The 144179-nt window shown below is 49.9% G+C and overlaps 1 pseudogene across 1 annotated transcript; it reads left to right on the forward strand.

The window, feature by feature from the left end:
* Positions 1 to 5096: 5096 nt before the first annotated feature.
* On the forward strand, positions 5097 to 78547 carry LOC146870484 (CCAAT/enhancer-binding protein epsilon-like; annotated as a pseudogene). The gene is made up of 5 exons (XR_014978195.1): positions 5097 to 5481; positions 30345 to 30369; positions 34997 to 35016; positions 47625 to 47667; positions 76075 to 78547. The product of XR_014978195.1 is annotated as a CCAAT/enhancer-binding protein epsilon-like (transcript).
* Positions 78548 to 144179: the final 65632 nt, after the last annotated feature.

The raw sequence follows: 144179 nt of genomic DNA on the forward strand, positions 1-144179 counted from the left end.
TAAAACACTACACAAACACCACAACACTACCCTGAACCCTAAAACACTACCGCCAGCACGACCCTCCCCAGACCTCCAGTCCGGTCCCCACACTCAATCACTACCCTGCACGTCCCCCGAGAACTACCCTAAACCCTAAAACACTACCCTACACTACACAAACACTACAATAGTATAATAAATAAGGCATAAAAATAGTATAATAAATAAGGCTCCGATCTACCATTCAGCATGCAGCTTGAATAGAATGTTAATAGTAGTCTGGGTAAAGTCCAGTAGTATTTAAATTGTTTGTATTCACTAAATGTTCTGAATTGTAAATGAAGACTATGGATTAAAAATAAGTATCTGCTTAGTATTCTGTTAGTATTCAAGAAGTACCACTCACATATCAGTAGTCTTCATGCACTAGCCTTCTCAAAAAGAACACTATTGAATACTAAAATTGGCGTAAAATAGTCTTCGAATGCTATAAAAAGACAGGTTAACCACTAAATGAAGTATTCAACTTCGGTAAGGGTTATCACATCAGGCTGTGACACAAAGTTTGACTAATGGAGTAGTAGGTAAGAGAATGTGTTACTATTTGTTTTTCTTTTTAAAATCTGCCCAGCAGGACACATACTTCCTGTGCGCTTCATTTAAACAGTTTTTATCATTCTCATGGCCGATGCAGGACAACAATAAGACAATAAAAAATGCCCAGATAACGCTGGTGATTAATGATCCTGCTGGAGAGCAATCATTTGTCTGTTAGTAGTTTTTAAATGCAGATGAACTGTGTTTTATGTGGATGGCTCAGTGGGTTACTGCCTTTGTCACTGAGATCCTTGTGCTACTTGCAGTTCAGAAGTTACAATCCTAACATAGGACAGTGACCAATGAACTGTCATCAAAGAGCTGCATACAAACATAAATGGTATAGTTAGAACTTCGCTTTCTTTTTTTGTGATATAGTTAGAACTTCCCCAGTCTTTCATTATTCTAATGTTGCTAAAATGAGTATGTTTGGGCAGATATACATTTTTATCAGTAAAGCTGACCCCCATGGAATACTCTTTAAATCCTAAGGTTGTGTTTCCCCAGACCAAACCCTTTTAAAATATACTGCCCACCAGTATGGATGACATGTGATTCATACACCTTGTAATCCTCATTGGCTTATGTGACATTCCCTGTAGACTGATTTACATACTTGTATGATTCATTGTCTCTGTATAATGTGTGCGTGGTGTAAAGTACTGACACACACTACACTGATATGAGTAGCGCTATACAACAAATGAAATATGGGGGGCACTGTTGGAGGGTGGCAGTGAGGGAATCCGAGGAGGAGGTAGTGGGAGGGGCTATGGAGCAATGGGGGGCACTGTTGGAGGGTGACAATGAGGGAATCCGAGGAAGAGGTCATGGGGTGGAGGGGGAGCTAGGGAGAGATGAGGGGCACTGTTGGAGGGTGGCATTGAGGGAATCTGAGGAAGAGGTCATGAGGGGGAGGGGCCACAGAGAGATGAGGGGCACTGGTGGAGGGTGGCAGTTAGGGAATCCGAGGAGAAGGTCATAAGGGGGAGGGGATATGGGGAGATGAGGGGCACTTGTGGCATGTGGCAGTGAGAGAATCCGAGGAGGAGGTCAATAGAGGGGGCCATGGAGGGATGAGGGGCACTGTTGGAAGGTGGTAGTAAAGGTATTTACAGAGAAAGAGGTTATTGGTGTGGCACCAAAAAATACTTTCGCATCAGCGCTGAAGCCGGCCTTGTCATGGCCTTTCTGTTTTTGTTTATTTATTTAGCAGTCGGGTCATAAGGGCTACTGTGGAACATACTTTAAAGTGCGTGCTAATTATATTTACTGCTATATTCAATGTTTTAAGTTTGAAGGTGATTTTACTCATGTTTTTACCGGGGAAAAATGAAAGTGGAGCCCGATGGTGCCTGATATGCGGCTGGGGCCCAAGGTCAGCTGTGAGATAAGGTGCACTGGAGAGGAGTAGTAGATAATCAAGCCTATAAGGGAGTGCGTTGCAGAGTCTGGGGTCAGGTGGAGGTAGTAATGAAGAGGGATTCTCCCTGAAGGCTCGCACAGAGGGAGCCCGAGAAGTGTCACTTGCCTGATACTCCCACCTCAGAAACCTCCTCTTCCCATCAAAGGGACATTACATGGAAAAAACACTTTTTGAGAGTGATAACATTGAGAAAGAGACTTGGAAAAGAGTGCGTTTTACTGGGCCTTGTAAGACTAAGAAGAGATAAAGGAGGGCCCTGAAGCAGGCCTGCCCAGACATATATGCAACAAATCAAGCCTACAGTGGCCCACCCAAATGCACCCTTGGCCCACCCAAATAAAAATTCCTGGAGCAGGGCCTGCTTGAAGGTAAGTAAAGTCCTGGACTTCAATAGACAGTGTGCAGCAGATCCTACCATCGCTCACCCAAAGGGTGCGTTTCTTGACACTTGTCTCAACCGAGAAAGAATGAGCCGCACACTGAGACATGCGATATTTGTGAGAGGGGCACCCCCAGCCTGTACAGACGTCATTGAACACCATTGAGCCTGCTAGTGTAGACTACCTGTAGCACCTGTGAACTGCCCTGTGCGGCAACCGTTAGCTGGCCCTGCACCCGTGAACTAGCTGAAAGCCACAGCAAGGAAACAGAGTGCAGACCCCGTGAACCCGCCAGAACCACCTCTGTGCTACAATCACAAGCCAATCGGTGTAAAGTAAGTAAACTACGTGTGCATCAGTCGTCCTTCCCTGCTGACACCGGTGGAATACCTAAACAAGGCCTGGTGTGACCCTTAGGACAGCTGTGCACACTGAAGTCTGGGTGCTTTGGATGTTGGGAGCGAAGCCATGAGGGAGCTCTAGGGGTGGCCAACGCGCTCCCTTCTCCACGGCGGAAGGATACACCAGCCGGACATGGGCCCTTGTGCGCCATGAGGTAAATGTGAGTGGGTGTGCAAATTGATGGTAGTGGGGTGGGTTTAACGGTCCTCCCCGGTGCACCTGCCGAACCTCTCGCTGCTTTGGGTTCACCACCACCAAGAACCCTCTGTGTTTGACCTGCACCAAGGCCCGTATGTGCCGCATTTACCTCCATTACAGACACATCTGTGCTTCACTTCCATGTCAGGGCGTCATCTCCACCGCAAACGTCCATAGCTAGGCTGCACCCCCTATACTTGCACTATAAACACACTGGTGCTTTATCTACACCCAAAACACACCTGTGTGTCACCTACAATACAAAACTGCACTTCCCCTCAACCACCACCCATCCGTCACCCCAGTTTCTCCAGATGTGAGGGCTCACATTCTCACCCCAGCCTTCACATGTGAGAGGTCACATTCTCACCCCAGCCTCCACATGTGACAGCTCACATCCTCACCCCAGTTTCTCCACAAGTGACAGCTCACATCCTCACCTCAGCCTCCACATGTGAGAGCTCACATTCTCACACAGTATATTCACACGTGACAGCTCACATTCTCACTCCAACCTCCACATGTGAGAGATCACATTCTCACCCCAGCCTCCACATTTGACAGCTCACATCCTCACCCCAGTCTCTCCACATGTGACAGTTCACATACTCACCCCAGCCTCCACATGTGACAGCTCACATCCTCACCCGTCACTCCTCATGTGACAGATCACATCCTCACACCAGCCTCCACATGTAAGAGCTCACATTCTCACATAGTCTCTCCACACGTGACAGCTCACATTCTCACCCCAGCCTCCACATGTGAGAGGTCACATTCTCACCCCAGCCTCCACATGTGAGAGGTCACATTCTAACCCCTGCCTCTACATGTGACAGCTCACATCCTCACCCCAGTCTCTCCACATGTGACAGCTCACATCCTTACCCCTGCCTCCACATGTGACAGCTCACATCCGTACCCCAGCCTCCACATGTGACAGCTCACATCCTCACCCCAGCCTCCACATGTGACAGCTCACATCCTCACCCCAGTCTCTCCACATGTGACAGCTCACATCCTCACCCCAGCCTCCACATGTGACAGCTCACATCCTCACCCCAGTCTCTCCACATGTGACAGCTCACATCCTCACCCCAGTCTCTCCACATGTGACAGCTCACATCCTCACCCAGTCTCTCCACATGTGACAGCTCACATCCTTACCCCAGCCTCCACATGTGACAGCTCACATCCTCACCCCAGCCTCCACATGTGACAGCTCACATCCTCACCCCTGTCTCTCCACACGTGAGAGCTCACATTCTCACATAGTCTCTCCACACGTGACAGCTCACATTCTCACCCCAGCCTCCACATGTGAGAGCTCACATTCTCACCCCAGCCTCCACATGTGCGAGCTTACATTCTCACCCCAGCCTCCACATCTGACAGCTCACATCCTCAACCCAGTCTCTCCACATGTGACAGCTCACATCGTCTCCCCAGCCTCCACATGTGAGAGCTCACATTCTCACACAGTCTCTTCACACGTGACAGCTCATATTCTCACCCTAGCCTCCACATGTGAGAGGTCACATTCTCACCCGAGCCTCCACATGTGACAGCTCACATCCTCACCCCAGTCTCTCCACATGTGACACCTCACATCCTCACCCCAGCCTCCACATGTGACAGCTCACATCCTCACCTCTGTCTCTCCACATGTGACAGATCACATCCTCACCCCAGCCTCTACATGTGAGAGCTCACATTCTCACTCCAGGCTGCGCTTTGTTGTGCTCTCTCCGGCCAAATAAGAGATTCGAGATGAACCCGTGATTGTCACTGTCGCTTTTCTTTTGTCTGACACCTGTACAATCCTCAGGTGCAAAGATGCTCCTTCCTGTCTCATGCACTTTTCTGGTGTACAGATTTGAATGTGTTTTCCTGACCAAGGGAGGCCGCCTCAGAAGCCAACTACGGAGAACCTGAAATCCCAGAGGGGGGACACAAGCCGAGAGGCCTTGGAGCGGTCAAATGTGAACTTGGCACACCGAGGACACCACGGAAATCCATATAAGCACACACGGAGCAAGATAACACGCGATAGGTTAAAAAAAAAACACCTCTAAGAGAAACCCAGTGAGACAGTCCAGGGGTGTCCAGACATGTCGCAGGACAGCTACTAGGACAAGAGGGTGCCGGGTGTGGAGTACCCGGCTCGGTCCATGGTGAGAGGGCCCAGGCGCGATTGAGGCCTCCATCGACCTGTCAGCCTACATTGAAACGGGCGAGGAGCTCCTTTCCGACCTGTTCGCCGCAAGGTCGTACCGACTGAGGGGCACCTACGAACCACCTGCTACCCGACGGGCACAGCGCGCCCACCTCGGCTGCCTACGGCTACGCACACCCATTCGCCTCTTCAGCAGAGCGCAAGGCCTTACCTGGCCCCTACGAGGCCTACGACCCCCGGACGGTGATCGTCAAGGAGGAGCCGCGTCTGCACGGCGGCGGGCGCAGTAGTGGCTTCAACCCACTGCCCTACCAGGCAGGGCCGTTTCTAGGTGTTTTGCTGCCCTAGGCGAGAATTGAAAAATGCCACCCCCACCCTTTTACTACCATCACTCATCAGCTACAAGTTTGTAATCCTTGCTAAGCACACTCGGTCTTCCATCCTGCCGAGGTAGGTAAATAGAGCAATTGTAACTTTGCAGCCTTTGGAAACTGTATACGCATCGTGTAAAGCGCTATATGAAAATAACTGTATTATTTTTGTTTGCGGGGTGGCAAAAGGATGGGGTGGGGGATGGTTGAGTGGGTGGGGGTAGCAGCTTTCTGTGACATCACATGATATAGGCTTCGCTTGATCAAGTGACCAGAAAGAAGAGCGGCAGTCAGTCCGCTAGTGCATGGGAAGCCAGGTTGCAGAGCTCCAGGCGCTTTTTGCCCTAACTTGGGTTTCATGAGGCGCTCTCTAAAGGTCTATCTGTTTGAGCTATGAATTCACCGACAGTAAGATGCAATGGGTAAATAGATTGATGCAGTTAAAGTCAATTGAATGAGCTAACACTGATTTTTTATCTTGAATTTTTATTAAATGTATATTTTCTTAATTTATTGTTTCTTTGTATTCCTTATGGAGGTGTTCCAAGTATGAAATATAATAGAGAGTGAAAGTATCGATATTGAATGAAGTGATTTGAACTGCTTAGTCCAAAGGGAATCTTTTTATTTGCTTGTCAATTCAGGTGCTCTGTCTCTTTGGACTGTTTGAGCCCCTCTCCTTGTTTTCAACGTTGTTTTTCACCGCCACTGCCTCTCACTCTTTCAGTGACCCATGCTCCCTCATATCTGCGCCTGTGTCCGCAGTGAGTTCTACGACATGCCTTTCCAGTCACCCCTGCCCTTTACCCTGTTACCCTACCCATCACTCTCAGTGGATTCTGCCCCTACTCCTGTCACAGATTTCTACCCCTTCAGTGTGACAGTCACCTCTTACTCGTTCTGTCACTTACCTTCGCTCCCTCATTATACTAGCATAGACACAATGTTTAGGTCTGACCTGACAGCACAGCTGTCTAAATAACATATATACTCTAACCAGTGCTTTAAAATAGATATAGAAAGGGCTTTTGCTTTATGGTTTCACCACTTTATTGGTTATTTCGTGTATCATTCCAAGCCTTGAGGGACTATTTTACATGCTAATAATATACTGAATAACAATACATTCAATTATTTATCTTGTAGAAACATCATATGCAAAAAACAATCTTTTTACTGCCAATGGTTTAAACAGGACACAAAATACAAGCCAGATCAATAGAAGCCAGATTTATTGGCTTTGGCAATGCCTGCTTCTAAGATGTGAGGAGGTTACATTTTCATTACAAGGTGGATTGCAACTCGTTTGCCAATGTAGCGCTCTAAAGAAAGTTAACATTTTAAGTAGTGTATTTTCTTTAAAAATATATGTAAAATGAGAGTCGGACCCTTCAGTTGAACAAATGGAAACATACACATGCTAGCCCCTTTCTCTGGTCCTTCCCCGTATCCTCCACCGGTTTCGCAGCATAATTCTCTCTCTCTCTCTCTCTCTTCCAACACCCTCTGTCTGCATCATTTTCCACGGTGTCCTCACCTTTACGACTCCCCCCACCACCTCTGCCTAGCGTTCACTAACACAGACTGTCACACTTTCTCCAATTCAAGTTCTCTCTCTGCAGCATCACACCCTTCCGCGCTGTGTCTTCCTCTACTGTTGTTCCTCGCTATAAATGTGTTTACTTCTCTTAGATTTCCCTTCACTATACATTGTATTTTTCTTTACTTTTTATAAGTATTTTTTATCGCTAGGCCTGTGGGAGGCCTTTGCTGTTTTTGTATTTAAAAAAAAATAAAACAAATAAATTGGTTTTACCATACTCAACAAAAACAGCATGGATCATGCACACCACACAAATTCCATCAATTGCATACATTATGTTATGTGCTAGTCACTCTACAACTTCACTCACCCCAAGGTACTGTGAGGCCTTTTTTGTGGTATAAAGGTCGCATACAATAAACCCAATGTCCAGCCCTTGCTATCACTTCCAAAAGGAACGCAACTGATGTAGCGCTTAAAAGTTTGAAAATCGTAGGGGTGCGTTATATTCACCGTTAGTTGGCACCCGCATATAATCAAATGTGTACTCATGTTAAATGGTAGCGGCAGTTTCAGTCGATAACCTTTCAAGTATTTGCCCGGCGGTAATCGCCTCTCATACCACTCGATAATTTACCAATGAAAGAGGCAGGCGCCGGAGACTGGAAGGCAGGAAACAAAGTTTTATTCCGTCGGAGCAGAACACATCAGATCAGACAGCAAGGTATCGTCACGAGGTGCTCTAACCGCATCTCTGAGACCTGGTCTCTTATACACCGGTTTATTGCTTTATTACACATAGTACATTCTTGAGATTCTCTTGATGCATGAAAGAACATCCCCTGAAGCCCCGGCTCAGATCCGATCCCACACATAGTTACAGTAGAGGTTCCCACCCTACCCGCAGTGGGAGATGGCTATCGCGCAGCAGGGAATTCCGCCAATTCCCGGGGGTGTGTGCGACCGGCCGGGTCTCAGGGGGTAGGGGCTTTGATCCACTGTAATCCCTTTGATGTGGGGTGTTTCCCTTACAGTAGGGGCAATAAACTGCATCCGCAGGGCTAGGTGATGGCCTGGGACCAGTTCGGACAATGGGGCGCAGAGGAAGGGGGTTATCAAAGGTGCGGCATGACCATGTATGGGATGTCGGTCGGATGTGGTTCCGTAGCAGGGTCGCGCTGAAGGAGAGGGTTTATGGCCCGTGTATGAGAGAGCGGGGGTGGCCGGCGCACGGGGGGATGTTCGCAGCGCCAGGGGGAAGCGCTGGTGATCGAGAATGAGCGGGGAGAGAGTGGGGTGCCTAAAATGGCGGCCGTGCATTCGCTGTGCGTGGCGCTGGGGAGAGGCAAGATGGCGCAGATAATGTTCAGTTTGCAAGCTAAATTTCCACAGTCCTCCCTTTTAACATATCTCGCCAGCTTGCCTAGTTTGGATCTATCCCCATAATACCCCGTACTTCCACCTCATTCAGAGCTTTCATTCGCTCTGTTTCAAAGTCCAAAGTCTTAGGGCAGATGCAGTTCATAAAAAGCGAACACAAAGGTGGCAGACACTGAATCCCCAAGCAACATCCACATAGTATCACGATTGGTATGAGGATAAATGAAAACAGCCTCCATCCCCAACCTTTAATAGTGTCCCAAAACCAACTCCCCAGTGACCATTCTTCTTGCTCTTGATGGACCTCTGTGGACAGTCTGTGGAGGTGTTCAATTGGTTTGTAGACTGAGGGTGAGTTATCCGGTACGTAGGTACAACAGCTGGACCCAATGATGCGGCATGCTCCTCCACGATCAGCCAGAACCACATCTAGAACGAGGCGGTTCTGAAGAGCCACCAGGCGGACGGCCTGAAGCTCAGCGGTGTTGTTGGCGAGGGCGCCAGCTGTAATGTTCATCGCCGTCTCGACTGCCTGGGTTAAGTGGCGGATGGCACGGCTGTTTGCCATTGGACCCCAGAGTGGAACAAGGCCTTTCACTGCGTCCATGAACTGTGCCCCGGCGGAGTCGGCTTGCACAATGTCTTTGGCCCGCTTCTGTCGGTGGTGGTTTGCTGGAGCCACATATGTCGGAGGAAGGACAAAGGCGATGTAGCAGGTGCCTCCCCAACCTTTCGGAAGCCAGGTGTAGGCCTTAGTACCACAGACGAAGTACATATTCGGGGAGGCAACAAAGGAGGGTGGGTCAACTGAGTCCAATGTTTGGGTGATGAGGCAGGAGCTGTGGCCCACCAGCTGCGTCCCCAGGCCTTCGATGCACACAAATCCAGTGATGTTGATGACGGACAGGGCCACTGTTAGGGTGGCGGCCGTCCGTTTCCGGAGGTAAGAGAAGGTGGGTCTGGCTGGGTTGTTGAACACCTGCATTTCAACTCGTTCTTTGGCAGGGATGTCCATGTGAAAGGAAGTGTTCGATCTCAGAGGGCAGAAGAGGGCAGAAGTTTTTCCAGTTTTGTTCAGCCAGAACCCATGGTAGAAGTGTGACATGGTTCTGCCGGAAGTGGCATTGTCCTTGTAGCTTTCTTGCAGGAGGATTAGCCAGGCGAGGCAGGAACCATGGACAGAAAAAGGTCGAGGGATGAAAGGGATAGAGTGTCCAGTGGCATGTGGCAGCAATCCACAGATCCAGCAATTGGTGGCATTGGCAGCAAGATTGTGTTGGTGGAGCAACTGCACAAAAGAGTTATTCCAGAACTCCTTACGCCTTTCTCGGAGTTGGGGTGAAAGTGAGATCAGATGGTGTTCTTTCGTGGTGGTAGGTTGAACGGTGGTCAGCAATATCTTATGAGCGGGTGTGCCCTCCTCCATGATCCAGAAGGTGACCACGAGGAGAAGGCAAAAGAGAAGGGTAATGAAAAGTGCGATAGTCTTGAAGTTGTGCATTCGGTCAGTCTTTGGGTTTTTGTAGTGGATCTTCGGACGTCCGGTTGCTTCCATCATCTTCATGTCGGGCGCTTCCATCACCTTCAAGAGACTCGGTGGCGGGCAGAACCACAGACTTCGCTTAGTTTCTCTCCCGGTGGCCTTTGAGGTGACTAGGCTACCGCTCTGAGATTTCCACTTAGCCTGTGGTCTGCTTAGCCGAAGTTCTCTCCTTTCGTCGCAAGGTATACCCTTCCTTGGATGGCACGGTGGGATCAGGATATCTTACTAACTCGAGTGTCTCTGTATCTGGGCAGCGGCTCAGGGATGGTCGGTGTGAGAAGTTGGCCTGGTATATGCTGTTCACTAGTTCTAGTGACCACCTTGTACCATGCCAAGCAACCCTTATGGTGTGGTTGTAAGTCAACCTTTTTGGACTAGCTGCCCTAGTGGTAGCGTAGGCTAAGCAGTCTTTGAGGCTAAACTCGTGATGCGTGTTAAGCAAGCTGTTTTACCAATAGTAACCCCCTTTTATACCAATGAAAGGACACCACACAGATATATATTCAAAATATATATGTATTTATTTCTCAAAGTAACCCCTAGTCTCTTTATGAGCACAGGAGCACAAATCGTCAAACAAGATTATCACAGAATACACAGAAGTTGCACGTTATATGGATAGGCCCTGGTGGCCACTCAAACCATATACTAAAATAGTGGTATAAGTACCACGAACAGGAAAGGAAAAAGGCCTAGGGCCTCTAGAATCGCTGGGCCTACAAGGAGCTAACGTCAGTTAGTGACCAGGAGGTCCACGGGTGGCGTGTGCAGAGCAAATAGTCACACGCGTGCTCCCATAGGTTTCAATGGGTGCGTAAAAAGTACAAAGTTACTGCAAAGGAGATCTTCCGGGTTGACTAGGAACTTAAGATTTGGAACACAGGCACTAGAGATGTAATACTACACTTGGGCACAGGTGTGCCAGCTTTACCTCACCCACAGGAAGCGGGTGCATAGGCCTCGAAGTGCGTCGGGTTTCTTCTATCTGTTCCGTGGAGCTTGAAGACAAAGATGCTGCAGGCGGTCGGTCCGGGAGAGATGCAGTGGATCCAAGAGTGGATCGGAGATGTTGAAGACCTGTAAGCAGAGGGGACAGTGTTCACAGTCACTAGCCAGTGACCAGCGTGGCACCAGGTGGGTACCAGGCGATGTCGGGTGCAAACAGGAAGGAAGGTGTAGCTTGACTCTGCAGCCACGTGGTCCCTGAAGGTCGACGACGTCCAGGAGTCGAGTCACGAGCTGTCCCACGCAGGCTCTCGCTGTCGGCGGTGTCGGCGACTTGATCGAAGCAAACAAGCCTTGGCAAAAGCAATTGTTGTAGGCAAGGAGTTTAAGCTGATGGTTCTGACCAGCAAGGTCAGAGGAACTGCTCCTTTGGAGGGGAGCAAGGGCCAGTCTGGAGCAACCAGACCAGCGGTGTTTGTCGTAGATTTCGTCGCCAAGATGGCCACTAGCCAGCGGGCCAGCAACCGGTTAGGCGCGTCGAGTGGCAAAATGCAGAAGGGCCCCACGCAGATCGTGGAGATGCTGGAGGGCTCACCTTTGGTGCAGATGCTGCTCGAGGGTTGGGCTTCTCAGGACCCAAAGCACAACTTGGAGGGAGCCTCGGTTGTTGCACTGGTCAGCTTGTCGTAGTCGTTTCAAGATGGCTGGCTCCACGTGTCTCGGTGCCTCCACGGGTCTCCTCTTTGCAGGGACTGTGGATCGGGCGGTGAGAGGTCTGGAGGTCCAGGTCTTGTCAGTCTCTGGGCTCGGGCTCCGGCGGGAGGCGGCGGCAAAGCAGACGTTGATTCGCTGGATGGTGCTTGCGTTAGCAAGGTGGTCACTCCCTGACCACAGGGGAGATTTTCTTCAGTCTTCTGTGCAGCAGAATGTCGAAGTTCCCGTCTTCTTCTTAGTTTTAAGTTGATTCCAGGATGTCTGAAGTCTTAGGACACAGCTCCTACCTTTATTCGGATTCTAGGGGCCGGACTACCTGCTAGGTCCCTCCCTATGGGTGGGACCAGGAAGGGGGGTGGTTACACCCCCAATCCTTTGTCCAGCTCGCCCCAGGCCCGGGACTGGTGTGCCCCAGGACCGGTTTGAACTGGCATATGCACCGAGGCTCCTTGTGAGCCACAGGCATGTCTGGTTTCTTTCAAGCCCTACCTGACCAATACACAAAATCCTGTCTGGGGTGGTGCACGCACCTCCCCTGGCAGGAAACCCTTTGTCCACACCTCCCAAGCTGGAAGGACTCCCAGCAGCAGGAGGGCAGACTTGTGTCTGTGGTGGCAGCATCCATTTTGTGGAGCTGAGGCTATGTCTGATTTTACCCGGGTTTCAGGTACTGTACATGTCGTGTCCCTCTAGAAGGGTGGAATGCTAACCCCGTCGCCAGAATTGGCGAGGGGTTAGTATTCCAATTCGTATGACACCTTACTCGACATGTTTTGATAAAGCCAAACCAAAGATAGCATTTAACCGCGAGGTTCATAATGCACTTAAGAGTATATGGTATGACGATATCTGGAAACAGTAGAAGGAAGTTGTTCCGACCACTGCAGACAGGCTCAGCTCATGCCAGAGCACCATCTCACATGGAACCAAGCACTCTGCCTTCAGGATTGTTAAGGCCTGCCATAGGAGTGACTTATAGGTTACCAGGTGTCCCATTTAAGGTTAGGTATAGGTATACTACACCTAAGTAAGAGGTGATTACACCAACTTACCCCAGCTGAGTGATCAGCCAGTTGTGTCAAATTGTTAGGCCAAGCCTGGGGTGGCATAATACATGCTGCAGCCCTTGGCAGGCCTTGGGTACACCAATGCCCTGGGTACCTAGTGTACACTGGTACAGGGGCTGACAGGGTGATCCACTTCCAATTGGTTATGCACCTAGGGTGCATAGTTTTAATTTAGTAGAGAGAACAGCAGGCTGGGGGTCTGATTGGCAGGCCCACAGCCTCAATATGTCAAAAACCAGTGAAGCAAAAAGCAAAAATTTGGGGTGACCATAGGATAGCAGACCCTACTCTCCTACACAACCCCCCCCCCAAACGCTGGGACATTAAACTAGCCTTGACCAGTCTCGTCTTCATGTCCTAAGTGGAAGTACCTGGAGAGACCATCTGCATTCCCATGGTCAGTACCTGGCCGGTGCTCCACTGTAAAGTCCATCCCCTGTAGGGAAATGGACCACCTAAGCAGTTTGGGGTTTTCACCCTTCATCTGATTTAGCCACAAGAGGGGCTTATGGTCGGTCTGAATCTTGAAGTGAGTGCCAAACAAGTATGGCCTCAGCTTCTTCAGGGCCCACACCACAGCAAAGGCCTCCCTCTCAATAGCTGACCAATTCTTCTCTCTGGGGGTCAACCTTCTGCTAATAAAAGCAATGGGTTGGTCTTGACCATCTACATTAAGTTGTGACAGCACAGCTCCCACACCCAACTCAGAAGCATCTGTTTGGACAATAAACTCTTTGGAGTAGTCAGGACTTTTCAGGATAGGTGCAGAGCACATGGCCTCCTTCAGGTCATCAAATGCCTTTTGACAGCTTACTGTCCACTGAACCTTTTTGGGCATCTTCTTGGATGTCAGATCATTAAGAGGAGTCACAATGGACCCATAGTTCTTAACAAACTTCCTGTAGTACCCAGTCAAGCCCAAGAAAGCTCGAACTTGAGTCTGGGTGGTTGGAGGGGACCAGTCCTTGATGGATTGTATCTTACTCTCCAGTGGTTGAACTTGGCCTCCACCTACAAGGTGGCCCAAATATACAACCTTACTCTGCCCTATCTGGCACTTAGTAGCCTTGATAGTGAGGCCTGCCCTCTGCAGAGCCTCAAGAGCCTTCTTCAGGTGGATCAGGTGATCCTCCCAGGTGGAGCTAAAGACAGCAATGTCATCAAGATATGCTGCGCAAAAGTCATCCAACCCAGTAAGGACTTGGTTCACCAGCCTTTGGAAGGTGGCAGGTGCATTCTTCAGACCAAAGGGCATCACCACAAACTGGTAGTGCCCACCTGGGGTTGAGAATGCTGTTTTGGCCTTAGACTCCTCAGCTAATCTGATTTGCCAATAGCCAGCTGTTAAGTCAAATGTGCTCAAAAACTTTGCAGAAGCTAGTTTGTCTATGAGCTCATCTGCCCTTGGAATAGGGTGTGCATCTGTCCTGGTGACAGCATTGAGTCCTCTGTAATCCACACAGAACCTCATCTCTTTCTTGCCATCTTTGGTGTGAGGTTTGGGGACCAGAACCACTGGGCTAGCCCAGGGGCTCTCTGAGGGTTCAATGACACCTAATTCCAGCATTTTATGTACCTCAGCCTTTATACAGTCCCTGACGTGGTCAGGTTGTCTGTAAAGTTTGTTCTTTACAGGCAGACTGTCACCAGTGTCCACAACATGGGTACACCAGTCAGTTTGGCTAGGTATCAAGGAAAACATATGTGAAAATGATTGTAGAACCTGTCTACATTCAGTCTGCTGATGGGCAGTGAGGTTGCCTCCAAGGGTCACTCCTTCAACTGAGCCATCTTCAGGGTTCTGAGACAACAGGTCTGGGAGAGGGTCACTCTCTTCCTCCTGTCCCTCATCTGTAGCCATGAGCAAGCCCATGTCTGCCCTGTCAACATATGCTTTAAGCCTGTTAACATGGAGTACCCTGTGGGGACTCCTGGGAGTTCCTAGGTCGACCAAGTAGGTGACCTCTCCCTTCTTTTCCAGGATTGTATGGGGTCCAGACCATTTGTCTTGGAGTGCTGCTGGGGCCACTGGCTCCAACACCCATACCTTCTGTCCTGGCTGAAACTCAACCAAGACAGCCTTTTGGTCATGCCAAGCTTTCTGTAAGGCCTGGCTTGCCTCAAGGTTTTTGGATGCCTTCTCCATATACTCAGCCATCCTGGAGCGGAGACCAAGTACATAGTCCACTATGTCTAGCTTAGGCTTTTTGAGAGGTAACTCCCAGCCTTCCTTCACCAAACACAGTGGGCCTCTCACAGGGTGCCCAAACAACAATTCAAAGGGGCTGTAGCCAACTCCTTTTTGTGGGACCTCTCTGTAAGCAAACAGAAGGCAGGGTAGAAGGATGTCCCATCTTCGCCTGAGCTTTTCAGGTAATCCTTTGATCATACCCTTTAGGGTCTTGTTGAATCTCTCAACAAGCCCATTGCATTGTGGGTGATAAGGGGTGGTGAACTTGTAGTTGACACCACATTCCTTCCACATAGCTGTTAAGTATCCTGACATAAAGTTGGTACCTCTGTCAGATACTACCTCCTTAGGAAACCCCACTCTGGAGAATACTCCCAGCAGGGCCCTGGCCACAACAGGAGCTGTAGTGGTCCTAAGGGGAATTGCCTCTGGATACCTGGTGGCATGATCCACTACCACCAGTATAAATCTGTGCCCAGATGCAGTGGGAGGATCCATGGGACCCACTATGTCTATTCCCACTCTTTCAAAGGGAACCCCCACCACAGGTAGTGGTATCAGGGGGGCCTTTGTTGTGCCACCTGATTTGCCACTGGCTTGGCAGGTAACACAGGAGCGACAAAACTCCTTTGTATCTTCATTCATATGAGGCCAGTGAAAGTGAGGGACAAGTCTGTCCCAGGTCTTGTTCTGGCCTAGGTGTCCTGCTAAAGGAATATCATGGGCCAAGGTAAGAAGGAAGCCCCTAAATTGCAGAGGTATAACCAACCTCCTGGTTGCACCAGGCTTGGGGTCTCTAGCCTCTGAATAAAGGAGCCCTTCATCCCAATACACTTTATGGGTACCTTGAGCATTCCCAGCAGCCTCAGCAGCAGCCAGCTGTCTGAGGGGTTCAAGAGAGGGACAGGATAACTGAGCCTGCCTCAAGTCAGCCCTTGAAGGTCCCCCTGTCCCCAGAAACTCAACCTGGTCAGGTTCAAGCTCTTCAGGGACAGTTCCTTCAGGGTCCTCTAGATCAGCTTCCTGGGAAGGCTGATCATCACTCTGAGGCAGGGGGGAAGGCACAGCCTTGACCCTCCTGTTCTTCTTCTTGGTAGGTGCTTGGTCCATTGTTCCAGGATCCAAGACCTGTGGTTCAGTGAGGCACTTTTTGGCCTGTGACCTGGTCACAGCAAGGACATGTGATGATATACCTAACATCTCTGCATGAGTCCTGTACTCCACTTCTGACCATAGAGAACTCTCTAGGTCATTGCCCAACAAACATTCTACTGGGAGGTCTGCACTAACCACAACCCTTTTGAGGCCAGTTACCCCTCCCCATGAGAAGTTAACAACTGCCACACTATGTGAAGTAGTGGCATTGCTGGCATTGGTCACCAGGTAGTTCTCACCTGGTATGTACTGTCCAGGGTCCACAAAGCCTGGTGTCACCATAGTGACACTGGCACATGTGTCCCTGTAGGCTTGAGCCACTTTGTCATTAATTAAAGGAGTCTGTCTGTACTTGCCCAGGTTACTGGGGCTCACAGTCAGGGACAAATCAATGTCCCCATCACAGATCAAGACTGCCTGTGTCAGGGTTCTGTCTAAGTCAGAATCTCCTTCAGTTCCCATAGTGATTCCCACTACACCCTTTGTCTGGGGACCAACACTGCTAACAGTAGTACTGGGAGCAGGTGCCTTAGGGGCAACAGTGTTGGGGGCTCCACCCTTTTTGCAATCACTAGTCCAGTGAGTTGTATTTTTGCAATGATTGCACCAGGGTTTCTTTTGACCTTCTTTCTTCTTTTTGGACTGTTGTTGGGACCCACCCTCCTTAGCAGTAGTTTGGGGCCCTGTTGAAGACTTCTGGTCTTTAGATTTCTGATCTCCACCCTTTTGGTCTGTTTTCTTCTGATCACCCCCTTGGCCCTGGTTCTGGTTCTTTTGCTTAACCCTGGTTCTGACCCATTTGTCTGCCTTCTTTCCCAATTCTTGGGGAGAGGTCAGATCAGAGTCAACCAAGTGTTGATGCAGTTGCTGGTTTTGACAGTTATTTAAAATCTGTTCTCTCATCATCAAATTATACAATCCTGTAAAATCAGATACCTTACTTCCCAGCAACCAACCCTCCAAAGCCTTAGTGGCACATTCAATGTATTCAGACCAGTCCTGAGTCTGTGTCTTTTGGGTGTCTCTGAACATTAACCTGTACTGCTCAGTGGTTAAGCCTAACCCATCAACTAGAACACTCTTCAGGACTCTGTAGTTTCTGACATCCTCTTCTCTAACAGTGAGGAGTCTGTCTCTGCCTCTTCCCTCAAAGGAGAGCCAGAGGATTGCTGCCCACTGGTCTTCAGGAACCTGCTGTACTTTGCAGGCTCTCTCAAGAGCAGTTATCCACTTGTGGATGTCATCCCCACTTTTGTAGGGGGGCACAACCTTAGACAGGTTTCTATTATCGAAAACCCTATCTTTGTCCTTAGGGACAATGCTGCCACCAGTGGGTATAGACCCACTCTCTTTATGCTGTCTAGCCTTGCTAAGTTTCTCTTCCATCAGGGCTACTTCTAGCTCCTGCTTCCTGATCCTCAGCTGAGCTTCTTGCATCTTGGCCTCATGTTCCCTCCTCTGAGGGGTGGTCATCCTTCTCCTGGAGTGACCTTGAGAGCCTCTAGAGCCATGGGAAGCATTGGAGTCACCTGAGCGATTCCTTTGCCTTCCAAGCCCTGTGTTAAGTCCACTGGGGAGATCCAGTGGGGTGAACCCACTGTCAGTCCCCAATAGCCTTAGTTTAGCTGGGCCAAGTATAACACTTGGCACTGGGCTAGTTCTCCCTTCATCCTCACTACTGTCAGTATCCTTTTCACTCTCATCCTCTGTGGTAGGCATCCCATCTAAGGGGTGACTATTGGAAAGGGGTACCTCAGTGGCATCTTCAGAAGGGGGGCCTCCTGTTCCTGTCCCTAAGGGGGCTAACTGGGAAGCTTTCCTGAGCTCTTTTTGATTTTCATCTTCTTGCAAGAGCTCTCTGAGCAAAGCAGAGGTAGGGTTCTTGGGCTGTTTAAGGCCTCTAAGAGTTGCCAGCTGCCTGAGCTCATTTTGATTAAGGGTAGCATAGATGGATGGTGCCCTCGGGGGGTCACTCTCAACAGAGATGGGTACAGTGGACCCCTCTGCCCCAGCCATTGCTCTTAAGTGTGGGTGGATGTGTTGCAATCTACCTACACTTGGGTTTACCTACTAAACCTATCTAGTAGTTGTAGTCAGGGTGTGCTACTCCCTTTGCTCTACAACAACTAAGTTCAGTAGAACTTAAGTATATCTAATCTTGTTTTATATGTACCTACAGGTACCTATGTGATCTTTCAATTGGTAACCAAGAGATTACAATGGTAAAACACAGCAAGCTCAAATCCAACCGCTGCTCACCAATGTGAGAAGTTGGCCTGGTATATGCTGTTCACTAGTTCTAGTGACCACCTTGTACCATGCCAAGCAACCCTTATGGTGTGGTTGTAAGTCAACCTTTTTGGACTAGCTGCCCTAGTGGTAGCGTAGGCTAAGCAGTCTTTGAGGCTAAACTCGTGATGCGTGTTAAGCAAGCTGTTTTACCAATAGTAACCCCCTTTTATACCAATGAAAGGACACCACACAGATATATATTCAAAATATATATGTATTTATTTCTCAAAGTAACCCCTAGTCTCTTTATGAGCACAGGAGCACAAATCGTCAAACAAGATTATCACAGAATACACAGAAGTTGCACGTTATATGGATAGGCCCTGGTGGCCACTCAAACCATATACTAAAATAGTGGTATAAGTACCACGAACAGGAAAGGAAAAAGGCCTAGGGCCTCTAGAATCGCTGGGCCTACAAGGAGCTAACGTCAGTTAGTGACCAGGAGGTCCACGGGTGGCGTGTGCAGAGCAAATAGTCACACGCGTGCTCCCATAGGTTTCAATGGGTGCGTAAAAAGTACAAAGTTACTGCAAAGGAGATCTTCCGGGTTGACTAGGAACTTAAGATTTGGAACACAGGCACTAGAGATGTAATACTACACTTGGGCACAGGTGTGCCAGCTTTACCTCACCCACAGGAAGCGGGTGCATAGGCCTCGAAGTGCGTCGGGTTTCTTCTATCTGTTCCGTGGAGCTTGAAGACAAAGATGCTGCAGGCGGTCGGTCCGGGAGAGATGCAGTGGATCCAAGAGTGGATCGGAGATGTTGAAGACCTGTAAGCAGAGGGGACAGTGTTCACAGTCACTAGCCAGTGACCAGCGTGGCACCAGGTGGGTACCAGGCGATGTCGGGTGCAAACAGGAAGGAAGGTGTAGCTTGACTCTGCAGCCACGTGGTCCCTGAAGGTCGACGACGTCCAGGAGTCGAGTCACGAGCTGTCCCACGCAGGCTCTCGCTGTCGGCGGTGTCGGCGACTTGATCGAAGCAAACAAGCCTTGGCAAAAGCAATTGTTGTAGGCAAGGAGTTTAAGCTGATGGTTCTGACCAGCAAGGTCAGAGGAACTGCTCCTTTGGAGGGGAGCAAGGGCCAGTCTGGAGCAACCAGACCAGCGGTGTTTGTCGTAGATTTCGTCGCCAAGATGGCCACTAGCCAGCGGGCCAGCAACCGGTTAGGCGCGTCGAGTGGCAAAATGCAGAAGGGCCCCACGCAGATCGTGGAGATGCTGGAGGGCTCACCTTTGGTGCAGATGCTGCTCGAGGGTTGGGCTTCTCAGGACCCAAAGCACAACTTGGAGGGAGCCTCGGTTGTTGCACTGGTCAGCTTGTCGTAGTCGTTTCAAGATGGCTGGCTCCACGTGTCTCGGTGCCTCCACGGGTCTCCTCTTTGCAGGGACTGTGGATCGGGCGGTGAGAGGTCTGGAGGTCCAGGTCTTGTCAGTCTCTGGGCTCGGGCTCCGGCGGGAGGCGGCGGCAAAGCAGACGTTGATTCGCTGGATGGTGCTTGCGTTAGCAAGGTGGTCACTCCCTGACCACAGGGGAGATTTTCTTCAGTCTTCTGTGCAGCAGAATGTCGAAGTTCCCGTCTTCTTCTTAGTTTTAAGTTGATTCCAGGATGTCTGAAGTCTTAGGACACAGCTCCTACCTTTATTCGGATTCTAGGGGCCGGACTACCTGCTAGGTCCCTCCCTATGGGTGGGACCAGGAAGGGGGGTGGTTACACCCCCAATCCTTTGTCCAGCTCGCCCCAGGCCCGGGACTGGTGTGCCCCAGGACCGGTTTGAACTGGCATATGCACCGAGGCTCCTTGTGAGCCACAGGCATGTCTGGTTTCTTTCAAGCCCTACCTGACCAATACACAAAATCCTGTCTGGGGTGGTGCACGCACCTCCCCTGGCAGGAAACCCTTTGTCCACACCTCCCAAGCTGGAAGGACTCCCAGCAGCAGGAGGGCAGACTTGTGTCTGTGGTGGCAGCATCCATTTTGTGGAGCTGAGGCTATGTCTGATTTTACCCGGGTTTCAGGTACTGTACATGTCGTGTCCCTCTAGAAGGGTGGAATGCTAACCCCGTCGCCAGAATTGGCGAGGGGTTAGTATTCCAATTCGTATGACACCTTACTCGACATGTTTTGATAAAGCCAAACCAAAGATAGCATTTAACCGCGAGGTTCATAATGCACTTAAGAGTATATGGTATGACGATATCTGGAAACAGTAGAAGGAAGTTGTTCCGACCACTGCAGACAGGCTCAGCTCATGCCAGAGCACCATCTCACATGGAACCAAGCACTCTGCCTTCAGGATTGTTAAGGCCTGCCATAGGAGTGACTTATAGGTTACCAGGTGTCCCATTTAAGGTTAGGTATAGGTATACTACACCTAAGTAAGAGGTGATTACACCAACTTACCCCAGCTGGGTGATCAGCCAGTTGTGTCAAATTGTTAGGCCAAGCCTGGGGTGGCATAATACATGCTGCAGCCCTTGGCAGGCCTTGGGTACACCAATGCCCTGGGTACCTAGTGTACACTGGTACAGGGGCTGACAGGGTGATCCACTTCCAATTGGTTATGCACCTAGGGTGCATAGTTTTAATTTAGTAGAGAGAACAGCAGGCTGGGGGTCTGATTGGCAGGCCCACAGCCTCAATATGTCAAAAACCAGTGAAGCAAAAAGCAAAAATTTGGGGTGACCATAGGATAGCAGACCCTACTCTCCTACAGTCGGTCTTTGTCCCGAAGTTCTTCTTGGGCGGTGATGTTGTCCGTGGTTGTCAGGGTCGGTGATACCTTCTTGCAGTGGTGTGCATGCAGCCAATTGCGTTTCCCCTCCACTCGAAGAGCTGTTCGGGTGGTGATCAGGACTTGCAGGGGGCCTGTCCACCGGGGCTCCAGACTCTTGGTGCGCTGGAAGTTACGCACTAAGACGAAGTCACCGGGTTGGATGTCGTGTCCCGGGCCCCTGGAAACATCGGGAATGGCGTGCAGCACCTGCTGATGGATAACAGACAACGTCTTAGGTTATACAAATAGTCAGACATGAGGACGTCCGGGACGTCGTGGATGGATGTTGGTTTTGGTGCAGTCCAAAGGTTCATGGGCCGCCCAAAGACGACCTCGTAGGGGGTTAAGTGGTGTTTGGTGGGGGTGGAACGCATTGATAGCAATGCTAGTGGGAGAGCATCTGGCCATCTTAGTCCTGTGGTGGCGACTATTTTTGCTATCTTAAGCTTCAATGTGGCATTGTGTCGCTCAACCAGGCCTGCAGATTGGGGATGGAAGACCGCATGGAATTTCTGTTTTACACCCAACCCCTTTAAGATGAGTTGGATAACTTCGGCTACGAAGTGGGGGCCGTTGTCGCTCCACAAAATTCGACAAAGGCCGTATCGGGGGAAGAATTCCTTCAGTAGTACTTTTGCAGTAGTCATAGCGGTGTTGTCGTGGGTTGGGTAGGCTTCCACCCACTTGCTGAAGGCACACACAACGACAAGTACGTACTTCAAACCTTGGCACCTTTCTAACTGGACATAGTCCATTTGTAGGACTTCAAAAGGGTGATTGGGGACCCCGAACCCTCCCCGGGGTACAGCAGTTCCTTTCCCAGGGTTGTGTTGGAGGCATACTAGGCATTGTTGGACCAGACGTTTGGCCGAGTCTGGGATCTTGTCGTTGTGCCAGACTTTGGAGACGAGTTCGATCATGGGGGCAGACCCTATATGTGCGGGGGAGTGTGCCATGGTCAGCATGGGGATCAAGTATGAGTCTGGTAGCAACCATTTGTTTGAGTCCTTAGTCCGCCAGCAACCATCATCGTCCTTCAATCCCACCCGTGCCCATTCAGCTAACTCGTGTGGTGTACTGGCTAATTGGATGTCCCCAATCGTTTCCCCAGCATCCTTCCACTTCTCAGCTTGTGACCTGGTCACGTACATACGGGTCGTGGACCTATTCTCGGCTGTGGTTCGGGCAGTAATGTCAGCTAGTGCATTTCCCTGTCCTATAATGTCTGTCACTTTCTTGTGTGCTTGGCATTTGATCACAGCCAGCCGTGTGGGGAGGAGGACCGCTTCGGTCAGGGCAGAGACTAGATCTCCATGCAGGATGGGTGTGCCATGAGAAGTCAAGAATCCCCTCTCTTTCCATAAGAGCCCAAAGTGGTGAACTACCCCGAAGGCGTACTGACTGTCTGTGTAGATGTTTGCGGTTGTCCCTGCTGCCAGGATGCAGGCTCGTGTGAGAGCGATTAGTTCCGCCGCCTGTGCGGATCGCTGTGTGATGCGGGCTGTCTCAACAACTGTTCGGGCTGTGGTGACTGCATAGGCAGCTGAGGTGGTGCCATCGGGGAGCTTGATGCATGAGCCATCCACCCACAGTTCTCCGTCAGGGTCCGGGAAGGCAGTATCTCGGAGGTCGACCCTACTCTTGGTCTGTTCGTCGGTGAGGGTCACACAGTCGTGTATAGGGGACGCATTGGGATCAGTGTCAGGGAGAGGTAGTAGGGTAGCTGGATTCAGAGTGGTGCATCGTTTCAATGTGATGTGGGGGGCAAGCAGAGTCAGTTCGTAACGGGTCAGTCGTGCGCTAGTCAGGTGTTGAGTCTTGGTCTGGTTCAGGAGGGTGTCAACCGCATGGGGTACCAGTACCGTGAGGGGGTTTGAGAGTACGATCCCCTCGCTTTGCCGGATAGAGATAGCCGCGGCGGCTACTGCTCGAAGGCATGCGGGCAAAGCTCTGGCTACAGGGTCAAGGGTGGCAGAGAAGTAGGCACAAGGGCGTTGTTTAGGGCCTATGGACTGGGTTAGGACAGACAACGCACATCCCTCCCTTTCGTGGGTGTAGAGGGAGAAAGGTTTAGTGTAGTCTGGGGTTCCTAGGACTGGGGCCGAACAGAGGGCGTCTCGTAATTCTTTGAAGGAGGATTGACATTCGGGTGTCCAGGGGAGGGGGAAGGGGACATCTTTAGCCAGCAGGGAAAGCAGAGGTTTTACGATGAGACTGAAGTTTGGCAACCACTGTCGACAAAAGGAGGTGAGGCCTACTAGGGACCGCACTTGCTTCTGAGTTTTGGGAACAGGGGTTTCTAGGATGGTCTGAATTCGGTCAGGGGTAAGTTTCCTCCCGTCCCTGGATAGTAGGTGGCCTAGATACGTTACTTGGGGCTGGCAGAATTGCAATTTCTTTCTGGAGACCTTGTGACCGTTCTCCGCAAGGAAGCGGAGGAGGTGAATGGTGGCTGTGACGGCAAGTGGAGTGGTGTCGGCCGCCAAAAGAATGTCATCGACGTACTGTATCAACACCACTCCATCGGGTAGTTGGACTGCATCTAGCTGTCTCTTGAGGGCTTGGCTATAAATGCTGGGACTCTCAGTGTAGCCTTGGGGTGCCCTACAGAATCTGTATGAACGGGATTTTAGGGTGAAGCCGAAGAGGTAACGGCTGTCTGGGTGGATGGGGATGGAGAAGAATGCGTTTTTGAGATCAATAACAGTAAAGGTGGTGGCAGTGGATGGAATCAGGGTGAGGGGATGGTGGTGATGTCTGAGACCACGGGGTACTGGGGTTAACCTCTCGTAAATCAACAATGAAACGGTAGGCTTTCTCATCTCCCTCGCCTTGCTTCTTTACAATGGGTAGGATAGGGCTGTTGCAAACATTACTGACTACTTCTTCTACCACTCCTGCCTCGACTAGGGACTCGATGATTTCCACCAATGCCTTCTCGCCTTCGGGTGATATCCGATACTGTGGAAGCTTTGGGAGTACTGCGTCTGGTCGGACGGTTATATGTACTGGGTCAATCACCATGCGCCCTACATCTGAGTCGGTTTTAGCCCATAGATGTGAAGGTAATGTGTCGAGTAGGGACATGTCAGCATCGGTTATAGAGAGCATACGCCGTGTGTGACAGGGTCTGGACAGATCTGGGTTATCGTGTAGGATGACTCGAACTCCGTCTGGGGAGCATCTGATGGTAGCTCGAAAATGTTTTAGCAAATCAAGTCCCATAATAGCATCGGGGGTGTTGGAGGAGAGCAGAAAGGTCGTGTCAGTGGTGTTATCTTCTAAGTCAAAGGAGATTGGTGCTGATAAGGGGTTAGTGGAGGGCGTTCCATCGAAGCCTATTGAGGTTACATGTGAGCCAGACAAGGGTGCCCTAGGGATCAGTCGTTTGGATAACGCACTACGTGTCGCCCCAGTGTCTACCAGGAATGGAGATTTTGTGCCCAAGACCTTAGCAGTGACGTAAGGGCCTTGCTGGTCAACACGGAGTTCGACTGGATCCCTCCCTTGCCCCTGGCGGTCCTATGCGAAGTCATGGGTGCTTTCATAGTCGGACTGCTGACACTGGTTTTGTCGGGGGCGGTCAAAGGTGTTTGGTTTGCCTGGCCTGACGTTGGTTGCGTCGTTCGTGTGCCCTCGTCCCTGTCCTCTGTTTCTGGGGTCATATGCTGTGTCTCTGGGATCCCTATTTTTGTTTAGTTCCAGAAGGACCGGGCACTGGGATTTCCAGTGTCCGAACCCTCTACAGAACGCACATTGGTTCCCATCTAAGTCTCTCCGTCCGTTGTAGGGTGCAGGTGTATGGTCTCTAGGGGGTAGCTTTCTAGGGGCGGTTGGGTGGTAATTCTCTTTCGGGGGTTCCCTTCCTATGGTCACCCCTTGCAACTGCGCTATCATTACCCTCTCCTTCAGTTCCTTTTTCTTCTTCTCTGATGCCCTATCGTTCTCGTTTTTCTGATTTTCGTAGTATTGGGCCATCTGGAGAATTGCTGCGGGTTTGGAGGCTGCCCAACTACTCTCGCTGGTCTGTAGTTTCTGGGAAATTTCTTGTGACAGACCCTTCACATAATTCTGGACAAAGAGGTGATGTCCGGTTGCGGTGGTCATGTCTTGGCCACTGTAATCGGAAAACACAGTCTTGAATCGGGAGAAGTATTCAGACACATCCTCCTGGGGTTTCTGGCGGCAAGCCGTTACTATCGACCAGTCTACCTTTCTTTCTGGGATTAGAGTCTTCAGTTTTAGTACAATCTTGTCTGGGAGCTCTAATATGGCTTTTGGGGGTTTCTGTCCTGGTTCTCGCTGCTTATCTATGGTATCGAGTTGTACCCAGGTATATCCGAACGGCTCAGCGTGGTCAACTTTCCGGATTTGTTTCCACACATCAGCCGGCAGACATAGCCCAAAGAACAAGTCGATATCTGCTAAAGTCATAATCGTAGAACCTAAGGCTGTACCCAGTTCAGTGTAGAAGGCAGTCGGGTTCTTTCTCAAGTCGGGTAGAGTTTTTCTAAAGGTCAAAATATCTTGCCGGTCCCACGGCTGGTAGACCCAGTTATATACAACCCTCCCCTTCGCATCTTGGTGGTTGATGTCGTCATGCGTTCCCTGACCTCGTGGGGGGACCCAGTAGGGGGCAGCTTCTTTGATGGGCATCATGGCCTCAGTCCTTCCTTCCTGGGGCTTAGTCGCTATGGGGGTTTCTGCTTTGGTGGTCTGCCTATGTTCTCTAAGGTGTCGGTAGACTTCGAGTGTACGAGTAAAGAGGTTCGTCACGTCGCCCTCTCTTTCTTCTCCGATGTCTACCTTCCTATATAGGGCCGCTAAGCCTTCGGGACCTTTATCGTGGTATCTATCCTCATATGCATTCAGGGCGTGATAACAGAGCCGTACGACAAAGTGTCGTCTGCGGCTGTCGGCATACGAGTTATACACGTCTGTTATATACTCCTCACTTTCCTTTCGCTCCACCAATGTCCCTACTATCTTATCAATTCCTGCTCGTTCATCCTTCGTTAATCGATTCATTCTGGTGGACTCTTTCTTTCTCATCTCTGGGTCGTCTAACGTTATAGCCGACGTTGTGTTCAGCACAGGAGGCTCGGCCGGCGCGGAGGCCGTGTGGACCGAGGCCCCTGTACTGCTTTCGCTCGTGTTCGGGGGTTGTGGGTGTTGCACTACTGACTGGGAGGGTGCATATGGAGGGGGCATGTAAATGATCGGGGGACCTAACAGTAATTCGTCATTCGTTCGCTGCTTGGAGGACAACTCAGGGTAGAGCAAAGAAGGGGTCCTAACAGCGTACTGGCCTGATGTTTCGGGCTCCTGTCTTAGTTTAGTTTCCCTTCTCTCCTTTATTTCTTCTTCTAACTTTCTAGCGGCAAGGTGAGCTGCCTTTCGTAATTCCTTTTCTGCTTTTACTTCTTCCCTCTTTTTCCGTTGCGTTGCTTCTTTGCGCCACATGCCAATACTGTCAAGCATAGTAGGCGTTGTCTTATTGCTACGCAGAGCTATTTCTAGCACTTCTATCTTATGGTCGTCGAAGGATCCCATCAGTGGCCACTGACTCTCGGGGTCCTTCTTTGTATATTTATGCCATAGCTTGGTATAAGCTACGGCGACTAGTCCATATTTAGTGAACATGTCCTTATTAGGGGTGCCCTCCAGTGGAGCCGGATGGTTCACCTCTAATAAGCGGTCCGGGCAGAACCAACTACCAATCAGTGGGGAGAAGATAGGCATGACGGGTTTCAACGGGGACAAAAGTCAGCACTACCTATCTTTTCACTGCTTGCAAAGACTAGACAGAATATCTCTATTCTTCGTTATTTGTAAGCAGAGAATACCTCCAAAGAACCAATATCGAACAACTACTGTTCAGACAATCAATCAATCAATCAATCAATGGGAAATAAAGATAGGCATGACGGGTTTCAACGGGGACAAAAGTCAGCATTACCTACCCTTCACTATTTGCAAAGACTAGACAGAATATTTCTATTCTACGTTATTTGCAAACAGAGAATATCTCAAAGAGCACTATTCTTCAAAACAATCAATGTTCGGACAATCAATCAGTGGGGAGATAAAGATAGGCACGACGGGTTTCAACGGGGACAAAAGTCTGCGTTACCTACCCTTCACTATCTGCAAAGGGAGAGAGAGAAAGTATTTCTACTCCTCCCCGTTTGTAGACAGCGAATATCTCAAAGAGAACAATCAATGAGCACAATCAATGAGCAATACTAGTATTCAAAAATTTTCGGACAATCAATCAATTATTTCGCAATTTGTCGTGTGTCACGACCTTACCCGGACCGCGTGGACAGTTTCTCGTCTTCCGCCTCCAGCGCCCGATCGTCCTCTACTCTCCGTATTTGCCGCGGCACTCCTGATGGTTCCCAGTCAGGACCGTAGATCACTCGAGAGAGGTCTGCTCGGAACCAGTGAAGTTCGGATGATCGGCTGCCAGACGAGGGTCTATTGGGCAGGAGCTCTCCCGATCGTTGCAGTCGTTCACTCTGTCGTCGGGACCTCTCCCACTGGATCCACGTGTCGCTGATGGGCCCCACGTTTGGGACGCCAATTGTTAAATGGTAGCGGCAGTTTCAGTCGATAACCTTTCAAGTATTTGCCCGGCGGTAATCGCCTCTCATACCACTCGATAATTTACCAATGAAAGAGGCAGGCGCCGGAGACTGGAAGGCAGGAAACAAAGTTTTATTCCGTCGGAGCAGAACACATCAGATCAGACAGCAAGGTATCGTCACGAGGTGCTCTAACTGCATCTCTGAGACCTGGTCTCTTATACACCGGTTTATTGCTTTATTACACATAGTACATTCTTGAGATTCTCTTGATGCATGAAAGAACATCCCCTGAAGCCCCGGCTCAGATCCGATCCCACACATAGTTACAGTAGAGGTTCCCACCCTACCCGCAGTGGGAGATGGCTATCGCGCAGCAGGGAATTCCGCCAATTCCCGGGGGTGTGTGCGACCGGCCGGGTCTCAGGGGGTAGGGGCTTTGATCCACTGTAATCCCTTTGATGTGGGGTGTTTCCCTTACAGTAGGGGCAATAAACTGCATCCGCAGGGCTAGGTGATGGCCTGGGACCAGTTCGGACAATGGGGCGCAGAGGAAGGGGGTTATCAAAGGTGCGGCATGACCATGTATGGGATGTCGGTCGGATGTGGTTCCGTAGCAGGGTCGCGCTGAAGGAGAGGGTTTATGGCCCGTGTATGAGAGAGCGGGGGTGGCCGGCGCGCGGGGGGATGTTCGCAGCGCCAGGGGGAAGCGCTGGTGATCGAGAATGAGCGGGGAGAGAGTGGGGTGCCTAAAATGGCGGCCGTGCATTCGCTGTGCGTGGCGCTGGGGAGAGGCAAGATGGCGCAGATAATGTTCAGTTTGCAAGCTAAATTTCCACACTCAGGTATTTTGTGTGCAATGTATTAAAGAATTGTATAATCTATATCGATTTTAATAGAAGTGTTAGCTATGTACAAGCATATTGTGAATGTATTAGAGAAATGTAGAGTTTAGTCATTTGAACAATGTGATGTTAAAACGTGTAGTTTAGAATTCGTGTCTGTAGACTGTTTAGTTTGACCACACATGAAAGAAAGACGTAAATGTCAATACTGTGATTTAGGCCTGCTTGTGTAACCGTAGTAGTGGCCATAATTCGCATATATCGTTGAGGCGAAAGGCCTGGTATTTTCTTATGTTAGCCAAGGGCAATAGGCCAAAAAGGATTTATTCCAGTAGAGGTTTTAGGCTGTAGTAAATTGCAAGTTAAAAGATGTGAAGTATGTCTGCCTTGCATGATCTCACCCCAGGTGCAATTACAGTTGCTCGTTAGTAGAGAAGCTCTTTGTTCACGAATTGACTTATGTAGTAAAAGCCAGACATGGGAGTGCATTGGAATGTGCCAATCGTAACTCCTAGTGCGGATGGCGGCTGGGACTCAAGGCCAAGCGATGGACGATGGAACTGGACAGCGCTCTGTGGAAAATTACTGAAAGACGACCCCGCAGAAGAGGAGGTGCAAAGGGCGTGTTCTGAGATTTGGGGTTCTGTAGTAAGGAAAGCGCCCCGAGGGTGGAGGCAGATCAGAGCAGCCCAGAGCAGAGACAGGCTAGGCGAAGAGCTAGAGGGGGCAACTTAGAACAAGCTCTCTAAGTGAAGACTTCTTAGGAAGTTTCACTCTGACACCTTTTACTCGATTGAGGGTCTCAAGGGATTGCTAAGTAGGGATGTCATCTAGTACAGAGTAGGGACAGAGATGGTATGGTCCAGTGTCCCTAATATCGACATTGGCTTGGTAGTTTTCTACCTCATGCTTTTAGAGATTGTGCTTTTAGTTATTTTTAGCCGTATGCGGATTCTTCGTAGAGTAGCATTTGTGTTAGTGCCTATGTACTTGTTGTGCCTCGTATTGAGGACTTTGTATCTTCAAATCTTTATGCTGATAATAAAAGCCAGAGAGCCAAGAGATTAAGTCTCGAGTCCTTGATTATGATAAATGGTGGACAGCATTTTCTGATAATTGTGTTTATTCCCTCCACGCTATTGGGCAAGTAAAAAGTTCCATCCGACCAGAGTGGGTTCTAGTAGATAATTGCGGGATACTAAAATGGGCCAGAGCAGTTGGTAGCAGAGGATGGTTACTTCCGATAGCGAGGGACGATTAGATTAGATAAGGATAAGTGATCCTTGAGGCCCAGAGACGATAAGTGATGGTGAATCATCAGATGGCGAGCAGCAGATGGCAGCAGACGAGCATCGACGGCGAGTAGCAGTGCGGCAGAAAGCAGCAGTTCCAGGAGTGAGTATGAACATAATGAGATGTTGTAGATTGCGGTGTTGATTTGTTGTGTGATGTCTTGCGGAGTTGGTGTGTATGTTGTGTGATTGTGAGATCAGGCTGTGAGCGCGCGCAGCCCGGGAGTTGTGGTGTAGAAGACACCTGAGATAGATTTTGTTGACCACTCAAAGGAGATCGTGAGGTACCATCGATCACCTGGACCGAGATAGGGGGAGCGAACGTGTGTGTGTATGGCAACTTAACGCTGGTCGTGGGTTGTTGTGTGCGGATCGGAGTGTCAGTAACCTATCAGTGGCGAGTTGTCTGGCCGGACGGGGGCAGACGGGCGCCAATCGAGGTCAACATGGTCGAGAGACTGTGGACGAACAGTCAGAGGCTGTGGACGGACAGCCAGAGAAGTAACTTAATCGGTTATTTCAGTGTAAAAATGGGACGAGAGTAGGCGTGAAACGTGTTTGGAGAAGGGAACTGCTGCGAGCGGAGGAAGGTGACGTCAGAGAGTGTCGCGCTGTGATAGGCCGGTTGGTGTGAATCGCGCTGTTATTAGAGGATTTAAGAACAAGAAGTAAACAGAGCGTGAGATCGAATTCGCTCATCATGAAGTGTCTTAGGGTTTTGCGAGAATTGTGTAGAGGCGATAAGCATGTGGTTGTTCGAGAGGGAGAAGAAGCCCCTCCCGAGGACACCCCAGCACATTACATGGCAAAGAATGTGGGGTTACATACTATAGTTTGGATCGAGAATTGGCACAAGATTACACAAGGTGAAGGGGAACTAGCTTTCCCGAGGTATGGCTCATTTAGACTAGCGGTGCCGTACCAGCTGAAGTCGGTGTAGGAGAGTAGGGTCTGCTATCCTATGGTCACCCCAAATTTTTGCTTTTTGCTTCACTGGTTTTTGACATATTGAGGCTGTGGGCCTGCCAATCAGACCCCCAGCCTGCTGTTCTCTCTACTAAATTAAAACTATGCACCCTAGGTGCATAACCAATTGGAAGTGGATCACCCTGTCAGCCCCTGTACCAGTGTACACTAGGTACCCAGGGCATTGGTGTACCCAAGGCCTGCCAGGGGCTGAAGCATGTATTATGCCACCCCAGGCTTGGCCTAACAATTTGACACAACTGGCTGATCACTCAGCTGGGGTAAGTTGGTGTAATCACCTCTTACTTAGGTGTAGTATACCTATACCTAACCTTAAATGGGACACCTGGTAACCTATAAGTCACGCTAAGTTCGCGCGGTACGCCGGGGACTTTATCTTTCATCTGTACTTTGTGTATATTTGTGTGCCCGTAGCTGTCGCCCTGTCAGGATGATTATGTATTCCGGTGCCTCGCTTCTTGCCATCAGAGATACTCTCCCACGCTGCTCTGCCACACCCCACCATCCGCTGTGTGGCCCGTTTCAGTGTGCTTGCAACAGATGGTCATTGGACCAGCCTGTAGGTATTCGCGAGCTCGCCACTTCTCCCGCCCCACGAGCTCCTCCTGGTCTCTCTCCGTTGCCTGGTAGCTTGGGATCTGGTCTACGATTTTTAAATCTGAACACCAGATCTCTAGTGAAACACCATCTGTCTGTGGCTGATCTCATTTTGGATAAGACACCAGATCTGTTGGCAGTAACTGAAACCTGGCTACAAGATACTGATGACGCCATAGTCAACCTTGCCTGTCCTCCGGGCTATTCATGCTTCAGATCTAACCGCCATTCTAGAGGTGGAGGGATCACCTTATTTATCAGATCCGCCTTTACATGTACCTGGACGGTCTTGCAGATCGTTGGATGTGAGAGTGCGCTGTTTAAGGTTTCCATCAGCCCTCAGTTCTCGCTGTCAGGGATGGTTGTCTATCGCCCTCCAGGCAGCGATGTAGCTTTTAGAGGTGCCTTTCCGGAGGCTGTGAGCCTATTGGCTAGCGGCTGTGCAAACTTTTCTATCTTGGGCGACCTAAATCTCCACTTTGATAGGTTAGAGTCTCTGGCCATCAGTGGTTTTTTTGGCCGATTTAGAGGCTTTGCAGTTGACCCAGCTTATTTCTCAGCCTACACACGTGGCCGGCCACACCCTTGATCCGTTTTTTACCACTCTCTCTGATGTTCGGATTGTGGCGGTTGATCCTGTGATATGGTCTGACCACTATCTGGTGGCTGCTTGGCTTCCCCTCCCTGCCAATCCCACTATACCGCCTCCTTTGCGGATACCCCGGCGCCACTGGAACAAACTTAGGTTAGAGGACCTTCACCGCATTATGGGTGCTGAGCCATTAGGTCCCCTGCTGAATGCCACCTCGGGCTATGACCGGTTCTGTAACTGGATTACCAGGGCGCTGGACGTCCTGGTACCTATCATCTCCAGCAAGTCCAGTCCCCGGCAGGCTAGCCCCTGGTATGACAGCGCGCTGCGTGCAATGAAGTCCTCCTGCAGACGGGCGGAAAGGGTGTGGCGTAAGTCGTACGATGCCAACAAGAAATCCATCTACCTGGCCTTAGTTAAGCTTTACCATCGAGCTATATGCAGGGCCCGGGCGGCGTTTTACGCAGCCGAATTTCGAAATAGCCTTAACCCGACTAAAACCATCTTTAAAACCATAAAAGACTTAATGGCAAAGAGAGTTCCCCCACAGTTGGACAGTTCCACCGCCCACTGTGAAGCCTTAGCCACCTTCTTTTTGGATAAAGTCAGGAAAATCTATCTGGCGTTTCCAAGCACACTGTCTCCTGTGATTCCCTGGAGCGGCTCTAGCAGCTGTCCATCGCTGCACTCCCTTCCTACCATCTCCAATGAGGAGTTCGCTAAGTGGGCCCTGCAAGTCAAGTCTGGATCGCCTGCGGACCCGGTAAGATCTGCTCTTTTCAGGGACGTTGTTTTTCAGGGACGCACAGCAGTGTGCTCCCTGATTAACCTCTCCCTAACCTCTGGCCTGGTCCCTGCCAAATGGAAGCAAGCGGTGGTTTCCCCGATCCTAAAAAAACCATCTTTGGATCCATCGAGACCTGAAAACTACCGCCCTATATCTTTGCTCCCTTGGCCGGCCAAGGTTATGGAGGCCCATGTAAATCGGACCCTCACGGAGCATATGACCCTTGTGAATGTCCTGGATCCCACGCAGAATGGGTTTCGTGCTGGCCACAGCACTGAGACGGCCCTTCTGGCTATGGTTGAGCATTTGCGAAGTGTGCTCGATGCAGGTCAAACGGCAGCGCTTATTTTACTAGACCTGAGCGCTGCCTTTGACACTGTCTCCCATCGCATCTTGCTACACCGCCTGCAGGACATTGGCATTTGTGGTTCAGCTCTGCAGTGGTTCCGCTCCTTCCTTAGTGATCGCTCCTTCTGCGTTGCCACCCCTCCTTTTCAGTCCAAGTACCATCCTTTGGACCTGGGGGTCCCTCAGGGCTCCTCGCTGAGTCCCACGCTTTTTAATCTGTACGTGCAGCCGCTGGCTGAGGTCGTCAGGCAATGGGGCCTTACCATGGTCTCCTATGCTGACGACACTCAGTTGGCGGTTACGATCAGCGGGGATGCCAAGCAGGATGCCCTCAGGTTCCGAAGTGGACTGAGAGAGGTGGCCAGCTGGATGAATAACAACTGTCTCCAGCTGAACGCGTCAAAAACAGAGGTGATGATCGTTGGAAGGGAAGCGGACCACTGGGGGGACGAATGGTGGCCTCCAGAGCTGGGATCAGCGCCGGCCCCTGTCCTGGAACTCAGAAATCTCGGAGTATGGCTTGACCACACGCTAAGCTTTGTGACTCATACAAAGAGAGTGGCGGCCTGCTGTTTTGGAGTACTACGCGGGCTAAGACCCCTGCTGCGATTCTTCGATGCTCCTACAAGACAGCTGGTCATTCAAGCAATGATCATCTCGCGGTTGGATTACGCCAGTTCTCTCCTATTAGGAGCGAACCAAGCCGAGATTCTTCGTTTACAACGAGTCCAGAATGCGGCGGCTAGGGCGGTGGTTGGTCTGCCTCGAACCTGCCCTACCTCTAACACCCTGCGGTCCTTGCACTGGCTCCCAATATGCAAGCGTATCCAATTCAAGGCTCTCTGCCTGGTTTTTAAAATTCTGAGAGAGTTGGCACCCGGAATACTCAATACACTGATCTCTCCCTATGTTCCTACCCGCTCACTACGATCCCTTGGACAGTCCTTGGTGGTCGTCCCCCGTTTCAGACTTAGTCGGATGGGGGGTCGCTCCTTCCGCGTGAAAGCCGCAACCCTCTGGAATGCGCTCCCCTTGGAAATCCGCCTTTCGAATGACCTAATGTCTTTCCGTAGGGCCCTGAAAACCTTCCTGTTTTAATTGTTCCTAGCTTTTATTTGTTTGCTTCTGTTACCGGACCTAGTGTTGTGTTGTGTCTACCTTTCCCTGCGCCAGGACGCTCCTTCGCTGGAGCAGCTGTGCGCATTAAAATGCAACTAACATAACATAACAACTCCTATGGCAGGCCTTAACAATCCTGAAGGCAGAGTGCTTGGTTCCATGTGAGATGGTGCTCTGGCATGAGCTGAGCCTGTCTGCAGTGGTCGGAACAACTTCCTTCTACTGTTTCCAGATATCGTCATACCATATACTCTTAAGTGCATTATGAACCTCGCGGTTAAATGCTATCTTTGGTTTGGCTTTATCAAAACATGTCGAGTAAGGTGTCATACGAATTGGAATACTAACCCCTCGCCAATTCTGGTGACGGGGTTAGCATTCCACCCTTCTAGAGGGACACGACATGTACAGTACCTGAAACCCGGGTAAAATCAGACATAGCCTCAGCTCCACAAAATGGATGCTGCCACCACAGACACAAGTCTGCCCTCCTGCTGCTGGGAGTCCTTCCAGCTTGGGAGGTGTGGACAAAGGGTTTCCTGCCAGGGGAGGTGCATGCACCACCCCAGACAGGATGTTGTGTAGTGGTCAGGTAGGGCTTGAAAGAAACCAGACATGCCTGTGGCTCACAAGGAGCCTCGGTGCATATGCCACTTCAAACCGGTCCTGGGGCACACCAGTCCCGGGCCTGGGGCGAGCTGGACAAAGGATTGGGGGTGTAACCACCCCCCTTCCTGGTCCCACCCATAGGGAGGGACCTAGCAGGTAGCCCGGCCCCTAGAATCCGCTTAAAGGTAGGAGCTGTGTCCTAAGTCTTCAGACATCCTGGAATCAACTTGAAACTAAGAAGAAGACGGGAACTTCGACATTCTGCTGCACAGAAGACTGAAGGAAATCTCCCCTGTGGTCAGGGAGTGACCACCTTGCTAACGCAAGCACCATCCAGCGAATCAATGTCTGCTTTGCCGCCGCCTCCCGCCGGAGCCCGAGCCCAGAGACTGACAAGACCTGGACCTCCAGACCTCTCACCGCCCGATCCAGAGTCCCTGAAAAGAGGAGACCCGTGGAGGCACCGAGACACGTGGAGCCAGCCATCTTGAAACAACCACGACAAGCTGACAAGTGCAACAACCGAGGCTCCCTCCAAGTTGTGCTTTGGGATCTGAGAAGCCCAACCCTCGAGCAGCATCTGCACCAAAGGTGAGCCTTCCAGCATCTCCACGATCTGCGTGGGGCCCTTCTGCATTTTGCCACTCGACGCGCCTAACCGGTTTCTGGCCCGCTGGCTAGTAGCCATCTTGGCGACGAACTTTACAAAATACACCGCTGGTCTGGTTGCTCCAGACTGGCCCTTGCTCCCCTCCAAAGGAGCAGTCCTTCTGACCTTGCTGGTCAGAACCATCAGCTTATTTCATCTCCTACAACAATTGCTTTTGCCAAGGCTTGTTTGCTTCGATCAAGTCGCCGACACCGCCGACCGCGAGAGCCTGCGTTGGACAGCTCGTGACCCGACTCCTGGACATCGTCGACCTCCAGGGACCACGTGGCTGTAGAGACAAGCTACACCTTTCTTCCTGTTTGCACCCGACATTGCCTGGTACCCACCTGGTGCCACGCTGGTCACTGGCTAGTGACTGTGAACACTGTCCCCTCTGCTTACAGGTCTTCAACATCTCCGATCCACTCATGGATCCACTGCATCTCTCCCGGACCGACCGCCTGCAGCATCTTTGTCTTCAAGCTCCACGGAACAGATAGAAGAAACCCGACGCACTTCGAGGCCTATGCACCCGCTTCCTGTGGGTGAGGTAAAGCTGGCACACCTGTGCCCAAGTGTAGTATTACATCTCTAGTGCCTGTGTTCCAAATCTTGAGTTCCTAGTCCATCCGGAAGATCCTCTTTGCAGTAACTTTGTACTTTTTACGCACCCATTGAAACCTATGGGAGCACGCGTGTGACTATTTGCTCTGCACACGCCACCCGTGGTCCTCCTGGTCACTAACTGAAGTTAGCTCCTTGTAGGCCCAGCGATTCTAGAGGCCCTAGGCCTTTTCCCTTTTCTGTTCGTGGTACTTATACCACTATTTTAGTATATGGTTTGAGCAGCCACCAGGGCCTATCCATATAAAGTGCAACTTCTGTGTATTCTACTGTAATCTTGTTTGACGATTTGTGCTCCTGTGCTCATAAAGAGACTAGGGGTTACTTTGAGAAATAAATACATATATATTTTGAATATACATCTGTGTGGTGTCCTTTCATTGGTATAAAAGGGGGTTGCATTTGGTAAAACAGCTGGCTTAACACGCTTCACGAGTTTAGCCTCAAAGACTGCTTAGCCTACGCTACCACTAGGGCAGCTAGTCCGAAAAGGTTGACTTACAACCACACCATAAGGGTTGCTTGGTACAAGGTGATCACTTTAACTAGTAAGCATCATATACCAGGCCAACTTCTCACAGTCGGTGATGGGGTCCTTAAGACCCTTGCCAAGACCAGCACAGTTCGAAGCATTACATGCGTGGATTAGAGCAGCGCATGATAAGGAAAAGGGAAGAAGCCAGGAAAGGATGAGAAAGTCGATCAGGGCATTTCAGGATGCCAGGTGGGACGCAGCGGAGAAAAGATGGAGAGTGCAGACAATTGAGGAAGAGAAACTGTATCCCTTATTGATAGACTCGACGGGGATAAGGCATGTGAAAGCACAGGATGAAGAAAGTGACTCTGATGATGGAGTATTGCAAAGATTGTTAGACGAGAGACCACCTCCCTATAATCCAGATGAAGCAGATGATAGGTGGGGTGAGAGAGGGGAAACTAGAAGAGTAACCATTCAACCTGAGACTCGAGTGGAAGGGTTGGTTTCGTTCGAAACAGAGAGTTCACGGAGTGAGTCTGAAGTTAGTGGGAGGATTGAGAGGGAGATGAGGTTACCGGATGCATTGAGGGTACCGGTCACCATTGGACCGATTGCGTCGATATACAGTCCGGAATCGGAGGAAAGAGAGAGGTCCGAACAAGTGGCAGAAAGAACGAGGAGAGAAAGCGAGGAAAGTGGGTTGGAAGGGGCAATGGTCCGACCTCCAAGCCCTGTACAATGGAGTACACCATTGGCAGCGGTGTCAGATACATCTAGGGGCGAAGAGGACCAGAGATCGGTGAGGCCGAAGACTCTGATGGAGTCGAGATCAGATTTAAGGTCATGGGTACCGTCAGAGAGGCACCTGAACCGGAATGTGGGCCAAGCGGAGAAAGCTCGGGATAACTTTAGGAGTTATTCTGCTCCTATAGAAGCACCAGAAGAGAGGAGAGAGAAGGAACCAGAATGTGAATATGATGAGGGACGTGGAGCCAGTTGTCAGGTGTTGAAAGGAGCCTTGAAGGCAGGGACGATAGATATAGTAAGGCTCAAGGCAGAGGTAGACGAAATTATATATGGAAGTCTACCTCTTGAGAGGATAGTATCCTACAATCCGGATGAGCTGTTTTTCGTAGCGAAAGATGTGACTCGGAAAGCACGAATGGCACACGAGAAATTGAGGGGATTGGCGAAGGAATATGATGTGGATTTATCCAAGACTAGGGTGTTGCAAGGAAGTCATAGGATGCATTATACTGAGCGAGAGTTGGAGGAGAAGAGGGTTGTTGGATTAAGGTCACATGCCAGAGAACTGGTTCTAGCCATGCGGCCATGGCTGACGCTTGATAAATGGGAAGAGAAATGGTCTAAGAAAAAGACCTCTAAGGGAGCGGAAGGAGGAACCCCGGGTGAAGGGTTGTTATTAGCAAAGACCTTTCCCCTGAGGGAAGTGGCAAATGGAGGATATGTGCATGTACCATGGAGCAGGGGGGATTTGGCAGCATTTACAAATGATTTTCCCAGGCTCAGGGAGAAGCCTGCGGAGTGGTACAAGCAAGTTGAGCGTTTTGTTAAGATTTCGAAGGTGTTGTGGATAGATCTAAATACCTTATTCGATATTGTGGTTCCGGGAGATCTGTGGAACGCATGCAAGGTTGCTGTTGATTGGCCGGACTATGAGCCTGAGAGGAATATGATTACCAATGGTCCGTCGCCAGCGGTGATGAGGCTGTATGAGAAAGTAATTACCTGGTTGAAATCAAAGGTTTCACCCCAGGACATTGATTGGGTGAAAATAGACAGGACGGTGCAAGAGCCAAAGGAGACAGTACATGAATTTTACGAGAGACTCTTGAAGGCTTTTAAGCAGTACAGTGGTCTAGATGAGCTGGAAACGAAGAATATGGGACAGTTTGTGTCTAAGTTCGTGCTGGGTTTGAAGCCCGAGGTTAGTCTCATGATACAGCAGCATTTGATCTGTTGGCAGAATAAGCCTGTGGATGAGATCTTGCGGTACGCTAGGTACTGCACGGATGAGATTGAGTCGAAGCACAAGAAGATGAAAGATAACCTATTGCTCATTCAGATGCAAGCTGCCCAGGGACCGCCGAATGGGGGTCCAGTGGTAAGGAGACAGGGAAACTATCAGACAGGGAATCAGAACGTGCAGGGTCAAGGAAGGCCGAGGCCCGTAGACCCTAGGACAGGCATAGACGTAGCAATACTGAAAAAGACGACTGCTTGTCACCAGTGTCACCAGGTGGGACACTGGAGGCGCAAGTGTCCCTTGAACCCCTATAATCAGCAACAGATGGAGGGAGGAATGGGTCAGGTCCCTGGGGCGGAACAGGTACAGACGGTGACTACACCGAGGATGATGCAAGGGGGGACCGGCATCCCGCAAGTGCAGATTCCCCAGCCACCCAGGATACACAATATACAGCAGGGAGCTCGAACTTATTTGCAGATGCCCATGTTTGAAGTAAGCGAAGAGAAGGATATGGATTTATTGGCTCGGTTGAGTTTAGGCCAAGATGACGACTGCATACTTAGGGCCGTTCTAGAGGTGGATCAGAGAGGACCCTTCGTGGAAGCAGAACTCGATCGACACCCTACTACCTTTTTGGTTGATACGGGGGCTACCAGGTCAACTATAAGATCAGCGGTAGTTCCGGGTATAGCCCTTTCTGGAGAAAGCATACAAGTGGTTGGAGTGGCGAACAAGAGGCTAGTTAGCCCCTTGACAGAACCGATTCCAGTCAGGCTAGGGAACTTTAGGGATCGACATCAATTCGTGGTGTGCGATTCTAGTCCTGTTTGTTTGTTGGGAAGAGACTTATTGTGCAAGCTCAATTGCACAATCTACTGTACCCCGAAAGGAGTAGAGGTGCAGACAAGGGATGATGACGCGACCTTTAAGGTTGCAAATCAGCGGGTGTGCGTGGAAATGTACCCAGCTTTGACAGTGGAGGAGCTTCCACAGGATTTGAGGGAGTCAGTATCAGCTGACGTGTGGGACCTAAGTGGGGAGGAGATTGGCTTAGTCAGGGGAGTGGAACCGGTGAAGATACAGGTTAAGCCAAACGCGGAATTCCTGAGAACACCTCAGTATAAATTATCCCCTGAAACGATTGCAGGGATTAAACCTGTGATCGAGTCTATGATTAGGCAGGGAATACTGGTGGAAATCATGGGTAGTCCATGTAATTCGCCCATTATGGGACTGCAGAAACCAAGCGGGAAGTTCAGGATAGTGCAAGATTTGCGGAAAATAAACAACATAGTTGTTCCATGTTGTCCAGTGGTACCGAATCCGTCTGTGATACTGTTCCAGATCCCATGTGAAGCTGAATGGTTCACAGTGATTGACTTGTGTCAGGCATTTTTTTCAATTCCCTTACATGAAGAGAGCAGATTTCTTTTTGCATTTAGACTAGAAAATCGTATATTAACGTGGTGTCGTATCCCACAGGGGTATACGGAGAGCCCATTGATTTTTAATCAGCTCCTAAAGAAGAATCTTGAAAGTCTTGTGTTGCCGCGAAACTCTGTTTTGGTGCAATACATTGACGACCTGCTTGTTGCGTCAGAAACAGAAGACGCTTGCAGGACCGACACCTTGCGCTGTTGAATTTCCTGGGAGAGAATGGTCACAAGGTGTCTCCGAACAAGCTGCAATACTGTTTACCTGAGGTACAGTATTTGGGGCACCAAATCGAGAAGGGTAAAAGGAAGGTGTCTCCAGATCGCATTGATGCGATTCTGAGAATGCCAGTTCCCTCGACGCAGAGGGAAGTTAGAATGTTTTTGGGAATGGTGGGTTATTGCTGCCAGTGGATCCCAAACTTTTCCTTTGAAGCGAAGCCTTTACAGCGGCTGACGCGAAAGGATGTAAGTGATCCGGTACCATGGGACGACGATTGTTTGAAATCATTTCTGAGGCTGAGAGAAGCCTTATGTAGCGCTCCTGCGTTGGAAATGCCGGATTACAACAAGGCATTTGCATTATTCTGCTGCGAAAGAGAAGGTTGCGCATTAGCAGTGCTAACCCAGAACCATGGATGTGTCCGTAGACCAGTTGCCTATTTCTCAGCTACTTTAGATCCAGTAGCTTCTGCGTTGCCCGGATGTCTCAGATCCGTTGCGGCAACAGGTGTCAGCATCGAGAGATGTGAGAGCATTGTGATGGGTCATCCTCTTACTGTACATGTGCCACATTATGTTGAATTGTTGATGACTTGGACTAAAACACAGCACCTCACGAATAATAGGCTGACTCGTTATGAGCAAGTTATTCTTGTAGCTGATAATGTGATACTGAAGAGGTGTGCTGTTTTAAATCCTGCTACATTGTTACCTGTTCCAAATATAGATGATAATGAAGATTGTGAGGACCATGATTGTCTCGACGTTACGGAACTATGCACCAAACCGAGACCCGACATTGTCGATGAACCGCTCCCAGTGTCAGATGAGATTTTCTTTGTGGACGGTTCATGTTTAAGAGACAGTGTCGGTCGACTGAGAGCAGCGTTTGCTGTATGCACCATCACGGGGGTGGTTGAAGCCGCTTGTTTAGAAGGAGTACACTCCGCGTAGGTGGCTGAGCTCATTGCTTTGACTCGTGCCTGTTTGGCAGCCGACAAGATCCGTGTAACGATTTACACGGACAGCCAGTATGGGTTTGGTGTGGTTCATGACTTCGGACAGCTATGGTCCCAGAGAGGGTTTATGACGTCTTCAGGTTCTCCTATAAGAAATGGGGACCATGTGCGAAAATTGCTTGAAGCATTGCAAGGTCCGGATGAAATTGCCGTTGTTAAATGTGCTGCACACACGAAAGGAAATGATTTTGTTTCATTGGGTAACAATTATGCTGATGAAGTAGCCCGATTTTGTGCAGAGCAGGGATGCAATTTTACGGAGACTCACATTGAGGAAACTGAGGAGGAAATGGTGTATGGTCAGATGTTAGCAATGGCAGACTCATGGGAGGAACTGAAACAGCTTCAGGAAGGGGTCTCGGATCAGGAACGAGACAGCTGGATACGAGCTGGATGTGAGAAAGGAGATGTGGATATATGGGTTTCGAATGATGGACGAGCAGTGTTGCCGGAAAGTTTGTTGAATCCCATGGCAAGGTTGATACATGGTGCTGTACATCTTGGTAGAGACGCAATGATGAGAGTGTTTCGTCAGACTTGGTATAACCCGAAGTTTCGGGCAGTGGCTGAGACCGTGTGCCAGAGGTGTGTCACTTGTCAACAGATGAATGTAGGAAAGAGGACAGCTGTGACGTTGAGTCACATAGGGAGGTCAGGTGGACCTTTCAATAGGATGCAGCTGGATTTTGTTGAAATGCCGAAGTGTAATGGGTTGAGGTACATATTAGTGATAGTATGTGTCTTTTCCAGGTGGGTGGAGGCATACCCTACACGCAGATGTGACACACTCACGGTAGCAAAACTATTATTGAGAGAACTCATTCCAAGGTACGGGTTCCCGACGTCCTTTGAATCGGACAGAGGAACTCATTTTCATAGCGAAGTTATGAAGTTGCTTTGTGCTGCCTTGAATATAGATCAGAGGTTACATTGTAGCTATAGACCAGAAGCTTCAGGGATAGTGGAGCAGGTGAATGGAACTCTGAAGGCTCGGATGGCGAAAGTATGTTCGTCTACGTCTCTGAAATGGCCTGATGCATTACCTTTGGTCCTTATGAGCCTCCGAAGTGTGCCTGATAGAAGGACTGGGTTGTCACCCCATGAAATCCTCATGGGAAGAGCGATGCGTTTGCCTGCAATACCTGCTACTGCTCTGATAAATATCACTGATGATATGATCCTGGACTATTGTAAAGGCCTTGCTGACGTGGTCCGTTCTGTGTCTCAGCAGGTGCAGACAGCAACGGTTCCAGCTGCGAGTGACCTGTGCCACGACTTGTGCCCAGGCGATTGGGTCCTAGTCCGCAAGCACGTGAGGAAGAGTTGCTTGGATGCTAGGTGGCGCGGCCCATTTCAAGTGATCCTTGTTACGAACACAGCCGTCAAGTGTGGAGGTTTACCGAACTGGGTGCATGCTTCCCATACCCATAGAGTTCCAGCACCCTTAGAAGATACAGCCCCTCTCGAGAACGAAAATCCAGCAGAGCCGACAGAACCACCTGAGAGGGCCAGTCAAGCTGTAAGGGTTGCTGAAGCAGCTGATGGTGCACTGAATCGAGCTGAGGAAGGACGTGAAAGGAGTACTGACCCAGAAGCAGGCGAAGGAGCAAGAGGTGCAGTGGGTAGTACGGAATCGAGTTCTGCCGAAGAGGAGGAGGCCAGTGCACAGGGTATCGAAGGGAAGACCGGAGGTGCCACAGAAGCAGAAAGGGTTTGGCCCGCAAGACAGAAACGGGTAAACCTGAGGTTGGTACCGGACACAGATCTTGCACCAGTTTCGGAGGAGCCAGAAGAAGAATCAGGCGACGAGGAGTATCCTCAAGGTGTGAGAAGGTCAAAGAGAACTAGAGTGCCAAGTCGGAAGTACGCTTCACCAGAGTGGGCATATCCAGTGACTGATGCCAGGTTTACCGAGCACGGGAAGATTGAGGTCGATGACATTGGTCAACAGTGTCCCGCTCCAGAGAGTGGAAGTGTTGCTGAAAGTTCCGGGACTGGAGATCGAAGGTATTCTGACTATCCACATTCCGAGTCCACCCTTTCTGAGTGTCATTCGAGGTATGATCTTGGACAATTTAGAGTTCCCGACGTTCACTACTGTGCCAGATCCACAAGAACTGATCATCCTTAAGCTCGAAATATTGCAGGGAGTCCTGGAACTGTTGGGACCAGCAGTTATGTTGGATTGATTTGAGAGGGTTGCAAGCACGGAAAGAAGATAACCTAGATCCGAGCGGAAGAAGAACAAAATTAGGGATTTTTCCGTTATAGAACGAAGAAAAGTTAGGGAGGGTTTGCCTAAGTTCACGAAAGAGACATTAATGAGAAAGAGACTTACCATTTCAGAGACTGTACTGGACATTGAGTATATTCCGAAGATGGCAGATCCTGCACACACACATCGTAGGGCTAAATTGATAATCGGCACATTGATAGGGGTTGTGATAGCCACTATATTTGCAGTGGTGATAAGTTCGTACATGGTGGCTCACAGGCAGGAGGGGAAGGTTCAGGGAGCACCCACACCTATTACCCCAGAGCAGAGAGGTGTCAGTATCAGGGAACAGGGAATCTCAAAGTTAAGTGAGGATCGCAGACTCCACATGGATTTATCGAAGGGTGATTTTAAGCTTAATGCTTATGCGAAGTTGTTGTACGAATATGTTGATGCGATGGATGTGAAGGATTGTTATGTGTGTATGCAGTTGCCTGCTTCAGTGGATGAAGGTATCAAGTATCATCATCTCCCATTGACATATGGGATTTCTTGTAGTTTATTTCTCAGTTTATTTTACGACAGGAGACAGTTCGAGTATTTCTTTTCAAATTTTGATACGGTACTTCCTGAAGTTCCAGCAATCAAGCATTTGAATAAATATGACTATTATAAGAAAGAGGATAGACTCCTGAAGTATTTTAGACCGACTGTGAAGTTGGATACTGCGCATGCTCACAGGCATAACCTGACATGTGCGTTATCTGGGACGGAGAAAAAATTCATTGATCAAGTAGAGGACAGGTATAGAAAGTTGACCCAGACACGAGACACCGGAGATAGTCCAGTAGATTGGACTGAGGAGGAGAAAGCTCACAAGTCTAAGGGAAGCTATGGACCAATAGCGTTAGACGAAGTACAGAAGGGGAATTTGTGTATTGGACGGACTCAATCCGCTACGGAGAAGGTCGCAGTAGGACATAGCACCTGTTCTCAGACCTTCACCCTGGAGGCTTCTGTTAAGGACTTTATGCAAGGTCCGGTACAGGTAATTCCGACAGTGTATTATGTATGTGGGAAGAATGCTTACGTCAGACTACCTGCAAATTGGTATGGCATATGCTATTTGGCTATCATATTCCCGAAGATTTATCACACAGAGGACTTGGAGTTGCTAGAGACGAGACAACATTCTAGAAGACGCAGAGCTGTGAATACAGGTGCAGTGATTGGAGATATATATGGAGCAATGATACCTAGTATGGGTGTGGTGTTGAATGACGTGAAGATTAGGAGGTTGGCGACTGTGGTTGATGAGCTGTCTATGAAAACGGCGAGGTCTTTGTTGTTGGTGGCTGGAGAGATGTTGTCGATACGGAATATGGGTATGCAGAATTGCCTTGCGTTAGATGTGTTATTAGCCAAGGAAGGCGGAGTCTGCAAATTATTGAAGGTTCAAGAATGCTGCACATATATTCCAGACAACACGAAGGAGATAGGGAAGTACATAGATAACATCACAACTATTCACAAGGAGATTATGGACTTAACGGAGGAGAATGTATGGGAAAAGATTGGACAAGGATTTGGAAGAGTGGGAACGTGGTTTGCGAATTTGGGAAGAGGATTTCTTGGATCAGTGTTGAAGCCAATTATCATTGCTGTGGTTTGTGTGATTTGTTTGTGGGGATGCGTGAAAGCGTGGAAGTGGTATCAAGGAGGCAAGGTTGAAAGAGCTCTTAGAGCAAACGAGAAAAGAATGGCGAAGTTTCAGGAGCAGCAATACGAGAGTCTTAAGAGAATGGAGGGAGTTCGACATGGCAGAGTCATGACTAGCACGGTTTAAATCAGTTCTAAAGAAGAAGATTGTAATGGTGTGATGACAGATGTCATCAAAGGGGGGAACTGATGTAGCGCTTAAAAGTTTGAAAATCGTAGGGGTGCGTTATATTCACCGTTAGTTGGCACCCGCATATAATCAAATGTGTACTCAGGTATTTTGTGTGCAATGTATTAAAGAATTGTATAATCTATATCGATTTTAATAGAAGTGTTAGCTATGTACAAGCATATTGTGAATGTATTAGAGAAATGTAGAGTTTAGTCATTTGAACAATGTGATGTTAAAACGTGTAGTTTAGAATTCGTGTCTGTAGACTGTTTAGTTTGACCACACATGAAAGAAAGACGTAAATGTCAATACTGTGATTTAGGCCTGCTTGTGTAACCGTAGTAGTGGCCAGAATTCGCATATATCGTCGAGGCGAAAGGCCTGGTATTTTCTTATGTTAGCCAAGGGCAATAGGCCAAAAAGGATTTTTTCCAGTAGAGGTTTTAGGCTGTAGTAAATTGCAAGTTAAAAGATGTGAAGTATGTCTGCCTTGCATGATCTCACCCCAGGTGCAAGGACAGTTGCTCGTTAGTAGAGAAGCTCTTTGTTCACGAATTGACTTATGTAGTAAAAGCCAGACATGGGAGTGCATTGGAATGTGCCAATCGTAACTCCTAGTGCGGATGGCGGCTGGGACTCAAGGCCAAGCGATGGACGATGGAACTGGACAGCGCTCTGTGGAAAATTACTGAAAGACGACCCCGCAGAAGAGGAGGTGCAAAGGGCGTGTTCTGAGATTTGGGGTTCTGTATTAGGGAAAGCGCCCCGAGGGTGGAGGCAGGGCAGAGCAGCCCAGAGCAGAGAAAGGCTAGGCGAAGAGCTAGAGGGGGCAACTTAGAACAAGCTCTCTAAGTGAAGACTTCTTAGGAAGTTTCACTCTGACACCTTTTACTCGATTGAGGGTCTCAAGGGATTGCTAAGTAGGGATGTCATCTAGTACAGAGTAGGGACAGAGATGGTATGGTCCAGTGTCCCTAATATCGACATTGGCTTGGTAGTTTTCTACCTCATGCTTTTAGAGATTGTGCTTTTAGTTATTTTTAGCCGTATGCGGATTCTTCGTAGAGTAGCATTTGTGTTAGTGCCTATGTCCTTGTTGTGCCTCGTATTGAGGACTTTGTATCTTCAAATCTTTATGCTGATAATAAAAGCCAGAGAGCCAAGAGATTAAGTCTCGAGTCCTTGATTATGATAAATGGTGGACAGCATTTTCTGATAATTGTGTTTATTCCCTCCACGCTATTGGGCAAGTAAAAAGTTCCATCCGACCAGAGTGGGTTCTAGTAGATAATTGCGGGATACTAAAATGGGCCGGAGCACATCTGTATCTACTCCTTGGTAAAATAGCGAAGGTAAAATAATGATAGTTGCATCGAAACAGAGCTCGCAGTGCATACCCTATCGCAGAACTTATGCAATAAGACGCAATTATAGAAAGACCATATCCTTGTAGCCAGCGTTGTTCTGGGAGAGGCAGGAACTATAAAGATTTCTAGCTGCAATCAGGTCTGTAGTACTTGACCCCACACTGCTTACACATTTGTGGCGCTAGGCAGAGAGATACAAGTTCGAGAGGTTTCTATGATGTTCTTGATCCATGTCCTACAGTCTAGTATCGTCACTGGCATCCTTTTCCACCCCTCCAACATAATATACATTTCCAATAAATAAACACACAACACAATTTTTTGTTTGGGTAAATTTGCTGCAGGTTTATTACATACACTGTTATGTAATAGGTGGGTTATCTGACGGGCGATCCAAGGTCAGGCAACCAACTGGGCCGCCTGCCCGCCTGATGAGCCAGGCAGCACTGGGGTGAACCCCACCTGTGCTGCCCTTACTGGTGATCCTCTTCCCGGATCACGTGACCGTTGGTACCTTCTTACTCACGCCCCTTTCAGGGCGGAGCGTCGCATAGCAAATCCCCCGGTTGTTCAGGCCCACAACCGTCCAAAGGACTAGCGGGGCGCTGACACGGTTTTCCAGGAACCTCCCATGAGGCCCCTAGGATTTGGCTCTAGCACCCACCATGGTGCTGCGCAGAGGTACCCTTCTGTACCCATTTGCTTCCAGATCGCCCTGTAACTCTGCCTGCAACGAAAAAAGGAAAACATTACAATATTCTCTGCTCCCCTGCCACCACCACGCCGGGTAAGCGGTAGGGAGGGAGACGGCGTGTGCGGCGATCAAAAGAGGTCGCCAAAATGGTGGGGGAGGGATATATACCCTCCCCCAAGTCCTGGACGCCCAGGAAGTGACGCCCCTCGTGCGCCGCATCCAGGCTGGAGAGGAAGGGGGCTCCAACCAGAGTCCCTGCCCCTGAAGGGGGCGGGGGTGTGGGGTGCCCAGGCGACACTAGAGTGCTGACCTCTCTAGTGGCCCCCTGTGGGTGCCTCGGCCAGCAGCATAGTATCATCATTGGCATCCTTTTCCACCCCTCCAACATAATATACATTTCCCATAAATAAACACACAACACAATTTTTTGTTTGGGTAAAGTTGCTGCAGGTTTATTACATACACCGTTATGTAATAGGTGGGTTATCTTACGGGCGATCCAAGGGCAGGCAACCAACTGGGCCGCCTGCCCGCCTGATGAGCCAGGCAGCACTGGGGCGAACCCTGCCTGTGCTGCCCTTACTATTGATCCTCTTCCCGGATCACGTGACTGTTGGTACCTTCTTACTCATGCCCCTTTCAGGGCGGAGCATCGCATAGCAAACCCCCCGGTTGTTCAGGCCCACAACCGCCCAAAGGACTAGCGGGGCGCTGACACGGTTTTCCAGAAACCTCCCATGAGGCTCCTAGGATTTGGCTCTGGCACCCACCATGGTGCTGTGCAGAGGTACCCTTCTGTACCTATTTGCATCCAAATCGCCCTGTAACTCTGCCACAGCTCTGGAGGCGGCCACCGTTGCCGCCAGAGCCCCCCACCAAAACAGCTCTAGTCTTACCCGCAACCTCTCCTGTCTAGAGCCTCTTGCAAATCTAGATGAAAGAGAACCATCCCTACTGGTTATAGATGGCCCCATCTATATCCAAATAGCCCTTGACGTTAGCCTGGGTCAGCTAGTGTCTGATGAAACAAAAGGCCCTTTTGGCCTGTGAAGTTGTGCCAAGAAGTATTCACACTCATGCGGGAAAGTTCCACTGCAACACACGCCTCAGCCCCGTGCCAACTCGGGTGGGACGAATGCAGACACCATGGTTCACATTGCCCCATCTATTTGCTGATCTCACCTAGCTGCCGTCCTTCTAGCACCGTGTGTGCCTGAACACCTGCATGCCCCATCCATGGGACAGCAGCCCACTTGCTAGGTGACCACTCCCCCCACCCGCCTGCCTACTTAGGCTAATATGGCGAAAGGGATTATACTTAACCTTTGAATAGTCCCTATGCTTGCTAAATCGTGACACACAGGATTGTTCATAACTAGAAGTGTGTGACAATGTGCAAGGGGGCCTCCTGCCCTTGTCATGTATCCCTTATGGGAATTTTCCCGTTCAGTTCCCTCTGTGGTGGAACCCCCTAAGCATACAAGCTAGAGAATCTGTCTGATTTGAGCAGTACGCTCTTGACGTTAGCTTGGATCAGCTAGTGTCAGATGAAATAAAAGTCCTTTTGGCCTGTGAAGTATTCACCCCACGACAGTTTCAGACACCCTAAATGCGTAGCATCTTGAAAATGCTTCCATTCTGAAATGGTGGGACTGTCACCTTTCTGTGTTGAACAAGCATTAAGTGTCTCCCTTCAATGAATAGCAAGCTCGCCCTTGGCTTGTGCAGCGGGCACTGTGTCGCAATGCAACCGATGCTATGCTAAATAACGTGGCCTGTAGGTAGTGCCATGTTAATGTTCTCTGCCTGACACCCCACAGAGCGCTATGAGAACAGCCTACACAGTGCAAAGTTGTGCCTTCTAAAATTCCAGGCGGCATCCTAGACAGAGGGTCGTCACGCAGTGCCCACTGCTCCTCACCGCGAGACCCCTCCTCGCACGCAGTAATACTTGAATCACAGGTTAATCTAGCGTCCGGTCGATTCCGCTTACACTAACAAAGTGTGGGAATGGGGGCCCTCCTATGATGACGAGGCTGTAGACAAATATTGCCCGCACAAGAACCGTCTGCAGGGAAACATATTCCCCAGTGATGGAGCATTGCAGAGTAATCGTAAGGCCAATCAGGTCATCAAAGCCCGGGAAGTGCAGTCCCTCCTGCCTCAGCGGCGTGGCCATTTACACAGAAATAAACGTGGTAGGAGGGGATGGGGCGGCGCGGCCCTCCCCGTCCCGCACAATCAGGCCTGTGCGGGCCCGAGCACTGGCCCCGCCCTGCTTAATGCTGCGTTGCTTGGAACAAACCACAAAGCCAAATACATTTTGTGGGTTGCCGCCAAACCGTGGTTGGTTCCCCTCACACGCACATCACGTGTGCGACGGCCGCCCTTACTGCAAGCGAGCATATTGCGTCTAAATGCATGCATCGATTTATTGCAAACAAAAGGACAGCCGGACACAGCCGTGCCACATCCAAGGAGAACATGCTATGGTTTAAAGCCCCCTGAGGGGAGATGTACAGATCCTGGCTACTGTGAAACCCACACAACTAAAGAGAAAGTGGACATCTCTGGAGGCCCCATATTGTTCCCACTGACCTGCACGGGTGCTGGGGGGGTTCAGGGAAACAATGAGCAACTGAGTGGTCACTCGCGACCAGATTGGGTCGATTACCCAGACAGAACTGGTATTGAAACAATTGAAACCTACATGGTCCACAATTTAACTCGGGCGCCATGAGGCGGACTTGAACAGGGACCGGTGGACAGCGAGTCATCAGATTGTCAATGAACTATTGATGGATTTGAGACAAAGGTACCATCCAAACCACTGAAATAACGTCGGCGAGAGTAGTTCTATGAAGAATCGCTCTTCAAAGTCAAAGGACAAATACCCGGTCCGGTTACCACCAAGGCAGACGTACCGCAATGCCAACTGAAGGCAGAGCAACACACAATCTCTGACCTAGAGCTATTCACGGCCACACATACATAGAGATGCCCAAATTGCGCAAAACTAGAATCAGCATACGCTGGCAGTTCTACGGAACACCTGACAATTGTGCGACTATATGCCAGGACTCATGACAGGCGGCCACTTCCTATTGCACCACACCTTGCTCCTGCCGTGCTGCCCATCATAGTAACACCACAACCAACCCTGATACTCGTACAAGCGTGATAATTCCGCCTATTCCAAGTCCTCCAAAACTATACGAATGGCTTGGGCAGCCTGCAACAGTGATATTAATGCCAATTGCATTGATCCATGCCTGTTGGGTCATCTCTACAATAGACAGACAGCGCCAACTCGTGGCAGACTGTCCCTAGCGCCAGTGAGCAATTAAGTCACGTGCGGCGCACCAGCAACCACTTGGTCAAATTACACCGGTAAACTTTGTGCTGTAATTTAGCCTTAGCGGGCGCTATGTAGTGGCCGCTTAGTATTTTGCCTCTATGTCATTGCATCTCTGTATTCAACCCGATTGGGGCACTAAGCTACAGTCCATCTTTTGGCATAGTCAATGCTTCTATTTGCATCAGATAAATAAGCCACAATTCTAGCTCAGTTGCGTAGCCAACCAAGAGCTAGCCGCCCCCCCTCCATAGCTGCCCAGGTTTCAGTTTGCCATGTGTGATTTTTCACCATATCAGTACAACTATGAGTGACAGTTAAAGGCCTATGACTGACACTTTCTTGCAAGCAAAACCAAACCATGAAGCTGCAGAAGACATATCAATATCAGTAATTACACAAACATACCCGTGTACGGTAGTCTATAGGCCATGCAAATCATAGCTCTGACTAGTTGGACCATAGTGACCGTTACTGATGGGCCTGGCTAATAGTAGCCCCACAGACTGCGCCACTTGCCCCACCCCGGGCTCATGGACCCCCCACCCCCATGAGCCGACACATGCAAACGAAAGGACAAACCGGCTGTAAATTGCTCCTTTACGTGGCAATCCCATCATAAAACCGTGCTCAGATAATGGCCAACATATGCACATTGAAGGGGCAGAGTTGCAGTCTTATAGCAAACCTCTTTTGGACTGTGGGCAGCGTTCCATGTTTAAATGTTTCTTAAACATAGCCCAATGACCATTCTACGTTAGGACTATCCCCACTATGGTCCGCCCTGCTCAAGGACTAATGCAATTGGGAGCATGAGGCCGAAAGCAATGGGTGTTTGTATGTCAAGAAAACAACAACCAGCCATGCCATGAACCATGGACATACCCTTAAATGTCTGAGGTGAGAAGTTGAGAAACACCAGACAGGTAATATGCAACTGGAGGATGTATGTACTTCTGCCGATGACCTGACAGTGGCCCAGCTGTGCCCCAAGACCTCACAGAATTCACACGTGAGTGCTTAATTGGTGGAAAACTGTATGCCCGGACTGACGCAGGCGGCCCGTTCAGTTTGCGCCACATCTTACTCCTGCCAATCATAGTAACATTACAACTACTAACCCTGACAGTTGTGCAACTGTATGCCAGGACACACCTCCTGCGGCCACTTCAGTCAGCTCCCATGTTGCTCCTGCGGTGCTGCCAATCAGGTCTGTAGTACTTACACATTCGTGGCGCTAGGCAGAGAGATACAAGTTCGAGGGGTTTCTATGATGTTCCTGATCCATGTCCTACAGTCATTCACTGGCATTGCAGCAAGGAGGGTAGCCCGGAGGGGTCATGCCTGGTGGCTGAGTCCCCCCTTTTCAAGTAATTGGCACCCCACAGTTATCTGAACCAGAGGCTCAGACGTGAAATCCATTTTTGGTGTGCATTTTAATTAGTGTGGGTGCGACATAAGTACGTGTGCCCATATTTAGGTGTAAGAACAGTGTTCTCAAATAACAGTCACTGGAAAAAGGGACTTACTGGTAAAAACCAGGAAGGGGCACAAAGTCACAGAATTAAAGTTTTTTCCAGGATCCAGATGAATAAACCAAAAGGCATCCAGGGGCTTATTTATGAGCCCTTTGCGCTGCTGTTGCGTCACGTTTTGTGATGCTGCGGTGGTGTAAAAAATGCTCCACCTTGCGCCATACTTACAAAGTGACACATCTAAGCAGATGCTTCACTTTGTAAAGCCCTATGCTACATTATACCAGCGTCAGGTATAATGTATGCAGGGTGGGCGTTCCTCCCAGACAAGGCTCGTAGAAGTGGCGCAGTGAAATACATGCAATTTCACTGTTCTAACTCTAGGACGCCACTGTGTCAAATTCTTAAACCTGCCTCACAGAAGCTGTAAGACTGACGCGGGCTCCTTTAACATGGAACTTGCCCATGTGTAATGACCCATTGCTGGAGTAGCGTCACTTTTGCGGCACACTCCAGCAATGCGTCATTACTGTGCCTACAGACACTTCAGAAATACTGAAGTATCTGTAAATCCTTGCGACATGGAGCACTGTACAGTAAATATGGCTCATCTATGGTGTAACAAGGAGGGCGGCCTAAAAACGGTTCCATCGCAGTTTCATGCAGCGATACAACACTTTTCATAAATGAGGTCTCTAGTGGTCAATGACTGCGACCAATCTGACATAGTAAACAGGGGTCAGTTGAGACTCCATCTGACGGACGGATACTCAAATTCAAAATAGTCTCAAGGCGGGAGAACCCAAGGGTCCCTAGACAATGGGACACCACGGTTTAGAGTTAGGGTCCACGAGTAGCTTTAAAAGCCTGATATCTTCAGAATCGCAAGCGGCAGCGACATGTCAATTGTTCGAACTTAGAGCGACAAGCCTTAGGCAAGGAAACCCACTGGGGTCATGTAAGGGAAATATTCTCCAGGTTTGCTGGGGTGTAAAAGAATCGGAAACAGGGCCCTTAAAGAATATGGGGCTTATTTACAAGACCCTTGCGCTGCGGGTTCGTCACATTTTGTGAGGCACCAGTGGCACACCCTGCTGCCCCATATTTACAAGGACACGTAAAGCCTCCCTATGTGACTTCCGTTTCCTTGTAAATATGGCCACTTTACACGCAACACTTTGCGTGAAAGGGGCATGCCATGAGTGTTGCTGTTGGTGTTCCCACGTACCACTCAGGGCTCCTGACACATTTCCAGATTTATGAGAAATTGTAAACCTGGAAATGCGTCAGAATACTACGCCTCCCTAGGGAGGCGTAGGGAGGCGCAGTGAGTAGAATTGTTATAATTTCACCTCATTTCTTTCCTCTTTCTATGCCTGCTGCATTCTGCAGTAAACATTGGAAGAGGAAATCACCTCTCATGATAGTTTTTGTGCCTGATGGTGTCCCTTCTTGCACAAAAATAATCATTCCTGTGACACAGGCACCCTTGCACCTTGGTGCAAGGGTGCCTTCGTAGGCGCATGGTAGCTAACTGTGCACCAGGGCAAGGAAGAGCAAAGGGATCCGTCATATCATTGTAGATATGGCACATCCCTTTGCTTTGAAATTAATGCGGACAAGGGCGCCCCTCAGGCCTTGGTGCTCTTGGACCTGTCGGCCGCGTTCGATACGGTCGATCATAAAATTCTGATGGACCGTGTTGAACAGGCCGGCATACAGGGCTCCGCATACAACTGGATTAAGTCCTTCCTTGAAGGGCGAACCCAAGCAGTATGACTTGCCCCTTTTACTGCCCCTAAGATCGCCACCACGTGTGGGGTCCCACAGGGCTCGTCCCTATCCCCACACTTATTTAATCTCTACCTCATGCCCCTGATTCACTCCTTAAAAAACAGGAAGGTAACTACCTTCAACTATGCTGATGATCTTCAGCTTGTCTTCACCTTGGACTCCCCTGACTCTGTCCATTGATTCCAAGCCACTATGCTCCACATTCAGCGCTGGATGGACCTTAACCACCTTAAACTCAACCCGGGTGTGAGAAGTTGGCCTGGTATATGATGTTCACTAGTTAAAGTGACCACCTTGTACCATGCCAAGCAACCCTTATGGTGTGGTTGTAAGTCAACCTTTTCGGACTAGCTGCCCTAGTGGTAGCGTAGGCTAAGCAGTCTTTGAGGCTAAACTCGTGAAGCGTGTTAAGCCAGCTGCTTTACCAAATGCAACCCCCTTTTATACCAATGAAAGGACACCACACAGATATATATACAAAATATATATGTATTTATTTCTCAAAGTCACCCCTAGTCTCTTTATGAGCACAGGAGCACAAATCGTCAAACAAGATTACAGTAGAATACACAGAAGTTACACTTTATATGGATAGGCCCTGGTGGCCGCTCAAACCATATACTAAAATAGTGGTATAAGTACCACGAACAGAAAAGGGAAAAGGCCTAGGGCCTCTAGAATCGCTGGGCCTACAAGGAGCTAACTTCAGTTAGTGACCAGGAGGTCCACGGGGTGCGTGTGCAGAGCAAATAGTCACACGCGTGCTCCCATAGGTTTTCAATGGGTGCGTAAAAGTTACAAAGTTACTGCAAAAAGGATCTTCCGGATGGACTATGACCTTAAGATTGGAAACACAGACACTAGAGATGTTACTCTACACTTGGGCACCGGAGTGCCAGCTTTACCTCACCCACAGGAAGCGGGTGCATAGGTGTCGAAGTGCGTCGGGTTTCTTCTATCGGGTCAATGGAGCCTGTGGACAAAGATGCTGCAGGCGGTCGGTCCGGAAGGGATGCGGTGGATCCAAGAGTGGATCGGAGTTGTAGAAGACCTGTAAGCAGAGGGGACAGTGTTCACAGTCACTAGCCAGTGACCAGCGTGGCACCAGGTGGGTACCAGGCGATGTCGGGTGCAAACAGGAAGAAAGGTGTAGCTTGTCTCTGCAGCCACGTGGTCCCTGGAGGTCGACGACGTCCAGGAGTCGGTTCACGAGCTGTCCCACGCAGGCTCTCGCTATCGGCGGTGTCGGCGACTTGATCGAAGCAAACAAGCCTTGGCAAAAGCAATTGTTGTGGAGAACAAGATAAGCTGATGGTTCTGACCAGCAAGGTCAGAGGGATTGCTCCTTTGGAGGGGAGCAAGGGCCAGTCTGGAGCAACCAGACCAGCGGTGTAGTTCTTGAAGTTCGTCGCCAAGATGGCTACTAGCCAGCGGGCCAGCAACCGGTTAGGCGCGTCGAGTGGCAAAATGCAGAAGGGCCCCACGCAGATCGTGGAGATGCTGGAGGGCTCACCTTTGGTGCAGATGCTGCTCGAGGGTTGGGCTTCTCAGCTCCCAAAGCACAACTTGGAGGGAGCCTCGGTTGTTGCACTTGCAGCTTGTCGTGGTCGTTTCAAGATGGCTGGCTCCACGTGTCTCGTTGCCTCCACGGGTCTCTCTTTTTCAGGGACTGTGGATCGGGCGGTGAGAGGTCTGGAGGTCCAGGTCTTGTCAGTCTCTGGGCTCGGGCTCCGGCGGGAGGCGGCGGCAAAGCAGACGTTGATTCGCTGGATGGTGCTTGCGTTAGCAAGGTGGTCACTCCCTGACCACAGGGGAGATTTCCTTCAGTCTTCTGTGCAGCAGAATGTCGAAGTTCCCGTCTTCTTCTTAGTTTCAAGTTGATTCCAGGATGTCTGAAGTCTTAGGACACAGCTCCTACCTTTAAGCGGATTCTAGGGGCTGGACTACCTGCTAGGTCCCTCCCTATGGGTGGGACCAGGAAGGGGGGTGGTTACACCCCCAATCCTTTGTCCAGCTCGCCCCAGGCCCGGGACTGGTGTGCCCCAGGACCGGATTGAACTGGCATATGCACCGAGGCTCTTTGTGAGCCACAGGCATGTCTGGTTTCTTTCAAGCCCTACCTGACCAATACACAAAATCCTGTCTGGGGTGGTGCATGCACCTCCCCTGGCAGGAAACCCTTTGTCCACACCTCCCAAGCTGGAAGGACTCCCAGCAGCAGGAGGGCAGACTTGTGTCTGTGGTGGCAGCATCCATTTTGTGGAGCTGAGGCTATGTCTGATTTTACCCGGGTTTCAGGTACTGTACATGTCGTGTCCCTCTAGAAGGGTGGAATGCTAACCCCGTCGCCAGAATTGGCGAGGGGTTAGTATTCCAATTCGTATGACACCTTACTCGACATGTTTTGATAAAGCCAAACCAAAGATAGCATTTAACCGCGAGGTTCATAATGCACTTAGGAGTATATTGTATGACGATATCTGGAAACAGTAGAAGGAAGTTGTTCCGACCACTGCAGACAGGCTCAGCTCATGCCAGAGCACCATCTCACATGGAACCAAGCACTCTGCCTCCAGGATTGTTTAGGCCTGCCATAGGAGTGACTTATAGGTTAACATGTGTCCCATTTAAGGTTAGGTATAGGTATACTACACCTAAGTAAGAGGTGGTTACACCAACTTACCCCAGCTGAGTGATCAGCCAGTTGTGTCAAATTTGTTAGGCCAAGCCTGGGGTGGCATAATACATGCATCAGCCCCTGGCAGGCCTTAGATACACCAATGCCCTGGGTACCTAGTGTACACTGGTACAGGGGCTCACAGGGTGATCTACTTCCAATTGGTTATACACCTAGGGTGCATAGTGTCAATTTAGTTAGAGAGAACAGCAGGCTGGGGGTCTGATTAGCAGGCCCACAGCCTCAATATGTCAAAAACCAGTGAAGCAAAAAGCAAAAATTTGGGGTGACCATAGGATAGCAGACCCTACTCTCCTACACAACCCCCCCCCAAACGCAGGGACATTAAACTAGCCTTGACCAGTCTCGTCTTCATGTCCTAAGTGGAAGTACCTGGAGAGACCATCTGTATTCCCATGGTCAGTACCTGGCCGGTGCTCCACTGTAAAGTCCATCCCCTGTAGGGAAATGGACCACCTAAGCAGTTTGGGGTTTTCACCCTTCATCTGATTTAGCCACAAGAGGGGCTTATGGTCGGTCTGAATCTTGAAGTGAGTGCCAAACAAGTATGGCCCCAGCTTCTTCAGGGCCCACACCACAGCAAAGGCCTCCCTCTCAATAGCTGACCTATTCTTCTCTCTGGGGGTCAACCTTCTGCTAATAAAAGCAATGGGTTGGTCTTGACCATCTACATTAAGTTGTGACAGCACAGCTCCCACACCCAACTCAGAAGCATCTGTTTGGACAATAAACTCTTTGGAGTAGTCAGGACTTTTCAGGATAGGTGCAGAGCACATGGCCTCCTTCAGGTCATCAAATGCCTTTTGACAGCTTACTGTCCACTGAACCTTTTTGGGCATCTTCTTGGATGTCAGATCATTAAGAGGAGTCACAATGGACCCATAGTTCTTAACAAACTTCCTGTAGTACCCAGTCAAGCCCAAGAAAGCTCGAACTTGAGTCTGGGTGGTTGGAGGAGACCAGTCCTTGATGGATTGTATCTTACTCTCCAGTGGTTGAACTTGGCCTCCACCTACAAGGTGGCCCAAATACACAACCTTACTCTGCCCTATCTGGCACTTAGTGGCCTTGATAGTGAGGCCTGCCCTTTGCAGAGCCTCAAGAGCCTTCTTCAGGTGGATCAGGTGATCCTCCCAGGTGGAGCTAAAGACAGCAATGTCATCAAGATATGCTGCACAAAAGTCATCCAACCCAGTAAGGACTTGATTCACCAACCTTTGGAAGGTGGCAGGTGCATTCTTCAGACCAAAGGGCATCACCACAAATTGGTAGTGCCCACCTGGGGTTGAGAATGCTGTTTTGGCCTTAGACTCCTCAGCTAATCTGATTTGCCAATAGCCAGCTGTCAAGTCAAATGTGCTCAAAAACTTAGCAGAAGCTAGTTTGTCTATGAGCTCATCTGCCCTTGGAATAGGATGTGCATCTGTCCTGGTGACAGCATTGAGTCCTCTGTAATCCACACAGAACCTCATCTCTCTCTTGCCATCTTTGGTGTGAGGTTTGGGGACCAGAACCACTGGGCTAGCCCAGGGGCTCTCTGAGGGTTCAATGACACCTAATTCCAGCATTTTATGTACCTCAGCCTTTATACAGTCCCTGACGTGGTCAGGTTGTCTGTAAAGCTTGTTCTTTACAGGCAGACTGTCACCAGTGTCCACCACATGGGTACACCAGTCAGTTTGGCTAGGTATTAGGGAAAACAGATGTTGAAATGATTGTAGAACTTGTCTACATTCAGTCTGCTGATGGGCAGTGAGGTTGCCTCCAAGGGTCACTCCTTCAACTGAGCCATCTTCAGGGTTCTGAGACAACAGGTCTGGGAGAGGGTCACTCTCTTCCTCCTGTCCCTCATCTGTAGCCATGAGCAAGCCCATGTCTGCCCTGTCAACATATGCTTTTAACCTGTTAACATGGAGTACCCTGCGGGGACTCCTGGGAGTTCCTAAGTCCACCAAGTAGGTAACCTCTCCCTTCTTTTCCAGTATTGTATGGGGTCCAGACCATTTGTCTTGGAGTGCTGCTGGGGCCACTGGCTCCAACACCCATACCTTCTGTCCTGGCTGAAACTCAACCAAGACAGCCTTTTGGTCATGCCAAGCTTTCTGTAAGGCCTGGCTTGCCTCAAGGTTTTTGGATGCCTTCTCCATATACTCAGCCATCCTTGAGCGGAGACCAAGTACATAGTCCACTATGTCTTGTTTAGGCTTTTTGAGAGGTAACTCCCATCCTTCCTTCACTAAACACAGTGGGCCTCTTACAGGGTGCCCAAACAACAATTCAAAGGGGCTGTAGCCAACCCCCTTTTGTGGGACCTCTCTGTAAGCAAACAGAAGGCAGGGTAGAAGGATGTCCCATCTTCGCCTAAGCTTTTCAGGTAATCCTTTGATCATACCCTTTAGGGTCTTGTTGAATCTCTCAACAAGCCCATTGCATTGTGGGTGATAAGGGGTGGTGAACTTGTAGTTGACACCACATTCCTTCCACATAGCTGTCAAGTATCCTGACATGAAGTTGGTACCTCTGTCAGAAACTACCTCCTTAGGAAACCCCACTCTGGAGAATACTCCCAGCAGGGCCCTGGCCACAACAGGTGCTGTAGTGGTCCTAAGGGGAATTGCCTCTGGATACCTGGTGGCATGATCCACTACCACCAGTATAAATCTGTGCCCAGATGCAGTGGGAGGATCCATGGGACCCACTATGTCTATTCCCACTCTTTCAAAGGGGACCCCCACCACAGGTAGTGGTATTAGGGGGGCCTTTGTTGTGCCACCTGATTTGCCACTGGCTTGGCAGGTCACACAGGAGCGACAAAACTCCTTTGTATCTTCATTCATGTGAGGCCAGTGAAAGTGAGGGACAAGCCTGTCCCAAGTCTTGTTCTGGCCTAAGTGTCCTGCTAAAGGAATATCAGGGGCCAAGGTAAGAAGGAAGCCCCTAAATTGCAGAGGTATAACCAACCTCCTGGTAGCACCAGGCTTGGGGTCTCTAGCCTCTGAATAAAGGAGCCCTTCATCCCAATACACTTTATGGGTACCTTGAGCATTCCCAGCAGCCTCAGCAGCAGCCAGCTGTCTGAGGGGTTCAAGAGAGGGACAGGATAACTGAGCCTGCCTCAAGTCAGCCCTTGAAGGTCCCCCTGTCCCCAGAAACTCAACCTGATCAGGTTCAAGCTCTTCAGGGTCAGTTCCTTCAGGGTCCTCTAGATCAGCTTCCTGGGAAGGTTGATCATCACTCTGAGGCAGGGGGGAAGGCACAGCCTTGACCCTCCTGTTCTTCTTCTTGGTAGGTGCTTGGTCCATTGTTCCAGGATCCAAGACCTGAGGTTCAGTGAGGCACTTTTTGGCCTGTGACCTGGTCACAGCAAGGACATGTGATGATATACCTAACATCTCTGCATGAGTCCTGTACTCCACTTCTGACCATAGAGAACTCTCTAGGTCATTGCCCAACAAACATTCTACTGGGAGGTCTGCACTAACCACAACCCTTTTGAGGCCAGTTACCCCTCCCCATGAGAAGTTAACAACTGCCACACTATGTGAAGTAGTGGCATTGCTGGCATTGGTCACCAGGTAATTCTCACCTGGTATGTACTGTCCAGGGTCCACAAAGCCTGGTGTCACCATAATGACACTGGCACATGTGTCCCTGTAGGCTTGAGCCACTGTTTCATTAATTAAAGGAGTCTGTCTGTACTTGCCCAGGTTACTGGGGCTCACAGTCAGGGACAAATCGATGTCCCCTTCACAGATCAAGACTGCCTGTGTCAGGGTTCTGTCTAAGTCAGAATCTCCTTCAGTTCCCATAGTGATTCCCACTACACCCTTTGTCTGGGGACCAACACTGCTAACAGTAGTACTGGGAGCAGGTGCCTTAGGGGCAACAGTGTTGGGGGCTCCACCCTTCTTACAATCATTAGTCCAGTGAGTTGTATTCTTGCAATGATTGCACCAGGGTTTCTTTTGACCTTCTTTCTTCTTCCCTTTAGGCTGGGACCCACCCTCTTTAGCAGTAGTTTGGGGCACTGTCGAAGACTTCTGGTCTTTAGGTTTCTGATCTCCACCCTTTTGGTCTGTTTTCTTCTGATCACCCCCTTGGCCCTGGTTCTGGTTCTTATGCTTAACCCTGGTTCTGACCCATTTGTCTGCCTTCTTTCCCAATTCTTGGGGAGAGGTCAGATCAGAGTCAACCAAGTGTTGATGCAGTTGCTGGTTTTGACAGTTATTTAAAATCTGTTCTCTCATCATCAAATTGTACAATCCTGTATAATCAGATACCTTACTTCCCAGCAACCAACCCTCCAAAGCCTTAGTGGCACATTCAATGTATTCAGACCAGTCCTGAGTCTGTGTCTTCTGGGTGTCTCTGAACATTAACCTGTACTGTTCAGTGGTTAAGCCTAACCCATCAACTAGGACACTCTTCAGGGCTCTGTAATTTCTGACATCCTCCTCCCTAACAGTGAGGAGTCTGTCTCTGCCTCTTCCTTCAAAGGAGAGCCAGAGGATTGCTGCCCACTGGTCTTCAGGAACCTGCTGCACTTTGCAGGCTCTCTCAAGAGCAGTCATCCATTTGTGGATGTCGTCCCCACTTTTGTAGGGGGGCACAACCTTAGACAGGTTCCTATTATCAAAGACCCTATCTTTGTCCTTAGGGACAATGCTGCCATCAGTGGGTATAGACCCACTCTCTCTAGGTTGCCTAGCCTTGTTCAGTTTCTCTTCCATCAGGGCTACCTCTAGCTCCTGCTTCCTGATCCTCAGCTGGGCTTCCTGCATTCTGGCCTCATGTTCCCTCCTCTGAGGGGTGGTCATCCTTCTCCTGGAGTGACCTTGAGAGCCTCTAGAGGCATGAGAAGCATTAGATTCACCTGAGTGATTCCTTTGCCTCCCAGACCCCTGGTTAAGTCCACTGGGGAGATCCAATGGGATGATCCCATTGTCAGTCCCCAATAGCCTTAGTTTAGCTGGGCCAAGTATAACACTTGGCACTGGGCTAGTTCTCCCTTCATCCTCACTACTTTCTGTATCCTCCCCACTTTCCTCCTCTGTAGTATGATTCTCATCTAAGGGATGGCTATTGGAAAGGGGTACTTCAGTAGCATCTTCAGAAGGGGGGCCTCCTGTTCCTGTCCCTAAGGGGCCTAACTGGGAGGCTTTCCTGAGAGCTTTCTGATCTTCATCAGCCTGTAAAAGCTCCCTGAGTTCAGCAGAAGTAGGATTCTTGGGCTGTTTAAGGCCCCTGAAATTTGCCAACTGCCTGAGCTCATTTTGATTAAGGGTAGCAAAGATGGATGGTGCCCTCTGGGGGTCACTCTCAACAGAGATGGGTACAGTGGACCCCTCTGCCCCAGCCATTGCTCTTAAGTGTGGGTGGATGTGTTGCAATCTACCTACACTTGGGTTTACCTACTAAACCTATCTAGTAGTTGTAGTCAGGGTGTGCTACTCCCTTTGCTCTACAACAACTAAGTTCAGTAGAACTTATGTATATCTAATCTTGTTTTATATGTACCTACAGGTACCTATGTGATCTTTCAATTGGTAACCAAGAGATTACAATGGTAAAACACAGCAAGCTCAAATCCAACCGCTGCTCACCAATGTGAGAAGTTGGCCTGGTATATGATGTTCACTAGTTAAAGTGACCACCTTGTACCATGCCAAGCAACCCTTATGGTGTGGTTGTAAGTCAACCTTTTCGGACTAGCTGCCCTAGTGGTAGCGTAGGCTAAGCAGTCTTTGAGGCTAAACTCGTGAAGCGTGTTAAGCCAGCTGTTTTACCAAATGCAACCCCCTTTTATACCAATGAAAGGACACCACACAGATATATATTCAAAATATATATGTATTTATTTCTCAAAGTAACCCCTAGTCTCTTTATGAGCACAGGAGCACAAATCGTCAAACAAGATTACAGTAGAATACACAGAAGTTGCACTTTATATGGATAGGCCCTGGTGGCCGCTCAAACCATATACTAAAATAGTGGTATAAGTACCACGAACAGAAAAGGGAAAAGGCCTAGGGCCTCTAGAATCGCTGGGCCTACAAGGAGCTAACTTCAGTTAGTGACCAGGAGGTCCACGGGGTGCGTGTGCAGAGCAAATAGTCACACGCGTGCTCCCATAGGTTTTCAATGGGTGCGTAAAAGTTACAAAGTTACTGCAAAAAGGATCTTCCGGATGGACTATGACCTTAAGATTGGAAACACAGACACTAGAGATGTTACTCTACACTTGGGCACCGGAGTGCCAGCTTTACCTCACCCACAGGAAGCGGGTGCATAGGTGTCGAAGTGCGTCGGGTTTCTTCTATCGGGTCAATGGAGCCTGTGGACAAAGATGCTGCAGGCGGTCGGTCCGGAAGGGATGCGGTGGATCCAGGAGTGGATCGGAGTTGTAGAAGACCTGTAAGCAGAGGGGACAGTGTTCACAGTCACTAGCCAGTGACCAGCGTGGCACCAGGTGGGTACCAGGCGATGTCGGGTGCAAACAGGAAGAAAGGTGTAGCTTGTCTCTGCAGCCACGTGGTCCCTGGAGGTTGACGACGTCCAGGAGTCGGTTCACGAGCTGTCCCACGCAGGCTCTCGCTGTCGGCGGTGTCGGCGACTTGATCGAAGCAAACAAGCCTTGGCAAAAGCAATTGTTGTGGAGAACAAGATAAGCTGATGGTTCTGACTAGCAAGGTCAGAGGGATTGCTCCTTTGGAGGAGAGCAAGGGCCAGTCTGGAGCAACCAGACCAGCAGTGTAGTTCTTGAAGTTCGTCGCCAAGATGGCTACTAGCCAGCGGGCCAGCAACCGGTTAGGCGCGTCGAGTGGCAAAATGCAGAAGGACCCCACGCAGATCGTGGAGATGCTGGAGGGCTCACCTTTGGTGCAGATGCTGCTCGAGGGTTGGGCTTCTCAGATCCCAAAGCACAACTTGGAGGGAGCCTCGGTTGTTGCACTTGCAGCTTGTCGTGGTCCTTTCAAGATGGCTGGCTCCACGTGTCTCGTTGCCTCCACTGGTCTCTCTTTTTCAGGGACATTGGATCGGGCGGTGAGAGGTCTGGAGGTCCAGGTCTTGTCAGTCTCTGGGCTCGGGCTCCGGCGAGAGGCGGCGGCAAAGCAGACGTTGATTCGCTGGATGGTGCTTGCGTTAGCAAGGTGGTCACTCCCTGACCACAGGGGAGATTTCCTTCAGTCTTCTGTGCAGCAGAATGTCGAAGTTCCCGTCTTCTTCTTAGTTTCAAGTTGATTCCAGGATGTCTGAAGTCTTAGGACACAGCTCCTACCTTTAAGCGAATTCTAGGGGCCGGACTACCTGCTAGGTCCCTCCCTATGGGTGGGACCAGGAAGGGGGGTGGTTACACCCCCAATCCTTTGTCCAGCTCGCCCCAGGCCCGGGACTGGTGTGCCCCAGGACCGGATTGAACTGGCATATGCACCGAGGCTCCTTGTGAGCCACAGGCATGTCTGGTTTCTTTCAAGCCCTACCTGACCAATACACAAAATCCTGTCTGGGGTGGTGCATGCACCTCCCCTGGCAGGAAACCCTTTGTCCACACCTCCCAAGCTGGAAGGACTCCCAGCAGCAGGAGGGCAGACTTGTGTCTGTGGTGGCAGCATCCATTTTGTGGAGCTGAGGCTATGTCTGATTTTACCCGGGTTTCAGGTACTGTACATGTCCTGTCCCTCTAGAAGGGTGGAATGCTAACCCCGTCGCCAGAATTGGCGAGGGGTTAGTATTCCAATTCGTATGACACCTTACTCGACATGTTTTGATAAAGCCAAACCAAAGATAGCATTTAAACGCGAGGTTCATAATGCACTTAAGAGTATATGGTATGACGATATCTGGAAACAGTAGAAGGAAGTTGTTCCGACCACTGCAGACAGGCTCAGCTCATGCCAGAGCACCATCTCACATGGAACCAAGCACTCTGCCTCCAGGATTGTTAAGGCCTGCCATAGGAGTGACTTATAGGTTAACATGTGTCCCCTTTAAGGTTAGGTATAGGTATACTACACCTAAGTAAGAGGTGGTTACACCAACTTACCCCAGCTGAGTGATCAGCCAGTTGTGTCAAATTTGTTAGGCCAAGCCTGGGGTGGCATAATACATGCTTCAGCCCCTGGCAGGCCTTAGATACACCAATGCCCTGGGTACCTAGTGTACACTGGTACAGGGGCTCACAGGGTGATCTACTTCCAATTGGTTATACACCTAGGGTGCATAGTGTCAATTTAGTTAGAGAGAACAGCAGGCTGGGGGTCTGATTAGCAGGCCCACAGCCTCAATATGTCAAAAACCAGTGAAGCAAAAAGCAAAAATTTGGGGTGACCATAGGATAGCAGACCCTACTCTCCTACACCGGGCAAGACTGAACTAGTCTTGCCAGGGAAGAGTGAGATTTCCTGGGGCCCACACTACTGGCCGATAGAACTAGGATCCCCCCCCACTCCCTCCCCCTCTGTGAAAAGCCTTGAGGTCACCATAAATGCAGATCTCTCGCTCAGAGGACAAGTGGGGGCAGTGGTCTCTACCTGTTTTCTTCGACTGCGGAAAATCAGGAGGATCGCCCACATGCTGACCCACTCAGCCCTCTTACAGGTCATGATAGCCCTGGTACTCTCTCGTCTCGACTTCTCCAATTCTATTTACCTCGGCCTGCCACTGTTCTTACTCAAACGCCTCCAAATGGTACAGAACCAGCCTGCGAGACTAATCCACAAACAACCTAGATTGCAATCTGCCAGACCCTTGCTATCCAAACTTCACTAGCTACCTATTGCCCAACGCGCAGCTTTCAAGACAGGGTGCTTAATTTTTAAGGCCCTGCACTGCAGAAGCCCCAAATTCATCAGCTGCATGATTGTAAGGCATGCCCGATCCGCAACCTGCGGTCTGCCCATCTTCAGCTACTGACTACCCCTGCCATCAAACTCAAACGCCAGGGAGGGTGTAGGTTTTCCTACCTTGCCCCTAAATTCTGGAACGCTCTTCCACTAGCAATCAGGATGCGTGACAACCTGTTGGGGTTCAGAAAGGCGCTTAAGACTTGGTTGTTAGAGCAAGCCCACGCATAATCCGCCTCCGTCTTGACACTGCCCAAGATCAGCGCCATGAAACCTCCTGGTGACCGTGCGCTTTAGAAATTCCTGCTAACATAACATAACATTAACGCAGCGCGGCGCAGCCAAATGACTTGCGGCCCGCACTGCATTAATTCCTTGTAAATATGGCCCTATGTACATAGATATGGGGCAAAGTGGGGACTGTGCAAGGCACCCCCCTGGCAGCCCTGGAATGCTTCCTACAGCTTCTTGACCTTTGTTGTCCTTCAAGGGACCTTGGTCAGTTTCAGCCAGGTGGGAAGAGAAGGCCAAATGGCTTGTTGGTCAGCTCACTTCTTCATGGCATCATTGACAGAGATTCAGTTAGTTGGGCCTTGTTCTGGTCTTCCTGGTCAGTGCGTTGTCTTTGGTCTTTGCCCCAGCAGTTCAGCGACCTCTTCTCATGGCCTCAGCAGCAGATCTCTGCAGTTCCTACTGTTTGGCTGCAGCCTTCAGAGGACGCCAGGATCATGCAGGGTTTTGTTTCTGGTAAACAATCTTTCTTAACTAGTATGTAGTCTCTTTCTTGACGTTCACTCAAATACAAAACACTGGCCTAAGGGAGGCTATAATTTATACAAATTTGTGGGCACCCGACAAGAAGTCATGGTCTAAAATCGCGCCTTCTTTAATATTTGAAAGTTCTAGCCAACCATAGTTGAGACATTTTTGCTGGCTAGCTTTCCGAGGCTTCTTCAATAAAAGGGGGCCATGGAGCGACAGAGAATGGTCGCTGGATGTACATTTGGGCCAGACTCCAGGTCGCCATGGGAAATTCAGAAGAGTTTAGAAAGTCATTTTTGACTTCCAAATGCACGCTAATGCCGTAGCAAAGGCAGATTGTGTACTTTATCCCGACTCTCAGACTCGCCTGCTTACCTGACTATTCACACGCTCACTCTTTTGGCAGAACACTCACACACATTCACTCATTCAGCCCCTCACTCTTTGTGACGTTGGTCTCCTCAGCCTGTGAGTGATCAATAACAATAGAAGTGCATCAGCTTTGGCAATGTCAGGTACATGTATTGGTAGTTCTAGAAGTCGTATTAATAGTCTGTATGTTCATTTATATTTTAACAATTTATAAGGTGCACATATAAGCATTACATAAAACACGACAGAACAGAAACAGACACATATTTGACAAAACACAAACAATACAATTTAAATTATGTCCAGATAAATACAAGAAAAGCACAAATTACAGTAGGTTAAGAAATGTGTCCCAAAGAAAAAATTTTTTTTACAATGTGAAAGTGTTGCTAGATAATCGACTCTAGTGGTAAGGCATTCCATAATTTTACTCTTTAAACATTTAGCATTTTTCTACCATTTTTTTTGCTGCCAAAAACCTGCATTTCCACTTTGAGACAATCATCCTATGGTCAGGGGCAGAACGTAAATCCATATGCTGTTTAAAATGAAAACAGTTTGTCAGCTATAGGGGCTGACTATACTTCCAAAGATAAACCAGTTCTGTTTATTTGCATTGTGTCCTTGACTTGCAACTAACCAAAAGACCTCCGGTAAACAGGCATGTGACCTGATTTGTGTAAGCTACACAATTCATATCGCACGATTCTGCACAGCTTGCAGTTTAAAGACATTAGACCGGGACATGTTCTGGAAATGGCTGAGCAATACACTAGTCTACAGAAGAGCAGTATCTGAATGAATGTAATCAGATGATGGGTGCTTAGCACGGAGGTTCATTTTGTCAAATGATATCAGTGCTAATATACAGTTTTTAGAACAGGCGAAAATGTGATCCTTAACTGACAAAATGCATCAAACGAAATCCCCAGTGTCTTCACACACGAGCATGGTTGTGGCATCACCAAACTCAAGAGGCCACGATTCTATGGACCTCGTTTACTGCAAATTGACGCAGCACGGCGCTGCAAGCCATTTTACTGTGCCAAGCTGCGCCATTTTAAAACCAAAGGGATGCGTCATATTAACAACAATACAACGGATCCATGTGCTTTCCCCGGTGCTGGCGCACAATTGACTGCCATGCGCCAGAACAGGCACCTTTGCACGATGGTGCAAGTGTGCCTGCGTTGCAGGGAGGATTGGGTTTTTTGCAGGAAGGGGCACCTTCCTGCAATAAAACACAAATAGATGGCATTTTCCACTTTCTTTACATGCTGTAGAATGCATCACACTGAGGAACTAATTTACAAGCTCATTGTGACGCCAGTGTGTCACTGTTTTAGACACACCGGCGGCGCAGTGTGCCTGCCCATATTTACAAGGGAACGTAAAGACTTTTCATCGCCTTGTAAATATGGGCTCCTTTCATGCATTACTCTGCGTGAAAGGGGCGTTCCATGGGTGTTCCCACGTAACATCCCTGGAACCTGACACATTTCCAGATTTACAAAGTTTTGTTAACCCAAGGGGAGGCGGGAGAGTGACGCAAAGTGCAGAAATACTTTTATTTCTCCTAGTTTTTTCCTCATTTTATGTGTGCTGCATTTTGTAGCACACATAGAAAGAAGAAAATGCCACCCATGATTGTTTTTGCGCAGGAAGGAACAAAAACAATAATTGATGGCATTTTAATGTCTACGATTCCTCTGAAAAACCTGATCACAGCTCATAGCAGTGATCTCTTGGAGATGTTCGTGGATGTCATGCAGATACTACATCCCACCACCGCACACAACAAATCCCCCGCAGATGCTGGAGCGAAATCACCACAGACCAGCTCCACTCATCGCTGAACCAGAACACGCCAGCCGACACCGCCGACACCAACGACGCAGCCCACAACCTCGCACAGTGGATCACCAACTGCTCCGACGACCTCGCACCACTGACGAACCCCCCAGGCATGACCGGCAACAGGAAAACTTCATGGTTCACAAACGCCCTCAGAGAATCAAAGAAATCCTGCCGAACCCTCGAAAAAACCTGGCGCCACGAAGAAACCACAGAAAACCGGACAGCCCTCAAGACCGCCACCCGCGAACACCACCAGCTGATCCGCACCACTAAAAAACATCATTCAAAGAGCGACTAGACAACAACACCCACAACAGCAAAGAACTCTTCAACATCGTCAAAGAGCTCTCCAACCCCAGCGCCAGCAACAACGACATCACACCGTCACAAGAACTCTGCAACTCCCTCGCCACGTTCTTCCACCGAAAGATCGCAGATATACACAACAGCTTCGGACCCCAGACTCCGCCTCCAGTCACCAAACCAGCGACCCCCACCACCACCCTCAACGCCTGGACCCCCACCAGCACTGAAGACACCACCAACGTCATGAACTCATCCACTCCAGCTCCCCCTCGGACCCTTGCCCCCATCATATCTTCAACAAAGCCGACACCATCATCGCACCCCATCTCCGGAACGTCATAAACATCTCATTCACGTCAGCAACCTTCCCCGAAAGCTGGAAGCACGCAGAAATCAACGCCCTTCTGAAGAAACCCACAGCGGACCCCAAAGACCTCAAGAACTTCCGCCCCATCTATCTTCTTCCTTTCCCGGCCAAAGTAATCGAGAAGACCGTCAATAAACAGCTGACTACTTTCCTCGAGGCAAACAACTCGCTCAACCCATCCCAGTCCGGATTCCGAGCCAACCACAGCACCGAGACTGCCCTCATCGCAGCCACCGACGACATCAGGACCCTGAAGGACAACGGAGAAACAACCGCCCTCATCCTCCTGAACCTCTCGGCAGCCTTCGATAACGTATGCCATCGCACCCTAATAACCCGCCTCTTCAGCACTGGGATCCAAGGAAAGGCCCTGGACTGGATCCCCTCTTTCCTCTCCAACAGAACCCAGAGAGTCCGCCTCCCTCCCTTCCGCTCGAAGGCCACCGAGATCATCTGCGGCGTACCCCAAGGCTCCTCGCTCAGCCCAACCCTCTTCAATATCTACATGAGCCCCCTCGCCACCATCGCACGCCAGCACAACATCAACATCATCTCCTACGCCGACGACACACAGCTGATACTCTCCCTCACGAAAGACCCAGCCACCGCCAAAACCACCCTACAGGAAGGAATGAAAGACGTCGCAGAATGGATGAAGCTCAGCCGCCTGAAGTTGAACTCAGACAAAACAGAGGTCCTCATCCTCGGACAATCCACATCCGCCTGGGACGACTCCTGGTGGCCCTCAGCTCTGGGCTCTGCGCCGACACCCTCGGACCACGCACGCAACCTAGGATTCATCCTGGACTCCTCCCTCACGATGACCAAGCAAGTCAACGCTGTCTCGTCATCATGTTTCAACACCCTGCGCATGCTCCGAAAGATCTTCCGGTGGATCCCCACCGAAAACCAGAAAGACGGTCACCCAGGCCCTCGTCACCAGCCGTCTGGACTACGGAAACGCCCTATACGCAGGAACCACCGCCAAACTTCAGAAACGACTACAACGCATACAGAACGCCTCCGCACGACTCATCCTCGGCATCCCTCGCCACAGCCACATATCCGCCCACCTGAAAAACCTGCACTGGCTCCCCATCAACAAGAGGATCACGTTCAGGCTCCTCACCCACACACACAAAGCGCTCCACGACATGGGCCCCGAATACCTCAACAACCGCCTCTCGTTCTACACTCCCACCCGCCAGCTCCGCTCAGCCAGCCTCGCCCTCGCCACCGTCCCACGGATTCGAAGAACCACCGCCGGAGGAAGATCGTTCTCCTATCTGGCAGCCAAAACATGGAACTCCCTCCCCGCACACCTACGTATGACCCAGGACCATCTCACCTTCAGACAACACCTCAAGACCTGGCTCTTCGAGCAGTAGCAGCACCCCCCCCCCCCTTTTTCAGGCCTTGAGACCCTCACGGGTGAGTAGCGCGCTATATAAATGTTTTGATTGATTGATTGATTGATTGATACTTGTTGATCTATATGTAGAATGTCCTTCTGTTTGTGATGCAATGACCTCCTTTAAAAGGATTACGAAATGGATGAACCTAACTGAATCAACGCTGTTTTCAGGTGTCCCTTATTGCAAAAAAGAGGATGTGGCCTAACGGCTAGGGCGGTTGACCTCGAATCTGGGGAACCAGGTTCGAGTTTCAGCATCGGCGCTCAACATCCTGTGATTCTGGGCCAATTTGCTTGTGCCTAACAAAAATGAATGTGTCTGTCTGGAACGCAACTGGTGCTCATGTAAAGTGCTCTGATACCTGATACCTTTGGGTCGAGTTTGCGCTATATAAAACTCTAGAAAAAAAAATCCTCCCTGCAGCACAGGCACCCTTGCACCATGGTGCAAAGGTTCCCTTGATGGTGCATGGCAGCCAATTGTGTACAGCGCAGGGGAAAGCACATGGATATGTCATATTAGTGTTAATACAATGCATCTCTGTGCTTCTAAAATGACGCCGCTCAGTGCAGAAAAATTGCTTGCTGCATCATGCTACATCATTTTATAGTAAATGAGGCCCATAGAAAAAGGAAAAAATGAGGAGAAATAAAAGTATTTCTCCTTGTTACACCACTCCTACGCCTACCCTGGGGAGGCGTAGGATTCTGACACATTCCCAGGTTTATAAAACTTTGTAAATCTGGGAATGTCAGGTTCCATGGATATTGCGTAGGAACACCCACAGCAACACCCATGGAACGCACATTTCATGCAGAGTGATGCGAGAAAAGGGCCCAAAGTTACAAGGCCATAAGAATTCATGCAGGGTGACTTTACGAGGCCTTGTCAATATGGTCAGGCACACTGCGCTACTGGTGTGTCTAAAAAAGTGATGCACTGGCGGCTCAATCGGCTTGTAAATGAGTCCACCAGTTTAAGTGTTTGTTAGCATGAAAACAGCATTGATTCAGGTCCCTCCATTTCGTGATCCTTTTAAAGGAGGTAATTGCATCACAAACAGAAGGGCATTCTGCATGTAGATCAACACGTATCTGCAGGTCATTCAAGCTCATCTCCAAGAGATCAATGCTATGAGCTGTGTTCAGGTTTATCAGATGAATCGTAGACATGAAATTACATAGTGCAGGGGTCACTGCAAGATAGAGCTGCTACTAATACCTGTAGTTGTACCAGTCGTTGAGGTACAAGTAGTGGTTATAGTACTATTGGTATTAGCACCAGTAGCGATATTAGTAGTGAAATTGGTTTCAGTACTGGTATCTGTAGTAGTAGTGTCGAAGAGGTAGTGATAGTCTCAAGACTAGTAACACTAATAGCAAAAACACTGTTAGAAGCACTTGGTATGTATGCACAGCTACTAGTTGTCGTATTGTGTTTTGTTATTTCTATAATTGTTCTGCCATTCACCAGCCTCTTTGCACGCAGTCAGGGGATTCTCCTAGACTCGGCGCTGGCTGGAGGGCTCAGGCTCAGGTCAGTGAGGCACACAGGCGACCAGAAGACCTAATGTGTCCCTGAGGCAGTGAGTGATTGCAGCAGATGCACCTGAAGGGGAAGGGGCGAGAGGCAAATTGAAGTTCGGACCTGGGGTAGAGCAGGAGGGAGCCTGAGGTGAGGCGGGCTGGTAGCCGAGAGGGAAGGGGTAAGTAGAGGAGGGCAAACATGCCACTGCGCTGCCCTTGCTCTTACCTGAGTCTGGCCGGCCCTGAAGGGAGTTGTGGAGGTTCCCTGCTCCTCCCTATCTTCGAACTCCTCCTCACCGGGCAACTGGAGTGTGGCATACGAGGGAGCCCTCTTTCCAGAAATCCATTGGGGCAGGTGGGACTGGAGCAGGTACCCCCCCAGCTCTGTCTCAGAAAAATGTGAGGAAACAGTAACCCCATCTAAGAGCGTGACCAGAACCTTTGCGCCAGCTCCAGGGGGGACTGCTCCTTCACCTTGCATGCAGGCTACAAATAGCAAAGGCGGCTGAAGCTGTGGACCCATAACCGTCCCGCCCAATTAAATGTCGACCGATGTAGCAAGTGCCACCTGGCATTATGGCTACTCATGATCCTATTGAGGGACACAGGACAGGGATGTCACTTTCATGGTGGGAAGCGGGGCGGTACAACTACACCACTGAACACACTGTCACTGACAACAGGTTGAGGTACGACCCGGGCAATGTGCCAGGCCGTCCCTCCCTCGAGGGATATGGGTTGGTGAGTCTGGAGCCTTAGGGCCGAAACTACTGATCAGCCAATGGGAAGGTTTAGGTCCAGCCACCAATCCCACCAACCATGGACAATACTACCCCTTCTATGAAATAGCCAGGGGCCGATAGTTGCGGTCTGAAAGACATGGATAAACTAGATCCAGTAAATGGAAGTGAATGTGATTATAAATAGATATGATTGGAGTCGATATGGGGTTGTTGCGAATGGACTAGAGGAAGTTGGCGGGCAGAGTGACCCAGGTGGAACAGACCTGAAGGAACTGCAAAATCGGACACTAGAGGTGAGTCGCTAGGTGCAGGACCTCACAGACTAGGTGAGGTTCATGGAAAGAAGGACTGAAATGGCAGACAGTAATCCAAAACAAAACAACATCTGGATAGTGGGCCTCCCCAAGTGTACCGAAAGCAACAACATGGTTGAATACCTTGAGAACTGGATGCTTGGATTATTTGTTCCACAAAACTGTTATTTTTTTCTTCATAGAAAGGGCTGTTTGGCCTCTGACACACAGCATTGCTCCAGGGACTGCACCTAGGCTCATAGTGGTCAAACTGTTGCATTTCAAAGACAGGGACACCATACTGCAGCTGTACTTCACAGTGAAAAATCAAAAATTGCTAATGTTTCCAGTCTACATTATATATGTAAAACATCATAGAGCATCGTTTCTGAGGGTGAAACGGAAACACTGTGAAATGAGATTGAATATGGTTTGCTGTTTTTGGCCAAACTGAAAATAATGACGGATCAAAAGCATTACTTCTTACCTGAAGAAGAGTGGGATTGAGTTAAAAGCAAGGTGCTCGCCTATAGTCGATGCCTCCATGAGTTGGGAGTCCAGGCGAGGCAGACATAAACTTAAGAAGAAGAATCAGAAGCATGGCACCCGACTGTCCCAACTAACAACCCGATCTGAAACCGCAAGCAGAGGAAAACAAAAAGGAGGTACTCTTGGTAGAGGCCACCTTTCGTGACCGGGTCAGCTAGAGTAATCGAGCTGCGACAAGTGCGACAACATGTAGACCATACTAAGCATGGACATAGGGGAGTTGCCTAAGGAGAAGCTGAGATCAACAGATGATCATATTTAAATTGCACAGATGAAGTCTGTCTGCTGGGTATTTCCGCAGTCCTGATTGTGGGTGCGGGCTACATAGACAGCTGCCAGAACAGGGTACGGCTGTATCATGTAAGTAACAAACCACTGATGGAACCTGGGACCTGGCGACCCCCCCCCCCCCCCCCCCCCCCGGGGGGGTGGTAGATGAGCATGTGCAATTTCTGGTGGGCTCAACCATCTGTGTACACCACACAGTATTCAAAGCATACGTACCTAGTTACTATTAGTGGTCCATACTAGATATCAAAGATCAACACTAGGGTGTTTCCAGGCAGGCTTTTTTTTTACCAGCATCTGCCTAGCACCCTCCATAATTGACAATATGAACCCTTATTCAATATTTGGAAAGGGGTCCATTAAAAGCCCGGTCCAGGGTGGGAGTTTCAAGTTGGGACATTTCGGGTTCAGTTCCTAAGGCATGGATGAAGAGAAGCAGTAAGAAGGAGAGCACAATCTGCGGGCAAGGCACAGCAAGTCAACTTCTAGACAGAGGTGGCAATCTCACTTATAGGGGGCATGGTTCACTATGGGCCAAGGGGATGTCCATGCTCGCCCACATGCGCATAACATTACTCTACTCCAATGGACAGGCCAACACACTAGAACTGTCTAACCTGGAATGCCCGAAAGAAGGGCAAGAGGTGAGGAATTCCTATTGCCTTACTGCAGGAAGCTCATCTGATAGTGATAGAGGAGTAGTAACTGCAGTGCAAGTGGATAGGTCAGTTGTTTTATATGTCTTACTCTGAGTATGCGGGGGTATTGATCTATATCTGATCCGACGTTCCCTTCAAGGAAACAGACCACCAGATAGATGCTGAGGGGGCGTCTGTTTGTGTTTGGCCATCTCAACAACAGGAAGCTCCAACGCTTGTCTTTGCATGTAGAAAGCCTGTCTGAGCGGGGTTAGGGAGGTACAATCACCCCACTCCTGACTACAGAGCCGCTAAAACATCAACTGATAGGAGGCGACTTTAATTGTGTTATGAACGTCAATGTACATTTATCACCCCCTTGTTGCACGATGCTGTTGGGCTGCGGCCTAAGAAAATGTCTGCCTGTGTGGGTAATTGGGGCCTGTCACAGCATGTGGAGGGCGTACACCCCATGAACCACAAGTACTGTCACTGTTCCCCGATTCTAAACTTTCATACTTGCATATACATATTTTTTTGTGACCATGCACCTCCAGGGTTACATTCACAGAACAGAATATCTAGAGAGAAGACTATCTGATCATAACCCTTTCATGCTAGTGTTACAGAGGGGCAGACTATCCACTAGGATTCCGAACTGGCAGCTGCAACCACAGGTACAGGAAGATTCAGTATATAAGAGTACTGCGGTGGAAGAAATAAACCATTATTTCAGGGACAATGAAAGCTTCACATGGGATATCTCAAATTACTGGGATGCCTTCAAGGTTTATATAATGGGGATCTGCATTAAAAGCAGCTGAAAGTGCAGGCCATGCTACATGACAAGCTGGGCAGGATAGAGGATGGTTTACCCCAATTAGAGGGCAAAGCCATGAGCTCCAAACAAAAACAACAGGAATTGACATGCAAAAGACAGACAAACAGTGAGCAAGGAAGGGCCTCTAAACATCTATAGGATGGGAGCACACTAACTTTCTGGTGTAAAATAACATACAACCTTTCACTTTTGCATAATTTCTGCTTTAATGGATCCGGAGACTGCACTTCCTTCCCTCTGCCGTCACTTCCTGTGGTTGTGGTTGAAAGACATTCCACGGAATAGAGAACTGTTAAAAACAATGCTCATAATAAAAGTAAAAAAACAAACATAGAGAAATAGAGTTTTTGAAAGGAAAATTTAGTAGATGGTAAAGAATTAATGTAAAGATATTTTTGAGAAAGTGGATTTCCAACCCCCTGACATTAATTGCCCCTCTCTTGTCTTGCAGGCTCTGCGTCAGGCGGGCACTCCATGCTCCAGAACGTCATCGACTAGTGGACCATATTCCAGGGACGGCTCGTTGCCGCCTCACCACAAGAGCAAGAAGTCACTGAGCAAAGACAGTCTGGAGTACAGGCTCAGGAAAGAGCGCAACAACAATGCCGTACGCAAGAGTCGCGACAAGGTGAAGCATCGCAACATTGACACCCAGCAGAAGGCAATGGAGTACTTGGCAGAGAATAGCCTGCGAGCTCGCGTCGAGCAGCTCACCCAGGATCTCGAGGCGCTACACAATCTCTTCCGTCAGTTCCCTGAGGCGGCTGGCCTGTTAAAGGGCCTAGGGGACTGCGCCCGAAAGCTTATCAGATCTGGACTAGGTGAAAGACAAGGGTCTGTCCCTGAGGGAACTCAGAATCCGACCAGGGAGGAATGGGGGAACTGTGCCTGAGTGGAGAAATGGTCTATCTTAGCTAGTGATATGATAGAGGCTGTGCCTGAGGGTTTAGTGGGGGTCCCACCTATGTGGACCCACCAATCTTTGCAACAGGGTTACTTGGGACTGGCCTAAAGGTGGCGCAGAGCACTGTTTTGGGTCAGAGTACAGAGCTCTGAATTCTCCAGGTTCAATGCGTGGGTAGTCTTCAGTCCTGTATTCCAGTCCTGGTCTTTTATTCACACAAACCAGTAAATTCTTGCAGTTGTTGTCCTGTCTTGTCTCAGTAAGACAACATTTCCAGGTTGAAGTGGCTTCTGAAAGAATAGACTTGTTTGGAGCAGGATGTTTCTGAGGACCTTGGTGCATAAACATCCTGAGAAAATGTGCCTGAGCCCTTCCGGGGACCATAGAAGGGAAGGACACGTGAGACCGCGCCTAAGGAACTGTGAGGGTCGGCCTAGAGGAGGCCATGTAGAGTTGTCTCTCAGCACTTGTCAGTTTTGGCGGTGGGAAGGACATGGAGGGCTGCCCATGAGGGAGAGTAGGACCAGCCACGCCTGAAGAATATCACTGTGAACTGTCAATGGGGAACGAGGGCAGACCTGGAAAGACATGTTGTGCTTTGTTGTGCTGTATTATGTTGTGTTGTGTTGAGTCAGCACAGATTTGGACTGTCCCTGAGGAAGTATCACAGCCCAAGAGAAGAGCCTGGGGAACTGTATGAGGGGCAGTTGGTCGCCGGCCTAGGGTAGACCATAGGGGACTGTGCCTGAGGACCTGTGGGAATCTGGGGCTGCCTAGGAAAAGGGCTCTTTTGATGGTGCCTGGGTACCTTGAAACTACAACCCAGAGGTAAGCACAATAGATAGAAAATATTGGGGTCCAGCACACAGGCTGTGCTTGAACAATATCAGGGTTATAGGAAGGAACAGAGAATATGCTTAAGGATGCGCGGGTTTGGGGGTTGCGGGGGAGCGGTTCAGGGAGTACTGTCTATCCCCACAGTGGTATTTGGAACCGGAAGCTTAAGGCACAGTTAATTGAGCCTATGGTTTATTCTGGTCCAGCCTCGGATTAGTCACAGGGCCAGTACCAGAGGGCTCAAGTCTCTCATATGTGGCATTGGAGACAGTGCCTGAGGGAATGCTGGGCTCTCTCCTATCAGAATGAATGACAAGGACCAATCGGGGACTCACTCAGGGCTGGACGCGAGTGCCTGGCATCAGTTCACGACTGGCCTAGCAGACCTCGGGTAACAGTGCCCAAAGTTGCCACTGAGTGTGGAATAGATGAAGGTCAAAGGCAACAGTCACAGGGGCCTTATTGAGATATGTTCTGCAGATGGACATAAGAGGTTACTGCGCACATGCCAAGGGACGCGCACAGGGGCCACGCTAAAGGCGCTATCTGGAGCCAGTCTTCATGAAAGATCTGGGGTGTTGTGCCTGGGAGACCATAACTAATAATACCTCGATTTCAAATTGTGCCATCGCTCACTCATGTTGATGCTGTTACTCAGGGTATTAGTACCACATGTATCAACCGTATGAGGATGAAAGGCAGAGTTTGTTCTGTTGAGGATTAAACTTCTGACCTGCAGGACACACTCGCCCATCTTGGTGCTGCCTGGCTGCTGTGAGATAACGGGGGCATCTGTGCCGTACCAGGTACAGTGAGACATGGGCGTCTTTACCTGCCTCTCAGGAACCTGCAAACCCTTGTCAGCTTGTTGTAAGGCCATGTTCAGATTATTTATCAATCTTTTATTAATTAAATAATATCTCGTGTGTTTTCAGCTTCCGTTTCTGCCTCTGTATAACCATAAACGGACCCCTGAAGCAGTCTACTGCCCCTGACACGGTACAGCAAACCCTACATTTGACTAAATCTGGTTCACCAGTTGACTTTGTTCGGCCAGTGCTTTTTATGCGATCTCCTCAATTATTTGCTCACCTATTTGTAAATTAATTAATTCTGCTTTTAAATCAGGTAGACTACCAGTACCAGTCGAATGAAAACAGGCATGTATGATGCAATCATTAAAAAAACCTAGCAATTCCTGACAATTTTCGCCCTATTTTGTTGTTAAAATTCTGTGCTAAGGTTGCGGGAAAGATATTTAGTTTGCAGCTCTTGAAGTTTACCACTAAAACCTTCTTTTTTAATCTTGCCCAGTCTGGCCTCCGATCCCACCATGGAGGTTTCATTTGTTGCAGTTCAAAATTAGCCACATATGGGGGCATATCAGCAACACCCGGCGATAATTATCGCTCAGCGCTCTTAGCGTGAGGATAATTATTGCCAAGTAACGTGGATTTTTATTGCTGAGATAGCGTGCTATTAGCAACACTTATCTCCTCAGCGATAAAAATCCTCACGCTAACTGCCCAACGTGAGATTATCGCTGAAAACCCAGCGATAATCTCACGCAATGTGGCGTTAGCTTGCTGAAACTTAGCCATGATATCCACCTTCCATAGGATATCATGGCTAAGTCAGTCCTGAAGCAGGCGTAAGGAAAGTAGCGATAACAGGGGTTAACGCTACTTTTCCTGCTGCTATGCTTCATAGCGTGGGGATTGATGATAGGAGAAATGTCGCTTAGCGACATTTCTCCTGTCATGTCAGGTCAGGAACGCCCACTTTGCATCTCATTAGAGATGCAAAGCTGGGCGTTAGGAATCCTGACGCTAAAGCAAGGTTTCACGCGTTAGCCCGGCCTTGCTAATTAGGCGATAAAATTATCGCCGCTTTTCGGCTGAAAACGGCCGCAAAAGCAGCTATAATTTTTTATCGCCTGCTTGTAAATATGCCCCATGGTTCTAGAGTGGGGCGGGTGGTGACCACCGCCCGCCCGCCCTGCATCTGGCAACCAGCTCCATTCCGTTCTGACCGGCAGGCTGGCTTCAGCAGTGGTGAGGGGGCTCTCCCTGGAGTTGTTCTGATCCCTCCTAACCCTAAAACGCTATCCCATGCACGACCCCCTACACTACCAAACACCACTGCACTACCCTAAACCCTAAAACACGACCCCTTACACTACACAAACATCACTGCACTGCCCTAAACCCTTAAAAACTACCCCCAGCCTGACCCCCTACACTACCAAAACACCAATGCCCTACCCTAAACCCTAAAATAGTACCCCAGCACGACTCCCTACACTACCCAAAGACCACTGCACTACCGTAAACCCTAAAACACTACCCTCAGCACGACCCCCTACACTACCCAAACACCACTGCACTACCCTAGACCCTAAAACACCTCCCCCAACACGACCCCCTACACTACACAAACACCACTGACATACCCTAAACCCTAAATCTACCACAAGCACGACCCCCTACACTACACAAACATCACTGTACTATCCTAAACCCTAAAACACTACCCCAGCATGACCCCAAACACTACCCAAATACCACTGCTCTACCCTAAACCCTAAAACACTACACCATCACGACTCCCTACACTACCCAAAGACCACTGCACTGCCGTAAACCCTAAACACTACCCCAGCACGACCCCCTACACTACACAAACACTACTTTACTGACCTAAACCCTAAATCTTCCCCAAGCACAACCCCCTACATTACACAAACATCACTGCACTGCCCTAAAACCTTAAACACTACCACGAGCATGACCCCCTACACTACATAAACACCACTGCACTACCCTAACCCCTAAAACACTAACCCCAGCACGACCCCCTACACTACCCAAACACCACTGAACTACCTTAATCTCTAAAACACTACCCCCAGCACGGCCCCCTACACTACCCAAACAACAATGCACTACCCTAAACCCTAAAACACCACCCCAGCATGAACCCCTACACTACCCTAACACGACTGCACTACCCTAAACCATAAAACACTACCCCAGCACGACCCCTTACACTACCCAAAGACCAATGCATTACTGTAAACCCTAAAACACTACCCCCCGCACGACCCCCTACACCACCCAAACACAGCTGCACTACCCTAAACCCTAAAACACTAACCGAGCACGAACCCCTACACTACCCAAAGACCACTGCACTACTGTAACCCCTAAAACACTACCCCCACACAACCCCCTATACTACCCAAAGACCACTGCACTACCCTAAACTCTAAAACACTACCCCCAGCACGACCCCCTACACCACCCAAACACAACTGCACTAACCTAAACCCTAAAACGCTAACCCCGCACGACCCCCTACACTATCCAAAGACCACTGCAGTACCCTAAACCTTAAAACACTACCCCTACACTACACAAACACTACTGCACTACCCTAGACCCTAAAATACAACCCCCAGCACAACACAGTACACTACCCAAACACCACTGCACTGCCCTAATCCCTAAAACACTACCACCAGCAAAACCCGCTACACTACACAAACACCACTGCTCTATCCTAAACTCTTAAACACTACCCAGCACGACTCCCTACACTACCCAAAGACCACAGCACTACCGTAAACCCTAAAACTTTACCCCAGCATGACCCCCAGCACTTCCCAAACACCACTGCACTACCCTAAAACACTACCCCCAGCATGACCCCCCTACACTACACAAACCCCACTGGAATACCCTAAACCCTAAATCTACCACAAGCACAACCCCCTACACTACACAAACATCACTGCACTACCCTAAAACACTACCACCAGCACGACCCCCTACACTTCACAAACACCAATGCCCTACCCTAACACCTAAAACACTAATCCAGCACGACTCCCTACATTACCCAAAGACCACTGCACTACCGTAAACCCATAACACTACCCCCAGCACAACCCCCTACACTACACAAACACTACTGCACTGCCCTAAACCCTAAATCTTCTCCAAGCACGACGCCCTACACTACAAAAACATCACTGCACTTCCCTAAACCCTAAAACACTAAACCCAGCACGACCCCCTACACTACACTAACACCACTGCACTACCCTAATCCCTAAAACACTACCCCCAGCATGACCCCCTACACTACCCAAACAACAATGCACTACCCTAAACCCTACCCCAGCACGAACCCCTACACTACCCTAACACCACTGCACTAACCTAAACCCTAAAACACTACCCCAGCACGACCCCCTCCACTACCCAAAGACCACTGCACTACTGTAAACCCTTAAACACTACCACTAGCAGTACCCCCTACACTACCCAAACACCACTGCACTACCCTAAACCCTAAACCACTACCCCCAGCACGACCCCTACACTACCCAAACACCACTGCACTACCCTAAACCCTAAAACACTACCCCCAGCATGACCCCCTACACTACCCAAACACTACTGCACTACCCTAAACCCTAAAACACTACCCCCAGCATGACCCCCTACACTTCACAAACACCACTGCAATACCCTAAACCCTAAAACACTACCCCTAGCACGACCCCCTACACTACACAAACCCCACTGCACTACCCTAACCCCTAAAACACTACCCCAACACGAACCGTACCCTACCCAAACACAATTGCACTACCCTAAACCCTAAAACACTACCCCAACACGACCCCTTACACAACCCAAACACCACTGCACTGCCCTAAACCCTAAAACACTACCCCCAGCACGACCCCCTACACTACACAAACACCACTGCACTACCCTAAACCCTAAAACACTAGCCCCAGCAAGACCCCCTACACTACACAAACACCACTGCATTGACTTAAACCCTAAAACACTACCCCAGTACGACCCCCACACTACACAAACACCACTGCAGTACCCCAAACGCTAAATCTACCCCAAGCATGACCCCCTACACTACACAAACATCACTGCCCTACCCTAAACCCTAAAATACTATACCAGCACGACCCCCTACACTACCCAAACACCACTGCACTACCCTATACCCTAAAACCCTACCCCAGCATGACCCCCTACACTACCCAAAGACCACTGCACTACCATAAACCCTAAAACACTACCCCCAGCACGACCCCCTACACTACACAAACACCACTGCAATACCCTAAACCCTAAAATACTACCCAAGCACGACCTCCTACACTACACAAACACCACTGCACTACCCTAAACCCTAAAACACTACCCCAGCACGACCCCCTACACTTCCCAAAGACCACTGCACTACCATAAACCCTAAAGCACTACCCCCAGCTCGACCCCCTACACTACACAAACACCACTGCACTACCCTAAACCCTAAAACACTACCCCAGCACGACCCCCTGCACTACCCAAAGACCACTGCACTACCATAAACCCTAAAGCACTACCCCCAGCTCGACCCCCTACACTACACAAACACCACTGCACTACCCTAAACCCTAAAACACTACCCCAGCACGACCCCCTGCACTACCCAAAGACCACTGCACTACCATAAACCGTAAAACACTACCCCCAGCACGACCCCCTACACTACACAAACACTACTTTACTGACCTAAACCCTAAATCTTCCCCAAGCACAACCCCCTACATTACACAAACATCACTGCACTGCCCTAAAACCTTAAACACTACCACGAGCATGACCCCCTACACTACACAAACACCACTGCACTACCCTAAACCCTAAAACACTAACCCCAGCATGACCCCCTACACTACACTAACACCACTGAACTACCTTAATCTCTAAAACACTACCCCCAGCACGGCCCCCTACACTACCCAAACAACAATGCACTACCCTAAACCCTAAAACACTACCCCAGCATGAACCCCTACACTACCCTAACACGACTGCACTACCCTACACCCTAAAACACTACCCCAGCACGACCGCTTACACTACCCAAAGACCACTGCATTACTGTAAACCCTAAAACACTACCCCCCGCACGACCCCCTACACCACCCAAACACAACTGCACTACCCTAAACCCTAAAACACTACCCGAGCACGAACCCCTACACTACTCAAAGACTACTGCACTACTGTAACCCCTAAAACACTACCCCCACACAACCCCCTATACTACCCAAAGACCACTGCACTACCCTAAACCCAAAAACACTACCCCCAGCACGACCCCCTAAACTACCAAAGCACCACTGCACTACCCTAAACTCTAAAACACTAACCCCAGCACGACCCCCTACACCACCCAAACACAACTGCACTAACCTAAACCCTAAAACCCTACACCCGCACGACCCCCTACACTATCCAAAGACCACTGCAGTACCCTAAACCTTAAAACACTACCCCTACACTACACAAACACCACTGCACTACCCTAGACCCTAAAACACTACCCCCAGCACAACACCCTACACTACCCAAACACCATTGCACTGCCCTAATCCCTAAAACACTACCCCTAGCACGACCCCCTACACTACACAAACACCACTGCACTAACCTAAACCCTAAAACACTACCCCAACACGACCCCGTACACTACCCAAACACCACTGCACTGCCCTAATCCCTAAAACACTACCACCAGCACAACCCGCTACACTACACAAACACCACTGCTCTATCCTAAACTCTTAAACACTACCCAGCACGACTCCCTACACTACCCAAAGACCACAGCACTACCGTAAACCCTAAAACATTACCCCAGCATGACCCACAACACTTCCCAAACACCACTGCACTACCCTAAAACACTAACCCCAGCACGACCCCCCTACACTACACAAACCCCACTGGAATACCCTAAACCCTAAATCTACCACAAGCACGACCCCCTACATTACACAAACATCACTGCACTACCCTAAAACACTACCACCAGCACGAACCCCTACACTTCACAAACACCAATGCCCTACCCTAAAACCTAAAACACTACCCCAGCACGACCCCAAACACTACCCAAACACCACTGCTGTACCCTAAACCCTAAAACACTAACCCAGCACGACTCCCTACATTACCCAAAGACCACTGCACTACCGTAAACCCATAACACTACCCCCAGCACAACCCCCTACACTACACAAACACTACTGCACTGCCCTAAACCCTAAATCTTCTCCAAGCACGACGCCCTACACTACACAAACATCACTGCACTTCCCTAAACCCTAAAACACTAACCCCAGCACGACCCCCTACACTACACTAACACCACTGCACTACCCTAATCCCTAAAACACTACCCCAGCACGGCCCCCCTACACTACCCAAACAACAATGCACTACCCTAAACCCTAAAACACTACCCCAGCACGAACCCCTACACTACCCAAAGACCACTGCACTACTGTAAACCCTTAAACACTACCCCCTGCCCGACCCCCTACACTACCCAAAGAACACTGCACTACCCTAAACCCCAAAACACTACCCCGCATGACCTCCTACACTACCCAAAGACCACTGCACTACCCTAAACCCTAAAACACGACCCCCTACACTACACACACACTGCTGCACTACCCTAAACCCTAAAACACTACCCCCAGCACGACCCCCTACACTACACAAACACCACTGCACTACCCTAAACCCTAAAACACTACCCCTACACTACACAAACACCACTGCACTACCCTAGACCCTAAAACACTACCCCCAGCACAGCCCCCTACACTACACTAACACCACTGCACTACCCTAAACACTAAAACACTACCCCCAGCATAACCCCCTATACTACCCAAACGCCATTGCACTACCCTAAAACCTTAAACACCACCCCCAGCATTATCCCCTACACTATCCAAACACCACTGCACAACCCTAAACCATAAAACACTTCCCCCAGCAGTACCCCTACACTACCCAAACCCCATTGCACTACCCTTAACCCTAAAACACTACCACTAGCAGTACCCCCTACACTACCCAAACACCACTGCACTACCCTAAACCCTAAACCCTTACCCCCAGCACGACCCCTACACTATCCAAACACCACTGCACTACCCTAAACCCTAAAACATACCCCCAGCATGATCCCCTACACTACCCAAACACTACTGCACTACCCTAAACCCTAAAACACTACCCCCAGCATGACCCCCTATACTTCACAAACACCACTGCCATACCCTAAACCCTAAAACACTACCCCTAGCACGACCCCCTACACTACACAAACCCCACTGCACTACCCTAACCCCTAAAACACTACCCCAACACGAACCGTACCCTACCCAAACACAATTGCACTACCCTAAACCCTAAAACACTACCCCAACACGACCCCAAACACTAGCCAAACACCACTGCTCTACCCTAAACCCTAAAACACTAACCCAGCACGACTCCCTACATTACCCAAAGACCACTGCACTACCGTAAACCCATAACACTACCCCCAGCACAACCCCCTACACTACACAAACACTACTGCACTGCCCTAAACCCTAAATCTTCTCCAAGCACGACGCCCTACACTACACAAACATCACTGCACTTCCCTAAACCCTAAAACACTAACCCCAGCACGACCCCCTACACTACACTAACACCACTGCACTACCCTAATCCCTAAAACACTACCCCCAGCACGACCCCCTACACTACCCAAACAACAATGCACTACCCTAAACCCTAAAACACTACCCCAGCACGAACCCCTACACTACCCTAACACCACTGCACTAACCTAAACCCTAAAACACTACCCCAGCACGACCCCCTACACTACCCAAAGACCACTGCACTACTGTAAACCCTTAAACACTACCCCCTGCCCGACCCCCTACACTACCCAAAGAACACTGCACTACCCTAAACCCCAAAACACTACCCCCGCACGACCTCCTACACTACCCAAAGACCACTGCACTACCCTAAACCCTAAAACACGACCCCCTACACTACACACACACTGCTGCACTACCCTAAACCCTAAAACACCACCCCCAGCACGACCCCCTACACTACACAAACACCACTGCACTACCCTAAAACACTACCCCTACACTACACAAACACCACTACACTACCCTAGACCCTAAAACACTACCCCCAGCACAGCCCCCTACAATACACTATCACCACTGCACTACCCTAAAACACTACCCCCAGCACGACCCCCCTACACTACACAAACCCCACTGGAATACCCTAAACCCTAAATCTACCACAAGCACGACCCCCTACATTACACAAACATCACTGCACTACCCTAAAACACTACCACCAGCACGGACCCCTACACTTCACAAACACCAATGCCCTACCCTAAAACCTAAAACACTACCCCAGCACGGCCCCAAACACTACCCAAACACCACTGCTCTACCCTAAACCCTAAAACACTAACCCAGCACGACTCCCTACATTACCCAAAGACCACTGCACTACCGTAAACCCATAACACTACCCCCAGCACAACCCCCTACACTACACAAACACTACTGCACTGCCCTAAACCCTAAATCTTCTCCAAGCACGACGCCCTACACTACACAAACATCACTGCACTTCCCTAAACCCTAAAACACTACCCCCAGCATGACCCCCTACACTACACAAACACCACTGCACTACCCTAAACCCTAAAACACTACCCCTACACTACACAAACACCACTGCACTACCCTAGACCCTAAAACACTACCCCCAGCACAGCCCCCTACACTACACTAACACCACTGCACTACCCTAAACACTAAAACACTACCCCCAGCACAACCCCCTATACTACCCAAACGCCATTGCACTACCCTAAAACCTTAAACACTACCCCCAGCATTATCCCCTACACTATCCAAACACCACTGCACTACCCTAAACCCTAAAACACTACCCCCAGCATTACCCCTACACTACCCAAACACCACTGCACTACCCTAAACCCTAAAACACTACCCCCAGCATGACCCCCTACACTACCCAAACACTACTGCACTACCCTAAACCCTAAAACACTACCCCCAGTATGACCCCCTACACTTCACAAACACCACTGCAATACCCTAAACCCTAAAACACTACCCCTAGCACGACCCTCTACACTACACAAACCCCACTGCACTACCCTAACCCCTAAAACAATACCCCAACACGAACCGTACCCTACCCAAACACAATTGCACTACCCTAAACCCTAAAACACTACCCCAACACGACCCCTTACACAACCCAAACACCACTGCACTGCCCTAAACCCTAAAACACTACCCCCAGCACGACCCCCTACACTACACAAACACCACTGCACTACCCTAAACCCTAAAACACTAGCCCCAGCAAGACCCCCTACACTACACAAACACCACTTGTTGGACCTAAGATCCGGGGGTAGCTTGGCTCAAGTGGGAATCCCTATACTCGTTAACATGTTGTGCTTGCATCACACTCATTTCACACTCCAGCGCACCACCACTAAAAATGACGCTACGCCAAGAGGATAGAAAAGGTAAAAAAGCTTTATCTTTCCTTATTTCTTGTTTCTTCTTTTTTTTCTTTCAGATCAAATTAATCAATTTGGCTTATAACACCTTAGGGTCAAAATGTTTCATCAGTATTAGATTGTCAGTATAGCAAGTTCACTAACGTCGAAAATGAAGTCATTAATCATTTCATCCCCCACAATTGCTTAGCACTTTGAATAGAGTCAATCGATTTAGTGCCGCACATAACAATGACTTTGCGTTTTAAATTAAGTCAAGAACTACACAGCCGCACATGGCACTGACATTACTTTGAAAAAGGTCAATAAATAATATGCCGCACATAGCATTGACATAACTTTGGAAAGGGTCAATAAATAATATGCCGCACATAGCATGGACAATGCACTGCAAATGTAGTCAACAATTACAAGGCCGCACTAAGCGTTGGCACTACTTTAAATAGGGCCAATAAATATTATGCTGTACATAGCAGGGACATTTCACTGCGAATATAGTCAACAAGTACAAGGCCTTTTATCCGATCCAAAGGTCAGGGGTTCCAATGCTGCATTTGCGGACTTAATGTGACTTATTTTCAGAGCCTGGCTGAGGGCTTCGTATTCCACTCAGTGGATTTTGCAGACTGAAACAGGGTTGGCCAGTTTCCCCCTCCCTCCCCCAGGAGAGGGACGGCTCTTGGTCTCACTTGAGTCTTCCCGCCCTCCCCTTGGGGTTACCTTATTCTTCGGCCAGTTATAGGCCCTTGCGCAAGTTCCTTGGCCACCCGGCGATGTCCGGGCCGAGGGCCTTTCTGCTCCGCTGCAGTTCAACAGGCGAGAGGGTTGAAGTGTAGGGTCCGCTCTTTCTCTCGTCCCGAGTCTGCGCCCGCAGTCGCCTAAGGCAGCGCGACCTGCGAGGGCACCACACGGCCAGCAAGTCGCGTAGCGGTGGGGGCGGCGTCTCGCAGTCCGCCCCCGTCACGTGATCTGAGCACCAACACCTCAAGCCTAACGCGGCCCACAGGAAACCTCGGCGACGCACTTCCCTCACAGAGGGCCGCGCCTCAACCCGTAAGAACAGCGGTCCTCCTCACAAGCCCCTGGCGACAAGAGGGGTGATCCTCGGGACCCCGGGCCGCAGCGGTAAGTGTCCTCTTATGGAATCTTCAGCGGGGGTGACCCAAGTTAAGGGGGGTGATCTGCAGCTCAGGGGCAATCCACCTGTACAGCCAGTTTTCCTGGGACTGCAGCACTGGTCACATTTCTACCTTGCCCAGAACAGCGGTCAGTTTCAAGATCGGGGGTATCCCAGGGCTCCGGGCAGCAGTAGGGAGATAGGGGCTTTGGGCCAGTGATGGTGACTCCCTACCCCTATTCCCTTCAGAGGTCCTGACTAGGCAAATAGCCCTTCAGGTTGGCTTGTTCCCCAAGGTCAGAGGCTAACGGTAGGGTCAGGTCACAAGATGGAGGGCAGTGTCAACCAGGGGGGAAAAAGCAGGCCCTAAGTACGGTCAATTCCCCCCCTCTAGCGCACCCACCTCCCCACTCAGGTGCCTGGCTGCCGACCACCTCACCTCACACCGACTACCTAAAATGGCCGCCGCCCCTCACCCCTATATATAGCCTGGGCCCTGACTAGCCAGAGTGACCCGGAAGGTTCCGGAATCCCTCATGACAGCCTATGGCCCAGGTTCTGAGGTGACAGTTTAGGCCACCATTTTGTAGAGGAGACCTCATCCACCCTCCATTTTAGAGGAGCACCTTGCGCCTCACTCTCAATCAGTGAAAATGGGCACCCAGGGCCTCTACGCCAACACCAAAAAGTAACTAGTAGACAGAAAAAATTAGAGGGTAAGGGAAAAAAAATGAGGAGGGAACAGCCAAAGGACTGGCAGGTCTAACACCACTGCATTGACTTAAACCCTAAAACACTACCCCAGTACGACCCCCACACTACACAGACACCACTGCAGTACCCCAAACCCTAAATCTACCCCAAGCATGAACCCCTACACTACCCTAACACCACTGTACTAACCTAAACCCTAAAACACTACCCCAGCACGACCCCCTACACTACCCAAAGACCACTGCACTACTGTAAACCCTTAAACACTACCCCCTGCCCGACCCCCTACACTACCCAAAGAACACTGCACTACCCTAAACCCCAAAACACTACCCCCGCACGACCTCCTACACTACCCAAAGACCACTGCACTACCCTAAACCCTAAAACACGACCCCCTACACTACACACACACTGCTGCACTACCCTAAACCCTAAAACACTACCCCCAGCACGACCCCCTACACTACACAAACACCACTGCACTACCCTAAACCCTAAAACACTATCCCTACACTACACAAACATCACTGCACTACCCTAATTCCTAAAACACTACCCCCAGCACGACCCCCTACACTACCCAAACAACAATGCACTACCCTAAACCCTAAAACACTATCCCAGGACGAACCCCTACACTACCCTAACACCACTGCACTAACCTAAACCCTAAAACACTACCCCAGCACGACCCCCTACACTACCCAAAGACCACTGCACTACTGTAAACCCTTAAACACTACCCCCTGCCCGACCCCCTACACTACCCAAAGAACACTGCACTACCCTAAACCCCAAAACACTACCCCCGCACGACCTCCTACACTACCCAAAGACCACTGCACTACCCTAAACCCTAAAACACGACCCCCTATACTACACACACACTGCTGCACTACCCTAAACCCTAAAACACTACCCCTACACTACACGAACACCACTGCACTACCCTAGACCCTAAAACACTACCCCCAGCACAGCCCCCTACACTAAACTAACACCACTGCACTACCCTAAACACTAAAACACTACCCCCAGCACAACCCCCTATACTACCCAAACGCCATTGCACTACCCTAAAACCTTAAACACTACCCCCAGCATTATCCCCTACACTATCCAAACACCACTGCACTACCCTAAACCCTAAAACACTACCCCCAGCATTACCCCTACACTACCCAAACACCATTGCACTACCCTTAACCCTAAAACACTACCACTAGCAGTACCCCCTACACTACCCAACCACCACTGCACTACCCTAAACCCTAAACCACTACCCCCAGCACGACCCCTACACTACCCAAACACCACTGCACTACCCTAAACCCTAAAACACTACCCCCAGCACGACCCCTTACACTACCCAAAGACCACTACACTACCATAAACCCTAAAACACTACCCCCAGCACGACCCCCTACACTAAACAAACACTACTTTACTGACCTAAACCCTAAATCTTCCCCAAGCACAACCCCCTACATTACACAAACATCACTGCACTGCCCTAAAACCTTAAACACTACCACGAGCATGACCCCCTACACTACACAAACACCACTGCACTACCCTAAACCCTAAAACACTAACCCCAGCATGACCCCCTACACTACACTAACACCACTGAACTACCTTAATCTCTAAAACACTACGCCCAGCACGGCCCCCTACACTACCCAAACAACAATGCACTACCCTAAACCCTAAAACACTACCCCAGCATGAACCCCTACACTACCCTAACACGACTGCACTACCCTAAACCCTAAAACACTACCCCAGCACGACCGCTTACACTACCCAAAGACCACTGCATTACTGTAAACCTTAAAACACTACCCCCCGCACGACCCCCTACACCACCCAAACACAACTGCACTACCCTAAACCCTAAAACACTACCCGAGCACGAACCCCTACACTACTCAAAGACTACTGCACTACTGTAACCCCTAAAACACTACCCCCACACAACCCCCTATACTACCCAAAGACCACTGCACTACCTTAAACCCAAAAACACTACCCCCAGCACGACCCCCTAAACTACCAAAGCACCACTGCACTACCCTAAACTCTAAAACACTACACCCGCACAACCCCCTACACTATCCAAAGACCACTGCAGTACCCTAAACCTTAAAACACTACCCCTACACTACACACACACTACTGCACTACCGTAGACCCTAAAATACAACCCCCAGCACAACACAGTACACTACCCAAACACCACTGCACTGCCCTAAACCCTAAAATACTACCCTCAGCACGACCCCCTACACTACACAAACACCACTGCACTACCCTAAATCCTAAAACACTACCCCTACACAACACAAACACCACTGCACTACCCTAGACCCTAAAACACTACCCCCAGCACAACCCCCTACACTACCCAAACACCATTGCACTGCCCTAAACCCTAAAACACTACCCCTAGCACGACCCCCTACACTTCACAAACACCACTGCACTAACCTAAACCCTAAAACACTACCCCAACACGACCCCCTACACTACCCAAACACCATTGCACTGCCCTAATCCCTAAAACACTACCACCAGCACAACCCGCTACACTACACAAACACCACTGCTCTATCCTAAACTCTTAAACACTACCCAGCTCGACTCCCTACACTACCCAAAGACCACAGCACTACCGTAAGCCCTAAAACATTACCCCAGCATGACCCCCAACACTTCCCAAACACCACTGCACTACCCTAAAACACTACCCCCAGCACGACCCCCCTACACTACACAAACCCCACTGGAATACCCTAAACCCTAAATCTACCACAAGCACGACCCCCTACATTACACAATTATCACTGCACTACCCTAAAACACTACCACCAGCACGGACCCCTACACTTCACAAACACCAATGCCCTGCCCTAAAACCTAAAACACTACCCCAGCACGGCCCCAAACACTACCCAAACACCACTGCTCTACCCTAAACCCTAAAACACTAACCCAGCACGACTCCCTACATTACCCAAAGACCACTGCACTACCGTAAACCCATAACACTACCCCCAGCACAACCCCCTACACTACACAAACACTACTGCACTGCCCTAAACCCTAAATCTTCTCCAAGCACGACGCCCTACACTACACAAACATCACTGCACTTCCCTAAACCCTAAAACACTAACCCCAGCACGACCCCCTACACTACACTAACACCACTGCACTACCCTCATCCCTAAAACACTACCCCCAGCACGGCCCCCCTACACTACCCAAACAACAATGCACTACCCTAAACCCTAAAACACTACCCCAGCACGAACCCCTACACTACCCTAACACCACTGCACTAACCTAAACCCTAAAACACTACCCCAGCACGACCCCCTACACTACCCAAAGAACACTGCACTACTGTAAACCCCAAAACACTACCCCCGCACGACCTCCTACACTACCCAAAGACCACTGCACTACCCTAAACCCTAAAACACGACCCCCTACACTACACACACACTGCTGCACTACCCTAAACCCTAAAACACTACCCCCAGCACGACCCCCTACACTACACAAACACCACTGCACTACCCTAAAACACTACCCCTACACTACACAAACACCACTACACTACCCTAGACCCTAAAACACTACCCCCAGCACAGCCCCCTACAATACACTATCACCACTGCACTACCCTAAACACTAAAACACTACCCCCAGCATTATCCCCTACACTATCCAAACACCACTGCACTACCCTAAATCCTAAAACACTACCCCCAGCATTACCCCTACACTACCCAAACACCATTGCACTACCCTTAACCCTAAAACACTACCCCTAGCAGTACCCCTACACTGCCCAAACACCACTGCACTACCCTAAACCCTAAACCACTACCCCCAGCACGACCCCTACACTACCCAAACACCACTGCACTACCCTAAACCCTAAAACACCACCCCCAGTATGACCCCCTACACTACCCAAACACTACTGCACTACCCTAAACCCTAAAACACTACCCCCAGCATGACCCCCTACACTACACAAACCCCACTGCACTACCCTAACCCCTAAAAAACTACCCCAACACGAACCGTACCCTACCCAAACACGATTGCACTACCCTAAACCCTAAAACACTACCCCAACACGACCCCTTACACAACCCAAACACCACTGCACTGCCCTAAACCCTAAAACACTACCCCCAGCACGACCCCCTACACTACACAAACACCACTGCACTACCCTAAACCCTAAAACACTAGCCCCAGCAAGACCCCCTACACTACACAAACACCACTGCATTGACTTAAACCCTAAAACACTACCCCAGTACGACCCCCACACTACACAAACACCACTGCAGTACCCCAGACCCTAAATCTACCCCAAGCATGACCCCCTACACTACACAAACATCACTGCACTACCCTAAACCCTAAAACACTACCACCAACATGATCCCCTACACTACACAAACACCACTGCACTACCCTGAACCCTTAAACACTACCCCCAGCCCGACCCCCTACACTTCCTAAACACCAATGCCCTACCCTAAACCCTAAAATACTACACCAGCACGACCCCCCTACACTACCCAAACACCACTGCACTACCCTAAACCCTAAAACCCTCCCCAGCATGACCCCCTACACTACCCAAAGACCACTGCACTACCATAAACCCTAAAACACTACCCCCAGCACGACCCCCTACACTACACAAACACCACTGCAATCCCCTAAACCCTAAAATACTACCCAAGCATGACCTCCTACACTACACAAACACCACTGCATTACCCTAAACCCTAAAACACTACCCCAGCACGACCCCCTACACTTCCCAAAGACCACTGCACTACCATAAACCCAAAAGCACTACCCCCAGCTCGACCCCCTACACTACACAAACACCACTGCACTACCCTAAACCCTAAAACACTACCCCAGCACGACCCCTGCACTACCCAAAGACCACTGCACTACCATAAACCGTAAAACACTACCCCAGCACGACCCCTTACACTACCCAAAGACCACTACACTACCATAAACCCTAAAACACTACCCCCAGCACGACCCCCTACACCACACAAACACCACTGCAATACCCTAAACCCTAAAACACTACCACCAGCATGGCCCTCTACACTACACAAACACCACTGCACTACCCTAAACCCTAAAACTCTACCCCCAGCACGACCCCCTACACAAACACCACTGCACTACCCTAAACCCTAAAACTCTACCCCCAGCACGACCCCCTTCACTACACTAACCTAAATCCTAAATAACTAACCCAGCACGACCCCCTACACTACACAAACACCACTACACTGCCCTAAACCCTAAAACACTACCCCAGCACGACCCCTACACTACACAAACACCACTGCACTAACTTAAACCCTGAATCGCACCCCAAGCACGACACCATACACTACACAATCATCACTGCACTACCCTAAACCCTAAAACACTACCACCAGCATGACCCCCTACACTACTCGAACACCAATGCACTACCCTAAACCATAAAACACTACCCCAGCACGACCCCCTACACTATCCAAACACCACTGCACTACCCTAATCCCTAAAACGCTACCCCCGCACGACCCCCTACAATACCCAAATACCACTGCACTGCCCTAAACCCTAAAACGCTATCCCCAGCACGCCCCCTACACTACCAAACACCACTGCACTACCCTAAACCCTAAAACATTACCCCAGCATGACCCCCAACACTTCCCAAACACCACTGCACTACCCTAAAACACTACCCCCAGCACGACCCCCCTACACTACACAAACCCCACTGGAATACCCTAAACCCTAAATCTACCACAAGCACGACCCCCTACATTACACAAACATCACTGCACTACCCTAAAACACTACCACCAGCACGGACCCCTACACTTCACAAACACCAATGCCCTACCCTAAAACCTAAAACACTACCCCAGCACGGCCCCAAACACTACCCAAACACCACTGCTCTACCCTAAACCCTAAAACACTAACCCAGCACGACTCCCTACATTACCCAAAGACCACTGCACTACCGTAAACCCATAACACTACCCCCAGCACAACCCCCTACACTACACAAACACTACTGCACTGCCCTAAACCCTAAATCTTCTCCAAGCACGACGCCCTACACTACACAAACATCACTGCACTTCCCTAAACCCTAAAACACTAACCCCAGCACGACCCCCTACACTACACTAACACCACTGCACTACCCTAATCCCTAAAACACTACCCCCAGCACGGCCCCCCTACACTACCCAAACAACAATGCACTACCCTAAACCCTAAAACACTACCCCAGCACGAACCCCTACACTACCCTAACACCACTGCACTAACCTAAACCCTAAAACACTACCCCAGCACGACCCCCTACACTACCCAAAGAACACTGCACTACTGTAAACCCCAAAACACTACCCCCGCACGACCTCCTACACTACCCAAAGACCACTGCACTACCCTAAACCCTAAAACACGACCCCCTACACTACACACACACTGCTGCACTACCCTAAACCCTAAAACACTACCCCCAGCACGACCCCCTACACTACACAAACACCACTGCACTTCCCTAAAACACTACCCTTACACTACACAAACACCACTACACTACCCTAGACCCTAAAACACTACCCCCAGCACAGCCCCCTACAATACACTATCACCACTGCACTACCCTAAACACTAAAACACTACCCCCAGCATTATCCCCTACACTATCCAAACACCACTGCACTACCCTAAATCCTAAAACACTACCCCCAGCATTACCCCTACACTACCCAAACACCATTGCACTACCCTTAACGCTAAAACACTACCCCTAGCAGTACCCCTACACTGCCCAAACACCACTGCACTACCCTAAACCCTAAACCACTACCCCCAGCACGACCCCTCCACTACCCAAACACCACTGCACTACCCTAAACCCTAAAACACCACCCCCAGTATGACCCCCTACACTACCCAAACACTACTGCACTACCCTAAACCCTAAAACACTACACCCAGCATGACCCCCTACACTACACAAACCCCACTGCACTACCCTAACCCCTAAAAAACTACCCCAACACAAACCGTACCCTACCCAAACACGATTGCACTACCCTAAACCCTAAAACACTACCCCAACACGACCCCTTACACAACCCAAACACCACTGCACTGCCCTAAACCCTAAAACACTACCCCCAGCACGACCCCCTACACTACACAAACACCACTGCACTACCCTAAACCCTAAAACACTAACCCCAGCAAGACCCCCTACACTACACAAACACCACTTGTTGGACCTAAGATCCGGGGGTAGCTTGGCTCAAGTGGGAATCCCTATACTCGTTAACATGTTGTGCTTGCATCACACTCATTTCACACTCCAGCGCACCACCACTAAAAATGACGCTACGCCAAGAGGATAGAAAAGGTAAAAAAGCTTTATCTTTCCTTATTTCTTGTTTCTTCTTTTTTTTCTTTCAGATCAAATTAATCAATTTGGCTTATAACACCTTAGGGTCAAAATGTTTCATCAGTATTAGATTGTCAGTATAGCAAGTTCACTAACGTCGAAAATGAAGTCATTAATCATTTCATCCCCCACAATTGCTTAGCACTTTGAATAGAGTCAATCGATTTAGTGCCGCACATAACAATGACTTTGCGTTTTAAATTAAGTCAAGAACTACACAGCCGCACATGGCACTGACATTACTTTGAAAAAGGTCAATAAATAATATGCCGCACATAGCATTGACATAACTTTGGAAAGGGTCAATAAATAATATGCCGCACATAGCATGGACAATGCACTGCAAATGTAGTCAACAATTACAAGGCCGCACTAAGCGTTGGCACTACTTTAAATAGGGCCAATAAATATTATGCTGTACATAGCAGGGACATTTCACTGCGAATATAGTCAACAAGTACAAGGCCTTTTATCCGATCCAAAGGTCAGGGGTTCCAATGCTGCATTTGCGGACTTAATGTGACTTATTTTCAGAGCCTGGCTGAGGGCTTCGTATTCCACTCAGTGGATTTTGCAGACTGAAACAGGGTTGGCCAGTTTCCCCCTCCCTCCCCCAGGAGAGGGACGGCTCTTGGTCTCACTTGAGTCTTCCCGCCCTCCCCTTGGGGTTACCTTATTCTTCGGCCAGTTATAGGCCCTTGCGCAAGTTCCTTGGCCACCCGGCGATGTCCGGGCCGAGGGCCTTTCTGCTCCGCTGCAGTTCAACAGGCGAGAGGGTTGAAGTGTAGGGTCCGCTCTTTCTCTCGTCCCGAGTCTGCGCCCGCAGTCGCCTAAGGCAGCGCGACCTGCGAGGGCACCACACGGCCAGCAAGTCGCGTAGCGGTGGGGGCGGCGTCTCGCAGTCCGCCCCCGTCACGTGATCTGAGCACCAACACCTCAAGCCTAACGCGGCCCACAGGAAACCTCGGCGACGCACTTCCCTCACAGAGGGCCGCGCCTCAACCCGTAAGAACAGCGGTCCTCCTCACAAGCCCCTGGCGACAAGAGGGGTGATCCTCGGGACCCCGGGCCGCAGCGGTAAGTGTCCTCTTATGGAATCTTCAGCGGGGGTGACCCAAGTTAAGGGGGGTGATCTGCAGCTCAGGGGCAATCCACCTGTACAGCCAGTTTTCCTGGGACTGCAGCACTGGTCACATTTCTACCTTGCCCAGAACAGCGGTCAGTTTCAAGATCGGGGGTATCCCAGGGCTCCGGGCAGCAGTAGGGAGATAGGGGCTTTGGGCCAGTGATGGTGACTCCCTACCCCTATTCCCTTCAGAGGTCCTGACTAGGCAAATAGCCCTTCAGGTTGGCTTGTTCCCCAAGGTCAGAGGCTAACGGTAGGGTCAGGTCACAAGATGGAGGGCAGTGTCAACCAGGGGGGAAAAAGCAGGCCCTAAGTACGGTCAATTCCCCCCCTCTAGCGCACCCACCTCCCCACTCAGGTGCCTGGCTGCCGACCACCTCACCTCACACCGACTACCTAAAATGGCCGCCGCCCCTCACCCCTATATATAGCCTGGGCCCTGACTAGCCAGAGTGACCCGGAAGGTTCCGGAATCCCTCATGACAGCCTATGGCCCAGGTTCTGAGGTGACAGTTTAGGCCACCATTTTGTAGAGGAGACCTCATCCACCCTCCATTTTAGAGGAGCACCTTGCGCCTCACTCTCAATCAGTGAAAATGGGCACCCAGGGCCTCTACGCCAACACCAAAAAGTAACTAGTAGACAGAAAAAATTAGAGGGTAAGGGAAAAAAAATGAGGAGGGAACAGCCAAAGGACTGGCAGGTCTAACACCACTGCATTGACTTAAACCCTAAAACACTACCCCAGTACGACCCCCACACTACACAGACACCACTGCAGTACCCCAAACCCTAAATCTACCCCAAGCATGAACCCCTACACTACCCTAACACCACTGTACTAACCTAAACCCTAAAACACTACCCCAGCACGACCCCCTACACTACCCAAAGACCACTGCACTACTGTAAACCCTTAAACACTACCCCCTGCCCGACCCCCTACACTACCCAAAGAACACTGCACTACCCTAAACCCCAAAACACTACCCCCGCACGACCTCCTACACTACCCAAAGACCACTGCACTACCCTAAACCCTAAAACACGACCCCCTACACTACACACACACTGCTGCACTACCCTAAACCCTAAAACACTACCCCCAGCACGACCCCCTACACTACACAAACACCACTGCACTACCCTAAACCCTAAAACACTATCCCTACACTACACAAACATCACTGCACTACCCTAATTCCTAAAACACTACCCCCAGCACGACCCCCTACACTACCCAAACAACAATGCACTACCCTAAACCCTAAAACACTATCCCAGGACGAACCCCTACACTACCCTAACACCACTGCACTAACCTAAACCCTAAAACACTACCCCAGCACGACCCCCTACACTACCCAAAGACCACTGCACTACTGTAAACCCTTAAACACTACCCCCTGCCCGACCCCCTACACTACCCAAAGAACACTGCACTACCCTAAACCCCAAAACACTACCCCCGCACGACCTCCTACACTACCCAAAGACCACTGCACTACCCTAAACCCTAAAACACGACCCCCTATACTACACACACACTGCTGCACTACCCTAAACCCTAAAACACTACCCCTACACTACACGAACACCACTGCACTACCCTAGACCCTAAAACACTACCCCCAGCACAGCCCCCTACACTAAACTAACACCACTGCACTACCCTAAACACTAAAACACTACCCCCAGCACAACCCCCTATACTACCCAAACGCCATTGCACTACCCTAAAACCTTAAACACTACCCCCAGCATTATCCCCTACACTATCCAAACACCACTGCACTACCCTAAACCCTAAAACACTACCCCCAGCATTACCCCTACACTACCCAAACACCATTGCACTACCCTTAACCCTAAAACACTACCACTAGCAGTACCCCCTACACTACCCAACCACCACTGCACTACCCTAAACCCTAAACCACTACCCCCAGCACGACCCCTACACTACCCAAACACCACTGCACTACCCTAAACCCTAAAACACTACCCCCAGCACGACCCCTTACACTACCCAAAGACCACTACACTACCATAAACCCTAAAACACTACCCCCAGCACGACCCCCTACACTAAACAAACACTACTTTACTGACCTAAACCCTAAATCTTCCCCAAGCACAACCCCCTACATTACACAAACATCACTGCACTGCCCTAAAACCTTAAACACTACCACGAGCATGACCCCCTACACTACACAAACACCACTGCACTACCCTAAACCCTAAAACACTAACCCCAGCATGACCCCCTACACTACACTAACACCACTGAACTACCTTAATCTCTAAAACACTACGCCCAGCACGGCCCCCTACACTACCCAAACAACAATGCACTACCCTAAACCCTAAAACACTACCCCAGCATGAACCCCTACACTACCCTAACACGACTGCACTACCCTAAACCCTAAAACACTACCCCAGCACGACCGCTTACACTACCCAAAGACCACTGCATTACTGTAAACCCTAAAACACTACCCCCCGCACGACCCCCTACACCACCCAAACACAACTGCACTACCCTAAACCCTAAAACACTACCCGAGCACGAACCCCTACACTACTCAAAGACTACTGCACTACTGTAACCCCTAAAACACTACCCCCACACAACCCCCTATACTACCCAAAGACCACTGCACTACCTTAAACCCAAAAACACTACCCCCAGCACGACCCCCTAAACTACCAAAGCACCACTGCACTACCCTAAACTCTAAAACACTACACCCGCACAACCCCCTACACTATCCAAAGACCACTGCAGTACCCTAAACCTTAAAACACTACCCCTACACTACACACACACTACTGCACTACCGTAGACCCTAAAATACAACCCCCAGCACAACACAGTACACTACCCAAACACCACTGCACTGCCCTAAACCCTAAAATACTACCCTCAGCACGACCCCCTACACTACACAAACACCACTGCACTACCCTAAATCCTAAAACACTACCCCTACACTTCACAAACACCACTGCACTAACCTAAACCCTAAAACACTACCCCAACACGACCCCCTACACTACCCAAACACCATTGCACTGCCCTAATCCCTAAAACACTACCACCAGCACAACCCGCTACACTACACAAACACCACTGCTCTATCCTAAACTCTTAAACACTACCCAGCTCGACTCCCTACACTACCCAAAGACCACAGCACTACCGTAAGCCCTAAAACATTACCCCAGCATGACCCCCAACACTTCCCAAACACCACTGCACTACCCTAAAACACTACCCCCAGCACGACCCCCCTACACTACACAAACCCCACTGGAATACCCTAAACCCTAAATCTACCACAAGCACGACCCCCTACATTACACAATTATCACTGCACTACCCTAAAACACTACCACCAGCACGGACCCCTACACTTCACAAACACCAATGCCCTGCCCTAAAACCTAAAACACTACCCCAGCACGGCCCCAAACACTACCCAAACACCACTGCTCTACCCTAAACCCTAAAACACTAACCCAGCACGACTCCCTACATTACCCAAAGACCACTGCACTACCGTAAACCCATAACACTACCCCCAGCACAACCCCCTACACTACACAAACACTACTGCACTGCCCTAAACCCTAAATCTTCTCCAAGCACGACGCCCTACACTACACAAACATCACTGCACTTCCCTAAACCCTAAAACACTAACCCCAGCACGACCCCCTACACTACACTAACACCACTGCACTACCCTCATCCCTAAAACACTACCCCCAGCACGGCCCCCCTACACTACCCAAACAACAATGCACTACCCTAAACCCTAAAACACTACCCCAGCACGAACCCCTACACTACCCTAACACCACTGCACTAACCTAAACCCTAAAACACTACCCCAGCACGACCCCCTACACTACCCAAAGAACACTGCACTACTGTAAACCCCAAAACACTACCCCCGCACGACCTCCTACACTACCCAAAGACCACTGCACTACCCTAAACCCTAAAACACGACCCCCTACACTACACACACACTGCTGCACTACCCTAAACCCTAAAACACTACCCCCAGCACGACCCCCTACACTACACAAACACCACTGCACTACCCTAAAACACTACCCCTACACTACACAAACACCACTACACTACCCTAGACCCTAAAACACTACCCCCAGCACAGCCCCCTACAATACACTATCACCACTGCACTCCCCTAAACACTAAAACACTACCCCCAGCATTATCCCCTACACTATCCAAACACCACTGCACTACCCTAAATCCTAAAACACTACCCCCAGCATTACCCCTACACTACCCAAACACCATTGCACTACCCTTAACCCTAAAACACTACCCCTAGCAGTACCCCTACACTGCCCAAACACCACTGCACTACCCTAAACCCTAAACCACTACCCCCAGCACGACCCCTACACTACCCAAACACCACTGCACTACCCTAAACCCTAAAACACCACCCCCAGTATGACCCCCTACACTACCCAAACACTACTGCACTACCCTAAACCCTAAAACACTACCCCCAGCATGACCCCCTACACTACACAAACCCCACTGCACTACCCTAACCCCTAAAAAACTACCCCAACACGAACCGTACCCTACCCAAACACGATTGCACTACCCTAAACCCTAAAACACTACCCCAACACGACCCCTTACACAACCCAAACACCACTGCACTGCCCTAAACCCTAAAACACTACCCCCAGCACGACCCCCTACACTACACAAACACCACTGCACTACCCTAAACCCTAAAACACTAGCCCCAGCAAGACCCCCTACACTACACAAACACCACTGCATTGACTTAAACCCTAAAACACTACCCCAGTACGACCCCCACACTACACAAACACCACTGCAGTACCCCAGACCCTAAATCTACCCCAAGCATGACCCCCTACACTACACAAACATCACTGCACTACCCTAAACCCTAAAACACTACCACCAACATGATCCCCTACACTACACAAACACCACTGCACTACCCTGAACCCTTAAACACTACCCCCAGCCCGACCCCCTACACTTCCTAAACACCAATGCCCTACCCTAAACCCTAAAATACTACACCAGCACGACCCCCCTACACTACCCAAACACCACTGCACTACCCTAAACCCTAAAACCCTCCCCAGCATGACCCCCTACACTACCCAAAGACCACTGCACTACCATAAACCCTAAAACACTACCCCCAGCACGACCCCCTACACTACACAAACACCACTGCAATCCCCTAAACCCTAAAATACTACCCAAGCATGACCTCCTACACTACACAAACACCACTGCATTACCCTAAACCCTAAAACACTACCCCAGCACGACCCCCTACACTTCCCAAAGACCACTGCACTACCATAAACCCAAAAGCACTACCCCCAGCTCGACCCCCTACACTACACAAACACCACTGCACTACCCTAAACCCTAAAACACTACCCCAGCACGACCCCTGCACTACCCAAAGACCACTGCACTACCATAAACCGTAAAACACTACCCCAGCACGACCCCTTACACTACCCAAAGACCACTACACTACCATAAACCCTAAAACACTACCCCCAGCACGACCCCCTACACCACACAAACACCACTGCACTACCCTAAACCCTAAAACACTACCACCAGCATGGCCCTCTACACTACACAAACACCACTGCACTACCCTAAACCCTAAAACTCTACCCCCAGCACGACCCCCTACACAAACACCACTGCACTACCCTAAACCCTAAAACTCTACCCCCAGCACGACCCCCTTCACTACACTAACCTAAATCCTAAATAACTAACCCAGCACGACCCCCTACACTACACAAACACCACTACACTGCCCTAAACCCTAAAACACTACCCCAGCACGACCCCTACACTACACAAACACCACTGCACTAACTTAAACCCTGAATCGCACCCCAAGCACGACACCATACACTACACAATCATCACTGCACTACCCTAAACCCTAAAACACTACCACCAGCATGACCCCCTACACTACTCGAACACCAATGCACTACCCTAAACCATAAAACACTACCCCAGCACGACCCCCTACACTATCCAAACACCACTGCACTACCCTAATCCCTAAAACGCTACCCCCGCACGACCCCCTACAATACCCAAATACCACTGCACTGCCCTAAACCCTAAAACGCTATCCCCAGCACGCCCCCTACACTACCAAACACCACTGCACTACCCTAAACCCTAAAACATTACCCCAGCATGACCCCCAACACTTCCCAAACACCACTGCACTACCCTAAAACACTACCCCCAGCACGACCCCCCTACACTACACAAACCCCACTGGAATACCCTAAACCCTAAATCTACCACAAGCACGACCCCCTACATTACACAAACATCACTGCACTACCCTAAAACACTACCACCAGCACGGACCCCTACACTTCACAAACACCAATGCCCTACCCTAAAACCTAAAACACTACCCCAGCACGGCCCCAAACACTACCCAAACACCACTGCTCTACCCTAAACCCTAAAACACTAACCCAGCACGACTCCCTACATTACCCAAAGACCACTGCACTACCGTAAACCCATAACACTACCCCCAGCACAACCCCCTACACTACACAAACACTACTGCACTGCCCTAAACCCTAAATCTTCTCCAAGCACGACGCCCTACACTACACAAACATCACTGCACTTCCCTAAACCCTAAAACACTAACCCCAGCACGACCCCCTACACTACACTAACACCACTGCACTACCCTAATCCCTAAAACACTACCCCCAGCACGGCCCCCCTACACTACCCAAACAACAATGCACTACCCTAAACCCTAAAACACTACCCCAGCACGAACCCCTACACTACCCTAACACCACTGCACTAACCTAAACCCTAAAACACTACCCCAGCACGACCCCCTACACTACCCAAAGAACACTGCACTACTGTAAACCCCAAAACACTACCCCCGCACGACCTCCTACACTACCCAAAGACCACTGCACTACCCTAAACCCTAAAACACGACCCCCTACACTACACACACACTGCTGCACTACCCTAAACCCTAAAACACTACCCCCAGCACGACCCCCTACACTACACAAACACCACTGCACTTCCCTAAAACACTACCCTTACACTACACAAACACCACTACACTACCCTAGACCCTAAAACACTACCCCCAGCACAGCCCCCTACAATACACTATCACCACTGCACTACCCTAAACACTAAAACACTACCCCCAGCATTATCCCCTACACTATCCAAACACCACTGCACTACCCTAAATCCTAAAACACTACCCCCAGCATTACCCCTACACTACCCAAACACCATTGCACTACCCTTAACGCTAAAACACTACCCCTAGCAGTACCCCTACACTGCCCAAACACCACTGCACTACCCTAAACCCTAAACCACTACCCCCAGCACGACCCCTCCACTACCCAAACACCACTGCACTACCCTAAACCCTAAAACACCACCCCCAGTATGACCCCCTACACTACCCAAACACTACTGCACTACCCTAAACCCTAAAACACTACACCCAGCATGACCCCCTACACTACACAAACCCCACTGCACTACCCTAACCCCTAAAAAACTACCCCAACACAAACCGTACCCTACCCAAACACGATTGCACTACCCTAAACCCTAAAACACTACCCCAACACGACCCCTTACACAACCCAAACACCACTGCACTGCCCTAAACCCTAAAACACTACCCCCAGCACGACCCCCTACACTACACAAACACCACTGCACTACCCTAAACCCTAAAACACTAACCCCAGCAAGACCCCCTACACTACACAAACACCACTGCATTGACTTAAACCCTAAAACACTACCCCAGTACGACCCCCACACTACACAAACACCACTGCAGTACCCCAGACCCTAAATCTACCCCAAGCATGACCCCCTACACTACACAAACATCACTGCACTACCCTAAATCCTAAAACACTACCACCAACATGATCCCCTACACTACACAAACACCACTGCACTACCCTGAACCCTTAAACACTACCCCCAGCCCGACCCCCTACACTTCCTAAACACCAATGCCCTACCCTAAACCCTAAAATACTACACCAGCACGACCCCCCTACACTACCCAAACACCACTGCACTACCCTAAACCCTAAAACCCTCCCCAGCATGACCCCCTACACTATCCAAAGACCACTGCACTACCATAAACCCTAAAACACTACCCCCAGCTCGACCCCCTACACTACACAAACACCACTGCACTACCCTAAACCCTAAAACACTACCCCAGCACGACCCCTGCACTACCCAAAGACCACTGCACTACCATAAACCGTAAAACACTACCCCAGCACGACCCCTTACACTACCCAAAGACCACTACACTACCATAAACCCTAAAACACTACCCCCAGCACGACCCCCTACACTACACAAACACCACTGCACTAACTTAAACCCTGAATCGCACCCCAAGCACGACACCATACACTACACAATCATCACTGCACTACCCTAAACCCTAAAACACTACCACCAGCATGACCCCCTACACTACTCGAACACCAATGCACTACCCTAAACCATAAAACACTACCCCAGCACGACCCCCTACACTATCCAAACACCACTGCACTACCCTAATCCCTAAAACGCTACCCCCGCACGACCCCCTACAATACCCAAATACCACTGCACTGCCCTAAACCCTAAAACGCTATCCCCAGCACGCCCCCTACACTACCAAACACCACTGCACTACCCTAAACCCTAAAACACGATGACTTACACTACACAAACACCACTGCTCTACCCTAAACCCTTTAAAAACTACCCGCAGCCTGACCCCCTACACTACCCAAACACCAATGCCCTGCCCTAAACCCTAAATACTTCCCCAGTATGAGCCCCTACACTACCCAAACACCACTGCAATACCCTATACCCTAAAACACTACCCCAGCACGACTCCCTACACTACCCAAAGACCACTGCATTACCGTAAACCCTAAAACACTACCCCCAGCACGGCCCCCTACACTACCCAAACAACAATGCACTACCCTAAACCCTAAAACACTACCCCAGCATGAACCCCTACACTACCCTAACACGACTGCACTACCCTAATCCCTAAAACACTACCCCAGCACGACCCCGTACACTACCCAAAGACCACTGCATTACTGTAAAGCCTAAAACACTACCCCCCGCACGACCCCCTACACCACCCAAACACAACTGCACTACCCTAAACCCTACAACACTACCCGAGCACGAACCGCTACACTACCCAAAGACCACTGCACTACTGTAACCCCTAAAACACTACCCTCACACAAACCCCTACACTACCCAAAGACCACTGCACTACCCTAAACCCAAAAACACTACCCCCAGCACGACCCATTAAACTACCAAAGCACCACTGCACTACCCTAAACTCTAAAACACTACCCCCAGCATGACCCCCTACACCACCCAAACACAACTGCACTAACCTAAACCCTAAAACCCTACCCCCGCATGACCCCCTACACTATCCAAAGACCACTGCTGTACCCTAATCCTTAAAACACTACCCCTACACTACACACACTCTACTGCACTTCCCTAGACCCTAAAACACAATCCCCAGCACAACACAGTACACTACCCAAACACCACTGCACTGCCCTAAACCCTAAAATACTACCCTCAGCACGACCCCCTACACAACACAAACACCACTGCACTACCCTAGACCCTAAAACACTACCCCAGCACAAGCCCCAACACTACCCAAACACCACTGCACTGCCCTAAACCCTAAAACACTACCCCCAGCACGACCCCCTACACTACACAAACACCACTGCAGTAACCTAAACCCTAAAACACTACCCCAACATGACCCTGTACACTACCCAAACACCACTGCACTGCCCTAATCCCTAAAACACTACCACCAGCACAACCCGCTACACTACCCAAATACCACTGCACTGCCCTAAACCCTAAAACGCTATCCCCAGCACGACCCCCTACACTACACAAACACCACTGACATACCCTAAACCCTAAATCTACCACAAGCACGACTCCCTACACTACACAAACATCACTGCACTACCCTAAACCCTAAAACACTACCACCAGCATGACTCTCTACACTTCCCAAACACCAATGCCCTACCCTAAACCCTACAACACTACCCCCTTTCGAACCCCTACACTACCCAAACACCACTGCAATACCCTAAACCACTACCCCAGCACGACTCCCTACACTACCCAAAGACGACTGCACTACCGTAAACCCTAAAACACTACCCACAGCACGACCCCCTACACTAACCAAACACCACTGCACTACTCTAAACCCTAAAACACTACCCCCAGCACAACCCCCTACACTACACAAACACCACTGACATACCCTAAACCCTAAATCTACCACAAGCACGACCCCCTACACTACACAAACATCACTGCATTACCCTAAACCCTAAAACACTACCACCAGCACGACTCTCTACACTTCCCAAACACCAATGCCCTACCCTAAACCCTAAAACACTACCCCAGCATGACCCCAAACACTGCCCAAACACCACTGCTGTACCCTAAACCCTAAACACTACCACATCACTACTCCCTACACTACCGAAAGACCACTGCACTGCCGTAAACCCTAAACACTACCCCCAGCACGACCTCCTACACTACACAAACATCACTGCACTACCCTAAAACCTTAGACACTACCACGAGCATGACCCCCTACACTACACAAAAACCACTGCACTACCCTAAACCCTAAAACACTAACCCCAGCATGACCCCCTACACTACACTAACACCACTGAACTACCCTAATCACAAAAACACTACCCCCAGCACGACCCCCTACACTACCCAAACAACAATGCACTACCCTAACCCCTAAAACACTACCCCAGCATGAACCCCTACACTAACCTTACTTGACTGCACTACCCTAAACCCTAAAACACTACCCCAGCATGACCCACTACACTACCCAAAGACCACTGCACTACTGTAAACCCTGAAACACTACCCCGCACGACCCCTACACTATCCAAAGACCACTTGTGAGAAGTTGGCCTGGTATATGATGCTCACTAGTTAAAGTGATCACCTTGTACCATGCCAAGCAACCCTTATGGTGTGGTTGTAAGTCAACCTTTTCGGACTAGCTGCCCTAGTGGTAGCGTAGGCTAAGCAGTCTTTGAGGCTAAACTCGTGAAGCGTGTTAAGCCAGCTGTTTTACCAAATGCAACCCCCTTTTATACCAATGAAAGGACACCACACAGATATATATTCAAAATATATATGTATTTATTTCTCAAAGTAACCCCTAGTCTCTTTATGAGCACAGGAGCACAAATCGTCAAACAAGATTATCACAGAATACACAGAAGTTGCACGTTATATGGATAGGCCCTGGTGGCCACTCAAACCATATACTAAAATAGTGGTATAAGTACCACGAACAGAAAAGGAAAAAGGCCTAGGGCCTCTAGAATCGCTGGGCCTACAAGGAGCTAACGTCAGTTAGTGACCAGGAGGTCCACGGGTGGCGTGTGCAGAGCAAATAGTCACACGCGTGCTCCCATAGGTTTCAATGGGTGCGTAAAAAGTACAAAGTTACTGCAAAAGGAATCTTCCGGATGACCTAGGAACTTAAGATTTGGAACACAGGCACTAGAGATGTAATACTACACTTGGGCACAGGAGTGCCAGCTTTACCTCACCCACAGGAAGCGGGTGCATAGGCCTCGAAGTGCGTCGGGTTTCTTCTATCGGTTCCGTGGGGCCTGTAGACAAAAGTGCTGCAGGCGGTCGGTCGGGAAGAGATGCAGTGGATCCAAGAGTGGATCGGAGATGTTGAAGACCTGTAAGCAGAGGGGACAGTGTTCACAGTCACTAGCCAGTGACCAGCGTGGCACCAGGGGGGTACCAGGCGATGTCGGGTGCAAACAGGAAGGAAGGTGTAGCTTGACTCTGCAGCCACGTGGTCCCTGAAGGTCGACGACGTCCAGGAGTCGAGTCACGAGCTGTCCCACGCAGGCTCTCGCTGTCGGCGGTGTCGGCGACTTGATCGAAGCAAACAAGCCTTGGCAAAAGCAATTGTAGGAGGATTCGGAAATCAGCTGTTGGTTCTGACCAGCAAGGTCAGAGGGATTGTTCCTTTGGAGGGGAGCAAGGGCCAGTCTGGAGCAACCAGACCAGCGGTGTTTGTCGTAGATTTCGTCGCCAAGATGGCCACTAGCCAGCGGGCCAGCAACCGGTTAGGCGCGTCGAGTGGCAAAATGCAGAAGGGCCCCACGCAGATCGTGGAGATGCTGGAGGGCTCACCTTTGATGCAGATGCTGCTCGAGGGTTGGGCTTCTCAGGACCCAAAGCACAACTTGGAGGGAGCCTCGGTTGTTGCACTTGTCAGCTTGTCGTAGTCGTTCCAAGATGGCTGGCTCCACGTGTCTCGGTGCCTCCACGGGTCTCCTCTTTTCAGGGACTGTGGATCGGGCGGTGAGAGGTCTGGAGGTCCAGGTCTTGTCAGTCTCTGGGCTCGGGCTCCGGCGGGAGGCGGCGGCAAAGCAGACGGTGATTCGCTGGATGGTGCTTGCGTTAGCAAGGTGGTCACTCCCTGACCACAGGGGAGATTTTCTTCAGTCTTCTGTGCAGCAGAATGTCGAAGTTCCCGTCTTCTTCTTAGTTTCAAGTTGATTCCAGGATGTCTGAAGTCTTAGGACACAGCTCCTACCTTTAAGCGGATTCTAGGGGCCGGACTACCTGCTAGGTCCCTCCCTATGGGTGGGACCAGGAAGGGGGGTGGTTACACCCCCAACCCTTTGTCCAGCTCGCCCCAGGCCCGGGACTGGTGTGCCCCAGGACCGGTTTGAACTGGCATATGCACCGAGGCTCCTTGTGAGCCACAGGCATGTCTGGTTTCTTTCAAGCCCTACCTGACCAATACACAAAATCCTGTCTGGGGTGGTGCACGCACCTCCCCTGGCAGGAAACCCTTTGTCCACACCTCCCAAGCTGGAAGGACTCCCAGCAGCAGGAGGGCAGACTTGTGTCTGTGGTGGCAGCATCCATTTCGTGGAGCTGAGGCTATGTCTGATTTTACCCGGGTTTCAGGTACTGTACATGTCGTGTCCCTCTAGAAGGGTGGAATGCTAACCCCGTCGCCAGAATTGGCGAGGGGTTAGTATTCCAATTCGTATGACACCTTACTCGACATGTTTTGATAAAGCCAAACCAAAGATAGCATTTAACCGCGAGGTTCATAATGCACTTAAGAGTATATGGTATGACGATATCTGGAAACAGTAGAAGGAAGTTGTTCCGACCACTGCAGACAGGCTCAGCTCATGCCAGAGCACCATCTCACATGGAACCAAGCACTCTGCCTTCAGGATTGTTAAGGCCTGCCATAGGAGTGACTTATAGGTTACCAGGTGTCCCATTTAAGGTTAGGTATAGGTATACTACACCTAAGTAAGAGGTGATTACACCAACTTACCCCAGCTGAGTGATCAGCCAGTTGTGTCAGATTGTTAGGCCAAGCCTGGGGTGGCATAATACATGCTGCAGCCCCTGGCAGGCCTTGGGTACACCAATGCCCTGGGTACCTAGTGTACACTGGTACAGGGGCTGACAGGGTGATCCACTTCCAATTGGTTATGCACCTAGGGTGCATAGTTTTAATTTAGTAGAGAGAACAGCAGGCTGGGGGTCTGATTGGCAGGCCCACAGCCTCAATATGTCAAAAACCAGTGAAGCAAAAAGCAAAAATTTGGGGTGACCATAGGATAGCAGACCCTACTCTCCTACACAACCCCCCCCCAAACGCTGGGACATTAAACTAGCCTTGACCAGTCTCGTCTTCATGTCCTAAGTGGAAGTACCTGGAGAGACCATCTGCATTCCCATGGTCAGTACCTGGCCGGTGCTCCACTGTAAAGTCCATCCCCTGTAGGGAAATGGACCACCTAAGCAGTTTGGGGTTTTCACCCTTCATCTGATTTAGCCACAAGAGGGGCTTATGGTCGGTCTGAATCTTGAAGTGAGTGCCAAACAAGTATGGCCTCAGCTTCTTCAGGGCCCACACCACAGCAAAGGCCTCCCTCTCAATAGCTGACCAATTCTTCTCTCTGGGGGTCAACCTTCTGCTAATAAAAGCAATGGGTTGGTCTTGACCATCTACATTAAGTTGTGACAGCACAGCTCCCACACCCAACTCAGAAGCATCTGTTTGGACAATAAACTCTTTGGAGTAGTCAGGACTTTTCAGGATAGGTGCAGAGCACATGGCCTCCTTCAGGTCATCAAATGCCTTTTGACAGCTTACTGTCCACTGAACCTTTTTGGGCATCTTCTTGGATGTCAGATCATTAAGAGGAGTCACAATGGACCCATAGTTCTTAACAAACTTCCTGTAATACCCAGTCAAGCCCAAGAAAGCTCGAACTTGAGTCTGGGTGGTTGGAGGGGACCAATCCTTGATGGACTGTATCTTACTCTCCAGTGGTTGAACTTGGCCCCCACCTACAAGGTGGCCCAAATACACAACCTTACTCTGCCCTATCTGGCACTTAGTAGCCTTGATAGTGAGGCCTGCCCTTTGCAGAGCCTCAAGAGCCTTCTTCAGGTGGATCAGGTGATCCTCCCAGGTGGAACTAAAGACAGCAATGTCATCAAGATATGCTGCGCAAAAGTCATCCAACCCAGTAAGGACTTGGTTCACCAGCCTTTGGAAGGTGGCAGGTGCATTCTTCAGACCAAAGGGCATCACCACAAACTGATAATGCCCACCTGGGGTTGAGAATGCTGTTTTGGCCTTAGACTCCTCAGCTAATCTGATTTGCCAATAGCCAGCTGTCAAGTCAAATGTGCTCAAAAACTTTGCAGAAGCTAGTTTGTCTATGAGCTCATCTGCCCTTGGAATAGGGTGTGCATCTGTCCTGGTGACAGCATTGAGTCCTCTGTAGTCCACACAGAACCTCATCTCTCTCTTGCCATCTTTGGTGTGAGGTTTGGGGACCAGAACCACTGGGCTAGCCCAGGGGCTCTCTGAGGGTTCAATGACACCTAATTCCAGCATTTTATGTACCTCAGCCTTTATACAGTCCCTGACGTGGTCAGGTTGTCTGTAAAGTTTGTTCTTTACAGGCAGACTGTCACCAGTGTCCACAACATGGGTACACCAGTCAGTTTGACTAGGTATCAAGGAAAACATATGTGAAAATGATTGTAGAACCTGTCTACATTCAGTCTGCTGATGGGCAGTGAGGTTGCCTCCAAGGGTCACTCCTTCAACTGAGCCATCTTCAGGGTTCTGAGACAACAGGTCTGGGAGAGGGTCACTCTCTTCCTCCTGTCCCTCATCTGTAGCCATGAGCAAGCCCATGTCTGCCCTGTCAACATATGCTTTAAGCCTGTTAACATGGAGTACCCTGTGGGGACTCCTGGGAGTTCCTAGGTCCACCAAGTAGGTGACCTCTCCCTTCTTTTCCAGGATTGTATGGGGTCCAGACCATTTGTCTTGGAGTGCTGCTGGGGCCACTGGCTCCAACACCCATACCTTCTGTCCTGGCTGATACTCAACCAAGACAGCCTTTTGGTCATGCCAAGCTTTCTGTAAGGCCTGGCTTGCCTCAAGGTTTTTAGATGCCTTCTCCATATACTCAGCCATCCTGGAGCGGAGACCAAGTACATAGTCCACTATGTCTAGCTTAGGCTTTTTGAGAGGTAACTCCCATCCTTCCTTCACCAAACACAGTGGGCCTCTCACAGGGTGCCCAAACAACAATTCAAAGGGGCTGTAGCCAACTCCTTTTTGTGGGACCTCTCTGTAAGCAAACAGAAGGCAGGGTAGAAGGATATCCCATCTTCGCCTGAGCTTTTCAGGTAATCCTTTGATCATACCCTTTAGGGTCTTGTTGAATCTCTCAACAAGCCCATTGCATTGTGGGTGATAAGGGGTGGTGAACTTGTAGTTGACACCACATTCCTTCCACATAGCTGTCAAGTATCCTGACATAAAGTTGGTACCTCTGTCAGATACTACCTCCTTAGGAAACCCCACTCTGGAGAATACTCCCAGCAGGGCCCTGGCCACAACAGGAGCTGTAGTGGTCCTAAGGGGAATTGCCTCTGGATACCTGGTGGCATGATCCACTACCACCAGTATAAATCTGTGCCCAGATGCAGTGGGAGGATCCATGGGACCCACTATGTCTATTCCCACTCTTTCAAAGGGGACCCCCACCACAGGTAGTGGTATTAGGGGGGCCTTTGTTGTGCCACCTGATTTGCCACTGGCTTGGCAGGTAACACAGGAGCGACAAAACTCCTTTGTATCTTCATTCATATGAGGCCAGTGAAAGTGAGGGACAAGCCTGTCCCAAGTCTTGTTCTGGCCTAAGTGTCCTGCTAAAGGAATGTCATGGGCCAAGGTAAGAAGGAAGCCCCTAAATTGCAGAGGTATGACCAACCTCCTGGTTGCACCAGGCTTGGGGTCTCTAGCCTCTGAATAAAGGAGCCCTTCATCCCAATACACTTTATGGGTACCTTGAGCATTCCCAGCAGCCTCAGCAGCAGCCAGCTGTCTGAGGGGTTCAAGAGAGGGACAGGATAACTGAGCCTGCCTCAAGTCAGCCCTTGAAGGTCCCCCTGTCCCCAGAAACTCAACCTGATCAGGTTCAAGCTCTTCAGGGACAGTTCCTTCAGGGTCCTCTAGATCAGCTTCCTGGGAAGGCTGATCATCACTCTGAGGCAGGGGGGAAGGCACAGCCTTGACCCTCCTGTTCTTCTTCTTGGTAGGTGCTTGGTCCATTGTTCCAGGATCCAAGACCTGAGGTTCAGTGAGGCACTTTTTGGCCTGTGACCTGGTCACAGCAAGGACATGTGATGATATACCTAACATCTCTGCATGAGTCCTGTACTCCACTTCTGACCATAGAGAACTCTCTAGGTCATTGCCCAACAAACATTCTACTGGGAGGTCTGCACTAACCACAACCCTTTTGAGGCCAGTTACCCCTCCCCATGAGAAGTTAACAACTGCCACCCTATGTGAAGTAGTGGCATTGCTGGCATTGGTCACCAGGTAGTTCTCACCTGGTATGTACTGTCCAGGGTCCACAAAGCCTGGTGTCACCATAGTGACACTGGCACATGTGTCCCTGTAGGCTTGAGCCACTTTGTCATTAATTAAAGGAGTCTGTCTGTACTTGCCCAGGTTACTGGGGCTCACAGTCAGGGACAAATCAATGTCCCCATCACAGATCAAGACTGCCTGTGTAAGGGTTCTGTCTAAGTCAGAATCTCCTTCAGTTCCCATAGTGATTCCCACTACACCCTTTGTCTGGGGACCAACACTGCTAACAGTAGTACTGGGAGCAGGTGCCTTAGGGGCAACAGTGTTGGGGGCTCCACCCTTTTTGCAATCACTAGTCCAGTGAGTTGTATTTTTACAATGATTGCACCAGGGTTTCTTCTGACCTTCTTTCTTCTTCTTGGACTGTTGGGACCCACCCTCCTTAGCAGTAGTTTGGGGCCCTGTTGAAGACTTCTGGTCTTTAGGTTTCTGATCTCCACCCTTTTGGTCTGTTTTCTTCTGATCACCCCCTTGGCCCTGGTTCTGGTTCTTTTGCTTAACCCTGGTTCTGACCCATTTGTCTGCCTTCTTTCCCAATTCTTGGGGAGAGGTCAGATCAGAGTCAACCAAGTGTTGATGCAGTTGCTGGTTTTGACAGTTATTTAAAATCTGTTCTCTCATCATCAAATTATACAATCCTGTAAAATCAGATACCTTACTTCCCAGCAACCAACCCTCCAAAGCCTTAGTGGCACATTCAATGTATTCAGACCAGTCCTGAGTCTGTGTCTTTTGGGTGTCTCTGAACATTAACCTGTACTGTTCAGTGGTTAAGCCTAACCCATCTACCAGAACACTCTTCAGGACTCTGTAGTTTCTGACATCCTCTTCTCTAACAGTGAGGAGTCTGTCTCTGCCTCTTCCTTCAAAGGAGAGCCAGAGGATTGCTGCCCACTGGTCTTCAGGAACCTGCTGTACTTTGCAGGCTCTCTCAAGAGCAGTTATCCATTTGTGGATGTCATCCCCACTTTTGTAGGGGGGCACAACCTTAGACAGGTTCCTATTGTCAAAGACCCTATCTTTGTCCTTAGGGACAATGCTGCCACCAGTGGGTATAGACCCACTCTCTCTAGGTTGCCTAGCCTTGTTCAGTTTTTCTTCCATCAGGGCTACTTCTAGCTCCTGCTTCCTGATCCTCAGCTGGGCTTCCTGCATTCTGGCCTCATGTTCCCTCCTCTGAGGGGTGGTCATCCTTTTCCTGGAGTGACCTTGAGAGCCCCTAGAGCCATGAGAAGCATTGGAGTCACCTGAGCGATTCCTTTGCCTCCCAAGCCCTGTGTTAAGTCCACTGGGGAGATCCAATGGGGGGAACCCATTGTCAGTCCCCAATAGCCTTAGTTTAGCTGGGCCAAGTATAATACTTGGCACTGGGCTAGTTCTCCCTTCATCATCACTACTTTCTGTATCCTCACCACTTTCCTCCCCTGTAGTATGGTTCTCATCTAAGGGATGGCTATTGGAACTGGGTACCTCTGTAGTATCTTCAGAAGGGGGGCCTCCTGTTCCTGACCCTAAGGGGGCTAACTGGGAAGCTTTCTTGAGTGCTCTCTGATTCTCATCATTCTGTAAGAGCTCTCTGAGCTCAGCAGAGTTTGGGTTCTTGGGCTGTTTAAGGCCTCTAAGAGTTGCCAAATGCCTGAGCTCATTCTGATTAAGGGTAGCAAAGCTGGATGGTGCCCTCTGGGGGTCACTCTCAACAGAGATGGGTACAGTGGACCCCTCTGCCCCGGCCATTGCTCTTAAGTGTGGGTGGATGTGTTGCAATCTACCTACACTTGGGTTTACCTACTAAACCTATCTAGTAGTTGTAGTCAGGGTGTGCTACTCCCTTTGCTCTACAACAACTAAGTTCAGTAGAACTTATGTATATCTAATCTTGTTTTATATGTACCTACAGGTACCTATGTGATCTTTCAATTGGTAACCAAGAGATTACAATGGTAAAACACAGCAAGCTCAAATCCAACCGCTGCTCACCAATGTGAGAAGTTGGCCTGGTATATGATGCTCACTAGTTAAAGTGATCACCTTGTACCATGCCAAGCAACCCTTATGGTGTGGTTGTAAGTCAACCTTTTCGGACTAGCTGCCCTAGTGGTAGCGTAGGCTAAGCAGTCTTTGAGGCTAAATTCGTGAAGCGTGTTAAGCCAGCTGTTTTACCAAATGCAACCCCCTTTTATACCAATGAAAGGACACCACACAGATATATATTCAAAATATATATGTATTTATTTCTCAAAGTAACCCCTAGTCTCTTTATGAGCACAGGAGCACAAATCGTCAAACAAGATTATCACAGAATACACAGAAGTTGCACGTTATATGGATAGGCCCTGGTGGCCACTCAAACCATATACTAAAATAGTGGTATAAGTACCACGAACAGAAAAGGAAAAAGGCCTAGGGCCTCTAGAATCGCTGGGCCTACAAGGAGCTAACGTCAGTTAGTGACCAGGAGGTCCACGGGTGGCGTGTGCAGAGCAAATAGTCACACGCGTGCTCCCATAGGTTTCAATGGGTGCGTAAAAAGTACAAAGTTACTGCAAAAGGAATCTTCCGGATGACCTAGGAACTTAAGATTTGGAACACAGGCACTAGAGATGTAATACTACACTTGGGCACAGGAGTGCCAGCTTTACCTCACCCACAGGAAGCGGGTGCATAGGCCTCGAAGTGCGTCGGGTTTCTTCTATCGGTTCCGTGGGGCCTGTAGACAAAAGTGCTGCAGGCGGTCGGTCGGGAAGAGATGCAGTGGATCCAAGAGTGGATCGGAGATGTTGAAGACCTGTAAGCAGAGGGGACAGTGTTCACAGTCACTAGCCAGTGACCAGCGTGGCACCAGGGGGGTACCAGGCGATGTCGGGTGCAAACAGGAAGGAAGGTGTAGCTTGACTCTGCAGCCACGTGGTCCCTGAAGGTCGACGACGTCCAGGAGTCGAGTCACGAGCTGTCCCACGCAGGCTCTCGCTGTCGGCGGTGTCGGCGACTTGATCGAAGCAAACAAGCCTTGGCAAAAGCAATTGTAGGAGGATTCGGAAATCAGCTGTTGGTTCTGACCAGCAAGGTCAGAGGGATTGTTCCTTTGGAGGGGAGCAAGGGCCAGTCTGGAGCAACCAGACCAGCGGTGTTTGTCGTAGATTTCGTCGCCAAGATGGCCACTAGCCAGCGGGCCAGCAACCGGTTAGGCGCGTCGAGTGGCAAAATGCAGAAGGGCCCCACGCAGATCGTGGAGATGCTGGAGGGCTCACCTTTGATGCAGATGCTGCTCGAGGGTTGGGCTTCTCAGGACCCAAAGCACAACTTGGAGGGAGCCTCGGTTGTTGCACTTGTCAGCTTGTCGTAGTCGTTCCAAGATGGCTGGCTCCACGTGTCTCGGTGCCTCCACGGGTCTCCTCTTTTCAGGGACTGTGGATCGGGCGGTGAGAGGTCTGGAGGTCCAGGTCTTGTCAGTCTCTGGGCTCGGGCTCCGGCGGGAGGCGGCGGCAAAGCAGACGGTGATTCGCTGGATGGTGCTTGCGTTAGCAAGGTGGTCACTCCCTGACCACAGGGGAGATTTTCTTCAGTCTTCTGTGCAGCAGAATGTCGAAGTTCCCGTCTTCTTCTTAGTTTCAAGTTGATTCCAGGATGTCTGAAGTCTTAGGACACAGCTCCTACCTTTAAGCGGATTCTAGGGGCCGGACTACCTGCTAGGTCCCTCCCTATGGGTGGGACCAGGAAGGGGGGTGGTTACACCCCCAACCCTTTGTCCAGCTCGCCCCAGGCCCGGGACTGGTGTGCCCCAGGACCGGTTTGAACTGGCATATGCACCGAGGCTCCTTGTGAGCCACAGGCATGTCTGGTTTCTTTCAAGCCCTACCTGACCAATACACAAAATCCTGTCTGGGGTGGTGCACGCACCTCCCCTGGCAGGAAACCCTTTGTCCACACCTCCCAAGCTGGAAGGACTCCCAGCAGCAGGAGGGCAGACTTGTGTCTGTGGTGGCAGCATCCATTTCGTGGAGCTGAGGCTATGTCTGATTTTACCCGGGTTTCAGGTACTGTACATGTCGTGTCCCTCTAGAAGGGTGGAATGCTAACCCCGTCGCCAGAATTGGCGAGGGGTTAGTATTCGAATTCGTATGACACCTTACTCGACATGTTTTGATAAAGCCAAACCAAAGATAGCATTTAACCGCGAGGTTCATAATGCACTTAAGAGTATATGGTATGACGATATCTGGAAACAGTAGAAGGAAGTTGTTCCGACCACTGCAGACAGGCTCAGCTCATGCCAGAGCACCATCTCACATGGAACCAAGCACTCTGCCTTCAGGATTGTTAAGGCCTGCCATAGGAGTGACTTATAGGTTACCAGGTGTCCCATTTAAGGTTAGGTATAGGTATACTACACCTAAGTAAGAGGTGATTACACCAACTTACCCCAGCTGAGTGATCAGCCAGTTGTGTCAGATTGTTAGGCCAAGCCTGGGGTGGCATAATACATGCTGCAGCCCCTGGCAGGCCTTGGGTACACCAATGCCCTGGGTACCTAGTGTACACTGGTACAGGGGCTGACAGGGTGATCCACTTCCAATTGGTTATGCACCTAGGGTGCATAGTTTTAATTTAGTAGAGAGAACAGCAGGCTGGGGGTCTGATTGGCAGGCCCACAGCCTCAATATGTCAAAAACCAGTGAAGCAAAAAGCAAAAATTTGGGGTGACCATAGGATAGCAGACCCTACTCTCCTACACCACTGCACTACCTTAAACCCTAAAACACGACCCCCTACACTACAGAAACACTGCTGCACTACCCTAAACCCTAAAACACTACCCCCAGCAAGACCCCGTACACTACACAAACACTGCTGCAGTACCCTAAACCCTAAAACACTACCCCTACACTACACAAACACCACTGCACTACCCTAGACCCTAAAACACTACCCCCAGCATGACACCCTACACTACCCAAACACCACTGCACTGCCCTAAACCCTAAATTACTACCCCCAGCATGACCCCCTACACTACACAAACACCACTGCACTACCCTAAACCCTAAAACACTACCCCTACACTACACAAAAACCACTGCACTACCCTAGACCCTAAAACACTACCACCAGTATGACCCCCTACACTACTCGAACACCAATACACTACCCTAAACCATAAAACACTACCCCAGCACGACCCCTACACTATCCGAACACCACTGCACTACCCAAATCCCTAAAACGCTACCCCAGCACGACCCCCTACGCAACCCAAATACCACTGCACTGCCCTAAACCCTAAAACGCTATCTCCAGCACGACCCCCTACACTACACAAACATCACTGCACTACCCTAAACCCTAAAACACTACCACCAGCACGACTCCCCACACTTCCCAAACACCAATGCCCTACCCTAAACCCTACAACACTACCCCAGCATGACCCCAAACACTCCCCAAACACCACTGCTGTACTCTAAGCCCTAAAACACTACCCCATCACGACTCCCTACACCACCCAAAGACCACTGCACTGCCGTACACCCTAAACACTACCCCCAGCACGACCCCCTACACTACACAAACACTACTGCACTGACCTAAACCCTAAATCTTCCCCAAGCACGACCCCCTACATTACACAAACATTACTGCACTACCCTAAAACCTTAAACACTACCACGAGCATAACCCCCTACACTACACAAACACCACTGCACAAACCTAAACCCTAAAACACGATGCCCTACACTACACAAACACCACTGCGCTACCCTAAACCCTTAAAAACTACCCCCAGCCTGAACCCCTACACTACCCAAACACCAATGCCCTACACTAAACCCTAAAATACTACCCCAGTACGAACCCCTACACTACCCAAACACCATTGCACTACCCTAAACCCTAAAACACTACCCCAGCACGACCCCCTACACTACCCAAAGACCACTGCACTACCGTGAACCCTAAAACGCTACCCCAGCACGACCCCCTACACTACCCAAACACCACTGCACTACCCTAAACGCTAAAACACTACCCTCAGCATAACCCCCTACACTACACAAACACCACTGCACTACCCTAAACCCTAAAACATTAACCCCAGCATGACACCCTATACTACACTAACACCACTGAACTACCCTAATCCCAAAAACACAACCCCCAGCACAACCCCCTACACTACCCAAACAACAATGCACTACCCTAACCCCTAAAACACTACCCCAGCATGAACCCCTATACTACCCTAACATGACTGCACTACCCTAAACCCTAAAACACTACCCCAGCACGAACCACTACACTACCCAAAGACCACTGCACTACTGTAAACCCTAAAACACTACCCCCGCACGACCCCTACACCACCCAAACACAACTGCACTAGCCTAAACCCTAAAACACTACCCCGCACGACCCCCTACACTAGCCAAAGACCACTGCACTACCCTAAACCCTAAAACACGACCCCCTGCACTACACAAACACTGCTGAACTACCATAAACCATAAAACATTACCCCCAGCAAGACCCCCTGCACTACACAAACACCACTGCAGTACCCTAAACCCTAAAACACTATCCCTACACTACACCAACACCACTGCACTACCCTAGACCCAAAAACACTACCCCCAGCACAACACCCTACACTACCCAAACACCACAGCACTGCCCTAAACCCGAAATTACTACCCCCAGCACGACCCCCTACACTACACAAACACCACTGCACTACCCGAAACCCTAAAACACTACCCCTACACTACACAAAAACCACTGCACTGCCCTAGACCCAAAACCACTACCCCAGCACGACCCCCTACACTACACAAACACCACTGCACTACCCTAAACCCTAAAACACGACGCCCTACACTACACAAACACCACTGCGCTACCCTAAATCCTTAAAAACTACCCCTAGCCTGACCCCCTACACTACCCAAACACCAATGCCCTACCCTAAACCCTAAAATACTACCCCAGCATGAACCCCTACACTACCCAAACACCACTGCACTACCCTAAACCCTAAAACACTACCCTAGCACGACCCCCTACACTACCCAAACACCACTGCACTACCCTAAACCCTAAACCACTACCCCCAGTATGACCCCCTACACTACACAAACACCACTGACATACTCTAAACCCTAAATCTACCACAAGCACGACCCCCTACACTACACAAACATCACTGCACTACCCTAAACCCTAAAACACTACCACCAGCACGACTCCCTACACTTCCCAAACACCAATGCCCTACCCTAAAACACTACCCCAGCATGACCCCAAACACTACCCAAACACCACTGCTCTACCCTAAACCCTAAAACACTACCCCAGCATGACTCCCTACACTACCCAAAGACCACTGCACTGCCGTAAACCCTAACCACTACCCCCAGCACGACCCCCTACTCTACACAAACACTACTGCACTGACCTAAACCCTAAATCTTCCCCAAGCTCAACCCCCTACATTACACAAACATCACTACACTACCCTAAACCCTAAAACACTAACCCCAGCATGACCCCCTACACGACACTAACACCACTGTACTACCCTAATCCCTAAAACACTACCCCCAGCACGACCCCCTACACTACCCAAACAACAATGCACTACCCTAAACCCTAAAACACTACCCCAGCACGAACCCCTACACTACAATAACACGACTGCACTACCCTAAACCCTAAAACTCTACCCCCAGCAAGACCCCCTACACTACACACACACCACTGCAGTACGCTAAACCCTAAAACACTACCCCTACACTACACAAACACCACTGTACTACCCTAGACCCTAAACACTACCCCCAGCACGACACCCTACACTACCCAAACACCACTGCACTGCACCAAACCCTAAATTACAACCCCCAGCACGAACCCCTACACTACACAAACACCACTGCACTACCCTAAACCCTAAAACACTACCCCTACACTACGCAAAAACCACTGCACCACCGTAGACCCTAAAACACTACACAAACACCACTGCACTACCCTAAATCCTAAAACACTACCACTACAATACACACATACTACTGCACTACCCTAGATCCTAAAACACTACCCCCAGCACAACCCCCTACACTACCCAAACACCACTGCACTGCCCTAAACCCTAAAATATCACCACCAGCACGACCCTCTACACTTCACAAACACCACTGCACTATCCTGAACCCTAAAACCCTACCCCCAGCACGACCCCCTACACTACACTAACCTAAACCCTAAATACCTGCCCAAGCACGACCCCCTACACTACACAAACACCACTGCACTGCCCTCAACGCTAAAACACTAGCCCCAGCACGACCACTACACTACACAAACACCACTGCACTACCATAAACCCTAAATCTACCCCAAGGACGACCCCATACACTACACAAACATCACTGCACTTCCCTAAATCCTAAAACACTACCACTACAATACACACATACTACTGCACTACCCTAGATCCTAAAACACTACCCCCAGCACAACCCCCTACACTACCCAAACACCACTGCACTGCCCTAAACCCTAAAACATCACCACCAGCACGACCCTCTACACTTCACAAACACCACTGCACTACCCTGAACCCTAAAACCCTACCCCCAGCACGACCCCCTACCTACACTAACCTAAACCCTAAATACCTGCCCAAGCACGACCCCCTACACTACACAAACACCACTGCACTACCCTAAACGCTAAAACACTACCCCCAGCATAACCCCCTACACTACACAAACACCACTGCACTACCCTAAACCCTAAAACATTAACCCCAGCATGACACCCTACACTACACTAACACCACTGAACTACCCTAATCCCAAACACACTACCCCAGCACTACCCCCTACACCACCCGAACACCACTGCACTACCCTAAACCCTAAAACGCTACACCAGCGTGACCCCCTACACTACCAAAACACCACTGCAGTGCCCTAAACTCTAAAACGCTATCCCTAGCACGACCCCCTTCACTACCAAACACCACTGCACTACCCTAAACCCTAAAACACGACGCCCTACACTACACAAACACCACTGCGCTACCCTAAACCCTTAAAAACTACCCCCAGCCTGACCCCCTACACTACCCATACACCAATGCCCTACCCTAAACCCTAAAATAGTGCCCCAGCACGAACCCCTACACTACACAAACACCACTGCACTACCATAAACCCTAAAACACTACCCCAGCACGACCCCCTACACTACCCAAAGACCACTGCACTACCGTAAACCCTAAAACGCTACCCCAGCACAACCTCCTACACTACCCAAACACCACTGCACTACCCTAAACCGAAAAACACTACCCCAGCACGACCCCCTACACTACACAAACACCACTGCACTACCCTAAACCACTACCCCTACACTACACAAAAACCACTGCACTACCCTAGACCCTAAAACACTACCCCAGCACGACCCCCTACACTACACAAACACCACTGCACTACCCTAAACCCTAAACCACTACCCCTACACTACAGAAACACCACTGCACTACCCTAGACCCTAAAACACTACCCCAGCACGACCCCCTACACTACACTAACCTAAACCCTAAATACCTGCCCAAGCATGACCGCTACGCTACACAAACACTACTGCACTGCCCTCAACCCTTAAACACTACCCCCAGCACGAACCCCTACACTACACAAACACAACTGGACTACCTTAAATCCTAAATGTACCCCAAGCACGACCCCATACACTACACAAACATAACTGCACTACCCTAAACCCTAAAAAACTGACCTCCAACATGACCCCCTACACTACTTGAACACCAATGCACTACCCTAAACACTAAAACACTACCCCAGCACTACCCTCTACACTACCCGAACACCTCTGCACTACCCTAAACCCTAAAACGCTACCCCAGCATGACCCCATGCACTACCCAAACACCACTGCACTGCCCTAAACCCTAAAACGCTATCCCCAGCATGACCCCCTACACTACCAAACACCACTGCACTACCCTAAACCCTAAAACACGACGCCCTACACTACACAAAAAAACACTGCGCTACCCTAAACCCTTAAAAACTACCCCCAGCCTGACCCCCTACACTACCCAAACACCATTCCCCTACCCTAAACCCTAATATACTACCCCAGCATGAACCCCTAGACTACCCAAACACCACTGCACTACCCTTAACCCTAAAACACTACCCCAGCACGACCCCCTACACTACCCAAAGACCACTGCTCTACCGTAAACCCTAAAACGCTCCCCCAGCACGACCCCCTTCACTACCCAAACACCACTGCACTAACCTAAACCCTGAAACACTACCCCAGCACGACTCCCTACACTACCTAAAGAACACTGCACTACCGTAAACCCTAAAACACTACCCCAGCACGACCCCCTACACTTCCCAAACACCACTGCACTACCCTAAACCCTAAAACACTACCCCCAGCACAACCCCCTACACTACACAAACACCACTGACATACCCTAAACCCTAAATCTACCACAAGCACGACCCCCTACACTACACAAACATCACTGCCCTACCCTAAACCCTACAACACTACCCCAGCATGACTCCAAACACTCCCCAAACACCACTGCTGTACTCTAAGCCCTAAAACACTACCTCATCACGTTTCCCTACACCACCCAAAGACCACTGCACTGCCGTAAACCCTAAACACTACCCCAGCACGACCCCCTACACTACACAAACACTACTGCACTGACCTAAACCCTAAATCTTCCCCAAGCACGACCCCCTACATTACACAAACATCACTGCACTACCCTAAAACCTTAAACACTACCACAAGCATGACCCCCTACACTAAACAAACACCACTGCACTACCCTAAACCCTAAAACACTAACCCCAGCATGACCCCCTACACTACACTAACACCACTGAACTACCCTAATCCCAAAAACACAACCCCCAGCACAACTCCCTACACTACCCAAACAACAATGCACTACCCTAACCCCTAAAACACAACCCCAGCATGAACCCCTACACTACCCTAACATGACTGCACTACCCTAAACCCTAAAACACTACCCCAGCACGACCCACTACACTACCCAAAGATCACTGCACCACTGTAAACCCTAAAACACTACCCCCTGCACGACCCCTACACCACCCTAACACAACTGCACTAGCCTAAACCCTAAAACACTACCCCCGCACAATCCCCTACACTAGCCAAAGACCACTGCACTACCCTAAACCCTAAAACACGACCCCCTGCACTACACAAACACTGCTGCACTACCATAAACCCTAAAACATTACCCCTAGCACGACACCCTACACTACCCAAACACTGCCCTAAACCCTAAATTACTACCCCCAGCACGACCCCCTACACTACACAAACACAACTGCACTACCCTAAACCCTAAAACACTACCCCTACACTACACAAAAACCACTGCACTACCCTAGACCCCAAACCACTACCCCAGCACGACACCCTACACTGACTACACAAACACCACTGCACTACCCTAAACCCTAAAACAGAACGCCCTACACTACACAAACACCACTGCGCTAACCTAAACCCTTAAAAACTACCCCCAGCCTGACCCCCTACACTACCCAAACACCAATGCCCTACACTAAACCCTAAAATACTACCCCAGCGCGATCCCCTATACTACCCAAAGACCACTGCACTACCGTAAACCCAAAAACGCTACCCCAGCACGACCCCCTACACTACCCAAACACCACTGCACTACCTTAAACCCTAAAACACTATCCCAGCACGACCCCCTACACTACACAAACACCACTGACATACCCTAAACCCTAAATCTACCACAAGCACGACCCCCTACACTACACAAACATCACTGCACTACCCTAAACCCTAAAACACTACCACCAGCACGACTCCCTACACTTCCCAAACACCAATGCCCTACCCTAATCCCTAAAACACTACCCCAGCATGACCCCAAACACTCCCCAAACACCACTGCTGTACTCCAAGCCCTAAAACACTACCTCATCGCGACTCCCTACACCACGCAAAGACCACTGCACTGCCGTAAACCCTAACCACTATCCCCAGCACAACCCCCTACTCTACACAAACAGTACTGCACTGACCTAAACCCTAAATCTTCCCCAAGCATGACCCCCTACATTACACAAACACCACTGCACTGCCCTAAACCCTAAAACACTACCCCCAGCACAACCCCCTACACTACACAAACACCACTGACATACCCTAAACCCTAAATCTACCACAAGCACGATCCCCTACACTTCACAAACATCACTGCACTACCATAAACCCTAAAACACTACCACCAGCACGACTCCCTACACTACACAAACACTACTGCACTGACCCAAACCCTAAATCTTCCCCAAGCACGACCCCCTACATTACACAAACATCACTGCACTACCCTAAAACCTTAAACACTACCACAAGCATGACCCCCTACACTACACAAACACCACTGCACTACACTAAACCCAAAAACACTAAACCCAGCATGACCCCCTACACTTCACTAACACCACTGAACCACCCTAATCCCAAAAACACTACCCCCAGCACTACCCCCTACACTACCCAAACAACAATGCACTACCCTAACCCCTAAAACACTACCCCAGCATGAACCCCTACACTACCCTAACATGACTGCACTACCCTAAACCCTAAGACACTACCCCAGCACGACCCACTACACTACCCAAAGACCACTGCACTACTGTAAACCCTAAAACACTACCCCCGCACGACCCCCTACACTATCCAAAGACCACTGCACTACCCTAAACCCTAAAACACGACCCCCTACACTACACAAACACTGCTGCACTACCCTAAACCCTAAAACATTACCCCCAGCAAGACCCCCTACACTACACAAACACCACTGCAGTACCCTAAACCCTAAAACACTACCCCACACTACACAAACACCACTGCACTACCCTAGACCCTAAAACACTACCCCCAGCATGACACCCTACACTACCCAAACACCACTGCACTGCCCTAAACCCTACATTGCTACCCCCAGCACGACCCCCTACACTACACAAACACCACTGCACTACCCAAAACCCTAAAACACTACCCCTACACTACACAAAACCCACTGCTCTACCCTAGACCCAAAAACACTACCCCAGCACGACCCCCTACACTACACAAACACCACTGTACTACCCTAAACCCTAAAACACTACCCCTACAATACACAAACACTACTGCACTACCCTAGACCCTAAAACACTTCTACCAGCATGACCCCCTACACTTCACAAACACCACTGCAACACCCTAAACCCTAAAACACTACCCCCAGCATGACCCCCTACACTACACAAACCCCACTGCACTACCCTAACCCCTAAAACACTACCCCAACACGAACCATACACTACCCAAACACGATTGCACTACCCTAAACCCAAAACCACTACCTCAACACGACCCCTTACACAACCCAAACACCACTGCACTGCCCTAAACCCTAAAATACTAGCCCCAGCAAGACCCCCTACACTACACAAACACCACTGCACTACCCTAAACCCTAAAACACTAGCCCCAGCAAGACCCCCTATACTACACAAACACCACTGCATTGACTTAAACCATTAAACACTACCCCAGTACGACCCTCTACACTACACAAACACCACTGCAGTACCCTAAATCTACCCCAAGCATGATCCCCTACACTACACAAACATCACTGCACTACCCTAAACCCTAAAACACTACCACCAGCATGACCCCGTACACTACACAAACACCACTGCACTACCCTAAACCCTATAACACTACCCCCCAGCACGAACCCCTACACTACCCAAACACCAATGCACTATACTAAACCCTAAAACACTACCCCAGCATGACCCCCACACTACCCAAACACCACTGCACTACCCTAAACCCTAAAACATCACCCCAGCACGACCCCCTACACTCCCCAAAGATCACTGCACTACCGTCAAACCTTTAACACTACCCCCGCACGACCCCCTACACTACCGAAACACCACTGCACTACCGTAAACCCTAGAACACTAACCGCAGCATGACTCCCTACACTACCCAAACCCCACTGCACTACCCTAAACCCTAAAACACAACCACCAGTGCGACCCTCTACACTACACAAACACCACTGCACTACCCTGAACCCTAAATACCTACCCCAGCACGACCCCCTACACTACACAAACACCACTGCACTACCCTAAACCCTAAAACACTACCCCCAGCATGACCCCCTACACTACACAAACACCACTGCATTACCGTAAACCCTCAATCTACCCCAAGCACGACCCCATACACTACACAAACATCACTGCACTACCCTAAACCCTAAAACACTACCACCTGCATGACCCTCTACACTACTCGAACACCAATGCACTACCCTAAACCCTAAAACACTACCCCAGCACGACCCCCTACCCTATCCGAACACCAGTGCACTACCCTAAACCCTAAAACACTAAACCAGCACGACCCCCTACACTATCCAAACACCACTACACTGCCCTAAACCCTAAAACACTACCCCCAGCACGACCCCCTACACTACACAAACACGACTGCACTACCCTAAACCCTAAAACACTACCCCCAGCATGACCCACTACACTACACAAACACCACTGCACTGCCCTCAGTCCTAAAACACTACCCCAGCACGACCCCCTATACTACACAAACATCACTGCACTACCCTAAACCCTAAAACACTATAACCAGCATGACCCCTACACTACCCGAACACCAATGTACTACCCTAAACCCTAAAACACTACCCCCAGCACAACCCCCTGCACTACACAAACACCACTGACATACCCTAAACCCTAAATCTACCACAAGCACGACCCCTTACACTACCCAAACACCAATGCACTATACTAAACCCTAAAACACTACCACCAGCATGACCCCGTACACAACACAAACACCACTGCACTACCCTAAACCCAATAACACTACCCCCAGCACGAACCCCTACACTACCCAAACACCAATGCACTATACTAAACCCTAAAACACTACCCCAGCATGACCCCCACACTACCCAAACACCACTGCACTACCCTAAACCCTAAAACACCACCCCAGCACAACCCCCTACACTCCCCAAAGACCACTGCACTACAGTCAACCCTAAAACACTACCCCCCGCACGACCCTCTACACTACCCAAACACCACTGCAGTACCATAAACCCTAAAACACTAACCGCAGCATGACCCCCTACACTACCCAAACACCACTGCACTACCCTAAACCCTAAAACACACCCACCAGTGCGACCCCCTACACTACCCAAACACCACTGCAGTACCATAAACCCTAAAACACTAACCGCAGCATGACCCCCTACACTACCCAAACACCACTGCACTACCCTAAACCCTAAAACACACCCACCAGTGCGACCCCCTACACTACACAAACACCACTGCACTACCCTGAACCCTAAATAACTACCCCAGCACGACCCCCTACACTACACAAACACCACTGCACTGCCCTAAACCCTAAAACACTACCCCCAGCACGACCCCCTACACTACACAAACACCACTGCACTACCTTAAACCCTAAATCTACCCCAAGCACGACCCCATACACTACTCGAACACCAATGCACTACCCTAAACCCTAAATCACTACCCCAGCATGAACCCCTACACTACCCTTACATGACTGCACTACCCTAAACCCTAAAACACGACCCAGTACACTACAGAAACACTTCTGCACTACCCTAAACCCTAAAACACTACCCCCAGCAAGACCCCCTACACTACACAAACACCACTGCAGTACCCTAAACCCTAAAACACTACCCCTACACTACCCAAACACCACTGCACTACCCTAGACCCTAAAACACTACCCCCAGCATGACACCCTACACTACCCAAACACCACTGCACTGCCCTAAACCCTAAATTACTACCCCCAGCACGACCCCTACACTACACAAACACCACTGCACTACCCTAAACCCTAAAACACTACTACCTGCATGACCCCCTACACTACTCGAACACCAATGCACTACCCTAAACCCTACAACACTACCCCAGCACGACCCCCTACACTACCCGAACACCACTGCACTACCCTAAACACTAAAACGCTAAACCAGCACGACCCCCTACACTACCCAAACACCACTGCACTGCCCTAAACCCTAAAACACTACCCCCAGCACGACCCCCTACACTACACAAACACCACTGCACTGCACTACCCTAAACCATAAAACACTACCCCCAGCACGACCCACTACACTACACAAACACCACTGCACTGCCCTAAGCCCTAAAACACTACCCCAGCACGACTCCCTACACTACACAAAAATCACTGCACTACCCTAAACCCTAAAACACTATAACCAGCATGACCCCTACACTACCCGAACACCAATGTACTACCCTAAACCCTAAAACACTTCCGCAGCACGACCCCCTACACAACCCGAACACCACTGCACTACCCTTAACCCCTAAGCGCTACCCCAGCACGACTCCCTACACTACCCAAACAGCACTGCACTACCCTAAACCCTAAAACACGATCCCTGCACTACACAAACAGCACTGCACTACCCTAAACCCTTAAACACTACCCCAGCCCAACCCCCTACACTTCCTAAACAACAATGCCCTACCCTAATCCCTAAAATACTACACCAGCACGACCCCCTACACTACCCAAACACCACTGCACTACCCTAAACCCTACAACACTACCCCAGCACGACCCTCTACACTACCCAAAGACCACTGCACTACCATGAACCCTAAAACACTATCCCCAGCACGACCCCCTACACTACACAAACACCACTGCAATACCCTAAACCCTAAAATACTACCCAAGCACGACCCCCTACACTACACGAACACCACTGCACTACCCTGAACCCTAAAACTCTACCCCCAGCACGACCCCCTACACTACTTACCTAAACCCTAAATAACTACCCCAGCTCGACCCCCTACACTACACAAACACCACTGCACTGCCCTAAACCCTAAAACACCACCCCAGCACAACCCCCTACACTCCCCAAAGGCCACTGCACTACAGTCAACCCTAAAACACTACCCCCCGCACGACCCCCTACACTACCCAAACACCACTGCAGTACCATAAACCCTAAAACACTAACCGCAGCATGACCCCCTACACTACCCAAACACCACTGCACTACCCTAAACCCTAAAACACACCCACCAGTGCGACCCCCTACACTACACAAACACCACTGCACTACCCTGAACCCTAAATAACTACCCCAGCACGACCCCCTACACTACACAAACACCACTGCACTGCTCTAAACCCTAAAACACTACCCCCAGCACGACCCCCTACACTACACAAACACCACTGCACTACCTTAAACCCTAAATCTACCCCAAGCACGACCCCATACACTACTCAAACACCAATGCACTACCCTAAACCCTAAATCACTACCCCAGCATGAACCCCTACACTACCCTTACATGACTGCACTACCCTAAACCCTAAAACACGACCCAGTACACTACAGAAACACTTCTGCACTACCCTAAACCCTAAAACACTACCCCCAGCAAGACCCCCTACACTACACAAACACCACTGCAGTACCCTAAACCCTAAAACACTACCCCTACACTACCCAAACACCACTGCACTACCCTAGACCCTAAAACACTACCCCCAGCATGACACCCTACACTACCCAAACACCACTGCACTGCCCTAAACCCTAAATTACTACCCCCAGCACGACCCCTACACTACACAAACACCACTGCACTACCCTAAACCCTAAAACACTACTACCTGCATGACCCCCTACACTACTCGAACACCAATGCACTACCCTAAACCCTACAACACTACCCCAGCACGACCCCCTACACTACCCGAACACCACTGCACTACCCTAAACACTAAAACGCTAAACCAGCACGACCCCCTACACTACCCAAACACCACTGCACTGCCCTAAACCCTAAAACACTACCCCCAGCACGACCCCCTACACTACACAAACGCCACTGCACTGCACTACCCTAAACCATAAAACACTACCCCCAGCACGACCCACTACACTACACAAACACCACTGCACTGCCGTAAGCCCTAAAACACTACCCCAGCACGACTCCCTACACTACACAAAAATCACTGCACTACCCTAAACCCTAAAACACTATAACCAGCATGACCCCTACACTACCCGAACACCAATGTACTACCCTAAACCCTAAAACACTTCCGCAGCACGACCCCCTACACAACCCGAACACCACTGCACTACCCTTAACCCCTAAGCGCTACCCCAGCACGACTCCCTACACTACCCAAACAGCACTGCACTACCCTAAACCCTAAAACACGATCCCTGCACTACACAAACAGCACTGCACTACCCTAAACCCTTAAACACTACCCCAGCCCAACCCCCTACACTTCCTAAACAACAATGCCCTGCCCTAATCCCTAAAATACTACACCAGCACGACCCCCTACACTACCCAAACACCACTGCACTACCCTAAACCCTACAACACTACCCCAGCACGACCCTCTACACTACCCAAAGACCACTGCACTACCATGAACCCTAAAACACTATCCCCAGCACGACCCCCTACACTACACAAACACCACTGCAATACCCTAAACCCTAAAATACTACCCAAGCACGACCCCCTACACTACACGAACACCACTGCACTACCCTGAACCCTAAAACTCTACCCCAGCACGACCCCCTACACTACTTACCTAAACCCTAAATAACTACCCCAGCTCGACCCCCTACACTACACAAACACCACTGCACTGCCCTAAACCCTAAAACACTACCCCCAGCACGACCCCCTACACTACACAAACACCACTGCACTACCTTAAACCCTAAATCTACCCCAAGCACAACCCCATACACTACTCGAACACCAATGCACTACCCTAAACCCTAAATCACTACCCCAGCATGAACTCCTACACTACCCTTACATGACTGCACTACCCTAAACCCAAAACACGACCCAGTACACTACAGAAACACTTCTGCACTACCCTAAACCCTAAAACACTACCCCCAGCAAGACCCCCTACACTACACAAACACCACTGCAGTACCCTAAACCCTAAAACACTACCCCTACACTACCCAAACACCACTGCACTACCCTAGACCCTAAAACACTACCCCCAGCATGACACCCTACACTACCCAAACACCACTGCACTGCCCTAAACCCTAAATTACTACCCCCAGCACGACCCCTACACTACACAAACACCACTGCACTACCCTAAACCCTAAAACACTACTACCTGCATGACCCCCTACACTACTCGAACACCAATGCACTACCCTAAACCCTACAACACTACCCCAGCACGACCCCCTACACTACCCGAACACCACTGCACTACCCTAAACACTAAAACGCTAAACCAGCACGACCCCCTACACTACCCAAACACCACTGCACTGCCCTAAACCCTAAAACACTACCCCCAGCACGACCCCCTACACTACACAAACACCACTGCACTGCACTACCCTAAACCATAAAACACTACCCCAGCACGACCCACTACACTACACAAACACCACTGCACTGCCCTAAGCCCTAAAACACTACCCCAGCACGACTCCCTACACTACACAAAAATCACTGCACTACCCTAAACCCTAAAACACTATAACCAGCATGACCCCTACACTACCCGAACACCAATGTACTACCCTAAACCCTAAAACACTTCCGCAGCACGACCCCCTACACAACCCGAACACCACTGCACTACCCTTAACCCCTAAGCGCTACCCCAGCACGACTCCCTACACTACCCAAACAGCACTGCACTACCCTAAACCCTAAAACACGATCCCTGCACTACACAAACAGCACTGCACTACCCTAAACCCTTAAACACTACCCCAGCCCAACCCCCTACACTTCCTAAACAACAATGCCCTACCCTAATCCCTAAAATACTACACCAGCACGACCCCCTACACTACCCAAACACCACTGCACTACCCTAAACCCTACAACACTACCCCAGCACGACCCTCTACACTACCCAAAGACCACTGCACTACCATGAACCCTAAAACACTATCCCCAGCACGACCCCCTACACTACACAAACACCACTGCAATACCCTAAACCCTAAAATACTACCCAAGCACGACCCCCTACACTACACGAACACCACTGCACTACCCTGAACCCTAAAACTCTACCCCCAGCACGACCCCCTACACTACTTACCTAAACCCTAAATAACTACCCCAGCTCGACCCCCTACACTACACAAACACCACTGCACTGCCCTAAACCCTAAAACACTACCTCAGCACGACCCCCTACACTACACAAACACCACTGCACTAACTTAAACCCTAAATCTACCCCAAGCACGACCCCATACACTACACAAACATCTCTGCACTACCCTAAACCCTAAAACACTACCACCACCATGACCCCCTACACTACTCGAACACCAATGCACTACTCTAAACCATAAAACAGTACCCCAGCACGACCCCCTACACTATCCGAACACCACTGCACTACCCTAATCCCTAAAACGCTACCCCAGCATGACCCCTTACACTACCCAAACACCACTGCACTGCCCTAAACCCTAAAGTGCTATCCCCAGCATGACCCCCTACACTACCAATCACCACTGCACTAGCCTAAACCCTATAACACAACGCCTTACACTACACAAACACCACTGCACTACCCTAAACCCTTAAACACTACCCGCAGCCTGACCCCCTACACTACCCAAACACCAATGCCCTACCCTAAACCCTAAAATACTACCCCAGCATGACCCCCTACACTACCCAAACACCACTGCGCTACCCTAAACCCTAAAACACTTCCCCAGCACAACTCCCTACACTACCCAAAGACCACTGCACTACCGTAAACCCTAAAACACTAGCCACAGCACGACACCCTACTCTACCCAAACACCACTGCACTACCCTAAACCCTAAAACACTACCCCCAGCTTGACCCCCTACACTACACAAACACCACTGACATACCCTAAACCCTAAATCTACCACAAGCACGACCCCTACACTACACAAACATCACTCCACTACCCTAAACCCTAAACCCTAAAACACTACCACCAGCACGACTCCCTACACTTCCCAAACACCAATGCCCTACCCTAAACCCTAAAACACTACCCCAGCATGACCCAAAACACTCCCCAAACACTACTGCTGTACCCTAAACAATACCACATCACGACTCAATACACTACCGAAAGACCACTGCACTGCCGTAAACCCTAAACACTACCCCCAGCACGACCCCCTATACTACTCAAACACTACTGCACTGACCTAAACCCTAAATCTTCCCCAAGCACGACTCCCTACATTACACAAACATCATTGCACTACCCTAAAAACTTAAACACTACCACGAGCATGACCCCCTACACTACACAAACACCGCTGCACTACCCTAAAACCTAAAACACTCACCCCAGCATGACCCCCTACACTACACTAACACCACTGAACTACCCTAATCACAAAAACACTACCCCCAGCATGACCCCCTACACTACCCAAACAAAAATGCACTACCCTAACCCCTAAAACACTACCCCAGCATGAACCCCTACACTACCCTTACATGACTGCACTACCCTAAACCCTGAAACACAACCCCAGCACGACCCACTACACTACCCAAAGACCACTGCACTACTGTAAACCCTGAAACACTACCCCTGCACGACCCCCTACACCACCCAAACACAACTGCACTAGCCTATACCCTAAAACACTACCCCCGCACGACCCCCTACACTATCCAAAGACCACTGCACTACCTTAAACCCTAAAACAAGACCCCGTACACTACAGAAACACTGCTGCACTACCCTAAACCCTAAAACACTACCCCCAGCAAGACCCCCTACACAACACAAACACCACTGCAGTACCCTAAACCCTAAAACACTACCCCTACACTACACAAACACCACTGCACTACCCTAGACCCTAAAACACTACCCCCAACATGACACCCTACACTACCCAAACACCACTGCACTGCCCTAAACCCTAAATTACTACCCCCAGCATGACCCCCTACACTACACAAACACCACTGCACTACCCTAAACCCTAAAACACTACCCCTACACTACACAAAAACCACTGCACTACCCTAGACCCTAAAACACTACACCCAGCACGACCACCTACACTACACAAACACCACTGCACTACCCTAAACCCTAAACACTACCCCTACAATACACAATAACTACTGCACTACCCTAGACCCTAAAACACTATCCCCAGCACAACCCTCTACACTACCCAAACACCACTGCACTGCCCTAAACCCTAAATTACTACCCCCAGCATGACCCTCTACACTACACAAACACCACTGCACTATCCTGAACCCTAAAACCCTACCCCCAGCACGACCCCCTACACTACACTAACCTAAACCCTAAATACCTGCCCAAGCATGACCACCTACACTACACAAACACCACTGCACTGCCCTCAACCCTAAAACACTACCCCCAGCATGACCCCCTACAATACACAAACACAACTGCACTACCTTAAACCCTAAATCTACCCCAGGCATGACCCCATACACTACACAAACATAACTGCACTAACCTAAACCCTAAAAACGACCTCCAACATGACCCCCTATACTATTCGAACACCAATGCACTACCCTAAACCCTAAAACACTACCCCAGCACTACCCCCTACACTACCCGAACGCCACTGCACTACCCTAAACCCTAAAACGCTACCCCAGCATGACCCCATGCACTACCCAAACACCACTGCACTGCCCTAAACCCTAAAACGCTATCCCAGTACGACCCCCTACACTACCAAACACCACTGCACTACCCTAAACCCTAAAACACGATGCCCTATACTACACAAACACCACTGCGCTACCCTAAACCTTTAAAAACTACCCTCAGCCTGACCCCCTACACTACACAAACACCAATCCCCTACCCTAAACCCTCAAATACTACCCCAGCACGGACCCCTACACTACCCAAACACCACTGCACTACCCTAATCCCTAAAACACTACCCCAGCACGACCCTCTACACTACCCAAAGACCACTGCTCTACCGTAAACCCTAAAACGCAACCCCAGCACGACCCCCTACACTACCCAAACACCACTGCACTGCCCTAAACCCTAAAACACTACCCCAGCCCGACTTCCTACACTACCCAAAGGCAACTGCACTACCGTAAACCCTAAAACACTACCCCCAGCACGACCCCCTACACTACCCAAACACCACTGCACTACCCTAAACCCTAAAACGCTACCCCCAGCACAACCCCCTACACTACACAAACAGCATTGACATACCCTAATCCCTAAATTTACCACAAGCACGACCCCCTACACTACACAAACATCACTGCACTACCCTAAACCCTAAAACACTACCACCAGCACGACTCCCTACACTTCCCAAACACCAATGCCCTACCCTAAACCCTAAACCACTACCCCATCACAACTCCCTACACCACCCAAATACCACTGCACTGCCGTAAACCCTAAACACTACCCCCAGCACGACCCCCTACACTGCACAAACACTACTGCACTGACCTAAACCCTAAATCTTCCCCAAGTACGACCCCGTACATTACACAAACATCACTGCACTACCCTAAAACCTTAAACACTACCACGAGCATGACCCCCTACACTAAACAAACACCACTGCACTACCCTAAACCCTAAAACTCTACCCCCAGCACGAACCCCTACACTACCCAAACAACAATGCACTACCCTAACCCCTAAAACACTACACCAGCATGAACCCCTACACTACCCTAACATGACTGCACTACCCTAAACCCTAAAACACTCGCCCAGCACGACCCACTACACTACCCAAACACAACTGCACTAGCCTAAACCCAAAAACGCTACCCCCGCACGACACCCTACACTATCCAAAGACCACTGCACTACCCTAAACCCTGAAACACGACCCCCTACACTACACAAACACTGCTGCACTACCCTAAACCCTAAAACATTACCCCCAGCAAGACCCCTACACTACACAAACGCCACTGCAGTAACCTAAACCCTAAAACACTACCCCTACACTACGCAAACACCACTGCACTACCCTAAACCCAAAAACACTACCCCCAGCACGACCCCCTATACTACACAAACACCACTGCACTACCCTAAAACACTACCCCTACAATACACAAACACTACTGCACTACCCTAGACCCTAAAACACTACCCCCAGCACAACCCCCTACACTACCCAAACACCACTACACTGCCCTAAACCCTAAAACATCACCACCAGCACGACCCTCTACACTACTCAAATACCACTGCACTACCCTGAACCCTAAAACCCTACCCCCAGCACGACCCCCTACACTACACTAACCTAAACCCTAAATACCTGCCCAAGCACGACCCCCTACACTACCCAAACACCACTGCACTGCCCTCAACCCTAAAACACTACCCCCAGCACGACCCCCTACACTACACAAACACCACTGCACTACCGTAAACCCTAAAACACTAACCGCAGCATGACCCCCTACACTACCCAAACACCACTGCACTTCCCTAAACCCTAAAACACAACCACCAGTACGAACCCCTACACTACACAAACACCACTGCACTACCCTGAACCCTAAATAACTACCCCAGCACGACCCCCTACACTACACAAACACCACTGCACTACCTTAAACCCTACATTTACCCCAAGCACGACCCCATACACTACACAAACATCACTGCACTACCCTAAACCCTAAAACACTACCACCTGCATGACCCCCTATATTACTCGAACACCAATGCACTACCCTAAACCCTAAAACACTACCCCAGCATGACCCCCTACACTACCCAAACACCACTGCACTGCCCTAAACCCTAAAACACTACCCCCAGCACGACCCCCTACACTACACAAACACCACTGCTCTACCCTAAACCCTAAAACACTACCCCAACATGACCCCCTACACTACCCAAACACCACTGCTCTACCCTAAACCCTAAAACACTACCCCCAGCACGACCCACTACACTACACAAACACCACTGCACTACCTTAAACCCTAAATTTACCCCAAGCACAACCCCATACATTACACAAACTGCACTACACTACCTGAACACCAATGTACTACCCTAAACCCTAAAACACTTCCCCAGCACGACCTCCTACACTACCCGAACACCACTGCACTACCCTTAACATCAAAGCGCTACCCCAGCACGACTCCCTACACTACCTAAACACCACTGCACTATCCTAAACCCTAAAACGCTACCCCCAGCACAACCCCCTACACTACCCGAACAGTACTGCACTACCCTAAACCCTAAAACACGACCCCTACACTACACAAACAGCACTGCTCTACTCTAAACCCTTAAACACTACCCCCAGCCCGACCTCCTACACTTCCTAAACACCAATGCCCTACCCTAAACCCTAAAATACTACACCAGCACGACCCCCTACACTACCCAAACACCACTGCACTACCCTAAACCCTAAAACACTACTGCCAGCATTACCCCTACACTACCAAAAAACCATTGCACTACCCTAAACCCTAAAACACTACCCCAGCACGAACCCCTACACTACCCAAAGACCACTGCTCTACTGTAAACCTAAAAACGCTACCCCTGCATGACCCCCTACACTACCCAAACACCACTGCACTACCCTAAACCCTAAAACACTACCCCAGCACGACTCCCTACACTACCCAAAGAACACTGCACTACCACGAGCATGACCCCGTACACTAAACAAACACCACTGCACTACCCTAAACCCTAAAACACTAACTCCAGCATGACCCCCTACACTACACTAACACCACTGAACTACCCTAATCCCAAAAACACAAGCCCCAGCACAACCCCCTACACTACCCAAACAACAATGCACTACCCTAACCCCTAAAACACTACCCCAGCATGAACCCCTACACTACCCTTACATGACTGCACTACCCTAAACCCTAAAACACTACCCCAGCACGACCCACTACACTACCCAAAGACCACTGCACTACTGTAAACCGTGAAAAACTACCCCCGCACGACCCCCTACAAAACCCAAACACAACTGCACTAACCTAAACCCTAAAACACTACCCCCGCGCGATCCCCTACACTACCCGAATGCCACTGCACTACCCTAAACCCTAAAACGCTACCCCAGCATGACCCCATGCACTACCCATACACCACTGCACTGCCATAAACCCTAAAACGCTATCCCAGTACGACCCCCTACACTACCAAACACCACTGCACTACCCTAAACCCTAAAACACGATGCCCTATACTACACAAACACCACTGCGCTACCCTAAACCTTTAAAAACTACCCCCAGCCTGACCCCCTACACTACACAAACACCAATCCCCTACCCTAAACCCTCAAATACTACCCCAGCACGGACCCCTACACTACCCAAACACCACTGCACTACCCTAATCCCTAAAACACTACCCCAGCACGACCCCCTACACTACCCAAAGACCACTGCTCTACCGTAAACCCTAAAACGCAACCCCAGCACAACCCCCTACACTACCCAAACACCACTGCACTGCCCTAAACCCTAAAACACTACCCCAGCACGACTCCCTACACTACCCAAAGGCAACTGCACTACCGTAAACCGTAAAACACTACCCCCAGCACGACCCCCTACACTACCCAAACACCACTGCACTACCCTAAACCCTGAAACGCTACCCCCAGCACAACCCCCTACACTACACAAACACCACTGACATACCCTAATCCCTAAATTTACCACAAGCACGACCCCCTACACTACACAAACATCACTGCACTACCCTAAACCCTAAAACACTACCACCAGCACGACTCCCTACACTTCCCAACACCAATGCCCTACCCTAAACCATAAAACACTACCCCATCACAACTCCCTACACCACCCATGGACCACTGCACTGCCGTAAACCCTAAACACTACCCCCAGCACGACCCCCTACACTACACAAACACTACTGCACTGACCTAAACCCTAAATCTTCCCCAAGTACGACCCCGTACATTACATAAACATCACTGCACTACCCTAAAACCTTAAACACTACCACGAGCATGACCCCCTACACTAAACAAACACCACTGCACTACCCTAAACCTTAAAACACTACCCCCAGCCCGAACCCCTACACTACCCAAACAACAATGCACTACCCTAACCCCTAAAACACTACACCAGCTTGAACCCCTACACTACCCTAACATGACTGCACTACCCTAAACCCTAAAACACTAGCCCAGCACGACCCACTACACTACCCAAACACAACTGCACTAGCCTAAACCCAAAAACGCTACCCCCGCATGACACCCTACACTATCCAAAGACCACTGCACTACCCTAAACCCTAAAACACAACCCCCTACACTACACAAACACTGCTGCACTACCCTAAACCCTAAAACATTACCCCCAGCAAGACCCCTACACTACACAAACACCACTGCAGTACCATAAACCCTAAAACACTACCCCTACACTACGCAAACACAACTGCACTACCCTAAACCCAAAAACACTACCCCAGCACGACCCCCTATACTACACAAACACCACTGCACTACCCTAAAACACTACCCCTACAATACACAAACACTACTGCACTACCCTAGACCCTAAAACACTACCCCCAGCACAACCCCCTACACTACCCAAACACCATTACACTGCCCTAAACCCTAAAACATCACCACCAGCACGACACTCTACACTACTCAAACACCACTGCACTACCCTGAACCCTAAAGCCCTACCCCCAGCACGACCCCCTACACTACACTAACCTAAACCCTAAATACCTGCCCAAGCACGACCCCCTACACTACCCAAACACCACTGCACTGCCCTCAACCCTAAAACACTACCCCCAGCACGACCCCCTACACTACACAAACACCACTGCACTACCGTAAACCCTAAAACACTAACCGCAGCATGACCCCCTACACTACCCAAACACCACTGCACTACCCTAAACCCTAAAACACAACCACCAGTACGAACCCCTACACTACACAAACACCACTGCACTACCCTGAACCCTAAATAACTACCCCAGCACGACCCCCTACACTACACAAACACCACTGCACTGCCCTAAACCCTAAAACACTACCCCCAGCACGACCCCCTACACTACACAAACACCACTGCACTACCTTAAACCCTAAATTTACCCCAAGCACGATCCCATACACTACACAAACATCACTGCACTACCCTAAACCCTAAAACACTACCACCTGCATGACCCCCTATATTACTCGAACACCAATGCACTACCCTAAACCCTAAAACACTACCCCAGCATGACCCCCTACACTACCCAAA

Source organism: Triturus cristatus, chromosome 1_1, assembly GCF_964204655.1.
Source record: "Triturus cristatus chromosome 1_1, aTriCri1.1, whole genome shotgun sequence".
Lineage (NCBI taxonomy): Eukaryota > Metazoa > Chordata > Amphibia > Caudata > Salamandridae > Triturus > Triturus cristatus.